This window comes from Phoenix dactylifera, chromosome 17, assembly GCF_051530095.1.
Source record: "Phoenix dactylifera cultivar Ajwa chromosome 17, Ajwa_hap1_PhDact_Kaust_v1.1, whole genome shotgun sequence".
Lineage (NCBI taxonomy): Eukaryota > Viridiplantae > Streptophyta > Magnoliopsida > Arecales > Arecaceae > Phoenix > Phoenix dactylifera.
Window position 1 is genome coordinate 12,994,050 of NC_143206.1, and position 142,562 is coordinate 13,136,611.

Consider the following 142,562-nt stretch of genomic DNA (forward strand, 5'->3'; position numbering starts at 1 on the left):
TAATGATCATTCTATTTTTTTATATTATTTATCTCTAATATAATAAAAGGTGGTTGGTATGTCTGAGAACTGACCAAATCGATGTGACAGACTGACCAATGAGAGCTTATCACGAAGCCTCGGACTAGCCAGTTAAAATCTGCCATGTGGCCGACTCAGAGGCTTTAGAGGCGTGTGGAGAGTTGTTCAAATTTTAAATTCTTTCGGAATAGATGGTCATGATCGTGAATACAAACTGAGTAAGATGCACAGATAAAACGTCCGTGCGTAATCTTTGGGATACGATCGATTACTAAAAATAGCCGATGTGTATGTCCCAATTCTTCTATGACGAACACCGACCCTTACTTATATAAACCATTCGTGGAGGTCCACCACGTCAGTACTCTTGAACCTCTTTTACACTTTTATGCTGTCGCTCTTCCGATATCTTCATTGTTTTTTAAGAGTTTGTTTGACTTAAGTATTAGAAGTTACTTTTCAACGAGAACACTTTTCTATCTTTATTTTTTTTTAGGTCGGATATGATATCAAAGCGAAGGTCCGAGCCTCTTTCCGGCATCATTTTGGGAGTGGTCGGCTTCGAAGCCATCACCACCCTCCATGGTGGGAGCAGCCACCTTATAATTATTGTATTGTAACGGTTATAACGGCGTTATTTAAAGCCAATATGCATGAATGGAAGTTAGGATAAGTACTCGAGAGAGAAGTTCAATGGAACGCGATACCGAAGACACAAAGTTCTGACGTCACCATGCTTTATCCACGTCCGAGCTGGCCCTTCCTGTGTGGGGACCACATGCGGTGGAGCCGTGCAATATATACATATATAAAACTAGTTTAGGGCATCGTTGCGGTGGCGGGGGCGGTACTTCTGTGCTCGGTCATCTTTACCCTCCATCCGAAGGCCATATTACAAGTTTAATCAAAGTTGTAGCTTCACCTTCATCCTTCAATAGCTCCCATCTTCTGGAGGCCCAGCTCTCGGCTTCTGTTTCTTCTATCGCCAACTCGGACAGAAAGGTGGGAGTGGGAGAGAGATTTTAACCCCAACTCGCCCACTTCCTTCTCAATGGTAATGGCTCTCAGGCGCCTCTGCCGCTACGCCCGCCCTCGGCCTCCTCTTCCGCTCGCCGCGATCCAATCCCCGCGGCCGTCCCCGGAATCGGCCCCTCCGCCGCTCTCGGGGCTGTCTTCTCTCCTCCCCCTCTCGCCGCTTCTCCGCGCCGATCGGACGTTGGCTTCCTCCTCTTTGTACTCTCTCGTTAGTGAGCAATTCCACTCTCCTCTTTTTCTTCCTTTGATTTCCCCCAAGATGGTTTCGTTTTTTGATGGGCGATCTCTGTTTTGGGTTTCTTTTTTTGATTTTTTTTTTGGATGCGTAGTTTGAGGGCTCGTATACTGCAACAAGGAATCGGTGCTTGACGACTCAGGCTTGGGTCGATGCCCCCACGGGAGAAGTGGTGGAGGTGCCTCTGGCGCAGACCGGGGAAGGTATTGCCGAGTGCGAACTACTCAAATGGTTCGTCAAAGAGGTGAGATCGGTGTTTTTTCTTGCGTTTGCTTCAATTCGTTCAAATTTGCTTCCACTTGCTATAACTATAGAGGCCCATTTAATCTTAGAGGGATGCATAGTAGAAGGTAGCAGTGGACTCTTGCGTGAATTGGATTTCTATTGTTATGGTGTTTATGAAACTTTTATAAAGTTAAAATCTTGGAAAGAAAACAATATGGGGAGTCATTTAGGACGGAGATATGGTAATTCAGTAGGAGTTCTGATTCGTGATTTGGGTAAGCAGTTGCTGCGTTGATCAGACACCTAGTAAGAAAGCAACAGTTTGTTCGGTGCATGGCACTCCAATATGTATTCCCCATTCCACACATAATTTCCCACTTAGAGCACCTTAACTTGAAGTCAGCTTGAAATGCCTACCCATCTAAGTGGTCAGTCTTGAGGACTAACATATAATCAATTCAAAATTCAGATTTTAAATATAAAAGTTTGGAACTGTTGGTAAGTCCAAATGATTACCCAACTTGGAGTGTTGACCTGCAGGAATTCTGTGCTTTCTATGCATTCCCTAACAACAGTTTGACCAATTTGGGCGCTCCTTGAGTCACTCACTCACTGTACAGGACGCCTTGAACTAATTTTGGCCCAATAATTCTCTTTGTGCTTCTACATGAGCACTATGTTATAAAGCGTTGGACAAGCAATCGTTTTTCCCAGTCATGTCTATTGAAGTGTTCATCTGTATTTGTTTGAATGGAAATGTATTTAGAAAAGCTTTTTCTGAATCAAGAAGATGTTAGTACTCTTCAACCATGAGATATTATAAAAGATCAGAAGGGACATGGAATTGGGTCTTGTAAAGAAGAACTATGATAGATGAGAAGAGCATGCAAGCCTCTTTGGATAAGCATCATGTGTTAGGTAATTTTGCTCTCATACAATTTTCTGGTGTCAATACTTGTTGTGAATATTTACATTTATACAAAAACATGTGACAGCACAAATCTCTTTGATATAATCTCATAATTTTAATGAATTCTTTCAAAAAGAAGTGCATTACAAAATTTAAGGGTAAAACATTGAGAATTTTCATGGTTGTCAACTTTCACCACATTTCAGCCAAAATTCCAACAAACTGCTATGTTGGAAATGGACATTTCATTTTGACTTTAGATAAAGGTCTTTATTTTGTAATGTACTAATATCTGATATTTACACACATAATGATGTAAATGTTTTTGAAGTAGCATGTGTAATGTTAAAGAAGTGGCTAGGGTCTTAAGGAGGTGATTTTTAGCCCTTGAGCCATAAGGTATAAGTTTCACAGGATCTCTTCAATACAAAACAAATATGTATAAAATAAGGAAAAATCATGTAAAAAAGCCAGCTAAAGGATATCAGAGTCATGTATGGATTTGTTCAATTTAGCAAATTCTGTAAGCATCTAGCATTTTGATATCATATTTTCTAGGCAAATTTTGAAGGATGCAGTGATATATCATAATTAAGGTTGACATTGGATAATTCACGTACATCTTGCAAAAATAAGTAGGACAATCCCTCCTCTTTCATTGTTAGTGAAACTACGTAGCCAGCTGGTGGATCTGCCTCCTGTAAAAAGACAAGTCACAAGGCACAAACCTCTAGGCTTTCTTCTACTGTGTTTGCATCACTTTGTAGAATGAAGACCAAGAGGCTCAAAGGCATCTGTGGAGAGCCTATACTTGAGATGTGACATGGCATGGACTCGAACTAACATATTCAAATACTGAACATACGGTTGCTGTTTCGCTATTAGACAATGCTTGGCTTGGCATGAAGCAGATATAAGGCTTGGAATAAGCCTTATACTTGCCAAACAGCTTTTGGGAAACAAGCATAACCCCGGAATAATTATGCTGGTCAAACTTGTTTATGGTAGTCTTATTTATACCATGGGAGAGCTGTCATAAGTTATTCTTTAGTCTATAAGTATATTTATACTTAATTTTTACTTTTTTATGGACCAAAAAACTTATAAAAAGTTGTTCTAAAAATTGTAGCCAAACAAAAATTTGAATAACTTGAGGCATAACTTTTGCTACCCCCTTTTTCTTATTCCAAACCAAACAAAGCCTTAATGTGTAGATATATCTTTTATTTCTTAATAAATTTTGGTTCTAATTTGTCTTAGGTGAACTGCATGCATCCAGATTCTTCAATTGCTGTAATTTGCTTTGGCCATACCTTGACTAGGAGGTGGATGGCATATTTTCAGTTTCAATGCTGTCATCTAATTAACTATATATCTAACCATCTAGATGTTGTTATTATAGCTGACAATTGATTAATATTTTTCTTGTCAGGGTGAGGAGGTAGAAGAATTTCAACCGCTTTGTGAAGTACAGAGCGACAAAGCAACCATTGAAATCACAAGCCGCTATAAAGGAAAAATCCTTCAGATTCTTTTTGTTCCTGGTGATATAGTCAAGGTAGAGTGGCATCAGATCTCGTGTTCGAGGGAGCTTTTGCTCCTACATTGGATTCCTTATTTTGAACAATTTAAATCCTTTTCATTTATTAGGCCTCATAGTTGACTCCTTTAGTTAAAGTCGAGACTTCTATCCATTTGGAATATGACTACTGACCTCTTGAATGATGAGATGTCATTGATTTGAAGATCAGTGGGCTGGTTCTTTTAGGCTTAGTAAAATAGCTTAAGATTTTAACACAAACTTTTCTCAAGCTTCTACAATGTCAAGTTACTAAAATTTATATGCTGTCACAGTGAACCCTTGGAACAAATTCATAACCAAGACACAATCAATGACTTACATAAGATTATGCATGTAAGATTATGCTCATAAGAGAGCAAGTCTTCTCAAATTTGCAGTTTGTCATTCAGTACAACTCTTTCATCAAAAAGGGGAGGTTTTCATGCTGTACTAGTATTTGTTTTCATCTAAGTTCATTCATACAGCATTGACTTGAAAATTGTCTTAGAGGATGTTTCCTGGTAAAATGCATTTATAACTGGTTATATGTAGACAAATGCTGGCATGTTTATGCATTGCTACTTTGTCCTGTTACAGAATCTGAAACAAATACAATTTTCCTTTCCCCTTATTTCTAATGATATATGATTGCTTCAAGTACAAAAAAACCCTGTCATCTATGTGAGTTATGGAATTCAATTTGCAGGTTGGTGAAACTTTGTTGAAGATAATTGCGGAAGATGCTCAGAGTCCTCTTACATCTGAGTGTCATGAGGATGCAACATCACTAAATTCTGACCTATGTGAATCAGATTCTCAAAGATCATCGAGAAAAGAGGAGGATTTTAAGGGAGTTCTGTCTACACCTTTTGTTAGGCATCTTGCAAAGCAGCATGGTCTAAACATAAATGATATTCAAGGAACAGGAATAGATGGAAGGGTTTTGAAAGAAGATGTCTTGAACTATGCTGCTAGCAAGGGTATTCAGGAAGAACGACCTTCCCTTTCACAAGTCAATATGGTTGAACCTGGGCTGTTGAAAGAAGGGAAGGCATTTCACATGCACATGCTAGATGAAAAATGCTATGAAGATACGACAATTCCTCTCAGGTAACTATAGCTGATTTTGTGAGGTAATGCTCAAAGTAATCTTAACATGGAGATGTATGTGATCTTGACTCTGTCTGATGAGCCACTATTCTACCAATTTTTTATGAATGCATATGCAATAGATGAAAAATACATATTGGCATCTAAATTGAACATTACTTTGTTAATCATAATATACAAAAACAAAAACACAAAATCCACACATTTTAAACATTTATTACTTAGCATGGTTATAAACTTAGTGGTTTTAAACAACGTGATGACATGTGATATATAGCTTGAAAAATATTTGTAACCCACTACAACTTGGTTTATGTGTTTTAAGATGTGTAAATCATAATCAACAGGGTGAATGCTTAATTTCTGTCCTCACATGCAAACTACAGTTCTTTTCATTAAAAACCTCTTGTTCCCTAATAATTTAATGGATAAAAAAGAACCTCCTAAGCATTCGGCATTTTGGTCATCTTAATCATGGTTAACTATGTGGATTCTTAACTTAGATGGTGTACCATTCTTTTTTTGCCCTCATAGGATTTTGGCACAGATCCTGGCATAGGGTTCTGGTGTAGCTCTCTCAATTCTTGCATATGTTGCACCTTGTAAATTAAATCCAGATAGAGAATCTGATGTTGAAGGTCTGAGAGAGCTCCATCAAGGCTATGGGAATGACGGCAAGGCGTCTGCTCAAGAGAGGAATTCCTGCTGGAGTCTAAGGATCATGCTTTACAGTGAGGTTGCAACATGAAAGAAATGGGTTGTCGAACAACAGATTCTCCAATATTTAAGATGGATTCATATAATCAAAAATAGTGAGAAGGGTTGTTCACAAAGTTGTAGCTAATGGCATACTTGATATGGTTAGGATTATAATAGATGGTGGATTCAGGATGTCTTGATATGCCTGTGAACAACCAATACATCCCCTATAGCTTTACTCCAATAAATGGTGTATATTCATTTTCATTGGTGATTTAAGGATTGGCCAAGTATGCTGTACTGGTCGGTATCGGACGTACCGTACCAGTACCGATGGGTACCGGTATCGGTACGCCAGTGTCGATATGTCTAGCATAGACGTACCATATACCGTACAGTACGGTATGCCTAGCATACCATATACCGTACGGTACGTCTATGCTAGTGCGGCACCGGTACGGGGTTCGGTACCGGTACGGTGAACCTTAATTGCCCTATTTGCTTTTTTTGGAATTTGTTTACTTTACCACCAATCAAATGATTAAAATGCCTTTTTTCCCCCTATTTCATGAGAATAAAATAGAAAGTTTTATTGGTCATTTCACAGCTGGTTAAACAAACTCCCATTAGGCCATTACATTCTGGGCATATTATCTATGGCACAATCAAGCATTGTGCAAAAACCTAGTTATTTATATCAACTTCATGAATCCTTTTGAGTCAATAATTCCTATTAGGTGATCTCTTGTATTGTTGCACCTGCAGCCACTCTCGATCCTGGCAACTAAACCATAAACTTGGATTACTAAAGATTGTGTCAAGAGATTATATTTATAGAGTTTGTCATGTTCCTTTTCAGTGTGCTGTTATGTTTGCATATCTTTCTTCTCAAGAGGACAAGCTATTTCAGCACTCTTGAATTATCTTTAAGTTGTGTTTTATATCTAATCAATATTTTAACTCTATAAATATTGGAATCCTCATCCATCAAAATCCATGAGGATAGCATTTTTATATTTCAGGGGATTTCAGAGGTCTATGGTTAAATCTATGACCATGTCTGCCAAAGTCCCACATTTTCATTATCTAGAAGAAATAAATTGTGATGCTCTTATAGAACTTAAAGCAGCCTTTCAGAATGAAAACACGGCTCCAAATGTGAAACACACCTTTCTTCCATTTTTCATAAAGTCTCTTTCAATGGCGTTGAGTAAATATCCCCTGTTAAATAGCTCCTTCAATGAGGCAACTACCGAGGTCATCCTGAAAGGTATGCAGCCATTCTCCTGTTGCAGTTAACACTCTGTTATATATTTGATTTTATGCCAGTCTGTGTCCATACTTATGCATATCTTTCTTGGACAAATAAGAGATACCATGCTGGTGCATGGAATTATGTGTGCTGCCATTGGTGTGTATAGTACATTTCAACATAGATATAAAGCAGGTATATATGTTGCAGCCTATTCATGCAGTATATTCTTTTCCTATCAAATACGTAGAAATATCATTGAGCTAATATGCTACAAACATTATCTTCATAGAAATATCCTTGAAAAATGAATAGCTGAAAGCATAACTGTACATTAAGATATTAAGCAAACTAGGTCTAAGTTCTTTGTATTATCTTTCTGACAAGTAATGACATACAATTCAGTTACACCTATGTTATCTGTAATACAACACTTATAAGATCCCACATTCTCAAAAGTTAAAAAAAAAAAAAGGACAGACACATATTAGATAGTAATTACATATATCTGTATGCTAAAAATATTGCTAGTCAACTGCATTTTACAATGAATTGTCACTTGACTATATACAACAACTTTCATTCATGAGTGGTGCTATAAATGTATTCTCTTAAGTGACATCATTTTCAGATTTGAGCTTATATCCTGTAATGTAGTCATATCGGGTTCCTTTTTCCCCCTTACATATGGGATTAGTTTCTGTTCGCTTTGACAATATATGCTTCCACAAGATTTTTGCTTTTGTTTGTTATTTCCAGACCCAATAGGGAGACATGGTTTCTTTATTCACAATAATCTCTTTAAAAAGGTATATATGTAGCCTCATAGACTGCACTCAACTACCGAAGCTGAGCCAGAAATGAACAAAAACATGCTTCATATGCTTTTTTTGAGGGCTTCTAGATCTCTTCTTGATGCAGATTTGTGGCAGGTTGTCCGTTACGAAGACTTTGGCATCACGTCATTTATTACTTTTGTCATTGTGTTATAGCTCTTTGTTATTTCAAATCAAGCCTATTGCTTCAACTTGTTATTTGTGTAGGCTGCCACAATATTGGTGTTGCTATGGCTACTGCCTATGGTTTAGTCGTACCAAACATAAAGAAGGTTCAATCACTTTCTATATTGGAGGTTAGCTGCAGCTTCTTCTAATTTTCCTTGCTATAAACAATTTTCCCTTCTGAAAACTTATTTTATTTTGTCCTATCTTTTAGAGTCTTCTGACATATTTAATGCAATAAACAGAATGGTGTTTCTATGCTACATGTGTTGTTCGACTTTATACTAGCTGGAGATAAGCTTGTTATTGAATAGAAAGATCGTCAGAAGCCGCTTCACCATGGCAATTGCGATTCAGCCTTTGATCTCTTTCGTATACTACTGCATTAGTTCAGCTAATTATTGTAATGATTATTTTCACATGACTGATTATTGATGTCAAAGAAATAGATAGTTTTGTAACTTATCATTTCCTGAGACTTTTCAAACTATTTCAACATAAGAATACCTTTTAATAAAAATACCAAATTTCACATATAACTCATGACTAGTTGTGTATTGTTCATAAATTACTGCCGAAGGCTTTTCAAATTTAATTCATTTTTACCCCAAATGCTGCTGTCCATATGTTCTTAGTTGTACCTGGAATATCTCTATTCTAGTTTCTAGTTTCCTGTTGTAAATTGTAAAAAGTGAATACATGAACATGGAGGCAAATGAGAAATAAAAGTATTGGTCTTTGTTAAGCAAGAGCATCAGGTTTATCTCCTCTCTAGAAAACCTTAAGCTAGCATATTATTCCTCAATTCATTTTAAATCAAAGCATAGTCCTCTACATCCCTGGCTGTTTCATAAATGGTCTCTCAGATGATGTATAAACAATTTACAAGTGGATCTTGTATTAGTTGATCAAGTGATACTCGAAGAGTTACAAAGGTGTGGTTACACATACTGTCGACAATAGCATGGAGTGCAACTGCATATATCTGTGCATGAGTGATATGACAATGATACACCACCACAATAAATATGTTACCACAAAGCATAGAATGACTAGTGTGTATGTTTAATTTACTTATTTTCTTATGGATCACGCACAGCTAAGTCTTTGATTGAGGTAGGAAGAGGAATAGCTGGAGGCTTCGTAAAAATGTTAAAAGAACTGTAGATTAGATGAGCAATAAGGTAATGAGAATGTCCTGACATGTCGAAGATGACCAGCAAAATTACAATCAATCTCTATATACTTTGTTAGTGCTGGATATCTAGCAATTGTTTTGCTGAAAATCTTCCATGAAAAAAAATGAAAGAAAAAAATGAATGACAAGGTGGTTGATGGTGGCATTTGATTAACAACATTGGACATTGTCAGGGTAATAAATGTGAAAACACTCAAAAACTCAAGCTGAGAGGGTGGGGTTTGAAAGAGCATAAATGAAAGATGGGCCCCCAAAACCAGTGGTGCTAGTTTCTGATCTGATAAACATTGAGAAGTAATGGTTTCATTATCTAAAATGAAGAACATTTCCCACCAAGGGTCAGTGCAATAATACTTTTCGCTAACATTGGAGAATTTTGTGAACTCATGCTATGCATAAGAAATTTTATCTGCAAAACTGAAGTAAGGGATGCACAAAAGTGTGGCATCATGGAATTGAAGTGAAAATAGCTATTTTCTTCCAATGTCTTGCAAGTTTGCATAAATCCTTGCATAAAGCAGAACACTGTTGCACAGTGTAAGTTGCAAGTTGCATTCAAGGTAATCTTGACTGCTGTTCAGCTTTGTGTTTATTGTAGAAAGCAGAATGCTTCCTTTCTGAGTTAACCATCTTGAAGTGATACAGGTATATTTCATGTCACTTTTGGTGGCCCGTCAAGGTAAGAGTAGTACTGCTTGTAAGCAAGTACATTCAGCTGGAAAACACTTCAGGAAACTAAAATTGTATTTATATTCTTCATGACAGCACATATTCTTGATTTTCCTTTATATAATGGCTGTAAATTAGACACACCTTTAATCTTTTTATCTTGTCAGCTAGCATGCAAAACTCAATGCTCAAGTATGCAAATTGTGTAATCAGATTACGAAGGAACTATCACGCTTACAGCAGATGGCATCAAATAACAAGCTGAGTTCTGAAGATATTACTGGGGGAACAATAACTATAAGCAACATTGGAGCAATTGGTGGCAAATTTGGTTCTCCACTGCTCAACTTACCTGAAGTTGCCATAATTGCAATTGGACGGATTCAAAAACTACCCCGCTTTGATGATGATGAAATTGTTTATCCTGCTTCTGTTGCTAATGTAAGTTGTTTGGAGTATTATGACTTTATGATATGCATTTATGTATGTTCGTCTGCTTGTGTATGGTACATCTTCATGTGCAGGTGCATGATCCATGCATGTGTGTGGACTTTATGATATCTGTGCGTGTGCATGTGCCTCTGCTTGTTTTTATGGTACATCTGCATGCGCAGGTGCATAAGCTGTGCGCACTCATGCATGAGCTCTGTGTTTGTGTGTGTGCATGCGTATGAACTATGTGCGTGCATGTGTTTGTGCATGCTGCAAGTGTGCTCATACAGATTATCCAAGGGAGATGTAAGAGACATGCGATTCATATTTGATATGTACTCAAGAAGCAAGATAACATAATATAATAGCAGTACTCAAGATGAGACCTCAACATCTTCAAACTCACATGTAAGAACATTTGTTATTAGCTTATAGACAGATTACAGAGACAACCGTTCCGTATTTGACTTGTATACAAGCAGCAAGGTTAGGGACACATTTAATAATAATGTTCAACGATAACTTTTATCCTTATCCATCAAATAAGGGCATCTGTAATAGGTAATCATTCTAGCAAAAGGTTCAGATTCCCCCAAAAGTAAGTTATTATAGGATAACAGTAATTAGTATAATCCAATGCAGTTATTTGTTAAGTTTGTGTTTGACATGGATATCACTACTTGTAAGCATGATATTTTGACTACTCACGTTGTATAGGATCATGTCATCTCCATCTTCCATCTAAAGTTTTTGATCCTTTCTAGCTCTCCAACCCAGGGAAAAAAACATCTTGTGAAAATATTGTCAGTTTTAGGCTATTAACTAACTAAAACATCTATGAGATCAGGTAGAAATTTGTGTTTCAGTATATTTTGCTTCTGTTTCTTTTGATAAACTTATAGGTTCGCTTGTTTTGAAGATACTACAATGAAAGCAACCTACATTTTGGATGCTAAAGTTTCATATGTGTAATGATTTGTGTGCTTTACAGGTTACAATTGGAGCCGATCATAGGGTTGTAGATGGAGCTACTGTTGCAAGATTTTGCAATGAGTGGAAACTTCTTGTGGAAAAGCCAGAGCTACTCTTGCTGCACATGAGATGATTTGGAGAAATAACAGAATGTGGAGCCCCATCTGCAATGATACATTTAAATTATGTTCTCTACACACACACAAAATAAAATTAAAAAAAAAAAACTAATGAAGGTTTTATGGGGACACAATCATAAATATCTTCAATTGATGTAACCTATAAGCTCGATTTGGATGTATAGGTAAACCCTTTATGACAGTGATATTTAACGTGGTCTTCAGTAATTTATGTAATAATTTGTGTGGCTCCATCCTTAGTTTCTGAAGGAATTTACCATCCCACTGGCTAAGATGATCTATATCTTTGTTAGAAGTTATCTGATAACAAAACAGTGTGTGCTGGAAAATAGTGAATTTTGGTCACATATGATGGATGCAGCAAACATGACATTATTTGTATATGGGGATGGGAAAAGTGAGTGAGGGCAAAGTTATAAGTGATGGTGTTATAACCACTATAACAGCTGTTATAACGATTTCAGTCACCTCCGTTGTATTATTCACTAATGTAGGTGAAAACTAAAGGTCATTCTAATATGTTACTTAGTGTTATATGACAATCTTTTATAATATGAATAATGCCGAGCCTCAAAGCTGGAACATAATACGGTTATGCTATTGAGAGATACCGTCTGTGATAATAAAAAGCTAACAATTATAATTTGTATATAAATCCACTTCGAACGAGTGTATAACAAAAGGATTCAAATCCTTAATCTACTAAATAAATAAATGAGTGCTTGTTCAGAGCATCAAAAATTTAAATTTAAATATCAAATCTTCTAACCACAAAATTTATAATTACAAATTTATACTTAATTAAAGAACTAAAATTCTACTACAAAATAGTCAAGCTTGTTGTGCAAACTTCAAGCCTAGACTATTCTTTATTTCTAGCGACTCTCTTCGTCTAGAAACAAAAAAAAAAGATAATAATATGAGCTACACAACTCAACTCAAGTAAGTAAAACTTACACTTTCTTATAGGATCAAGTATAAGTTTTTCTATGAACAATGCATCATTTAAAAAAATAATAAATGTTACAAAAAAAAAAGAATTTTATAGTATAGTATGATAAAGTAAGTCATATGGCAAATTATGCATAAACAAATCTTCCATATTTCATAAACATGATTCCAAGTTTATATTGCAAATAAATTTATAATCATTATTTTTGCTATGACAGGGTCATATTTCGTAATCAATAAAGTATCATATTTCATATGCCAACTTTATACCCACTGACAGGATCACATTTCGTATGGATTCTAACTCCAAGTATCAATCTTCTCTAATTCTAATAGATCATACGTAGCTATCTCAGAGCCTTTAAAATATTTATATCTTTTTTTTTTAAAAACACGCACATAAGTAGATGAAAAAATACTAAATAATATGATAAGATTCATATTTTTATAAATAAGCTATTTTCATTAAAAATATGCATCGAAACTTTTTTTTATAACAAAACATAATTTTCATAATATATATAGTGATCCTTGTTTTAAGAAAATATGATTTCATCAATGACAGACCATATGCACGAAAAATATGTGATAGTTTGTAAATCAATAAGAAGCGTAAGGTCAACTAATCTCTTCCTCTTTGAACTTTCCAAATTACTAGGTAAATCAACTAAACCTATTTAAAACATTAAAAGTAAAATTAATTTATATTCAATGATTCTAATAGTATTAAAGTAACAGAAAAGGAAACAGGTAGCCGAGCAAGGGCATTCAACGGCTTCGGGTGGGTCAGGTCTAAGTGATTCGATCAATTAATCATGAAGCATGGATTCGATCAAGGCCAAGATCAATCGACAGGGTTCATCAATAGTAAATTTCAATGATACTCGACAAAGATTGGGGTGATCGGCCTGAACCATTTTGCAGGGGTCAACTTGGGTTCGTAGGATAGGGAGATGGGATACTGAAATGGGATCCATGGATCTTCTTAGAGAGGAAGAGAGGGATAAGAGAGAAAGAAGAGAGAAATAAGAGAGAGAGAGAGAAATCATGCTTTGCCTCTCTTAGAAGAGGAAAGGAAGGCCGAGATTGCTGGGGATTTTGCTAGAGGGCATGGTCGGGGTCGGAGGTGGTGGACAGCTGGCACCAGTGATTGGACGGTGAGGAAATATGAGAAGAAAAGCTAGAAAAATACAAGAATTAGAAAAGAGGAGGAAAGGAGCAGACTCAATACTCTCCCAAAAAAAAGTACCTGAATGGTGTGTAGCATAGAAGGCTGTCCAGTCAGCAGCATTGTTCGTCTCCCAAAAGACGTGAGTGACTCAAAAGGAGGCCAGTCCTCCCGTAAGCCTGCAATTACGATTACTCTTTGAAGTTAAATTTGATTTGTTGTTTATGTTCTTTGCATATCCTATTTTGATTTCTTTTCATTATATGTACAAATTGACATCTAAAAGCCTAAAACTTAAATGGATTGATATGTAGGTATAAGTTTGTAAAATATTTACATAAATAAATATAAACTTATATTTTTCAATCCGGTTACAAATGGGGCATGGTTGAGTTGAGCGTGGTTTTTGACCCAAGAACAGGTCGACCCGGCCCACTGATACAACCCGGATCCGTTTTGCATCCACTGGAGAGGCGCATCACAGATAAGCAAGCCGCGTCCATCCAACGGTTCGCCATATCCGGTGAGAAGCTTCTAAGCCGTTGGATGATCGTTGGATTTAGTAGGGCAACGGTTCGGATCAACTACTCTCAGTCCTGCAAACGGAATGCCCAACTTAGAATCGAACCGTACCCTACCTATGGATACGCCTGATACGAAACCCTTAAAGGGGGTCGAGGGCGGGCCGTCAAAACCCTAGAACCGAAGCCGCCGCAGGGGACCAAGGAGCGGAGGAGGAGCTTTAGCCATGGTAACATCCTTCTCTTTCCCCAAAGCCCTAACCCTAACTCCTCTTCTTTCTCTCCGTCTTTTACTCTCTTCTAAGACCTCGCTTTTCGTCATCTTTGTTCATCGCAGGGTATTGATCTCATAGCCGGCGGCAGAAGCAAGAAGGCTAAGCGCACCGCGCCCAAGTCCGACGATGTCTACCTCAAGCTCCTTGTCAAGGTTAGTTCAGTTCAGATCGGTTCGGTTTGGAGTGGATCTGATCTCTATGCCCTCTTTTAGATGGCATTTGATCAAATTATTTTGCTGATTTATCCGTTTGTTTGTTTATGTTCTTTGATCAGCTGTATAGGTTTCTGGTGCGGAGGACGGGGAGCAGGTTCAATGCGGTGATCCTTAAGCGACTGTTTATGAGTAAGGTTAACAGGCCCCCCATTTCCCTCAAAAGGCTTGTCACCTTCATGCAAGGAAAGGTTTGGTCTCCCCTGTTTATCCCTCTTAAAAAAAATCATTTTCTTTGAATTTTAACAAAAGTTCTTGATTTTTAGAACGAAAGTTTTGATTTTTTGATGGGTGGATGCTTACTGGAAGTGTTATTATTTTGAATCAGGAGGATAAGATCGCAGTGATTGTTGGCACGGTGACTGATGATAAGAGGGTTTATGAGGTTCCAGCAATGAAGGTGACGGCTTTAAGGTTCACGGAGACGGCTAGGGCAAGGATCCTCAAGGCCGGGGGTGAATGTTTCACCTTTGATCAGCTTGCCCTCCGATCTCCACTTGGCCAGAACACGGTATATAATTAGATGATCCCTGCATTCTTTTTCTCTCAGTTATTGATGCGCTTTTGATTCAATTGAAGAAGTGAAAAGACATGATTGCTTTTTTTTGCTGTTCAGCTACATAAATTTTCATGATCCAACTGATATATTGTTTTGTAAGATAGGTTTAACTGTTCCATTCCCTTCCGTTTCAAGTAGAAAAGTACTGAGTCTGGAAGTCTCTTGCAACTGGAAGTAACTCCTTTTCCTTCTTTTCTTAATGAAGTTTCCAGGATGCTATTACTAAATTTTGCATATGCTACTGGAAGATGATGCTATAGAACTAACTATATGATAGTAATTGTCAAAGAAAACGGCAAATTGGTTTTTAGACAGATATAATAACTGATAAAAAGACAGCTGTGTTTCCATTGATTCTTGGTTCAGTTAGCCTGAACCTATATAGTGTTTCAGTTTGGTATAAGAAACAAGTTGGTGCTAGTCGAGGAAAGACTTTCAACTGTGGAAATATAGTGTGAAAATGGGTGCAGGAATTGGAAGTACCTTATTTTTTTGTCTGGGATAATTATACATATGAAGGGGATGCATTTTCTAGCCTTCACGCAACCCGCATCTTGTGGGATTGAAAGTCCTTTTTCTGTGTGATGCAATGATGACCTTCACCCAGAGCACCAGTAATGTGCAAAAGGTTGAAAATTCAAGCTAAAGGAAGTACATTTACATGTGAATATGTCAATGGCAAGATGGTGATGTGAAGTTCTAATACTGGATTATGGGTTATGGGGGCTTTTGCTTATTCTATACTTGGTCTTGCGTTGTGGTCCTGTCCAATCATTTTTCAGTGTCTTTCTGAGCCTACATGCACGTGCATTTATTACCATTTCTATGGAAAATTTAATATGTTAATTCAATAGCTTGTAGCGGTGATTGCTGTCTATATCTGATTTGGCTTTAATATTCTTTATTGAAGATGTTGCTTTTTAAATGCAGCCCATTTTGATGTCTTCCATCCATTGGAAGATCAAGGACTGGAGTTCATATCAATATTTCAGCTTAAGACAAATTCAATTGAAAGCTTATTCATTTTTTTTTCTCTTGATATTTATTTGGGTTCGATTCCCTGTGATGTTCATCTAAACCATGCTAATGCTGATATGTGTTGATGATTAATTATTAAATGTTATTCTGAGGGAATCATTTGTTTCTTTTCTGTTAGGTGATTTAGATTGCCCTTTAAGATAAGTTTTGATTTTCTTCTTACTGTTGGCAATTCTTTCTGAACAAATGTATAAGGCCCATAATGCTGAAGTTGAATTAGGCACAGGAGAGTTTGTTGTGTATTTTGTTGATCAATCTAGAATAGTTGGGTCTAGACTCTGTTTATATAGGCTTATTGGCATAACTGCATCGCACATTTTTAGACTACTTTTAACAAATTTATATTTGATGGTCTTTTTGATTCTCAGCAGCTGGGTTAACTTATATCCCCTGGTTATTAAAAGATTTTATAATTTACTAAGACCTTTGTAGATGCATGTTCCATTCTGTAAAATCAACAGTTTGCCCTTCAGATGGGCAGAACGAACATCTGAATTTGTGGATTCCACAATGAGCATTTTGTTTCTTATATATTAAAATCTTACTTTGTTGACATTATATCTTTCAGGTCAATAGATGGTAGATTTGTCAATCAATGACCTTTTATTGACATTCAGAGAATCTATATATGAAATGTTGCTAACATTTAATATTCTCGTTCTATTCCTTCACATCTTCTCAATGTTTTTCCCCCAGACTGTGCTTCTGAAGGTTATGGTAGTCAAATGCTATGATGCTTGAAGCATTGATGATACTGTTTTAGTCCCAGCTCATTATGAGACCTTCCATCTAATGGAAGACCAAGGAATGGACACAAAACATTGTCTGAGCTGAATCCTTCTAACATATTTTTTATTGTCTTTTCCTGTTAAATTGCATTTACTAGAGGTATGTATGCTATTAAAATTAACTCTTGCTAGTTTTGAAAATTTTATTGTTATATACTCATTTAAAAGAACTTAACACATTTTTACGGGAGAATGTTCTTTTGATTTACTATTTATTTGGACTGATTCTTAAAATTATGTTTTATGTATTTATTTATTTATTTGTTTTGGACGTGAGTGTTCCAGTGAAGTCCTTGGGTAATCATTATATATTTTGAAGCACCAAGATGTGGTCTGCTCTTAATTTGTTCATGGGAGTCAGAAGGAGCTTTTAACTTGTTTTTTTGGTTAAAAATACACATGTATCAACTACTCTGCTTCTTTTTCTTATGATAATATTTTGTCATATAAATTATTCAAAGGAGTTACTTTCCAGTGTGAGGGCTTGTGAATTAAAATTTTATGCTTTTTTAATTTTGTAAAAGATGTTAAAAACTTGTACGAGATAACAGGATCACTGTTGTCATTGAATTCTTTGCTGCTAGATCTAGGCCTACAGAAGTTATAAAACTTTGCCTTGTAGTAGTATACCTTGCTATTGTCAATGTGGAATTCACTGGATTCTTTTGCTACTTTGAGAAATCTGATTCTTAATTATTTGCTTTCCTTTAAGCTGGAACTTCCTGGTGAAGCTGATGTTCGGTTAATTTCATTCTATTTTCTGTAAGAAACACCTTACATTTAATTTCTTGTTAACATTCACCCACATCCCTTTTCCCAATATGGTGGGAGAGCTCTGCTTTTCAGCTTTTCATTTGATCCTTATATGTACTCTTGGTGTGGTCATGCTGCATCCAAATGTTGTTAGTATATTGTAAGACTTGATTGTCCTGTTAGCTGCATAGCTACAATATATGATGGTTGTAGATTTTGTGCTGTTGGTGCTTGCTGTATGATGGCATTTTATCAAGACTTGAATATTTGTGATAGTTGCATAACCATCATATGTATAAGAATGCATGCCTATGTATAGCACTGAGGAACTGTGTTTGAATCGCCTAAGTATATGTGAGCTTGTTTTCTTATGGTGTTTCATGATTTACAGGTTCTCCTCAGGGGTCCAAAGAATGCTAGGGAAGCTGTGAAGCACTTTGGTAAGGCTCCTGGAGTTCCACACAGCCATACAAAGCCTTATGTCCGATCCAAGGGGAGAAAATTTGAGAAGGCTAGAGGAAGAAGGAACAGCAGAGGATTTAGGGTTTAAGTCAGTTTATCTTGTTTTCATTCCAAAGGCAGAACAAATGGTGATGTTTTTAGCAGTGGCGATTGTTGACATGCAAATTTTTGGTGTGTTTCAGTTTTTGGTAGGATTTTATCGAGTCTGGCATGTAATTTCATTTTCTTTGTCTTTTGAATGCGGATCACCATCATATACATTAAGAAACTTCAATTTGGATTGTGATATGCTTTTCCACCTAATGCTAGAAAATGTTTTTTTCTCTCATTTTGCTTTGGTCCTCCACATTTTTTGTGGTAAAATGCATAGCCGAGTAAACTAGCATATATGATTTGGTGAATGATTTCCATTGTCGAAAGAGAGTCCATCAAATCATATTTCTTACCCTCAAAAAGATGCATTAGTTTACTGGTCTTCAGGTTATCTGGCCACTGAGATTGGTTGTGGTCCGAGCCATTTGATGCTTTGGTTGTCAATATATAGCGTCATTTTTAATTGCTCTAATTAAATCAAAATAGGTGAGTAAATGATAAGTGAGTTAAGACGTTTAGTGGAACATACAGCGACGGGATGGAACAGGGCTTTTAGCTGACACCGATGCTATTTTTACTTTAATGAAAAACTTGACGCTCATTGCTCGTGAAGGGTGTTGTATGATTTCGGCTGCTGTGAGCAGGTGCTTAGAACATTAAGAGCTGACTTGATGAAATGTCGAGCTAAGCATACATTCTTGTTGACTTCAATGGCAAAATAAAAATAGTTCAGGGGATTCAAGTGGAAAAGTTCAGGCAACGGTTCCAGGTTTTCTGATGATGGCCGTAGAGCAATGCTTTAGACACGATTCTCTTTTGGAAAAAAATCTGTGTCAAAATAGTGTATTATTCATTCCAAATCTCCTCGTGTTTTTGGTTGGCAACCTGCATCTGGAAGCAGGCAAAGTAGGTTTCTTGGCATCTCCCTTTGTGGTCTCTATCGTCTACATAGTTTTTTCCTAAATTTGCTCTCCCAAATACTTCGTTTGGATTGAAGAGTACGTTGGCCATCTTAAAGTATACTTCGTCCACCCTGCCTTCTCCTCCCAACTGGTTCCCGGACCACTGCGAATTATCATCAGAACCACTAATCAGGCGACCAAACAGACCCTTGGACAGCTCTCTCGAAATCTTACATGATTCGTATCAACAATGACCGACCAGTCTACATCCCGGCTCATCAGCATGCCATTAGCAATAGAATTTCTCATGTTTCGACAGATCTCGGTAAACTCCATGCACGTCGGATTGAGTACCAAATTGGAACATAAAAGTAAGCCACAATTACAGAACCAATTAGGCCAAATAACTTTCAGGTTCCACAAATTTGATTCAAGCAAAACACAGGACAACAAGCGTGGCCTTTGAACATCAGAACTTTTGAATGAACTCATATATATGATCAGAGATCTCATGTGGCTTTTCCTGGTTGAGGAAATGGCCCACTCCTTGCATCACAACAACATCATGAAGAAATGGAACATCTCTTTTGAAACCTCCCTTGTGTAAATAGTCTTGGATACCCGGGGTATGGTACGTTAGGTCCAGGTCCCCCACAACAAACTTCACAGGTACTTTTATTTGGACACCAGTCCAAGGTGCTGCGAGCTCCCAGTTCCTGCACATTAATGATGAAGTCATCGAATGATAGAATTTCAAAATAAATAAAAATAGAGGAATGGCGACTAGAACTTTTTGTAGCAAACAGTGCTACAGTTATAGTTGAAATAAATTTGAGTTTACTAATTGACCTTTATTACTGTTATTAGATTTCTCGATTCCATGGTCTTCTCTAATGGAATGTAAATCAAAAAGCTTGTTTGGAAAATGATTAATGATGGTTCTGAGAGTGCATTGTTAAAAGATGTTTTACCTTAAGTTTAGCTGCAAAGTTCAAACAGAATCCAATCCAATACAATTCAGATCAACAAAAAATGTCTGCAATGCCTTGAAATCCCAAGAACAAAATATAAAGGGTTGATCTAATAAAACACTATTAGGTTGAATAAAGATGCTGTGGTAAAACATGAATTCAGCCATTAGAAAACCTCCGACTTACACAAAATTATCCACTAGTTCAACAGTAACAATTAAACCAGATATTGTTCATGACAAGGTTATAAATGAAAATAATGAGAAGTTGCACAGGTAAGGTCGCATTACCAGGGAAAAATGTCAAGTGTCTATAATATAATCTATTTCTTTTAGAATTAAACACAGTGAAATAACATTCCTCTTTCCTAGCATGTCATACAATTATGCAATAATTTAGTCTTTATATGTATGTCATGCAGCTCAATCATAAGATATCCTGCCTTTTCAAGTAGACTAAGTTGTAGTGACATACAAGTTCAGACACCGATAGTAGTTTAATCCTCCAGTAAATCCTGACTTCTCAAATTTGCTAGTGTAATAGTTTACATCTTCTTCTGTCAACCATGAAGGCAAGGTGATTTCAGTATCAGGGGAACCTCCAAATCCTTTTTCCTTAGAAACAAGGAGTGCTTCTGGCTTGCGATATGCTAAGAACTTCTTAAGTAGCAATGCAGTACTAATACGAGCAAATTCAGCTTCTACTGCTCCAGGTTCCTGCCGTACGATCATGCAACATTTTTGTCAGACAGGCAGAAAATGATGCAACCGGTAAATCTGCAAAGCCTTACTGTTGTGAATAGGATATCAAACATCACCCAATTTTACTGTAGAAAAGAAATATGATGTGCAACAAAATTAAGTTTTGATGAACTTACCATAGTTCAAATATGTAACAATTTTAAAACTTAAGCTGCAGAATGTCTAGTACCAGTTTTGAGTAACAAAGGTAACCAAACGAACTGATAATGGGCGTAGATGCCTTTGGAAAAAGGAATCAAATGGCTTGTTTTTAAAAAAATAAGCGAAGGATTAATGGTTATATGCATAAATTCAACTTCGATTTAATATGTAACAGCTTCCAATTATTTCTTTGAAAAAAATGAAATGAATTCAAATGAAGAGATGCAAACTTTATATTCATATGAGGGCATGTTTCATTTAATTGATATTTTTCTAGTAAGTAGATACCAGAAATTAAAAATATATCCGGTAGATCCATGAATGAATTGTAAAGCCTGGATCAGGATTATTGGATGAGGAGAACCATATGTTCAATTCTTAAATCAGTCAGAGGATCCTAAAGTAAAACATGAACATACGTACTTCAGAACAATAATAACTAAAACAGAAATCCTTTTTGCCCCCAAGAAATGTTGTGATCATGTTTGTGACGTGAGACGCAGGCATACTAATTCTTTTTTAAGCAGAAGAATCACTGACACAAAAAATCAGTGTCCCAAAACTCCATAAAGATGTTAATAAGAATAAAAATTGCTGCTAGATTAACTCTACTGTGGTCCGTAAGCTGAAATCTTGATTCCTAACCTAATACTCTGCAGTCACAAGCTATTACTCCTCAGGTTGGATGAATCATTTTATTCTAAAAACTTTCTCCATGATCCAGATTACGCACACATGTAATTCCTTAAATCCCAAATTACCTGATCTGTCTATCATTTGTTGATGAATTCACCATAACATGATTGAAAACATGGTTCCATAAGAAGCTCATAATGAAACATCAACCATAAATAACTCAGGGCGTAATCATCAATTTGGGTCGACGGGGAGCCAACAATTAGTGACGAGTCACAATTCAATCAAAAATCGATGATATAGATATATATATACCTGGAAGCGGCAGATGTAGTGGTCGTCTCCAAATAAAGCTCTGAGCGAGTCAACAGGCCGACGAGCCGGATTCCGGGGGCTGAAGGCGACGCTCATGTTGACCAGCGCCCGCACCCTGTCCGGCCGCAGCATGCAGAGCCACCACGCCACCACCGCCCCCCAGTCATGCCCCACCACAAACACCTTCCAGATTTCCATACGGTCCATATCTCGAGGCTTAGTAATAATTAGTAGAAATAATTATAAAGATATATAGAGAGAGAAGTGGGTTGGGGGGGGGGGGGGGGTGGGAACCAGTTACCTGGTCTTGGGCGAGGGCGTCGAGGAGGGCGACGAGATCGCCAACGAGGTGGAAGATGGTGTAGTCAGTGGCGGAGGGCGGGGCGTCGGTGTCGCCGTAGCCGCGGAGGTCGGGGGCGACGGCACGGTAGCCGCGGGCGGCGAGGGCGACCATCTGGTGCCGCCACGAGTACCAGAGCTCCGGGAAGCCGTGGACGAAGAGCACCATCGGGCCCTCCCCCTTCTCCGCTATGTGCATGTTGATCCCGTTCACCGCCACCGTCCGATGAGTGATCCCTTCCATCACTTCCTCTCCCTTTCTCTAGCGCGGAGGGCGGCCTTTCGGGGGGGGGACGGAATGATATCTCTTAATTTAGTTGGAAATTTGCGACGACGCTTGACGGCTAAATTTTTACGTCGACTTCAGTATCCTTAGGATTCGGTGGATCACCTGGATTTAATACACCAAATCCATGCAATAAGATATCGCCATGTACTGCCAAAAGATAAAAAAGAATCCGTCTCGGTCGATTTGGTTGGATGAAACGGAGAGATGGATTCAGCAGCGAATCCACGTCCTACCGAATATATTCTGGAGGTGGCAAGCTTCGTGTCATCTTCGCTCTGGATCTCGGCCTTACTTTATTCGCCAATTTAATTATTATTTTGCGATTCGCGAACTCGAGATACGGTACGGAGGAGGGGGACAAGTAAACGCGGCACCGGCACCGGCACCGGCACCGGTCCCGGCACGGAGATGCGTTACGAGGTACGAAACCGGATTTGAGACGCCATGCAGAAGTTATCCACTGGGGATCGGGTTTCAGACACGACTCGCGGAGCCCAGCAGTCATGCATGGAGGGGGGTTTCAAAGTATACGTGGCAGGATTCACTCGTTGGGCTTGGCTCCGAGGATAAGGAGTCCATGGCCCCAACATGGAGCAGTTCCAGCTTGGCTCCATAGGGATATACATTCTAGTAAATTAGAGATTCATTAACTTGTGCATTGTGTAACTCCGGATGAAGAGAGCAACCAGTTGCTAAGCCACCATGTAAACATGTGTTTCAGCCATCACTTGTCCACATCTATTAAGACTCAAAAGCAACCAACATGATAAAAACCATCCTCACTATGATTATCTTAGATCGAAATTTTTAGACATGCATGGTCCATGAATCAAAAATTTGTAACCCAACAACGTCTCATTATTGTTATACCGGTCACACTTAGACTTGACCCTTTATTACTCCACCTCAAACCCAAAACAGGAACTTCTTGGAAGATCAGTCGCATGCTTGCACATTTTGAAAAAATGAATGCTATACGAGCTGTTCTGAAAATTTATATTCCCTGTTACATTGTGGTCCCATCCAGTACTTCTCAGAGTAGGCAAAATGCAAGAATTCCTATTAATTCCAAGAAAACTTAGGCAATTGGAAATCCAGCTGCATTCTTTCAGGCAATGGCATTCAAGGGCTCATTTGGTTCGTGGGAAAAGAAGGGGGGAAAGTGTGGTCAACAGAAAAATAATGAGATGCCTCTTATTTGGTTGGAGTTTTCAAAGGAGAGAGATGGAAAAGTTGTATTCCTATGGGAATATGATTCCCATATTTCATGGAAAAGTCTTTTTCATGAGAAACATGGAAAAATTACTTTTCCGATAGGTGTGAATCACTCCAATTTTATTTTTTCCCAAAAAGGCCCTTCAGCATTAAAGAGGCATTAAAGACCCATTTTTTAATTAAGAGTATAATAGGAATTACACATAATTTTTTCAGAAAAGTGGATGGTCAACCAAACATAAGCACTTTGTAAATCTTTCACTTTCCTATGTTTAACCAAATATGCCAAAAAAGTTATGTTTATTTCAGGTATTCTCTTCCTAGGAATCTGCTTCCCAGGAATCATATTCGTAGGAGATAAAATGCTTTCCGCGAACCAAACAAGCCCCAAGTATTTTTGTGGAAGCACATACTTTCTGGAAAGACTACTCTTGGGAAATCCAGATCACCGCTTTGATAGCACCATTACTCCAACACTAAATGCCAAGGCCTCAAACTATAACCTTTTTTTTGCAGTGTTATCAAATTCAAAAATTTCTAAGAATTACTCTTTTAAAATTATCTATTTATTGTGCCATCATCAGCCGTCATAACGACATATAATGGCTTGCATTAGCAAAAACCAAGGCACAAAATTATCTATTACTATTACACTTTGTTGACTATTTTGGACTTTGCTCCAAATAGTGGCTTTGAGAGGGACCTATTTGCAAAATGACATTTCATTATATAAAAGGTACATGTTACCTCTTTTCCCGTGGGATGAAGGGTTTTGTTTTGTTTTAGGGTGAAAGGGATTTCAGCCGCCGCACCCATCTTCTTCATCCTCCCGTGCGCTCTCGGTCTCCTGGCAACATCCGACTTGGGTTCCCCTTTGTCTTCACTCGCTGGAGGCTTTCTTCCTTCTTCCCTTCTTCAACCGTGGCTTCTTCCTGTGACTTCCCTGTTTCCGTGAGCCTCTTTCTTCTTTGCTGTTTACAGTAAATGCAACAAGGGAAGGTATGTTTTTGATACTCATTTGATCTACCATTGGAGCCGTAGAAAGGTTGATTTGCATACTACACTTTTGATCTATCATTGTGGCTGCAGAAGGGTGATCCGATCAGGTTGTTTCTTGCTTTATATTTGGTTTTATCTTGCCTCCTATTGTGATCATTTGTCAGTCCATATTTTGGGCTCTTATGTATCTATGTTTGTACCCTATTGGGAAGATTGACATAGTGGATTGCTCCTCCTCCCCGTGGATGTAGGCACTTGCTGCCGAACCACGTAAATTTGGTGTCTTTGTGCTTATCTTTTCATGCCTGTGATGTGTTTGATGGAATGCCTGAATGAGTCCAATTGTTAATTGGTAAGCCGGATACAGTGAGTTTTGTGCCCATTAATCCCAACAATTGGTATCAGAGCTATAGCTACTGTTGGGCAACAAAATTCATCTAGGGCTAACGATTCGGCCTCTGTTTCACATTCCACTACCATAAGGCATGAAGTGGCTGTATTTGATGGCACAGGGGACTTCTCACTATGGAAGGTAAGAATGAAATACCTGTTGGTTAAGGAGGATGTAGCAAAAGCCCTCAAGGGTATGGATGCAATCCCAGGAGATAATGAGGCTGTCAAAGAAGAGATTAATGAGAGAGCACTAGAAACTTTGTTTTCGGGTTTGAGTGATAAAGTCCTGCGAAATGTTGTGGATCTTGATACAGCTAAGGGAGTATGGGAAAAATTGGAGAGTCTATATATGGCAAAATCCCTTACTAATAGATTGTATTTGAGGAGAAAGTTGCACACATTTCGTATGGCAGAAGGGACTTCACTCAAAGATCACTTGGATGAGTATAATAAGCTCCTACTTGATTTATCAAATATTGGTGTTGAAGTAGATGAAGAAGACAAGGCTTTGATCCTCATCTACTCATTGCCTGAGTCCTTTGAGCATATTACTACTACTATGCTCTATGGAAAAGAGACAATAAGTCTTGAAGAGGTAGAAGCTACTTTGTTATCCAATGAGCTTAGATTGAAAGTACAGCTACAACATCAAGTTCAGACTCCAGCTCAAGGACTTATAGTTAGAGGTAGAGATGAGCAGAAGAAAGGTGGACAAGGTAGAAGCAAATCCAAAACCAGATCAAAGTCTAGGTCTAGAAGACCAAGTGTTTGTCACTATTGTAAGAAACCAGGCCACTGGAAATCAGAATGTAGACTACTACAGTCTAAGAAAGAGAGGGAACAAAAGGATAAAGGAACCGTCTCAGACTCGGCAACGGTTGCAGTTTCATCAGCAGGTCACAACAGTAATGATAATGATGCAGTATTTACAGCTGCTTGCAGTGTCAGTCATCCTGATACTTGGATTGTGGACTCTGGAGCATCTTTCCACATGACACCTCATAAGGAATGGTTCTCTTCTTTTAGATCATGTGAGGGGGGCACCGTTCTTCTTGGAGACGATGGTATTTGTAAAGTGGAAGGTGTTGGTACAGTTCAAATTAAATCTAATGCAAACACTGTCGTGACTTTGGACGATGTCAGATATGTTCCTCAACTAAAGAGAAACCTTCTCTCAGTACATGCCTTCGATAGTGCAGGTTTCGAGGGCAGATGGGGTAGAGGATCAATAACTATCAATAAAGGAGTATTGACTTTATTGAAAGGAAAATTGTGTGGGACCCTTTACTATTTGGATGGTAGTACAATAGTTGGACAGGCTTCAGCAGTACAGTCTTCTACTGAGCAGTTGACACACCTGTGGCATCAGAGATTGGGCCACATCTCAGACAAGGGTTTACAGGAGCTGAGCAGACGTGGTTTGCTAAGTGGTCAGAAGGTTGGTGCACTTGGATTCTGTGAGCATTGTGTGTTCGGAAAACAACACAGGGTCAGCTTTTCTACAGGCGTGCACAGGACAGCTGGTATATTAGATTATATTCATTCTGACCTATGGGGACCAGCCCCAATTACATCCAAGGGTGGATCTAGGTATTTACTCACTTTTATTGATGACTACTCCCGCAAAGTCTGGATATACACTATCAGAAATAAGAGTGATGTGTTTGACACATTCAAGAAGTGGAAGGCTATGGTCGAGAGGCATACTGATAGGAAGTTGAAAACCTTCCGAACTGACAATGGATTAGAATTTTGTTCTACTGAGTTTAATGACTTTTGCAAATTAGAGGGCATTATCAGACACAGAACCACAGTGGGTACACCTCAACAGAATGGTGTGGCAGAACGCATGAATCGCACACTAATTGAGAGAGTCAGATCTATGCTATCTAGTTCTGGATTAACTAGAGATTTTTGGGCAGAGGCCGCTCACACAGCCTGCTACATTATAAACCGATCTCCAGCATCAGCATTGGGCATGAAAACTCCGGAAGAAATGTGGACAGGAAGACCTGCAGACTATTCAGTACTCAGAGTCTTTGGGTGTCCAGCTTATGCACATGTAAGAGATGGAAAGTTGGACCCTAGGGCTAAGAAGTGCGTATTTCTTGGATACGCATCTGGGGTAAAAGGCTATAGATTATGGTGCACAGAGCCTGGATCCCAAGGTTTTTTAGTCAGTAGGGATGTGACATTTCATGAGATAGCTACTCCTTTAAGGCAGCTACAGCCAAGTTCTTCTGAGAGAGATCAGGGTCAGGATCAGATAGATAGGACTGTTATGAATATTGATCAGACTATCAGATCACAGCAGCAGCAGGCAAATGAAGATACTTTAATTCTGAATGAGCAGCAACAGCAGACAGATGCAGAGATACAGACTCAGGAGGAGGTTACCATGGAAGGTCAGGATCAGATTAATAGCATTGCCACTCGTAGACCCAGGCGTCAGATCAGAACACCACAAAGGTATGGTTTTGAGGATTCAGCTTGTGCTGGGTTAGTTTATTATGCTCTGAGCATTGCAGACACTATTGGTGATGAGCCGACCACATATTAGGAGGCTATTAGTAGTCCGCAGGCTGAACAATGGACCATGGCTATGGTTGAAGAATTACAATCTTTAGAGAAGAATCAGACTTGGAAATTAGTCAGATTACCAGAGGGCAAGAAGGCAATAGGCTGCAAATGGATCTTCAAGAATAAAGAGGGAGCCAGTCATCAGGATTTTAGATATAAGGCCAGATTAGTAGCTAAGGGCTATTGTCAACGGGAGGGAATTGACTATAAGGAAATATTTTCTCCTGTAGTTAAACACTCTTCTATTCGTGTGTTGCTTGCCTTAGTTGTTTCTCAGAATTTAGAGCTGGAACAGCTAGATGTTAAAACAGCTTTTCTTCACGGTGATTTAGAGGAACAGATTTATATGCAACAACCTCCTGGTTTTGAGGTTCCAGACAAGGAAGATCATATATGTTTGCTCAAGAGATCATTATATGGTCTCAAGCAGTCTCCAAGACAGTGGTATCGCAAATTTGATAAGTTTATGGTCGACCATGGATACAACAGATCTCCATATGACAGTTGCGTATATCACCAGCGGTTTTCAGATGGATCCTTTTGTTACTTATTACTGTATGTGGATGATATGATGATAGCAGCCAAGGATATATCAATCATCCAAAATCTGAAAGCTGAGCTCAGTACTGCATTTGAGATGAAGGATCTTGGACCGGCAAAGAAAATACTTGGGATGGAGATCAGTCGTGACAGGCAGTTGGGTAGACTTTTTCTTACTCAGCATGGATATATTAAGAAAGTCTTGGATAGATTTGGTATGTCCACAGTCAAGCCAGTCACTACTCCTTTTGCCAGTCATTTCAAATTATCTGCCACACTCTGTCCCCAGACTGAGGATGAGGAGAGATATATGTCCAGAGTGCCATATGCAAGTGCAGTAGGTAGCATCATGTATGCAATGGTCTGCACTCGACCTGATATTTCACAGGCAGTAAGCGTAGTAAGCAGATACATGGATAAGCCTGGAAAGGCTCACTGGTCAGCTGTGAAATGGATACTTAGATATCTAAAAGGCACTTCCAATTTGGGATTGGTATTCTCCGCACAGAGTAATTGCACTATTACAGGATTTTCTGATTCAGATTATGCTAGTGATTTGGACAGGAGGAGGTCGTTAACCGAATATGTATTTACTCTCTCTGGTTGTGCAGTCAGTTGGAAGGCTACTTTGCAGCCTACAGTTGCTTTGTCTACTACAGAAGCAGAGTATATGGCGTTGACAGAGGCAGCAAAGGAAGCTATTTGGTTAAGAGGACTAGTACAGGATTTGGGTCTCGAGCAGGACCATTTGGATATTAATTGTGACAGTCAAAGTGCTTTGCATCTTGCCAGAGATCAGATGTATCACGAACGCACTAAGCATATAGATGTCAGGTATCACTTCATCAGAGATTTGGTGGAGAATGGTGATGTCCGGATTCAGAAAATCTACACTGCTCATAATCCGGCTGATATGTTCACTAAACCAATCACAGCAGTTAAGTTCAGGACTTTCCTGAACTTGATTGGTGTGAGCACTTGTTAATGCCCTTCCGGGCTTGTGGTGAGGAGGAGGTTATTTTATCAATCCATATTTGATGATAGGTACATAATTTGTCGCAAGGAGGAGGATTGTTGACTATTTTGGACTTTGCTCCAAATAGTGGCTTTGAGAGGGACCTATTTGCAAAATGACATTTCATTATATAAAAGGTACATGTTACCTCTTTTCCCGTGGGATGAAGGGTTTTATTTTGTTTTAGGGTGAAAGGGATTTCAGCCGCCGCACCCATCTTCTTCGTCCTCCCGTGCGCTCTCGGTCTCCTGGCAACATCCGACTTGGGTTCCCCTTTGTCTTCACTCGCTGGAGGCTTTCTTCCTTCTTCCCTTCTTCAACCGTGGCTTCTTCCTGTGACTTCCCTGTTTCCGTGAGCCTCTTTCTTCTTTGCTGTTTACAGTAAATGCAACAAGGGAAGGTATGTTTTTGATACTCATTTGATCTACCATTGGAGCCGTAGAAAGGTTGATTTGCATACTACACTTTTGATCTATCATTGTGGCTGCAGAAGGGTGATCCGATCAGGTTGTTTCTTGCTTTATATTTGGTTTTATCTTGCCTCCTATTGTGATCATTTGTCAGTCCATATTTTGGGCTCTTATGTATCTATGTTTGTACACTATTGGGAAGATTGACATAGTGGATTGCTCCTCCTCCCCGTGGATGTAGGCACTTGCTGCCGAACCACGTAAATTTGGTGTCTTTGTGCTTATCTTTTCATGCCTGTGATGTGTTTGATGGAATGCCTGAATGAGTCCAATTGTTAATTGGTAAGCCGGATACAGTGAGTTTTGTGCCCATTAATCCCAACACACTTTTTAAGGAAATATAGTCAGTATATTTGAAGAAGATTAAAATGTTGACATGAAAATACTGCATTTCTGAAACAGTATGACATGAAGAATGGTGCACATGGACTTCCTTGACAACGATCATGACGTGTATATAATGGATTTGAAATCAAATCCATTTCTCTGACTCATCAGGCCACCAGTTGGATTTGAACTGAATGAAGATTTCAGAGACGAATGGCCGCCGGAGTGATTCGAGGCCAGGATGAGGAAGGAAAGGCAGGGGCTAGCTCTTTGTGAGGAAATGGACTTCCCAGCTCGAAAAACTGTCACACAAGTCGACCAATGCATTTCTTAGCCACTGTGGTTGGAATTCCTCATTGGAGAGCTTGAGCAGAGGGAGTGCATCTGATTGGGTGGCCATTGATGGCATATCAATTCTATAACTTCAAAATGCTTGATGAGGAATTGGGTGTATGTGTTGAGCTTGCGAGGGGTGTGGAGGATAATTTCGAGCACACGAATGCGGAGAGGACCCTCAGACTGGTGTTGGGTGAGGAGAAAGGAAAGGCTATCGATGAAGGAGGAAGCAATTAAATATGCCGAGCTGACAAGGGCTGCTGTGAAGGAGGAGGGAGATGAGAAAGGATCTTCGCTCCAGGTGCTCTATGCTCTGTTTTGTTGTCGGAAGAATGGCAGAAGCATCATCAGGTTCTAAAAACTAGGTTATATCAACAACTTTAACAACCTGTTCCTTGTTTTAGTTAATAATAAAAAAGTATAAATGTTCTTATCATTGTCGTTGTTTTCCATGTTCTAAACCTCATAGAAGATGGGCAATGGATTTTAGTGGATTGGATATTACTATGCCATGGAATGATTAAGAATGATGGGATGATTTTTTCAGTAGATGTGATCTTTTTCCTCTTAATTAACGCGTCAACCCTAAAGTTCTAAACTTCTTGGCTTAAATTTAGCTCCATTGTTGCCACCTTGCATCATGGGAAGTCACGGGAAATTTTGACTGAAGTTGGCTTGAGTTTGCCCTCACGGACTGATATGTATCCATTTTCAAACAGGATCTTCTTGGATGGTCGCCATTAGAAGATGATTATCCATCAAGGAATGCGCGCCGTGTACGTAGAAATTCATAATATAATTTGGACACCATCTCTTCCAATAAAATTTTATGTATTTTTTCCGGAACTTATGTGCATTTTTTAGAACAAAAACAATGTAGATATTCTAGATAGGCTAGTACATGTCTCATTAGACATTTGTTGCTCCAATTATGCATGATGCATATTGTTGCTGCTCAAAACTGAACCTGGCGGGTGGGTGAGATGACGAGCAAAGCTACTCTGCTTGGTTGGGCTGGAGGAACGTTGTACTATACTAGAGCTGATCTATAACTAAAGAAACGATCAAAGGGTTGCTGGAACGTGTTCGGCTAGAGACCATCCGATGCTTAAATTAGGTAGAATTTCGAGAGGCAATAGGAGAGATGCAAGAGAGATTAAAGGATAAGAATGTTGTGCTTAAATTTTCTCATACTTGGGGTTTCTGTATTTGGTATTTATAGAGGAGAAGAAGCTGATCTGTGCAGTTAGGATCATGCGATCCGTGGACGAGTAGTTAAGCTCTTTCATTACTCGCTGATAGAGACGATTAAGATATATTTTTTTAGGTCCGTTGAGATCGAGCGCTTTTCTTATTCACCGATCTGGTTAGTTACGATATTTCTTCGGGCTCACTTGGTTGCCGAGGGTCAGCTTGCAGTAGAATGTGTTTATTTCTTTTTTTTCTTTTCTCTTTTTATATCATTATTGGAGTAGTTTTTTACTCTCTTGGCATATTCTAGATATAACTTGGCTTAATATACATCTTTTAATGATAATCACAACTCAAAAGTTGGAAGATCAATCTAATCAACTATGGTCATATTTGGGATCCAAAGGAAATTCTTGCAATTTTGAATGGAGAAGATTCAACAGACTTAATTAAGAGCATAGAGTTCATTATGAGATAGATTCATCTCCGGCACATCTTAATGGGACAAGATCTAATACTCATTGAACAGTTTGATGGTCCATGCAAAATAAATATTTGGGTCACATCATGAGGTGCACAGTCTATATTGGACCTTCATAATCGAAGCATAGTAATGTCACAATTTTTAAGATTTATTTAGATGATTAGGTCTATATTCATAAATACCCAAAATGGCTTCGGCCAGCCAACTCCAAAAGCTACTTATGAATATTTATAAACATGGGCCTAGCTCAACTTGTAATCTTATGATTTTACTGGCCCAACACACAAATTTCATAAAATTTTCAGTCCAATCCTCTAAACAAGCTGTATCCAATTATATGACTGCCTTTTATATATTGAAGCGTTCACCAAAATAGACGTGGATCATATATTTCTATCATTCACGTTTTCGGTTTTCATGAAGTGATACGGTATTACAGGTCATGGATTTCTGTTCTGCAATATAGGGTTAGAGAGAAGGTAGTTGCGGCTGTAGAAAGTCTACCTCTACTCTCTTTCTTTCCCACCTTCCTTCTCTTGTTTCTCCCTCTGTCTGATCTTGTAATTCTGATCTATTTCTCGTAAGTTCAGGTCATTAGAAGAAGAAGAATTTCACTAGCTGTCTCTAGGAGCCACATCTAACTTCACCATCTCAGCCTTTCAGGCATCACATCACAATCAAGTTACAGTAGATTTAAATCAAAAAACACCCTTCAGGAAGCATTCTTCAGTCTTTATCATAGGGAACAGGATCAAGAAAGAAAAGAATAAGAAGAGTACCACTCCAGCCATGCTTCTTAAACCTCTATATCCGAGCAGCAAGTTAGCGTATGCTATCCTTAGGTTCTTTTTACTCTTTCTATGCACAATTTTGGTGGCAGCACCAGATAAAGATGATTGGAATATCATAAGACGAGTGAATAAGCCCATGCAATGATGTTTATCCAGAGACGGCTTATGAAAACATCAGCCCGCAAAATAAAGCATAATCTGCGATCACAGCATCACGAACCAATCTTTTAATCCGATCTAATGAGATCTAAATTAGTCCATTCATTTGGTTAAGGGATCGATGAGTTTATCTAATTGGTAGCTTCCTCACAACCGTGGGAAAGATGTGGGGAGGAAGTCCAGATAATTCATAGCAATCTCTAAAACAGAATAACCCTTGCAAACCATCAAAAGCTCACCAATGTTATCATGGTATTGCACATATTGGAACTAAGAACATACATACGGAGGCTGCAGCAACTACTATCCGGATAATTTGGACACCATTTGGCAGTAGCCCTGTTTCACCAAAAAAAGTTCGTGCGGTTCTGCTTCATTTTAAAATGAACTTTTTCCAGCTTCAGCTGAGCATGAATGATTCCGTTCATGGAAGCAGCCATCACTTCCCTATCTATATTCTGAAATTCCTTTCTCCTAATCCCTGCTCTGAGTTCAAGAATTCATTTAACCCGGGTAACCATCTTATGAAAAACGATTTGAATAAATGGAGCCAAATCCTGGCATCGACCAAGTTGCAAGCACTTTCAAACAAATACGAAACAAGAAAGAGAATATATAAAGGTACAGTAGCATGTCTCACACGAATCTTAAAACTGATGAGCAGCAAAACAAATGCGGACCGATCTGATTGTATAGTAACAATAACTCATACATCACGATTCACAAACTATACTGCAGGGAAGCAGAGCATGAGCTGAACTGAACTATCCGCTCATTGTAACAGGGCAGATCACAGTTCCTTATTTTCAGAAAATTAAATCATACAAAGCAAATATTTAAAGGTTTTCAACAGATCACCAGAAAAATAACATTGAACAAGTCCTAACGTTCGGCTTGTTGTACAAAGGAAAAACAGCAGCGAAATTTAAATATACACAAATAGAGAAATTAGACTTGAGAGGCAGAGGGGCAGAGAAAGAAGGCGGCGAAATCAAAGGGCAATGGAAGTGGGCAGAAAGTCGTCATCGAAATTCCACAGCATCTCCATACTCGAAGGCACGGCCGCTTGCTGAATGCACGGGATCGAACCCGCCTCCGACACCACCACCGCCGCCGCCTCTGGCGCCACGGGCTGCGCCACCGCCCCGTTCTCCATGTACGGGATCTCGAAGAAGTTCATGTACGCCTCGTACGCCATCAGCTCCTCCGACAGTCTCCTCACCTCGCCGGCGCCGAGGCCATCGCCACCGTTCGCAACAGCAGGAGACGGATCCGGCGTTTCCAACTTCGGAGCAGCGAACGGACGGCCGCGAGGGACGGAGGGTGGGAAAGAAGGGATGGGACCGCGCGGGTAGTAGTGCGGGTGATGGGACTGGGATGGGGGTTTAGGGAGCTCGGGAGGGGGTTCTTCGTTGGGGAAGTTGACCTTGGCCTTCTTGCCGCGGATGCGGCGGGCCTCGCGGTCGTATGCGCGGGCGGCCTCCTCGGCGGTGCTGAAGGTGCCGAGCCAGACGCGGACGCCCTTCATGGGGTCCCGGATCTCGGCCGCCCACTTCCCCCACGGCCGCTGTCGGATACCTCTATAAAGATTCTTCCTTTCCCTCTTCCTCTTCCCTGCAGCGCAACAGAAGGACCACAACTCTTTATTTTCAAAAAAGAAACAAAGAGAACCAAGTAAAAGATCGAGTAGGAGCAGTAGTAGTACCTTTCTCGGGGGGAGGGGGTTGGGAGACGGGCTCGGGAGTCTTGGGGAAGAAAAAGGAGGAAGCATCGGGCCAGAGGTCGGAGGCGGAGAGGCGGAGGTTGGAGCTGCTGCTTTTCCGGGGAGGGATGAAGTCAGAGATGATGGCACCTCCACACATGGCTGCTGCTAACTTTTGCGAGAGCTTTCCCTTCAGTTTAAGAAATGGAACACAGGAAAGAAGAGAGGAGGGGTTTTGCGTTGTTTTGTGGGTTTAAGCAGAAGGGAGGAATGGTGGTGACGGGGGATTTGAGTCGGCAACCGGGGTTTTATATAGAGTTCGCGATTCTTCTTTTGTTGTCTTTTTGACGGGCGTCTCGGTGTAAAGCTTTCAGCGTTTCATGCGATGGTTCGGGTTGTCGCGCGCTGGTCTACGGCTCGGGAGATGCGCGCGGGCCAGAGGAGCCGCAATTTGGGTTTATCCAGAAGGGGTCCCTGCACAAATGACCCCTACTTTTTTGTCATAATTACGATGTTCAGTGTGCGCGAAGCTGAGAGCATAGATTAAACCCAGCCTGAAGAATAGAAACGGTCCACCCTGTGGTGCTCAGTGGGTGTCTAGATTGATGCTTGATCCTCTTATTACCTCCATCTAGATTGTAGAGACCTTGTGATGCCACCGCAGCGGAGTAGATTGCATTATTTAATTCTACATAAGTCATTGTAGTGCAGGCCATTAGATTCATGCAAAATATGATTTTTTTTTAAATATTTGAATCATGTGCATTGATGGTGATCTATTTGACATATGCGTTTATGCAAATCTAAGGACATGATTGCGGGGGACAAGTTTGATGGATATTGGACCTGACCCATTTCCAGTTAATTTAAGCCTCCACAGGTGGTTTGGAAGAGTTATAATCCGGTTATCACGGTATTCATTTGTAAATAAAGAACTAGATATAAGACTTAGGTTACAGGGGCAGATAGCATTTTCTTGTAGGGACTCAACTACGGTTATCAAATGGATTTGGAACAAGGATCGGTGAAAGGCGGACATCGCCACCAAGGTTACCTAGTGGACCAGTGGTACTGGGCGGGAATTCTATCTCTTTGATACCAAGTTCGAGTCGCTGCAGGCGCAGATTAAATGGTGGCTTCGGCCATAGCATGGTCATGGGGCATAGGACCGCTAGTAGTCGGGATGGTGCCAGGTGTGACGTACTCACATATGAAACTCGAGTCAGAGCTCAGAGGGATAGCTGAGCCGGACCCATGGGTGGAGAGGGTATGAGTAAAACCAGTCGGGTTGCCCAATACACGGCCATTTCTACCCGCATCGAACACTCTTCTGGCAGGGCGGGGGCCCAGTGAGAGCTGCTACGGGGAGGTGGGCTTGTCCCTTCCTCCTCCTACCCCTTTTTCCTAAGCAAAAAAAAAAGGGGGGGGGACATCCGCTCCTCAGTGATATTTGTAGAATGGTGAGAGGTTGCAGATCTTTTTAGGGCGTGCATGTATTCTGAGAGGCAAACAGGACTGCAGATTGGATCGTCTTTTTTGCTGCTCAACATTTAGAAGAGCTTTTTTGGACATGTTATATAGCTGCCCCTTCAATCTTGGGTCATATTTTCTTTTTAGACTTTTCTAGCTATGCTCACACTAGAACTATATAAGCAGCCGTTGTACCGGAAAAAAAAAAAAAACACTAGATGGAAGCCATAACACGGCATAATCCCATGTAGCTCTCTAATACAGCATTGCGAGTGTTTGGAAATGGGCGGGTGGGTTAGTAAATATGAGACATGCCGTGGGCAATTGAGCTAGGCAATTTTAATTAGGAGGCACCAGCATGCCCAGGCTGTAAGCACGACCTTTGAGTCGCCTGTTTCCTTGCGCCTTCCTTTGTCGACGGACGCTGGCCCATTTACTCGCTGCTCTCAAGAAAAGCCACGTAGAGGTTCTATTTACCTTATCGTGCTCTAGGGTTCACTACATGCGGGGCACGTCACCCACCTAATCCGAGCCGGTCAGCTCGAGAAAGCAGCACATATTTTTATAAAATAATTGGAGTTTTGAGCCCCAGGGTGGGCACATGGTATTTTTGGCCGCGGATTTAACCTGAGAAAAGGACGGAATGGATGACTTCCGAGAATTGCTTCGGTGGCCACCAGAATCAAAATATATAACTTTTTTTTCCATCTTTAGTAGAAAGACCGGCACTTAAAGTATTAATGTTGACCCACTGACCCAACGCTGCAAATGGATTGTGCATTTTCGGATCCAATTTTATCTTAGATCGGACCCTCATAAGCTTGAGCTTTGATATTTGCATGCATAGTCAACGAGACTTTGAGCTTTCTTATTGCTATTGCCTCCGGTGTTTATATTTTTCACCTTTCGTATGAATTCACAGCTGAATCGTGCAATAATTACTTCATAACTTGTACTAACAAATGAGTAAAGAAATTTAATTTTTTAAAATTTGTACAGCATTCAATCTAAGAATCAATGTTGTGGAAAAAAATTGATCATTCTTTCCTGAAAAATATAATTTGAACCCTCCACCATTTTGGTTTGAGAGAAATTTGGACGTGTCTAAAATATGATATTTCTATCATGTTTAAGAAAATATCTATATATTTAGGCTACATTTAATCCATAGATTCATCGCTCACCGAAACCCAAAGTTAAACCTAGTATGACCGAGACATGCTACGTGCCTCAAATTGGAACCTATGCATAAATCATAATTTCAAATTATGGATAGGTGTAAGGTAAATGCGGTATGGATTGGACCTGTTTTAACCTGATCCACTGGGACCAGTAAACCGAATCTAAAATGCATGATTTATGATCATGTATATCTTCACCATAAGCATGCTATCAACAATTAGAGGAATAAATTTGCTTCAAAAACTTTAAAATGACGCGTGTTATGATCGATTCTCCAACAACCTACTCTTTATTTGCTTTCTTCGAGTGCAAGTTGCTTCCACTTCCGGTGAGAAAATTATATTACATGAGGAACACTGAGTGAGACGTCAGCACATCAAGTACACATGCAGTGGGGATTTCTCGTACAAGTAGTTGAATGGACTTGTTCTTATACGTACTATCTTGAGTGCATCCCAAAACGTTTTGTTCTTTTTAGTTTTTTGAAGTAAAAGTGCATTCCTAAACGTTGACCATACTTTGGGTAGGTTTGAAGAAAAGAGAGGCTAGGCAAGATGGACTTCGTTTCTCTTTATCACAGTCATAGTTGCTTTTTTCTTTTAGATTATATTTTTGTTACACATTGGTCCATAAGAAGATACATTTGCAATTAGATAGTATTCCTTTAATTTAAATTGGGTCAAGCTTCATTTAAATCTTGTCACCAGGTTAACATTGACTCGCTAAATTGAGAGTCATGCTGACCAATTTTATCACTACTCCTGTCAAAATCCTTGTTATGACAAGGAAGGATTCAATCGCATGACCCACCGAGGGTCAGTTTGGAAAAAAGGGATAACCCTTATTTATCCCGGATAAATATATAATGATTATAGTAGGGTTAGCTATACCTGATAAGCCAATCAAATGTCTCTAATACTATACCCGATAAGCCAGTCAAACTAGATTTAATGTCTCTAATACTATACCAAGAGAGAGTTGTCGCGGACCACCCTCATGCGGCTTTATTATAAAAAATTTCTGTTGATTTCAACAAAAATGGAAATCCTTCACTACTCTGTTTTCTTGGTAGAACAAATGACAACAAACTTTTGAATTTCTCAAGTGGTATTACATAAAAAAAGCATTGAAAATCAACTTATCTCTTAATCGAGAAGGAGCTGGTTCGAACAATTCCAATGAGCAACATGTGGTAACACCTAATTAACAACGCTACGCCCCTCTCGAAATATATGGATAATTTGAAGCAAATCCAACTATAAGGACATCTGTAAGATGTCAAGAAGTAAAGGGTGAATATCTGCATTGGCCTCTGGCCATCTATTAATTCAATTGATTACCATGTGAGAGTCTCCTTCCAGCCACACTTGTCTTCCTTTGAAGATAGGTCACCACAAATCCTTCTCTTATGTGGTAATACATCATATTTTGTTAAAATATTTGTAGAAAAAAAGAAAAATAAGAGAGAGAAAAAAGTTATTTTATTTGTCTATTCCATCACATTTCGAATATCTCAGAAGTTATATATACTTGTGTAAAATAATATAAGTTGATATATGATCATGCTAACAAAAAAAAATATTATGGGTGATGCAGGTCATTGCGTGATTTCTAAAATCATCCTAATATCCCTCCTCAAACTTAAGACAGTACTGTAGATGTCAACTTGAGTTTGGAAATTAGATCACGAATATACCCGGAAACTGATTTACTAAATCAAGAGCTGAAGTAGCAGTTTAGAAGCTAACATGATAGATTAGAAGCTGACATAGCAGCTCAGAAGCTGACATGATAGTAGATTAAGAACTGACATGACAAAACACGAGCTATTATAGTAACTCAGAAACTAATGTAGCAGATTAGAAGTTGACACAATAACTCTGAAGCCGATATGGCAGACCAATATGTCAAGCTGATGTGACAATTTAGAATTTGATTTGACAGAATAAAAGCTGACATAGCAGCTTAAAAACTAATGCAGCGAATCAAAAAACTAACATAGCAAACTGATGGGTACACTAATATGTCTACTGCCATGATTGACTAATATAGTAAACTGGTGCCTGTCGATGTATCTGACTGACATGACAAACTAACATATCTGCCGAGATGGCTGAATCGGCTTGTCTAATGATATGGCAGTGAGAAACAATTAGAAGATAGCAGTTGCAGTGAGGACAGAGATCAAAGAGAAGGCAACTAAAGGTTGACAATCCTCATAGATAGAGACACTATAGAAGAGGAGCAAGAGACTTCGAACTATATGGTACAAGAGCCGAAGGCAGCAAATAAAATTGAAAATGGAGAAAGGGGCTGAACGATGGCGAGGAGAAACAACCGAAGATCTGAAGTTGAGGAGAAAAGCGATAGAGAGAAGCTGTGGATCCATAGAAAACAAAAGATCTTTGGGTATTAATCTATCAAAAATAGAGGATATGCAGGACTACTAAGGAATATAAAATTTTCGAATATTGATTCACTAGAAAATAAAAGATCCGTGGATCCAACAAAAAATAGAGGATCTTTAGGTATTTGATTTACCTGGGAATAGAGATCGATAAATCGTCAATGGGGTCTTCAAAGCTTCTAGACATAGCAAGGACGACCACAACAATGACGGAAAAAATGGTGGTGGCAGATTAAGTGATCGGCGGGTATGATACAATATTAAAATATTTACAGAAGAAGAGAAACACAAGAGAAAGGAGAGAGAAAAAGTGGTTTTATTTTTCTGTTCCATCACATTCGGTACATTTCAGGAGTTATATATACTCGTATACAAACTCTATATAATAAAAATAATATAAGCCGATATATGATCATGCTATCCAAAAAAAATACTATGGGTGATACAGGTTGTTATGTGATCCCTAAAATCACTCTAATAAGATCATGCTAACAAAAAAAATAAGGAGTGCAAGAGACTATCTAAATATAGTGGCAAAAAGGAATGCAAGAGACTAAACTAGATCTCGATGGGCGTGGTGAAAAAATATCAGATACAATCTGCTATTGCAATTCCAGTGGATTATCATCGAGACAATGGACACGAGTAAGATCCAAGAAGTTACAAAAAATTTTGAGATAAGGCATGTTATTTATGCCTTTCACTATATATGTATGCATTTGTATGCAGCATGCAACTCTTGAGGTAGAAGGTAATATTTGAGTTCCCTATAAGCAATTAAAATGTCTCCAAGACTCTAGGAAATGGTCTAATATGATCTCTAGGCAAATTGCACGGAAAAATCCTCAGATATTTGCCCCGATTTTCCTCTTAGGTTGCTGAACTTGGTACTTGCTGCCATTGGCTGTATGTTTCCTAAGACATCAATAAACAATTATGTTTTAGAGCTGAGAATGTTGGACAACAAAGAATAACAAGATGAGCATTGTAAAACATTAGAAAGTTTGAGATAGATCATAGACAAACTAATATATGGTGACAAATAAGATCAATAGAGGAAGTATAAGGGTTATATCAAATGGAAAACAAGATGACGAACTAACAAAAATCGCACGGGCATGTAACAAAAATCTTAGAAAGGTTTGATAGCTAAGAAACTGATAATTTTTATCCAACGATCAGGAGAGATCTTATATAACTGAACTTTGTGACAAATAATTTAAGCCTATGAAACAATGGATGTAGCATTTGGTATAAATGATTGATGATAGATCATTGTCGAGGCATTATTTTAATTCCGCACATGTCTTAGATGTCGATGTCGATCATTCTAATCCTCGGCATCTCCATGTTCTTGTTTCCCTTTGTATAAATCATGAATAATATTATATTATATTTAAAAAAAAAACTTTTGTTTCTAGTTAGGCTTTGTATGTGTCAATAGCTTGGACTAAATGTGAGCTATGGGCCTTTTCAGAATACGCCCAGGCCCTTTGACTCCCAAAGCTAACTTAAGCCTCTGATCATGTAACCATTTGTCATCAATTTAAGTTCCTGCTTAACATCTATAAAGTATTTATTTTCATTCAAATTAGAATAATTCAAGAGATTTAATAAGGTTCTCGGCTAATGCAGTTGATAAAGTCATCGAATATTGGTACCGGCGAGCTCCTTCGCCCAATTTTTGGCCAGGTTTCCTCCTATCCTAATTTTGCACCAGGTATAGCTAGGTGCTATTATACATGTAGATGACCGAGCAACATATGATAAAAGGTTTGAGGACTCGTTGATTTATGAGTTTAGGGCATCATTGGGCTAATGAATGAAAAATTATAACAATATATACATATAATATGGGAAATAAAAACTTGGGCTTGGATTGAGACAAGCAAGGTTGAGACTTGCTGCCGTTTGCACATTTGTATATGGATATTTTTCAACTGAGAACCAACTAAATCTACGATTCTCTTTTACAAAATTCATGACACCAAATGTGCAACTCCCAATCTACAAAACTGAGAACTAACTCTTGTGCAAGTTGGTCGTGCTACCATGCGTGAAGTTGTAACAAGTTAACTCTGATTCCTAGGTCATCATATTTGTGGTTGGTAATGTAGTGCAAGCTCGCCCCTCTCTTCCAAGCTCCTGCTAAAAGATAGAAAAGGCATGGCTAAACCCTCTCTGTTGAAAAATAACCATGCATAAAAAGGGAAATATATATGGTTATAAAAATGGAGTTAGCCGTAGCAAAGTTTTCCATCTAGATATATCTAGATAATAAATGGCTTTTGGAAGAACCCTAAGATGTGATTACATATGTCTAAAAATAAACATTGCAATAGCTCTTTAAATCATTGATTGCGATGATGTAATTTGCTATTCACACGACAATCACCATTTATGCTAGCGTGGGGCAACACAAGGCACACGGTTTTGTTAAAGGTCAAAAGAAAATTGATAGATGATGGTTATGTACAAAATTTAATAAGCCATATTATTGAACCATACAAAACGATAAGTGATGAAACAGAAGATAGATAAAATATGTAAACTATAATATTAGTATGTCTCTACATACCATATAAATGCACGAGTAGCCCATACAAAAAGTTTGGTTAAGATATTGCCAAATTCCACTAAGTATGCAAATGAAAGTTAAAAGAAATGCCACATGCAAACGCATCATATTCAATTTCTCTTTCTAGGTCATCTGTTAAAAAAATAAATATAAAGCAAAACAAATGCTGAATAAAAGAAGAATGTAGTCAAGGTATCATATTCCATTTTTTTCAAAAAAATAAAAAAAATATAATATGCTCAATGTACGAAAAATGTGTTAAAATAAAAAGGAAAAAAGTGAGATGTTTGGAACCTGTCATTTACGACCAAAGAGAAAGCTGCTGGAAAGGGATACCGGCGTTCTATAGCATGTGGCACTCAAAGTGTTGTTCTTGTACTGTTTTGTGAAGCTAATGGGGCGGCGAATTAGGTGACTGCTTATGTAGCCAGTCAAACTAATAGTATCTGGTGATAAAAAGTTGTCCTTGACACTTCGAAGTATTTTGTTTTTTTGATTTTATTCGGTATATTCGTACTAGTCGGGTATGATCCATCCGTCTTAGGAAAAAAAAAATAATTTTTGTACTGTTCTGACCTCGAGACCTCCTCCACACTCGGCGCACACATTCATGTCCGCAAAGCAATGGTGGATTTGCAGGCTATGATCACGTTCTAACCATCAATATTTAGAATTCTAGGATCCTTTTCATGGAAAACAAAAAAAAAAGAAAGATTACTGTCATCTTTTTAAGGGTGAAGTAAGGTGACCGGAGTCAGTGCACTGGGTCCACCTAACTATGCTCGGTGCGTTTAATATTTCGAGGTTGAGAACAATCATATTATGACCACATTCAGTGCAAAGCACGCTGCGCGGCCAGCGTTTCTTCCTGGAAGAAACCACTCCTGCGCTTTTTTCGCTGTCTGAAGAAGACTCATCTGCTCTTCAGCCAACAGTTCAATTCTTGGAAGTATGCAATAAGTAATGAAGATTCTTATCAAAAGGGTTGGTATGAGCTCCGTTCATGAATCACTCCGATTCATTGCATTTTCTATTAACTACGACAATTACAAGATCAAAACATTAATCAAAAATTTTGATCTTGACGGCATAAGAAGAGAATAGGGAAGAAATTATACTCTACATAGTGTGCATCTTGTGGCCGTGTATGCCGATAATTATAGAAGTAGCAGCTTGTCAGCCTGCACGGCCAAAGCAGCTTGGAGCCCATGGTCAAGTGGGTAGGTTGATTGATGGCGAAGGGAATCTCGTGTCAAAGGAGAAGTATATAGGTTGGTCTTGTGGTGATGATATTCTGAGATCACTGCGGGATAGCAGCTTGGTATGACTAAAGCCTACGTGGGTTGTGTTCTCAAAAAGTCAAGAAGGTGGAAGAAAGACATGATTAAGATTCTAGGCCCAAAAATAATCTGCGGGCGATCCTTGGATTATATAGTAGTGAGATTGGTTTGATTGTTCTAAAACATAGTTGTTAGGGTACGATCATGGGTTTTATTCTACGAGAAGTGGTTTTGAGAAAAAATTCGCTGGACCCTCCATTAAAAAGGAACGCGGTAGAAGAAAGCAAAAGAGAAGAGCACCGAAATGTAATACGATGCATTGATACATCACACTGTACGTCCTCCATTAATTATTATTTCCCCCGGCAAGGCGTGTGAGCCACTGGTTTTCTAAGCTTTATCCAAGAAAGAGACCCAAACAAAGGACGGCATGACAACGTGAAATCTCGACCATCTGTGGGTATTCATCCCACAGCCACGTGCTTCGCAACTCCATGTTCAAGATCCGCTTGTTCGGTATCTCGTTTAATGCACAATAAGTGAGATGAGTGACAAAGGAAAGTTATCCTTCTTCATTGCCTTTGCTATGCTTGCTGATTTATAGCTCTTTTGAAATTTTGTAATTTAGTGATAGGCGAACATGATATTTGTTGTTGTTGGGAGTTGGCCCAACCAAAAAAAGATAGGGAGCTGACAGAGCTATTGGAGGGTTCGGATGATTGGCTATTTAGATTATGATTTTGGTCGAAAATTACGATGTGTCTTTAAGATGACGAGGTGGTAGTTGCTGTGCTCGAGTGGCGATGGGTCGGTCGCTCCAAGAGGATGCTTGGAGGGGGAGATACTGTGCGGAATTTCGCTCTAACATCGGATCCAATTTAAAATAGCAAAGATAAAGAAGTTCTCTTGCTAAAGAGTATTCGGTGGTAGACCCTTCAATATATAAGTTAGATAGAGTAATTGAGAACAATAAAAGTAGTGTGAGAGGGGCATAAGAGAGCTCGAGAACACTTACCTGGAGGGTAAACGATGGTCGGCGCCCATTACCATGGATTACAGATGTGCAAATCGGTCGATTTTGGCAGCCCATTGTATGTCTCAAAGGTCACATATGGACAAACGTCCGCGCTTCAGGCTCTGCGGGAGAATCTCCCTCGTACGGTTATGGAAACCGCTCTCAATCGTGGCTGGAGTGTCACCAGCTAGAGGGAGAATTTAAAATTTGAAGGACTCTTCGTGCTCTCTGGATTGGCTGCATGATGGGCTTTTACTAGTTGATCAAAAGCTTTGCTGCAAGCTCTGGTTGGTCTGTCTACCACATCGGTCGTAGTATATTTCGAGACGTATTAATATTAAAGCACGAACTACTGTAAACCATAGATTTAAATCTCCTCCAAATGATTTTTCTTATTCATATGGGAATTAAAAGAATATCAAAAATTTTAAATTAAATATTTCAAAAATATAATAAAAACAAAATCCGGTCTCATATTAGGCTTTAAAATCTAGTAAGCTCTATTGTTTATGCTTCCCTGTACTGTCCATTTTTCCTCCGCACAATCTTTTATTCAGGCAGCGTGGATGACGCATGCCAATCTCTAGTTTTATATACAAATTAAAGACAAAATCTTTCTCAATCTCGATCAACAATATACACTCGATCTTCCAAACAATCAACGATGCTTAGTCGTGTCACCTAATGAATAATGCTACGATCCGAATGCTCGCGTCAAATGTTGTGTACAACCTTTGGATCTACAATGCATGCTTGGTCATCGAAGAGTATAGTTTTTCTTCTTTTTTTCCTCCTCTCTTTTTAATGGTAGATCCTACAATATGGTGCCTTTCATAATTTTAGTCATAGATCATTTTATATTTCTAGTAGTTGACAACTTATGGTTAATGTGTTTGTCCAATATTCACATCTTCATTATCGGAACCACACAAAGCGTTATCACATGTAGATCTTAATATTTATATTGATCGCCTAGTCACCACAGAAAAATTATGCATTCCTAACGCTTTATAATGTATATACCGATGCGAAAAAGCGTCAGTAGATTTCTCATCATTTCCAACCACAAACACGTTTTCTGCTCATTGGGTTGTCCAAGGTTTGGATGTTCTGCGCTTTGGTCTAAACTTGAACACAGTTTAGTTGTAGATCTTCGTGTTAGACCTTTGACTAACACATGTAAAGCTGATCTTATCAACCATCCCATGTTATGACCACTTCTAGACAAGTTGCTGTTAATCATTTAAGATGCTACCCACGCTTTTTTTTTCTTTCTCCAAAACGAATCCAATGAGCCTGCACAAGGTCAATGGATGAGCCATATATGCCTTTCATAAGGATCAACATATACATGTGTCATTTGCATAATATTAATGGGAAACTTACTATATGGGTTCAGGCAAATTGAAGCAAGCCAAGAATTGAGCTACTCATATGAAGGCCCGATCTGGAAAAGCTATTGGCAATAGAGCTTTTGAAAGTAGAGCTTTCGGAAATAAAGTTTTTATAAAAAGTTGTTTGCCATTTGGTAATTATATTTCTAAAGTGTTGTGCCACTTTAATATATATTTGGTAAAAAAAACTAAAAAAGTACTTTTGGTATGACAAAATGGCCACAAAGGACATTGCATAGGATTATACATCAGAGCATAATAAAATATAATATATATTAATACATAAATATATAATATAGTATAATATTATTGTAATGTAATATAATAATATTATAATATTTAACATAGCATATCAATGTATTATGATATAATGTAATATAATATTATATTTATAGTATAATACATTAATAAAGATATAAAATATTGTAATTATTTTTTTTTGGTAAGTCGGCTTCTCACTATGCTCGGCCATGAGACGGCCCAGAACGGTCAAAAATATTATAATTATTAGTGTAAATTAATTTTTCATAATATAACAATTTTCTAGCTATGTGATAAAATTGATTAAACAATTATTAAAGGAACATTTTGTGTAATTGTTATATTTTATTACGAATATTTTGGTAAAAAAATAACTTTCCAAAATTTTTACCAAATACCCCTATTTTATCTAAAAGTGTTTTTGGAGAGCCAGAAGTATTTTTTGGCCCTCCAAAAACTTTTCCAAATAGGGCTGAAAGAGTTTTTCCGCATGAACTTGTTAACTGACATTCAAGCTAGGCTCTCTTTTGTTGGTTAAGAATGTGCTTTGGATCTTAGAATTACTTATCCACATAATGATATGTGTGTTGGTTGAAAGAAGTGAATATAAAGACATCAATCTCATCTAACACTCGTTTGTTTGTCTAGGGGTTTTCTTATATATAGCTACTACTGATGATAAGTTAAAACAGTGGAAGGGAAGAACTCTTCCAAAGAGAAAAACTTAAGCCACTGAGGTGGTAGCACGGTGGGAACGGAGCTTTGATTCTACCGAAGTGGCCCAGGTTCGAAATATGCGGGCATCGATTAAATGTGGAGACTAGCTAGATGCCCTCCGTCTGGCTCACCCGGTGGAGTCGCTATCTGGTCTGCCGGTACTGAAGTGGCGCTGGGGTGACGTACTCACACATAGATATTGATCCTAGTGGGGAGAGCCCATGGGTCGGAAAAGGTACGCGAAAACTTGCGGCCTACATTGAACATTTCCTGGTGGAAGGGGGGTCCAGTGGCGGCTGCTACGCGGGTGAGGTTCGCCTCTCCTCTTATTTTTTTACCAAAAAAAAAAAGAGAGAGAAACCAAAAACATATATAAAACTAGATCTAGCTAGAAAACTGGGATACCGGAAACCACCTTTCAAATGAACTCAAGCATGCTATATCTTTGATATTATGCACTCCAAGTCAAATAATATTAGATCCTTCTCCTGTTCTCCATTTCCCTTTCTATCTCTTCTCTCTCCTCCGGCCAAATGAAGAAGTTATCCTCGAATATCCTATGCCTGAATCCAAACAGGCTTTTTCAAAATGCACTAATCCTGTATCTTAGGAACAGCAGGATTTGTATTTCTACTTGATTGCTTATATTCCAACGAAACTGATCAAGTTCATATGGACGGTTTCTTTTCGTGAGATGTTTGCTAAGTTTAATCAGACCTTTTTCTTTTTTTTCGCTAAAGGGTTTTGATTGGACACGTACGGACTTGCTATCCAGGTGTTTGGAGCCAGCTGACCAAAGTTTTCCAAACAAGCCAAACATTCGTCTTTGCGACGTAACGATCGAATTTCTACAGAGGTCGGCAAAATGTTGACGGCTCGGTTGAAAAAAAGGACCAGCACCTCAAAATGAGCACGAGTGGTTGACAAGATTAGAAAAGAATGATTCGATGAAAAACCATAGCGAATAGCTTGTGCTGTAGAAGACTTTATTTATAGAGAAGATTTTACAAAAGATTAATGTACAAATTGAATGCCATTAAATAGCAATTGTTGTACAATCCATATAAATACACCATAATGCATGATATTCTGTCATGATGTATTTTCATGTTTTGGAATGATATTCTGTCATGATGTATTTTCATATTTTGCTCCTTCATGATTATTCTATTGTTGTACAGTCCATATAAAGACACCACAATTTCAGCTATATAATATTCTGTCATGATTTGTATTTCCATGTTTTGCTTCTTCGTGATTATCACCATTATGATCTCCACAATTATCTCCAACACCCCCCCGCAAGTCGAGCATGGGAGCTCGCACGTGAAGCTTGGAACAGAATAGTGTAAACAATAATCGAGAGGAACTTTTGGTGAAGATATCCGCAATCTGGAGATTAGAGGGAATATGCGTAACCCGCAAAACACCACTGCATACTAATTCGCGAACAAAATGGTAATCAAAGTCAATATGCTTAGACCTCTTTTGTGTAACGGGATTACGTGTCATGAATATAGCACTTTTATTGTCGCACAATAAAGTAGGCGGCTTAGAGAGCGGTATGTACAATTCACGAAGGAGGTGCAGGAGCCATTTAACTTCAGCGGCAGTAAGTGCTAGAGCACGGTACTCTGATTCCGTACTCGATAGAGAGACAGTAGGTTGCTTTTTAGCACTCCAGAAAATCAAATTTTCACCAAGAAAAATAGCATTGCCAGAAGTGGATCGTCTTGTGTCCGGGCAGCCAACCCAATCGGCATCGGAATAGGCAAGGATATCAAATTGGTTGCTTCGACATATATAAAGACCAAAGTGCATCGTACCTTTAACATATCGGAGGATTCTTTTCACAGCTTGAAAATGATGCTTAGTGGGAGCATGCATAAATTGGCTAACAGAATTAACGGCATGGGCAATGTCGGGCCTTGTGATTGTGAGATACTGCAAAGCTCCAACTAAAGAACGATACTTTGTAGGAGAATCAAAGGCAGGACCATTTGCACTTAAATGCTGTGAGACGATCATCGGGGTAGCAACTGGTTTACAATCAAGCAAATTAGCCCGGATAAGGACATCCCAAGCATATTTCGTTTGGTTGAGAAATAAGCCAGAGTTATCACGATGTACTTCAAGACCCAAAAAATAATTAAGGGGCTCGAGATCCTTCATAGAAAATTCTGATCTCAATTTGTCGATGAAGTGATCAAGAAGGTCCACATAGCTGCCTATGAGAACAATATCATCAACATAGAGAAGCAAAAGAATTGTTCCCTTAGCCGTGAAGTGAACAAAAAGGCTGGAGTCGGCCTTGCCGCATACAAAGTCGAGCTTGAGCAAAAATTTGCTAAAGCGATGGAACCATGCACGCGGTGCTTGCTTTAAACCATAAATTGCCTTGTTTAGTCAACAAACATGATTCGGATGAGAAGGATTAATATAGCCCGGTGGTTGTTCCACATAAACCTTCTCCTTTAAAAAACCATTTAAGAATGCATTGTTGACATCTAGGTGACGAAGAGGCCAGCTGCGAGAAACTGCAATAGATAGAACAATACGAACTGTAGAGGCCTTAACAACTGGACTGAAGGTGTCATGAAAATCAAGACCATAAAGTTGTGTGTAGCCCTTTGCCACAAGACGGGCTTTAAACCGAGCAATAGAACCATCAGGGTGAAATTTGATGCGGAAAACCCACTTGGCTCCAACCACATTTTTATCAGGTGGTCGGGGTACGAGTTCCCATGTTTTATTGATAGTAAGAGCTCGGATTTCGTCCTTCATGGTAGCAATCCATTTTGGTGATTTTGTTGCACTTATAAAACCCTTCGGTACCTTCATTGCTAATAGTGAGAACAAAAATGGAGAATGCGGAACTTCACAAATATAAGTGTAAGTCTTGGGCTTGGAAATACCAGCCTTTCCGCGGGTGACCATGGGATGATCATTCTGTACGGGTGTAGAATTAGTGATCGGGGCAGCCAAAGAAACGGACGTAGTGGCAGAAGATGCGTCATGAGCTGCTGCAGGTGTGGGAGCAGTCTCGGGAAGCATAGGCACAACAGAGTGTCGGATGGGGTTCAGTTCGAAGGCGCAAGGCACACAAGGTTTGAGCGCAGTTGATTGCGATAATGGAGGAGAATATGCGGAAGAGTGAGTAATAGGCAAAGAAGATGCTATAGGGGAAGGGTCAAAAAAAGAAATATAATCTGATGGTGGAAAAAGTTTTCATCAAACCAAGCATGACGAGTTACAAATACTCTATATGAGATAGGATCAAGACAGCGGAAACCTTTGTGAGAGGTACTGTAACCGAGAAATATGCAAGGTAGACTATGTGGTGCAAATTTATGTTGAGCATAATCTCGTAAATAAGGAAAGCATAAACATCCAAATGGATGAAAAAGAGCTTACGTAGGTGACTTACCATACAAAACTTCAAATGGAGAGACCCCATGTAGGAACGATATAGGCAAGCGGTTAATTGTGAAAGTGGCTGTGCCGAAGGCTTCAACCCAAAGTTTTAGGGGGGCACGAGCATGGAAAAGCATGATGAGGCCAGTTTTGGTAAGATGGTGGTGCTTTCTTTCTGCACGGCCATTCTGGGAAGGGGTATAGGGACATGAAATTTGATGATGTATACCGGATTTATTTAAGTGTGATTTAAATTGGATACTTGTAAATCCACCACCTCCATCACTTTGGAAAGCTTTTATTTTAGCCGACAATTAATTTTCAACGAATACTTGGAATTGTATGAAATTGTCATAAAAGTCAGATTTATTTTTTAAGGGATAGAGCCAAGTGAAACGAGAATGATCGTCAAAAAAAATGACAAAATAACGATAGCCAGAAATGGAAGTTATGGGAGCAGCACCCATAAATCGCAATGAATGAGGCTTAATATAGAGGGGGATCGATTCTCGCGGATAGGAAAGGAAAGTTTATGGCTTTTTGCTTTTTGACAGCTTATACATAAAGTAGGAGTAGGCAAAATAGAAGTAAGAGATAAATGACCTGTCTTACTTAGCATGGTAATTATTTTTGGAGAAACATGCCCTAAACGTGCGTGCCAAATATCAAATGAGGCACACAAATTATGTTTGTGGAGAATGGAGAAAAAGGCATGGTGTCCACGCTACAACATGTAAAGACCATCAACACGTTTACCGCTTGCCACAACCTTTTCGGTTTGTAGGTTATGTATGAGAAAATTAGTGTCAGTAAAGAAAACTGAGAAAGGAAAATCAGAGGTGAGTTTACTGACAAACAACAGATTTTTGGTTAAGTTGGGAACAACCAGCACATCAAGTAAGTTGAGAGAGGGAGTGGGAGAACAAGAACCCATGTGAGTAATGGGTACGGAGATTCCATTGCCAACAATAACCTTGTCCTTATCATTATATGGTTGTGCCTTGTCAAGTAGAGACACATCCGAAGTCATATGTGCCGATGCTCCCGTATTAGTATACCAATCTACAGTATCATCATCAATAGAGCAGTGTGCAAGAGACTCGGTAAGATTGGCATTGGCATTAGTTTTGGTGTAGCGATCATGGTAATGGGAGGCATAATGCCCTTCCTCATGACATATTTGACAGCGAGGAGGGCACTTATACTGCTGTTTGCCACGATTACCTCCTTTTGACTGCCCACCTTTGTGGTTATTTTTTTAGCGTAATTTTTAGTTTTACCACTGCGATTGGAATTGCCAAAAAAACTAGAGGCAACATAAGCCGAAACACTACCTGCAGATTGATCAATTGACTTGAAAAGGAGATCAAAGCTTTTTACTTTAGGAACAATATCCTTAAAACTTGGCAAAGGAGTTAAGGAGAGTTGAGTGGTGGAAAAAGTGGAGAAGTCATGGCCTAAACCACGTAAATACCAATGAACTTTATCAGCATCATCCACCGGACGTCCCATCGCAGAAAGTTGATCACAATGAGCCTTGAAGATTCGAGAATATTCTCCAACACTGCGAGAGCCACGCTTCATTAACTGAAGTTCATCTTTGAGTTGCAGCTCTCAGACCTTCGATTTGTGACTGAAGGCGGATTCAAGGGCATACCAAATGTCTCGAGAAGAGGTGAGACCGATCACTTCAGAGAGAGCTTCTTCCGTGAGAGAAGAAAGAAACAGACTTATGACCAGTTGGTCGGTTTGCTTCCATTCATCCTGCTGCGGTGTCGAGGTTGTGGAATCAGCAGCAAATCTAGGCAGCTCTATGGTGCCGTCAATGTAACCATAGAGCCCTTGACATTGCAGGAGAGGAACTACTTGACTGCGCCAAAGGAGGAAGTTCGAGGATGAAAGCTTGATAGTAATCATGTGTACCATGGTGTTGAAAGAAAGGGTGGTGGGAGAAGCAGAGGAGGAGGTATCGACGGCCATTGGATCGGTTTGGAGGTTAATTCGAAAACAGCTCTGATACCAAGACAAGATTAGAAAAGAATGATTTGGTAAAAAACCACAGCGAATAGCTTGTGCTGTAGGAGACTTTATTTATAGGGAAGGATTTACAAAAAGTCAATGTACAATTTGATTGCCATGAAATAGCAATTGCTGTACAATCCATATAAATTCACCATAATGCATGATATTCTGTCATGATGTATTTCCATGTTTTGGCATGATATTCTGTCATGATGTATTTCCATATTTTGCTCCTTCATGATTATTCTATTGTTGTACAGTCCATATAAAAACACCACAATTTCAGCTGTATAATATTCTGTCATGATTTGTATTTCCATGTTTTGCTCCTTCGTGATTATCTATATGATGATCTCCACAATTATCTCCAACAGTGTTGACAAATTAGAGTGGATCCATCTTCAAAATCACCTGCTAGGGTTACAGATTTTTATAAACTTGTGGTGTGAAAAGCTTCATCTACGCCTAGTCTTAATTGGATATGGAAGATTTTTGTTCATCTTAGAGTTGCTTTGTATCCGTGAAAAATATCTTGATACCGATTTTCATTTCGTGGCTTCCATATTCAGAATTACGTGCTAGAGTTACAGATTTTTATAAACTTGTGGTGCAAAAAGCTTCATCTACACGTAGTCTTAATTGGATACGGAAGATTTTTGTTCATTTTAGAGTTGCTTTGTTATTGTGGAAAATTGCTTGATGCCGACTTCCATGTCCGTGGCTTTTTGTATCAGCATAGTCTACATATTTCGAATCATTATGACTTTCGCCCAAGTATGGAAAAATCGATTTCCCATATTATTCTGAATTATAAATTAGCTGCTCAGACCTAGAGACATGCTTTTATTATTGATGCTCATATTATTCCATCACTAGCTCTGGAGGAGTTTATTTAAAAGGTTAAAGAGAAATCTGTGACCGGTGCTCAAAGATATGGAGCGGTGATAATGTTCTATATTACGTATCGGATTTGAGCATATGTTTCAAAATATTTTTTGTAATCTTAATTTGGTTTTGATGCTAGTATCCACCTTTACTCAGGAATACACTCGTATAGCTGCTATTAAAGATTCTTTGATAACAGGAAAAAAAAAACTAAGGATTTTTTTCTGCAGATTCTACATCTCTTTTATTTTTCTTAGGAGATAGCATTTTTCTATTTTCTCAAAATTAACTTTGATAGTAATATTTTGAATAAAAATAAGTTTGATATCGCTGCGTACGATGGCATAGCTTTTGTTATTAAAAAATATAAATGGTGGGCAAATTGGTAATAGAAAGCATTTGTTTGAGACGATAGTACTAATGGTTGAATTATATACTATTTGAAAAGGATTGAAGATTACAACTTCCTACGTTATCAACAGCAAGACTAGCTCCCATCAAATATTATGCAATTGCTAGAGAGGGGCTGTTCTTTTACTGTCTTATGAAGTTATACACATCTACAAAAACTTAAATAGTGTTCCTGATTAGATGATAATATATACAGCTAACCATACAAAAATAATTTAATTTTATAAACTGCCACGTTCAAACTTTTTTCAGATTTTTTTTTTTTGCAGTTTTTATTCTCCGATCTACATGAATTTAATAAATCTGATTTTATCAAAAAAAAAGAGAGAGCAGGTGTACGCTTAACGAGAAAAAGGATGCCTAGCAGGTGCACCGACGTACATGTCAATTTCAGTGCACAGACACGTGCGAAAATCGCCATGTGAAATCTGAGCCGTCTATCGAAAATATTTACATCGGTGCTATTATTTCTATTTTCTGAGTTCAAGCTTAATAAAGTAAAACAAAGGAGCGTAAATCGCCATGTGAAATCTGAGACGTTCATCGCGATCACTGGGTGCAGCGGACGTCATCCCACAGCCCGAGATCGTACGCCCCACCGCCCTCCACCGCCTCGTCCTCCTGCCCCAAGAAAGTCTCCAGGTTCGACATCCGCTCCCTCAACGCCTCATCCAACGGCGAAGAACTAGCGACTGAACACGAGGAGGAAGACGACGTAGCGGACATCTCCACCGTCGCCGCCGCCGTCGCTCGGCGATGCTTCTTCGCCTCCGGGGGCTTCGGAGCCTCGACGGAGTCCGGGAAGTTGAGCTTGGCCTTACTTCCCCGGATCTCGAGCGCGGCGACGTCGTACGCCCGCGCCGCCTCCTCCGGGGTGCTGTAGGTCCCGAGCCACACCCTCATCCCCTTCCTCGGGTCGCGGATCTCCGCCGCCCACTTCCCCCACGGCCGCCGCCGAATCCCTCTATAAACGTTCTTCCGCCCCTTCCCCCCGCTCGTCTCCTCAACTCCCGACGACGACCTCTTCGTCTTCTCGATCGACCCTCCTGCACGAAAAAAAATCGCGTCTCTAAGCAGCAAACAAAACAAAAAGAAAGAGAAGGTTTTTTTTTAAAAAAAAAAAAATCATCAGAGAAACCCTAGAGTTCATCGTTGGGGCTTCTTACCTTGGGGGACGAGGGGTTTGGAGTCCATGGAGTCGAAGATGGCGTCGAACTCCGCCGCGCAGAGCTCCGGCAGTGGCGGGAGATTCTGGCCGCCCGTGGATTCCACGAAGTCGGAGATGATCGCTCCTCCACACATCCCCTCCGGCCGCCTCTCCCACCCGCTATCCTCCGATAAAAAAAAAAATTAGGAACAACTCACACAAAAAGGCAACACCAAAAGCTCAATGCGTCGGACCCTCGCTCGCTCGCTCTCGCTCTTCGGACCCTCCCCCTGCCCTCCCTATTTATATCGCGTCAATCCTCGTTTTATTTTTATTTTTTTGAATTATAACAATTCCGGGAAAGCGACACAGTCACACAGCCGGGTACGGGCGTGTGGCGCCCACGTGCCGCGTGCTGACTCGTCGTGCAGCTGGGCTGGAATCGCGAGGACTCGCGAGTTCGGAGCGGCCTCTGGAATCGGTGCAATTAGTGGATGGATTTATTTAGCTTAATGGGGGATTAGGGACATGCTCGTGTGTGCCCCCGTGATCTCCGCTGGCCTGGGAGCAAGAATGATGGACGGTGGCCGGTGGGTTTTCTTAGCCATCGGGGGATGAGGGCTAGCCACTGATGGACCGCAGGCTATGGTCTGCATAGAAACATGGAGATCTTATCAGTTGTTCAAGTGCCGCTCTCGTCAGTAAAAAAAAATATATATTAATCGTCACTGTTAATATGACTGGTAAAGAGAATCGGCAGGACAATAGATTAGGTTATGGTACAAGTTAGACAGGGTGCAGAAGTCGGTGTTGAATAGTTGAAAGTTTTTTTGACCAAAAAAATAGTTGAAAGTTGGACACTTGGTCGCGTGCTCTTATGATGCCATGGAGTACTTACACTGTACGCATATCCATCACGCGGATGACAAGCTGGTGTCTGGCTAACATCAGATTCTAGTGTGATGATACCGCTGCTCCTCCAGGCTACTTTCTGCAGTTAATATACATACATACATTCACATCTCATGTTAGAATTTGCTATTATTTTTATTTTTATTTTATCTTTTCGAGAACAGAGGGAGACCATCTAAAAGGTCCCGCCTGTTATGTAAGTACAAAGGGTGTGCCCTCTGCACCGGCGAGATGACATGAAAACACTGGTAACGCTTTTCAGGACTCTGGCCCAGGGTCTTTTGTTCAGGCATGCCCTCTGAGCTAGTGCTCGAGTTATCATCATAGAACCATGTTTGGCACTCGATAAATCTTAGAAGGCTGAGGTTCCATCAAGGAGAGAGCTTATTTGCGGAAAAACTCAAACAACATTTTATTTTTCATAGTTATGATCATGCCAATCGGGCATCGAAATCACGGGATATGCTCATCGAAATCACGGGACAGTGACACTTCGAAAATGAAATGCAGGATACACGCACATAGCCGATGTTGCAATCGCAGGTCCGTAGCTGCTGGCCCATTTGCAAGGTGGAGATGGCGACACAGATTCTTTTAAGTTGTCCAGAAACAGACTACCGATCTTGTCGGGTCATAACATTGAACAACTCGTCTGAGGATCTAACATCCTACCTGTAGCAAGTGGACCTGCACAAGAGCCTATGCTAATTGGAGGAGATGGATTTCTGGATGACGATATGGCTTGCTGGAGCTGCATTAAACTATAAATATCGATCCGTACCGTCCCTGGGGGAGCTGCATCTCCTAGCGATCGCTTTTCACTTAGGCCCCATGATGCTTATCACCCTACAGATACAGCATCCAAATTCGTGTATTAATCACTGCTTACCATGTACGAGCAAACAAGTCCAAGCTCTAAATACAGTTTTGGCAGCCAAACTTTGAGGGTTGAGGCCCTCATAAGACAATCACACAATTTACCTCATTTCCATCTCTAGAGATATCATAATTCTTTTTTAGGTTTTTTGCATAGATACCCTTCTAAATATCAGATTTTGCATGAATACCCTTTGAAAATTGGTATTTGCATGTATACCCTCGTAAAACTTTGCTATTGTACAAATATCACTAATATAACGGTTGTTCTAGCGGTATTAAAAAAATCATATTTTTATTAATTAAAAATAAAATAAAAATATGAAATGACGTTATTATCCTTGCTTCCCTCTTCCCCCCACGCCCACCTCCCCCCCCCCCCCCCCAACGCTCGTCTTCCCCACCCTCCGCGCCTGGCTTCCCCCACCACCAACACCCCCCCCCCCCCCCAACGCCCGTCTTCCCAACCCCCGCGCCCGGCTTCCCCCACCACCAACCCCCCTACGCCCGTCTTCCGCACTCGTCGCGCCCGTCTTCCACATCACCCCCTCTCTGGTTCGAAATCTATCCTCTTCAAAGACACGATCCATCTTTCAAATCTTCAAAAACTTTCTAATCTGTTGATCATAAAAAAGGTATTTCAATATCATCTTACTTTTTCTTCTCTTTCATTGATTTATACTATTTTTTCTATTAATCTGAATAAAAAAAAATCTTTACAAGTGTTAGAAGAACAATAATGATTGTTGTAGCTAATTTTATTTCATTCCTATTTTTCGCTATGAACCATATTAAAACTCTATTTTTTGGTTTCTAACCCCATACCATATACTTTATTTGAGGATAAGAAAGACGAAATATCACCCATTTTTGATTGATTGATGAAACATAGTATGGTTATATATTTTTCTTTCTTTTTTATTATTTTGTTAGGATAGGTTTGGTTGATAAACACTCTCTCTTACAATTTATATCGTGCATATTTATTTATTCAATGTACAGGGTCTTAAATGGAGCAGCAACTATTCAAATTGAAGGTAAAATTTGGAGGATATTTTAAGAAGGTTAAGAATTCTGCAAGACTTAAGTACTACTTTGGAAGACAAAAGAGCTGGTTAGTTGATGTTGACTGTTATTGCTACAAAGACCTATATGATAATATAGCGCATACCTTCAATTTGAAGCTTGAAGAGACTATAAAGATTTGGTCTGTGATTAGATATTTAATACCTAAGTCTTACATGATATTAGACACAGATCAAAAATTGATGAGTTTGTTTGAAGAGTACAAGGATTTAAAAGAGTGCTTCATATTTGTCACAAAAGAGGCCAATATTATACAACTTTCTCAATCAACACTAGGCAGCCAAGATCAAATTGAAACATGTAGAAGCACTGCAACTGCAATAGAAGAGATTCGAGAGGATGAAGTAAGAGAAAACTAAAGGTACAATGAAAATGAACATCTAGCTACAGTAGGCATTAATACTTTAGCTACTACTATTGAAAATAATGACTTTGTTGAAGTAAATGATGAAACTTTATTTCAAGAAGAGCTAGAAACAGATACTGAAATTTATGGTTCTAAAAGTAGCTATCACAGTATTTATAATAGCGATTCTGATGATGATGATGAAAATGTCATAGAAAATGTCATAGAGTACGAGGGAGAGACATATGAGATGGACATTGAGAATTCTAACATGGCCGTAGGGACAAAATATACAAGTCGAGAATAATTTAAGGTGGCACTGAGTCAGCATGCTATATTGAATAAATTTGCCGTAAGAGTTCTTAAAAGTGAGCCTGGTAGAATGACAGTGAGTTGCAAAGATGAAGCTTATAATTGGAGACTTCATGCTTCACTATTATGGGATGGTCATACATTTCAGGTATTATGATTGAAATATGTTAGCTTTTAATTACAGTGCTTATGAAAAATATTGCATGTAATAATATATTTTTATATTTATATGTGCAGGTTTAAAAATTGAAGGAACCTCATACGTGCTCATCTATAAACAAATATGGTAATAAAATGGCCACACAATTTTGGATATGTGATAGGATTATTGGTTGGCTACGAAAAGAGGGTGACCAGTCGCCTATTGAGTTAAGAAGGAGATTGTTGCAATTCCATCATCTTGAGCTTCTATACCACAGAGTTTGGAGAGGAAAGGAGCTTGCCATGTCCATGATTCATGGTAATTGGGCAGATTCTTTTGAGAGAATGGAGGATTTCAAGGAGGAGCTTTTGAGAAGAAACCCAGGTAGTGTAGTAAACCTAAAGTTAAATGTGGTTGGTGACAAGCATTACTTCCACTCGCTTCTTTATTCGTCTGCGAGCTTGCAGTATGGGCTTTTTAGCTGGTTGTAGGCCTTTCATAGGCCTAGATGGTTGCCACTTAAAGCGAAAGTTCAGGGGTGTGATGATGGCTGCTACATCACTTGATGGAAATAATGGTTTGTTTCCAGTTGCTTTTGGTATTGCAGAATCTGAAAATAGTGATAGCTGGATTTGGTTTTTGGAGGCACTTAAAGAATCAATTCAAACTCCAGAAGGTTTAGTACTTGTATCAGATCGACAAAAGGGACTCGAAGAAGAAGTGCAATATATATACCCTCAAGCAGAACATAGAAAATGCATGAGACACTTGTACAAAAACTTTCAAACAAAATTTTCAGGAGACTGTCTTAAAATTAAGGTATAGGGAGCTGCAAGGGCATACACAAAAGTCCAACATGACGATATCATCAATCAAATTAAGGAGGCTAGCTTGGAGGCATTCAAGTATCTTAATACTGAAAATATTGGCTTATGGAGTAGATCTTAGTTTGGCATCACAGCTAAGTGCTCCTATATAACAAACAACCTTTCAGAGTCATTCAATGCTTGGATATCTGAAGCTAGACATAGGCCAGTTCTTGATTTATTAGATGTCGTAAGACAAAAAATTATGATGAAAATGGAAGCAAGAAGGAGAATGGCTGCCCGCTGGAAAGGAAATTTAGTTCCTGTGGTAATAAAGTATGTAAGAGACATCAGTCTTAAGCTAGGTGATTATAATGTTTATAGAACTAGTGATTACAGAGCAGAAGTAATTGAGACTAATGGAAGACATGAAGTAATTCTAAATGAACAAAGGTGCTCTTGTCGTCTGTGGGAGGTATCGGGCATTCCTTGTGTGCATGCTGTAGCTTTTATTTGTAGTATGAGAGGTGCAAATTTAGAAAATTTTGTCTCGGAGTACTTCACTATTGCCAAGTATAAGACTGTCTATGCATTAGAAATTGGACCATTGCCTGACAAGGCTCAATGGATAAAAGTTGATCTTGGATACAAGGTATTGCCTCGTAAGCTCAGTCTAAGACCTCCAGGAAGGCCTAAAAAGAAGAGAATTAGGGGTATATATGAGAATACATCGAAGAAGATGCACAAATGTAAACGTTGCGGTGAGCTTGGGCATCATGCAAATACCTGCAAAAATCTAGTAGTGGAGGAATCTCAAGCTTCAATGTCCTCTTCTTCTGCACCGAAGAAGCTTAGGAGGTAACATATAGCACTACTTTAACTTAATGATGTTTGTGTTTTATCACTTGGTTATTATTGAAATATTGCAGGCCTAAGGGAAATGGTTCAAGAGGAAGAGTGTCATTTTCAGAAGGCACACATGCAGTGTTCGTAGCACCAAGAGGCAAAAAAATAAAGGACGACCCCGCAAGCAAGCTAAGAGAATGGAAACTTTAGTTAGAGAAGATAATGCCTACCTACAATCTTGATTGGTACATGTTGGATATACCTATACTAACTTTTGCACCTTATTTACTTTCAAGTTATTTGGATCGCTTTTAGCATTATTACTAAATATAATTTATTAGTTGATATAGAGTTAATTCTCATACTTATTCTTTTTCATTTTTTTGCTAATTGCAGATTTGATCGCATGTTTTCCTGGAGCAGTGAAGATTATGTTGGATATAGATTTTTTTTTCTCTAGTACAAGTAGGTTGGTAGAATTAATGCTATTATTTCTACTCCTACTTATTCATCTTGGTTGGTGTTTAATGGCTGGAATTATTAAACCGAAATGCAAATCTTTATACAAGAATACATCTCTTGTTTACTACAACTATGGTGACACTGTTTTGTTTTTGTTTTTGTTTTTTTTTCCTCACTCTCTCTCTCTCTTCCTCTCTAGGAGTTATCGTAGCTAGGAGCACTTAAGATTGCACTGGTGGGACTTTTACCCTTAGGATGTGTACCATTAAAAAGAACCCTAGCTAGCAGGAGAATTGCAGAACTCCCTTAATCAGGCACCATTATTGTTCAATTCCAAGTTAATGACAAAGATTAAAAGCTGGCTTAATCAAGAACTACAAAGCACAAATATCATAATTATGAGGTGCTGGGTGACCCATGACTTGAAAGACTTGCAATTGCCCTTCAGTCAGAACAGATGACCCATGACTTACCAAGCCAAATGTCATACCACACTATTTTTTATCTATATGACTGATTGGACGAGCACGAAAGGAGGAAAAGCAAGGATAATAATATCATTTCATATTTTTATTTTATTAATATCCGTTATATTAGGGATATTTGTACAATAACAAAGTTTTACGAGAGTATACATGCAAATACCAATTTTTAAAAGGTATTCATGCAAAATCTGATATTTAGAAGGGTATCTATGCAAAAAAATCCTTCTTTTTTTAATTAATTAGAACTTTGAAGATGTTTCAACAAATAGAACCTTAAATAAGCAACACAACAAGGACTCAAACAAGAACCAAATCTCACATGCGCTTAAATGTAGATATAAACGGGCTCCAGTCCATCGATTGCCAGAACCAGCAGGACCAAGCGATGCTAAAACAATAATTTGTGAAGGAACCTCCTTTTTCGTACCAATCCTGATCCTGAGATGTTCCAACCACTTGATATTCATTTCAAGTACACAAAAACAGCCTGTGCAATACCAACCATCTATGATGACAATGTTCCAACCTTCACACAAACAGCTTTTGGAATACAAATGGATAATTTTTATCCATGTTTTGCTCAAGAGAACAAAACTCTGGCCATTGCAATAGAGAACAATTGTCGCGCACAAATCAACCATAAACAGGGTGACAGGGAGTAAAATGATTAACTTAAATTAAACATTAACATGAACAGTCAATTTTACCCTATTTGCAAAAAGCAGCCTTTACAACCATAGCAGAGGCTTGTTTTACGAAGCTCCTAACTCTTTACCTATTTACATTCCCCTATTCCACAGACTAGCTCAAGTAGCTGCGGATGATTTATTTTCACAAGTTTGAATGAATAAACTGAAACACCCATGCTACAAAACTACGTTATACCACCTTGGATAACAAAATTTAGTATTTACTCTCCTTTGTCACAACTAAGGAACCCCTTCCCAGTTTAAAGGTCAGCTTCCATCTATCAGCATTCGAGAAAATTGTGGTGATCCAACGGACTTGACCAGCTACAACCAGTAGACCAGCCTAGAACACCAAGGATCACATCCACACTAGAGCACGCATTGACCTGCGAGCGCTCCATGGATCAAAAACAACACCTATAACTGGAAGAAGACTTAATTAGTTTGAAAATTACCAGGTTGTCATAGGTTCCTTCATAGTGAAACAACATGACACCCATTCCTTTTCTTCTGTCAATCTCTGCCTGCTTGGTCAAAAAATCGAAGGTAAGATCAATGATGCATCATATGTTGTAAGAATAAATGTTAAGAAGTCCGCATGTCACCCACCACACAAGAGCATATTGTAATTCCACCAGCCGTCAATGCTGACGTAACTTCAGCCATCATACCTGTAATCAACAAAAATTGAATGCAGTAATTGGAAATTAAATGCAGCCTATACCTATGGTACTCAACACAAATGGGCTGCTCAAATGGAATCTAATTAAGATCGGAAAACCACAAGAATGTCAGAAGTACATTTAAGACAAAAGTAACTACTTACAGAAAATAAATCACACTCACAGATGGCTCAAAAAGGAAGCCTTATTGAGATCAGGAGCTAGGCGTGGGAATGTGGAAGAGCAATGAGGTTCAATTAGGAAACAATGATAATCATTATTCGCAATACGAAACGAAAAAGAAAAATGAGCAAGTGAGATGCCTGGAAGAGAGATTCAATGTCAGGACTCAAGTGTCAATGACAATCAGATGGTTCAAATTGCCACCATGGCAGATCATGACGTCAAAAACTGACAAAAGTAACATGTGCTGGAATGGTGCAGGTGACTTTCTTAACAACCTCGCAGAACTGTTGCACTAGATAATACACAACTTAACACAGCATCATATAACTACTTCTGTGATAGTGTATGGGAAGGGGCGCATACCTTTTCGATCAATACATACGACACAAAACCACTGAATTGCATGACCTTCCACATTGTGCCAAGAGGCAATTGTGCTGGCTTTCCAGCTTTCTAAACCAGGTAAAACTTCCTTGTATGCATGTACATTAGCATGTACGAACTCAGCAAGTCCATCTCCACGAACCACTGAACTGCCATTAACCATAAGATTCATTTCCTGCATACATTCATTGTGCTTCCCATTGATCTTAGATATGCCAACAATATTTTGAACGTGCAAGAGATCTTCAAGTTTTCGCTTTGTCGAAGATGATTCTTCCATGTTCATTAGTATTTTCTCCCATTTGGATTTTCTTTCCTTAGTGGGAGAGCTGGAAAATGTTTGTTCATAATCACTCTCATCCTCGAGATCAGCGACAAAATTATTTACCGTATCTGCAGTTATTTCGGATGCAGAGCGTGCAGCTTGCTCTCTCAAAAACTGGATGAATAGAAAATTTTGTTAATAAGATAATTAGAAAAGAAAATAAATCCGATCAATACTCTTTGCTTTCTCAAAAGTCAAAACTGTACAGCATAAAAAGAAAAGTGGTACCTTCATAATTTTGTGTCTGGCACTGCGAGTTTTTGCATGCTGCAACCATTGCCGATGCCTCTGGTAAGCAGATTTGCCTGATAGTGCCTGAGAAAAAGAGATTACACTGAATCAATGAAAATATAGCCAAACAGTAACCCTTAAAGTATTTCTGCCACAGTAACACATAAGAGAGTATGGTAAAAAGTAGTAAACACAGCACAAGAAAGGCAGCTGTCAAGGTTTTTAAAAGCTGTGATATAGTGACTCAGACAGATTAACCAAAAAATTGGTTAGTCTAAGCAAAGATGGAAGGTGGAGAAATTCTGAAAGGAGCTGAGATTTTTTGATATCTTGACAAATGTATCAGGAATTAGATATTGAAATTTTGGCTTATAAGGTAAAATTGAGTAGCAGCCATTTTCAGATTTTGAGATACTTGATAACGAAGTACATTCTAATGGAGTAAAAGGGTGGTTGAAAAAATTGTGGCTAATATATTGATATCAAGATTTTTAGTTTCCGTATTGGACCCTGCACCCATGGCTTACCAGTACGGGTAGGGTCAATATGGTACATCACCATCATGACACATGGTGCACTGCTGGAGGCTAGACAGCAATTGTACCATGTTTTGGTAAAATACTGTGTCAAGCCTTTGTACCACATCGATATCTTATTGGGTCGGCATAATACGCCAAGTACTAGGAGGTACAGAAAACCATTATTGGTATCATTTGGGCTGATAATAAACCTTGAATTTTAAATATACCTTATCAATAAGTGCATGATATGGATAAAAACCAAGATTTCAAAGATGAAGCCCTTGGAGCTGTGTAACCATGATGGTAAATATAAAGACAACAGATTCAGTCAATAAAAATGAAGATATTAATTTCAATGGTGCAACATTGAGAGTGGGATAAAAAAACGAGGAATATGTGACAAAGTTACACAGCTGTTTCTATCCATGCACAGAAAGATGAAGGTGCTAAATGATGTTCCAAAGGATACAAATTTCAGAAATCAGGTAGTCTTGAGAAATTAAATTCTTAGCAGCATGTTTTATTAAGCAATTTAGATCTTTGACACTAGGCAAAACAACCTTGGGCAACAAATCTTACTTCTGTACATTTTATTCCTGTCCCTCATCTATTAATATCTTCAGGAAAACACCACTAATCAGGAGACTTCACAAGTGTGCTATTTTTTGGTTGACTCAGTTTACATGTGACAATGTACATAAGTATCGAGTAAAGATAAATAGGATAACTAGTCAAAATAATGCAGAATATAAAGAATGCAACCGTAAAGCGAGCGAAAATGAAACAAGGTTCCAATATGCCATAGAGCAATTTTTTAACTTACAACAGTTTCTTTGGGAGGTATATAGGGTGTTCTATGTCATCACATACTGATTAGACCTGTTATTGAGGTTGTATAGTATAATTTTGTACATTCACAAAAGTATACATGTTTAACATAGCATTCACATATTTTTTCTCCCATTCTTAGTATGACTTCTTACATTAATTATACATCCCTGTTATATTCTTGTTTCCTGGTATGCATGCCTCACTCAATAGGTATAAATCCTTAACATAAAGTTAATGCTCTAATTAAGTTCATTGATAAGAACATTTGCTTCAAAAAGTTCAAGAAATCAGTACCCGGAATAGCAGTTTAAGATCCCCAAAGACCTAACATGCATGAGCTACCACACATTGCCAATCACCACAGTTTATGTATACCTGAAAACAATCCTAGCAGACCCTTGATCCAAAGCTGATCATTCTATATACACCAAGAGCTACTCCTAGGAGTTTTATCGGTTAACCGAGGAAATTCTATTTGACGAATTCCAGACTATCATCACCTTGTAAGATTTCAGGTTTCAACATCAGACGAGCCAGAGAGATGTGTGGAGGGGCAATTCTGCACACCCCCTCGACCCTACTCCTCCATGATATTTTGGAATTAGTTGAATACTGATTCAGATAAAATTTTGATAACATCGGATTGCATTTGGGTCTGTTGCCAAGCGGAAACTGAGTTCCCAATTCAGGCCTTCCTGCAATGCATGGCAGACTTTGGGATTTGGATGCATCATTATGTAATCTGCTGAGCACTTAATTGTAAATCACAAAGCATGTCTCATTCCCAAAGTCTTGCCATGTATGGCAGGTAGACCTGAACTGCAAACTGAGTTTCTACTTTCCAGTGGACTAAACCACACTCTAAGATTTGAATATGAATTACTATTTTATCGTAAACTCAATAAGATTTGCGCCTAAAAGCCCTCCTACGATTTTAGACTTAATCATATATGGAAAGTTATAATAAAGAAATGCGAGTGAAATGCTATTCTGAGGGGCCCTAACACTCCAGTTTCCTTACAAGCATCCCCTTTCCATCCAATCATTTTTTACAGTTGTCACTACTCATGTAATTCATAATCTCTACCCATGACCATGCAGCCATGCACACAGAAGTCCTAAAGAGACCAATCCCCAGTAAAATCACCGCTGATTTTTAAATCTGATGTATATAACTCCAATGTTTTACAGTGCGGCTATTGTACTCAGGCGATCAAGGACCGCATAGTGCATAAGCAGTAAGTACTTCAAATGGTTAAAATAAATAAAATATATTAAATATGATATTAATAGCAATATTTTCTATAGACAACATTAATATTAATAATAAAAACATCGAGCAATTTCCAAATAGTACTTAGTATTTTATTCTTAATAGTAAAAACTATAGCATAATTAACATATTGATATCATTGTATACACATATTTGGTCCTCTTGATACTCATATCCAACCAAAACATTAGCATGAACCTGCCTTGATTGCATGAGCCCGCAAAAAAGTAGGCACATATACAGTTGCATCATGATAAGTAGGCTGCAACTGAGCCGCATAATGCTAATCCTCCAATGTATATGTCTGTAAAGTGCTAAGTCAACCATCCTTTCGACCTATACATGACTAGACTGCATATAGTAGCTGCATAGATGGTATGTGACGTGGTCAAGAGACTGCATATGCATATGGGCCACATATGCAGCTTCATGCACTGCATTTTAAAACACTGGATACCTTGTTCAAGAATTTAATCGAGTGGGCATCAAACAAGCAGAATAAAAGAGATGAAAAGGAGGAAGCAGCGACTTTGCCAGGTTTCTTGTTTTTCTTTCTTCTATTATTTTTATAATGAAGCTTGTGACATGCCTCCAAGCTATATAACATCCTTCCCTCCAAGCTTTCTATTTGTTTGCCTCATTTAGGGGATTGGGTGAGAATTCAAAGTGGATTTATGTATCAGGTTTTGATGCAGGGCTACCAATTCTTTCTTTTCTGGATGCGTTATATAAACTCGACAAGTTATATGTGGTCTATAAGCTCATGGTGCGATGGATCGCGGAGTCTTAATAAGAAAAAAAAAGTCTTATGAATAATATACTAGTTATTAGTCATGGCATTTATTTGTTATTAATACTCATCTTCTTCAATTAAAATTGTACCATATTGGCACATATCCTTTTATATTCCAAAAATATATTCATGGTTCACGAGTTGCTATGGTTGCTGCCACTAGGTTTAAACAAATTGAAAAACATGTCCATCCAACAGTTTTTAACGATTTTGCTTGATTGGTCATTACCAAAATCATTGAAAGCTACTGTATTTGTTGCATGGTTATTTTTTCTTTTCACCCTTCTCTAAATTCTCCAAGGTCAAAATTCCAGTTGTACGGAGTTTTTATCTTTGACATCTCTCTTAATAAAGGTTTGAAATACCAGTTAATACAGTATGTCTCAACCCATTGGTGATACAAGGCATTGGTGTGGACAGATATTGCCTAGAACATACTAAAGTTGCTTAAATCAATCCTAGAAGCAATTTGGAGTAGAATTGAGATTTGCTTGCCCCTAACTGAGTAGTATTGCCTAATACTGCTTGGGATGATTACAATAGCCTCTCTTGCAATCATTCTTGACCGTTTGAAGGTGAAAACAAAGGTCAAGGACAAGGGAAGACTGCCCAAAGAGATTGGCTTGTGGGATCGAAGCTTACTTTCTATTTTTGGGATAGTAAATCATTCTAAATGGGAAACCTTCCCCTCTCCTTTTTTTTGGCTTATTTCTTTAAAAATCCAAACCGAATTCTGTGTCTGACTCAAAGGAAAAAAAACATATGAAAATTTTGTTAGATTAAGATTAAATGTTGTTTGATCATCGGATTCATGCATTTTAGAGTATGAATTTAGGATCAAAATCAAGGAATTTTTGAGGACTTGGGTTGAACCCCTAAAACTTGCTTGTGTAAATTCAAAAATAACCCAAAGGAGACCATACCAAGGGTCTATCAACTGCATCCATGCATACCCATTGATATCCTTTGTCAGCACAATCACGATATGGCACGTACCCTTACCTCCAATTGGTACACTCACGTATCTCAATATTTAACATTGATTAATCTAGCTGGTTCAGGGTTAAGATTAGCAACCAATCTAACCCATAAAAAGAAACCAATCGACGAAAGCATTTATGCCTCCCTGATAGATATTAGCCATTTATAAGGCTGCAAATGGACCGCGTTGACCCGTGACCCGACCCGCCCCGCCCCGCCCTGGTTAGGCCCAACCAGGATCCGAATTAGAGGACCCGCGGAGCCAGGCCGAGTCCTAAAATTGGACCCGTTCTATTTTTGGGTCGGGTCTGGGTTTACTGAATTCAGACCTGACCCGACCCAAATGACCCATATATAAAGTATTAAAATATTTCTATAAATAATAAATAAATTTGCTTTCAAGAATCTGCTATTCAGCGCTAGCTATGCTCCTATCCTACCTTGGAGATAATGTCGTTCCACAGGGCGAGATGGGTTTGACGGTGCTTGCAACTATAAATTTTCTCCTCCAGATGTATCAGGAACAGCCGCCCCATCCCCCCTCTCTGTATCTCTCTTTCTCTCTGTTTCTCTGTCTCCTTCCCCCTTTTTTTTTGCCTTCTCATAGGTAATTATTGCTGATTTCTCTCTCTTTCAGAAAACGAGAAAGAAAGATATCTGCAACAATTAGGAAAGGGAAGAGACGAGAACGAAAAAATATAGAAACAAGACAAATTTGAAATGGAAGAGGGGACTTGAGGAGGATCAGGGTAATGATAGACCTGAACTGCGAAGGAATGGGACAAGACATGGCAAAGAAAAGAACAAGATGAGGAAAAGGAACGCAGCCAGTTGTTGCGTATATATTATAATATGCCTTTTTTATGATTTTATTTTATTTTATTTAATTAATTTTGACACATACATATATATATATATATATATATATTGCCGGTAGATGGTACATGGACCAGAAGCAGCGAGGAGTAGGTAATATTTCACGGAGCAGCTGAGATGACGAGTCGAGGTAGAAGACGTTGGGGGTGGTGTTGTAGAAGGCCATTTAGAAGGGGGAGGTGGCTATGGGGAGCACGCAGTTGGCATCGTATTCGATTATGATCTGGCAGCCATGGGATGAGCACTTATGGTTATGGATAAAGAGAGACCATAGCCAGGCTGAGCTTTCGGACCCGAACAAGCGGACCCAAACTAGATCCAATTTTTTTTGGGTTGGGACCGAGTTATATATGGACCCGACCCGATCCGAATAATTTGTGAAGAAGCTCCGGTCGAGGGGTTGGATCCCTAAGTCCCCGGTTTGGACAGTTTTCTGTAACAGTGTCATGGCCAAGTACGGAAGGGCATATCTTTGCCGTGATCCCCACGTTCAACTGTTAATCCGTACCTATCCACCCGATGTGATAGAGCGATACTCTGTTCGATTCCCCTTTGATCCGTTTGGTTACCCGAAGCCCATGTAGAGGCACCTACGGCTGGATCCGTCATCTTGGCAAGAATTCCTTCAAAATTGGGAACCCACCGATTGAAAGAAAAAACGGACAGCTCGACCGATTTCCCATACCTTCTTCGTGTCTCATGTGTGTGGAACCAGGTCTTTTTCGAATGACCTGTTGGGTCTGCTGTGGACCCGATCCGATCCGACCTAATTTTCTATTGGGTCGGGTCTGGATCCAAAATTACGATCCGAACAAAAAACGGGATCGGGTCGGGGTCACTCCAGACCCGGTCTGACCTAACCCATTTGCACCCCTAGCCATTTAGCCCCTTTATTTTTTGCATTTTACCAACATTTTCATGTGCTAAATTGCCAGTTTTTGGCACGTAATTAATACTCAAAAAGATACTTCTGATAATCCACAACAACATGTGGAGCCTTGTTTCATGACACATTTTAAGATGAACTACAAGGGAAAATTGAGGTCAACCTCGTGGATTGACTTCCACTTTATGCTTCAATTCTTGTTAATGGAATATTAATGTCCAGTCCTTGATTTCATTGGCCATGTTACATTTAATCCCTAATCCAAGCACAAGTATGTACAGAAGCACGTATAATTCTATGCACATCAAGCCTAACTATGTGGAAAAAGAGCCCTAACTAGGAATGGGGACTAAATGCAAAATGCTATGTATACAAAGGACTAAATGCATAATGGCAGTCGAACTAAGGACCAGATGTTAAGTTCCCAATTCACAAACCTTGTTCTCCTCTGCACAAGTTAGTCATACCTCTATTCACTCGATGGCTCAATCCTGTCTCCCTTTAATCTTTAAAAAAGAATATCAAATATCTCTATATAGTAGATTGAAAGATTGATTTATCCACGTCATCATGTGGATGTCTAAATATAAATCAGCTCAGGCGATCACTATTTTGATTTATCCAAGGCATCTAGGGCATATTTAGAATACTCCAAAAATCAAGCACAAAAAACAATAGCTCATGATTTGATGTAGCTGTATTAGAATGTTGAATGCAGACAAAGATATTGGAATCAAACTACTCAGGAACAAAAAAATAACATTTGTTAAGAGAGAAAAAATGCAAAAATACTAACATTGTATGTGATTATCTCAACAACTTCAGCATTAGCAAGTACATGCATGGGCGAAACAAGATTACCGTTGACCTGCAAAGGAAAAGGATTAGAAAAAAATCTGATTGTATTAGCTCATATTCTAGCACCAATCTACAAATGTACCTTTGCAGCCACCATTTTGTTGCCAATTTCAGTGTGAATCATATAAGCATAATCAATAACAGTAGCTCCTTTTGGTAGGTTTTTTATCTGCAAGAAATAAGATAATAATATTAAAAAAATGATAAGCATTTTGATATTATTATTCCTTATGTGCACTTACCTCTCCTTTTGGTGTAAATACAAAAATACGGCTCCCTAATAAGTCTCGCATGATAGTATCCACAAACTCCCTAGAACTCATGTTACCGACAAACTCTTCTTGCCATTCTCTTATTGCGTTGAGCCAGCCAATCTATAAAAACACTACCAATAATTGGAATGTGTTCCAGTCCGTATTTTCAAAAGATTATCAGACTCCCATAAATAAGGTTACCAACTACAAAAGATTGACGTCTGATTAGAAGAGCATGAATACCCTGAGAGCAATATCTGTACTGTTCAAGCACAATGACTTTCCCTTTGAATTCCTGCTGCTGGGCATTCCATGTCCCACCTTACCAGAAACTACACCTCTCCCACTGTAGTGAGCAGCAATACCTCTTTCAGCTATTAAGTCCATATCTTCTGTTCTTATCTGCCAAATTTCAAGTCATTGAAACAAAGAATGACTATTATTCTTTGAGAATAAATGAAGAAATATCAACAGCAGAATACTACTGTGATGGCATAACTAAATAAATCAAACTTCCAAGACAGATAATACTGTGTATCATGGAGATCACCTGAACTTCCAAATGGAACATGCTCTCATACAGAAATGGTATCACAGTGGTATGAACACTTTGATAGCCATTAGGTTTTGGAGTTGCAATGTAATCCTTCATCTGTTAGGTAAGAACATTAATTTATTAAACACTGGCACCTGCATAAGAAAATTGATAGAAGATGTACATATAGATAACTCTCACAGCTTGAGGTATTGGAGTCCAGATTCCATGAACAAGACCAAGAACGTGGTAACAGATCTAAACAAGGCACAAAAATAAATGAGGTCTTCTTGTAAAGCATTGGATCAAAGAACATTAAGATTGGCAGAAGAATGCCACCTGCTGTGCACTACAAAAAGGCCCAACTCCAATACAAGTTTTTGGCTTTATAACGATACGAAGCTGAATATAAACAATAAGCATATTAATAATTCAAAAGGAAGCTTTAATTAAAGAAAACCAATAACTAAGATTTTATAATCTGTGTCAATATGGCTGTCAAGACAAACCTGTGCAATTTGGTTGACCTCATTTATCGAACTCTTAGATTTCAATGCAGCTTTATATATACTGCAATGTAAAAAAAAAAACAACGGAAAAGCATTCATCACCTCACCATCATTGAAGTAATGAGCAATGGTGCACATGTAGTCATTTCCTTATTCTGTAGAAGACAGATGAAGACTGTAAATAATAAAAGCTGATCAGAAAAATAAAAGAAAAAACAAACAGATCAAGTTCATTTTTTTGAAACTCATGTAAAAGATGACACTCTTCACTATATATCAAGGTTGGAGAAACCAGTACCGGACCCCGTACCGGTTCTCCAGCGGGACGGCTGGGTACGGGCCCGCGTCGTGCTGTGCAGGGCCCGTGCTGGGTACGAATTTTCAATTTTTTTAATTTCGCGATTCGTAGGTAAAGTCAACAAATCGATTGCCGACTTTACTTACGAATCTTCAAATTTTTTAAGCGGTCGACTTCTATTTCAAACGAAATAGGGTTCGGCCGCTTAAGCGGCTTTCATCTTCGGCGCCGGCCCCCTCACGGCCTCCGCCAGGCTCCGCCGGCGTCCTCTCCCTCTCCCTCCCTCCCCCACTCTGTCTCTCTTTCCTTCTCCTCCTCCATCTCCAGAATGGCATCTCGTTTTCTGAGTCGGAACTGTACTAGTGAACCACCGGTATGGTTCGAAACGGGCGAAACCGGCCGGTTCGGGTCGGTTCCACCAACATTGCTCTCTCTCTCTCTCTCTCTCTCTCTCTCTCTCTCTCTCTATATATATATATATATATATATATATATATACACATATATATATATATATATTCTAATTGAAGTTTCACATTTTGTTCACTATTATTTATATTATTGGAATTAAAGTTCCCTATATTGTCTGCATAGATTAGACTGCTGCAACATCAAAGCCAAAACTCATGTTATCTGAATAGCACCACTGTTTCACATCATAGTTGCATTTTTTTGGCGAACATCGGCCCAACCAGTATCAGTGAAGGCCCTAAGCAATAACTACTGGCATATTTTCTAAGATGTAAAGGTTAGTGGTACAAATCAATCAAAAAGTTACTGGTCCAATAAGCATCATCACCTCCAGTTCCCATCATAATGGCATTTTTCGGTGAATATCAGCCTAACAAGCGTTAGTGAAGGCCCTGAGCAGTAAACACCGGCATTTTTTCTAAGAAAATAGAAAATTTAGTGATACACATCAATCAGAAAGTTGTCCTCATAAGCATCATCAAAGGCCTAGAGTTCCAAAAGAGGTTGATAAGACCTGAGAGATGGCTATCCAGAGGCACCAAGAAATGGGAGCTAGCCGCATGGTTAAAGGACCGGGCAGTACTGAAACTAGCTCACAATGAGTATCATCTGTGGTAACAGAAAAAAAAGGTCCTGTAAAAGATGTCATAGGTTACATGAGGCTGAGTTTTGATGTCAAATCCTGCTTAATCAGCTCAGACATGTACTTCTATGGTAACAAAACCTCTACGAAAGAAGGCATTGAGAAACTATGTGCAACACAATTGGTAAGCAAAGAGACTGTCCATCATGACAAAGAGGGAACAGAAAAAAAGAGGAACCTAAATAAACTAGAGGACTGATATTATACATTTTAACAGATTTCAATAGGAAACAAAGTGACTGGAAGCTAAGATGCACCAAAAGAAGAAAAAACATGAAATTTACAAACAAAAACAAAAACAAGCAAAAATTGAAACTCAAGTGACGGGTGAAAATAAGCTGAAACAGAAAGTGATAAAACACAAAACAGATTAATAAAATAAAATGAGCAATCTTCCAATAATTGAGAAATAGTAAATTAGATCCTTTGAGTGGTTACGACAGAATAAAGTGTGCCGAGATAAAGTTATACAGGATTTAAGATTTGAGTTCGGTGGGCAGAACTATAAGTTGGCTAACCAACAGTTTATTACCATAATCCATATGGTTGAAGTAGGGATACAACAACACCTGAAATTGTTAAAAAATTCAAGACAAGCTCTTTGATAGCAGCTATGCCTAGAACTTCACGAACAAGGTGGAAAGATGATTAGAAAATTACTCACGAGTTGATGGGATATACTATCTGATTCTCGCTGAGGTAAATCTGATCAAAGTCTTAGAACTCCATTCCAGAACCATTGAGAGCCATCAATCAATTTCAAAATCCAGCTTCAACAAATGATGAAGTCATATTATGGTTACTGTCGGGCAAATTCGTCTAGAGACCATACTGCTATTTAGGTCCTGATTTAGTGGCCTTTTGGAGAGTAACAGAGAGTAGGAATTTTAGAAAAAAAATTCTTCAAAGATTTTATAATGGTATGGGAATATTATCCTGGAGATTTATACCATGAAACCTAGAAAAAATATCGGAAAAGTTACCGGTAATGCAATTTCTGACAGCTGCATACATGCAGAATGCAACACTACATAATGCTAGCACTAACAACAAAGAATCATGCAATTGAAAAAGCTCTTGTCCCCCCCAACCCATCTCCCTTGGAAACCAAACTACCTCCAAAAACTAGACACCAACAGAGTTTGTCATAACTTTCTCAAAATCAAGTTTAAAAATGATTCCCTTCATTCTGTCTCCCAACTTAAAACACATTGGCAAGCTAAATCCAACACACTTAAAATACCCTTGCCTCAAACGATTTTAACCTTAATTATTATCAACGGAATTTTCAAATAAAATAACATGGCAAGTAAAAAATGGCATGAACTGAGGCACTGTCAAATCATACCAAGTTCTGAATCTTGTTAGAAACAGGTCAGACTTTGTTGTGGAGAACTAGATAAACATGAAAGCTGGAATTGGAAAAATTATGTATCACAGCATTGAGCAAATAAAATACATTATGAAAAACTGCAGATCCACCTAATGTCAAATTTATCTTATGTAAGAGAGATAATGCACATGCTTCAGTTCATGTATTCCTTTGTACAATGTAAACTTGCAAACAGTAAGTGTTCATGCATGAATAAATGTGCCAACTACCAAAAGCATACCAAAAGTAGAATACAATTGAAGTTCATGTCTGGGCTAGAATATTATAGACAAGTTGCTCATTTGAAAACCAAAAGTAGAATATGTTAAGCTCATGTCTTGACCTGTATAGTTCCTTACATACAGACCGAACTTCAGTTTCCACTGTCACAAGATCTAAAAACTGATCCTCCTTAATTCTTTGCCTCAGAATCCTCTTTGCCTGGACAGAAAAAGGAGTATAGAAACAAAAATTATATTCCAAACATGTATAAATGTGATTGCAAACATCAGGCATCGGCAAACTTATTTTGTTATAAAAGATAAAAAAGAAGTACCTCTTCTAGTTCTTTCTCATGATCCTTATAAAGTGTTTCAACTCTTTTCTCGAGCTCAGCAAAATCACTGGGGTTCGCATACATGAAAGACAGATATTCCAGTTCTGACTGCAAAGGATGATCGCATTCATCGGTTGGAAGAATCCAGATTGAGGATTAACAATGATATTACAAACAGAGAAAGAATGTCTTTAACTGGGTCATAAAATTTCTTCACACTGTCTTGACTCAATTGGTGAAAGCAACAGTAGCCTGGTTTCATTGCCTACAGTCTAAGCAGTAGCATAACAATTCATTGCATGCCAAAGTTGATGTGAGCCAAGTCATACATGTGGTGTATGACATGCTATAAAGCAGATGGTGCACCATCAAAAGACAGAAAAAACACCCAATTGAAAGACAGCAGACGCACCTAACTTCCACCTAGATGTGCCCATAGAAAAGGGGAAAAAAATCTTGGCTATATTGAAAATTTTTTGAATTGATCTTCAAGCAGCAAAACAAAAAACATACTAGCTTTAAAAAATATATTTCCTAACAACTAAGAATAAAAGAAAGATAAATGATAAGTCACTAAACATAATAGAAGACACTATAAAGAGTGATAGGGAAAAGAAGCTAAAATTAAATCAAAATAATTCTCTGTTAGAACAGAGTGAAGGCAAGAAACGACTTCTTCCCTAGCAGTGTTGTTTTGCTATTGACTAGAATTTAGAGACTGGCTTTTGCTCTGCTAAGTTTTTCTACGATGAAAGTAAGACAAATAGCTTCAGGTGCCTGTTGGGTTATATAGCTTCTTGCCTAATACACAGTTCACAGTTTCATATAATAACTACTGATGTTTCAACTATATAAAACCAGGTGATCCAAGGGCTTCTTTTCAAATGAACTGTACTGGCAAAGGCCTTCAGATCTATCCCAACAGTCAGGTTAATCACAGCTTACCATCAGCTTAAAAAGGGGGAAAAGATAAAATTCAAAAGTTACAAAGAAATCAACTCTATCTTTCCTGACGCATTCTAGGAGCTAGTAATGAGTATCTTCATGCAACCAAAAATGCTGCATTCCATCACATACCTTTTTATTACTAAAATGAGCATATGGTCCTAGCAGAGATTCAGATGTCAAGTCTGAACATTTCGGTTACAATTTGGGAGATAAGAAACAACCCACAGTAACAAATACAGGGCTTTTTCCTTCTAGTCAGAAGTGTTGTTCTGTGAAAGATTTAGTTGTAATTTTAAGATTCATATTTTTACAAGAGACTAAATTTGATTAGTTTACAGAATCATTGTGGTTGTTGCACCAGACCAATCAAGTTCACAAATTTTTTTCTATTTAAATAATTAAATCAAGAAAAAACTTGAGCTTGAGAGTCTGTCATTGCATCATTGATCAAATTCTTGGAAAGGATATCAAATAATTGGACAATACTTTAATGTATTTAGTCAAAAGGCAATATTCCTGCTGGGCAAAAAAATTTCAGATAGGACAGATGCCATTCATATAGTGGGGCCAAAGGCTGGTGATGTTGGAACGAGTTTGTTGTATCTCATACTGTGTGTGACAGGGCACGGCCTATATTAAGAGTACATATCATGCCATTGCCCCTCTTAGTAAAGTTTTAGAATTTTTGTAACCCTCCAACCCTATCCTTCCTCATTATGCCAGCCAACCAGTTTAGCACCTACCAATATGAAACCTAAACCTCAAAATATTACATCAAACAATTTTCATACAGACAAAATAATTTTCCCCTCAAGTAATAAATTTATTTGTTGATCACATAACACTCCAAAAGCACCAATCTACTTTTCCCAGATTTCAAATCTTTAATATGAACCATCCACCTCTCCATTCTTAAATACAATATAACCAGATTACCAAGAAGGGTAACCTTGAGTATCAAGTGGCTGGATATTCTTACTTGATCAAACCTAAAATTCAGCTTCATTTTGTAAATGACATTTCACATACTCAAATTTGTTTGCACTTTATATTTTTCAAAGCATTCTTCCAGAATTCCATATTAGTATTTAATCCTACTAATAACTCTGAGATTGTATATTCTGCAACATGTGTAAAGTAACATAAGCTCCAAACTAGTCCTTATTGTATGACCATTGTGATCGGAAATTTACTAGTCTCACCACAACCATTTCCAATGCCTTTCAGAACAAAATCATTTCCTATGTTAATAAGTGTTTCATCTATATTGGATAGAATTGTGAAAGGATGTTCCACTGTCTGAATTTTAAGAAACCTAAATATAAAAGATATTATATATATGGAAATGCATATAAATTCGGCATTTAGAATAAAAGAGAGAAATTTGTAGGTACAATGATGTGTAAGCTCTACAAGAAAGATTTCATCAAGGCTAACCTTTATTTGGTACATTCCTAGAAGCTTTGCTAAGGGGGCGAACACCTGCAGTGTCTCCAATGCAATGCTGGACTGCATAGGAAATGATGCTTAAAACAAAATTAACCAAACAACTCAAAGTACCTGAACAAGAAATGGAAAACCAATACCTGCTTGTGCTGTGGCATGTGTGAAAGAGTACGCATATTATGTAATCGATCAGCCAATTTGACAATAATAACACGAACCTGAAACAGGCATTCTTTGATTAATTCTAGCAAAGCCAGTGAAATGTTACACATGATTCAGACAGTGCACAAGAAAAGTACCTCTTCTGTCATGGCAAGAAACATTTGCCTTAGATCATCAGCTTTTACATCTTTTGCTGAACTGTTTGTGTTTTTGCACTGAAGTTTTCCCAGCTTGGATACCTAAGGAAGCGAATAACAAAGAACCTAATATAATTTGGAATACACCAAGGGATTAACAAATGTGATCTCCAATATGATGACTAGAGCTGTATGCTACCTTAGTTTCTCCCTCGACAATGCGGCGCACAGTAGCACCAAACTCCTTTTCTATTCTCTCAAATGTAACTATATTTGTATCTTCAACAGTGTCATGTAATAAGCCAGCAGCAACTGATTCCCAGTCCAGCTCCTAATCAACAAAAGCCACATTAATCCACAAAACAATATCAGCAAAAATCATAGTGCTATATGAATTATAAGATGTCGTCCAGATGATAAGTATATTAAGCACAGAACAAGTTCTTGGGATAACAACTTACAAGTTCTCCAAGAATCCGGGCAACTTCAACTGGATGGATAATAAAGGGTTCTCCACTTCGCCGTTTTTGACCATTGTGAGCGATAAAAGCCAGCTGCACTGACATAACCACTTTTTCATATGGTAATTACATGTAGTAACACTGAAAGATTCAGGGAAAAAAAACTCACAATAGTAGGAATGCAATTTATGGTGACTATCTGAATATACACACCTTCAAAGCGTCATTTACTAACTTCAACTCCTCAGGTGCAAGATATGAAATAATTGGTTTCAGATCCTGGTGCATGCATTAAAGAACACAAGATGTCATAAACTACCAAGCTAACACATTAAAAGAAGAACAATGTTGGTGAGTCATTGATAGCCCAAATCATCCAGTATCAAGCTTAGATTTTTTTTTTAAAAAAAAAAAAAAGGGATGACAAACCATGCATGAAAAGATCATAAAACAACGAATAAAAACAAGATCTTGAAAAGTAGATATTAAATTCCCCCGTTTCAACATCTTGAAGCAAGATAAAGGCATTAGAACAAAATTTCTACACATGTAGTTGGGAAAACCACCATATCACCATTATATTGAAGGACAGCAAAAACACCTAGTAAAGCTTAATCTCTTGAGTGCTAGTCTCTGCCACAAACAGACAAATAGGAAGCAACCACAGCAGCCCTTCCCCAATGGGCACTTGAATCTACTATATAATAATCACATTTGAGTGCCTACAGAAAATAGAGTTTCACTTTGATATAGAGATAGATGTGACTTATAATAAAATAATAAATCAATTGTTGAAGATGACAAGGAGGAAGGCAAAGGCAAAAAGTGGGAGAAACTCATGATGTTACTTCTATTTCACTCTTTAGCATGGCTGCAGGGTGAAGAATTTCTTTAAAGACTTTTAATTGATAATTTTAGAATAAGCAAGTTAACATGACTGATATATTGGTGCATATTTCAAGTTGGAGAGACTGTAGTTACAAAATAAGGGAATAAACTGATTAGGCTCACTAATCATGTCCTAGTTGTTGCTAAACAAAGAAGAGCAGAAAACTTACAAATATATTGCACTTCCAGATTCAACCATTGCTGCACATTGACTTGAAGAGAGGGCTAAGTAAGTTGGTTATTCCTTGTTGCTATAAATTTGCTAGAATATATGGATAAAAGTACAAGATACGGTACAAAAGATACGGTACCGTATCTTGAGAAAAATTGAGAAAAATAGCAACAAGGTATAGAAGTGTACCGTATCGTACCATACCGAACTGATAAGGTACCGATACAGTACCCGATACCGAGATTGCGGACGTTGCTAGAAAGAATCATTTGCAGAACCAATTTTTGCCTAGTCTTGCATATTTCTATCCACTTTATTCTAAAGTCATTTGTACTGTTTAGCACCACCTCGATGTTAATAGTTTTTCCTAATTGTGCCCCACTTTTACTTTCCACCACTTTATATTTACAAGAATTTACAACTTACAATATATGATGGGTGTCAATAAGACATTTTTTATTACAAATTTTAAATGTGCCCTAGAGCTCTTTCCATTGCCCAAAAGAACCAATATTATAAGATACTTCGCATGCACCGGTGAACTTTCACTTTGTACAACGTGCACAATGCATCAAACTTACCACAAAGTACAAAGGCAAGTGCAACTCCAACCATTTGCTAAGCTGTCATTTTATTCTGTCCTTAATATACATGATTTAACTTATAAGGTCGCCTAAAGCACAAATACATATTTTCGCTCAGCATAACTGTTGGTTCCTCGGTGCTAAAATTTTTGTCTACCCCACGTATGGCCACCAAAAGTTTTCAGTTCGATAAAGAATTAAACTTCATTTCTTTGTCAATATGATCAGACAACAGCAAAGTAAAGATCCTAGTACAGAAAAAAAAATGACTAATCAATATAAGAGAAAAAGGAACAGAATAGGATAACCATATTATTCCATGATCCGAACACGAGGTCCAGAGTAACAGGGGGGAAAAGAAATAACAAAAAATTTATACATACCTCCCATAATGACTCAGGAGAAATGGCATTAGAAGGTTCTGAAGATGAGAAAGAATAACTCAGCTTCCATGTTTTGCCAGAGAAAAAGGTAATACATGACCTAGTAAACCTTCCAGAGAGCACAAGATCAACAGTTCCTCTATAACCCAAGCCGCTATCAGTATGGTTTTCACATCTCCAGTTGGCCTGGAAAAATCAATTAAAAAACAAAATTATAGTATAAATCTTACTGTTAGCATCCATTAACGAGTTAGAGATATAACTGACACATATTTGATGAGGTAACTTTATAAGATGATTGCTGATATGAGATACCATATCAGAACAAAAGAGCCTTGTGAAGTTGCACTTACCTAACAATTATCTATTCATATAAGTAACCTGATTTCAGTGAAAGACTTAACAAAATGTGGTACCAGTTTTTCATGAATACCATGCATATGTGATATTCTGCACTTTCAAAGTGGGGCGTGTAGATTTTTGTTGGGTACTTGTCTGCAAGGTGGCAGATTATCCCTGATATCTGACTAAAATATGAAGGAGAATGTTTAGTTGATATGATATTCAAAATCTCTGCACATCCAAGCATTTTTAAAAAATATTGTTTTGCGGATTTCCTATGGCCAAAAGAATTTATAATTCCTTTCCCTCCAACCATAGCAAATAGAGGCACTGACAGAAATTTGGACCAAGGTTATCTGGGATTTACAGTGAAACACATCAAGTAAAAGCATGACCTATTGGCTTTAATAATTGACATGTTCTCTTTATACCAATCTTACGCTAACAAATTTTCCAAGTTACTTAGCAAAGGCATACTTTAAAGAAAAGATGATCGGTGACCTTTTCTTCACTCTTGCACCATCTTGTATAGTACAGTCATCAGACAGACCTGAATTCCAAAATACAATAGATTTTTCCTTGTTTTTCCTTGTCTAGGCTTCCCAAAAGACAACAGTTAAGACTTCATATTTTAGGACAATTCAATAAACTCAAATTCCTTCCAAGCAAACTAAGGTTAAATTGCACTGTCATATCTGGCTTTCAGAACCACCACTAAATGCCTAATTCAATCTAAACTTGAGTCCAGTCTGTCCAGTATGGCTTCAATATAATCTAATAATCCGGCATGTCTCCAGGGCTGATTGTTAAATAAAATGTCTTCAATCCTGTTCTACTCAATCCATACATAAACCCTTACAAAGCTAAAGCAAATAAATTAATTACCAGTTCCCGAAACCCTAGAAACCAACTACTTTCCAAAGCAAAAAAAAAAAAAAAGAAACCGATAGAGCTTATTCAATAACCAACAGAAGACGAATTAAAAGTTGCAAGAGAACCAAGAACTTACCAGGGGGTTCACATAGCGTGACGATCTCCTCCTCCTGCCGCCCTGCCCCTCCTGGAGGTACAACGAGCACTGGGGAAAAGGTGTGCTGGCGAGCGACCCGGTCAGAGACCTCGGCGCCTTCCAAGCACAGGACAACACACTGCATTCATACCGCCCACTCCCACTTCCTTCTCCTTTAGAAAGCTTACAGAGATTCAGGGACTCCAGAGAAACTGTGCCATTCCATCGTATTTCCAATTCGATTAAACCCAAAACCCTACTCACCAAAATCCAAAACCAAAAAAAAATGCACAAAGAAAAGAATTCTAACAACCCTACCAGACATAGACGGCGCAGAAGCCATCGGTCGCCTCGAAATCCGAATCAAGAAATCTCATCGACTCCAAAGAAGTTTAAGGTCTCCAATCATTCGGAAAAAAAACCAAGAAACGGAGAATCTCTGTCGATGGAGAAGAAGAAGCCACCACTCCGTCGGTTCAAATTAAAACCTCTTCGATTACTTTGGAGATATCCGAATCTTAGAAACGATCGAAAAGAAATCCAAAGAAAAATAATTAGGGTTTGAAACGGAGGATCGGAGTCGGAGAGGGATGGAGGTGGGGAGAAGAGGAGGCGAGTGGGGGGAAGAAGAGATAACGAGGAACGCGAGGCCACACACGGCCGCAGCTCAGAAGATTTTATTCTGATAATTTCTTCTCTATATATTTCTCTGACGTCCTCCCTGCCCTTCTGAAGTACCAGGCACGAATCGTGAAGTACCCTCATCTATGCCCCGCGAGTCGCTTGAAAGAGACCCGTTTGATCTTGATCCAACGGTTTATATCATTTTTCGGGGGGGGGGGGGTGTTGATGGGTTACGGTACACGGTGATTTGATCAACGCTGACGAACATGGTAGGACAAAATGCGTGCGTACGTGGTTGCAGGGGATCGGGATGGGTACGTACCGGCCAGACTTTTGTGGGACCGAGGCCGAAGCGAGCTACATGTGTCCGTGATGACGTGCCTGTCTTTGTTCGGACACGTGGCAGGAGGACGACACGTGTATGGAATACTTTTCTTGTGGCGACGACAGTGGGCGGTGGGCGGTGGGCGTTGTGGCTTGTGACTCGTCAAGGTTGGACGGTCATGGTACCTCATGTGGGGCACATAGGAAAATATGCTAGTGTGACAACTATTTTTTCCCCACAACCGTTTTTTTTTTTTGTCATTTTTATCTTGCCTTGGAAGGGTGATAGATGTAATCATTATCTTATAAATCTAAAGCAAAAATAGCGTCAAAGCAACCTATCAATCACCCACCTATTCATCATTCAGTATATCAGTTCAATAAAATTGAACAAAAAGAATCATCACATTTGATATAGATCATTTTTAGTATAGCTGGATAGAATTGCCACATTCAGAGACCATAACTTATTCATAAAATATCTAATTGAGGTACTTTTTTAGAAAAAATCAGATAATTTTTCGAGCTCTATGACATGGTACTACTTTTTAAGAATACGATGAACTAAGTGATCAAGCCAAATCCACCATTTAAGGTTGGGATAGGCAAATTAAAAATTTTCATTTTGAAAAAGGCTTTAATAGAGCATATCTTCCGATTTAGAAAAAAATTAGATGGAGAGACTAAAGATAAAAGTCGAAGTATAAATCAAGATCTACTCCCGTCGATTTTAGCCTTTTTATGATTATTTTCTCCAGTCAAATCTATTTCGTTAAAATCATTTTCTCTTTGAACTAGAAGACAAATGAGACATGAATCATGCAAGGACAAATCTTACCGATATAAATAGAAACTATGTAACTTCATTCTATTAAGTAATAAAAAAATCTAAACTCTACTTTCATTAATTCTTTTTTTTTCTTTTTTGATAAGCTATTTTTTTCTTTTTTCATAATTTAGTTATAAAGGTTGAGAAAATAACAAGATAATTTACCGATACTGCAATACACGGTGAAATAAATAATATTAGTTGGATCTCACAATCGAACCTCCATATAAAATCAGTGATATGAGCAGTGATACAAGGGTGATGTCTAGATAATTTGAATAGTGATACAATAAGCGGTCTCTAGCATTTCTTTCTATTTTTTTTCTCGTAGTTTCCTTCTCACTTTTTTTTCTCAAAAAATTATATAATGCAATATCCTTCAGCACCGCTAGGTTTAGTAAACAAGAAACGCAGAAATTCGGAGACTTCCAGCTCGCTACATGAACCTATGGAGCCTAATATAACACGAAGGTTGACATTCAAGAATAGAATATTGCTTCTACTTAGCACTTTAGAGCAAGGTTAGCTTGTGAACATAAAAGAACCTCATACGGTTTAGCATAAAATGACACATGGCAGTTACTGACATATGAGATTATATTTTTGGGGTCCATATTGGAAGTGATCATAGTCTAGTGTTCTCTTTCTCAATGACCAAAAGATAAATTAAATTGCTAAAGATATGCGCTGAAACTAAAACTCCTTAAAACTCAGAAATCAGTAATCACAGGATCCACTTCACAGATCTGCCTATCAAAAGCACAAGGCATGGTGTACCAAAAAAAAAAGCACAAGGCATGGGAAGAAGAAACTGATCCAATCCAAAAATCAGACGGCAATCACTAAAGCAACTTGTTATAATCATCCAACAAGATTCACCTGGATATGGAAATCCATTACAACCTAAGAGAACAATTAATGTTGGATGTTAAAACTAAGCTCAGGAGCCAAGGTGTGCTCTAGGAGAACTGAATACAGGCAAATCTTACTAAAGTCTCATTCAGAAAAAAGTAATCCATCCATGCAAAAAAGCCAATGCATCATAATCTCAAATACAGTAAATAACTTAGAAACTGCAGTTTCTTCCTTCAGAATTTAAGATTCCATGCATTCTGCTTCACTTGATTCCACCAATCACAAAATTCAAACAGCTACCTGGTTTTAGACCTCTGGTCTAAATTGCTTTGGCTGTTAACCTGCATTTTTCACCAAAGTCTGCACCAAAGACAGGGACATGAAAAACCATCCATTCATGACCCGGGAGTCTTACTCAACACATCAATTTTTTTCACAGATTAAAAATACATTTTTGAATGATTTAAGACAAAAACCGTCAAAATCCCAAAAACTGAAATATTGTGATCTTACCACACAGATAAATAGTTGCACTGCAGTATCTTCCTAAATCTGGGATGCAGCTACAAACTGAGGGCACCCTTTAGCTCTTTGGATCCTCATCTCAGGAGAATATATCACATCCTGAATCTTACTTGTCTCACTTCCATTGTTGCAATTTTCTCATTCTCCCTTTGAATGGACAAAATTAAAATTATCAATTTTAATTTTGGACTGTCTAATAATAAGTAAGAACTTCCTATGAACCCAAAGACGGACAAGGTGTGTAACTAATGTGAAAAAAGATATCCCACCTCTCGAGTATCCAAACCAGAACCTTACGCGGTACTGGCAGACTGACATATATGCTCAAATCCAAAAAGACAATTTTTTTATACAGCTAACCACAGTGTAAAAAAAAATTGAAGCATAAATGCATAGTGAAGAAAAAGTTGACTAGGAGGTCAAATAAAATCAATGGAGAACCCACCTTCAGGTATGAAATCCCAAAAAGAAAAGAAAAAGAAAAAGGCACATAACATAAGTTGGCATTCATGCTCCAGGGAAGAAGACTAAAGATCAACTTTTTCTACACCTAAAAACAGAAACCATAACTAATAACACTAGAACATAACGAAGAAAACACTAGTGAAATTAGTAGACCATCAGTAAGTGCTCTACTGCTCAAATGTTCTCTGCAAAGAAGTCATTTCAAAAATTTCTTCACTACTTTTACCAAATGTTCAAACACCCATATTATGGTTGTCATAATGGAAACAAAGGCAAGATATTTGAAAAGATGGAAAATATAAATTAGCAGTAGAAAGAGACCCCAAAATGGCACCTAGAAACATTAATTAATTTTCTTGAAAAGGGAAACAGAGAACTTCAAAGATACCACTGAAAACATGTTTCCATACCAGAATGTGGTATTTTTATGCCGATGTATTCCACATTCCATACACATTTTAATATTTCAGGCATATAGAACAAAAGGGCTCTGGATATGGGCCCAACTATAAATTGCATCTTGGTATCCTCTTCTTCTTTCTTAATCGTTCTAGACTCTCTTACCATTTCTAATTCTCTCACACAGTTTCACATGCTTTTAGACAAAAAAAATAGAAAAAAAAACTCTGTTACCACCTTGCTTTTTCTCAGTTCCATGTCCAAGACTCCATCAAAATGTCTACTCTTCTCCCTCTCTTGATTGCACGTCCAAGGTTTTGCAACCCAACTCCTAATCTCCACCTCTTAATTAGTTAATCCCATGTCCAAGTGTCTTATGCAACTCTCTTAGTTCTTTCTCTCTCTTAATCCCATATCAAGGCCTCAATCATATGCCCGAGCTAGGTCTGTAGCTCAAATCTTGATATTTGTATCTTGTAGCCCATCTTACCCCAAACTTGTGCCATTAACTACACATGAAATTTGACCAATAAGATGGGTTTTAACACTGCAAAAATAAACATGTGGCCCATTAACTATATTACATAACTCTATATTTTCAGTTATTAGCTCCTAAGTGATGGGCCTAACATAACCCATGCCTAAGCTTTTTCACATCTTTTGTTGTTTCGACGTACTTTGGGATTCTTAATATTGTTTTCAATCCATGTTGGATTGACAATGTGGGTCGTTTAGGCCTATAAAAAAAGTCTGATATCTATCGCAAACGAGATTTATATATCAAATATCACCACTCAAATCTAAAGAATGCCAGAAAATTCATATTCAGGTAAAAACGGGAGAAGATGAGAGGGGGCGGGGTTGGGTGGCCTCTTCGGCTAGAGGCCCATAATATGCACTGCCATGACAAAAGGAAAAATCTGCCCAAGAAGTACAAACAACATTGAACTGGGTGATACCATAACCAGGGAACAAAGAAAACCACTCCAACATTTCCAAGGCATGTCAGAATGAATATCAAGGCAGTATTAGCCAACGTGCACAACAATAGTGATTTGAAGCCGCATGCATGACTTCTAAACAATGAAAGTTAAAAAGTTTGATACTGCAGCATACACATACAAGTAAAAGCATTATTAACTTCAAGATAAATTTAGTGCATGAACCCATATTTTAAGACACCAAGAGTTGTAATTATCCACCCCCCAAAATAATAATAACAACCAATAGAAAAAGGAAACACCCATCTTGATATTTATGCCTAAAAAAAAGGCAGGGCAAGAATGCCAAAAGGATCTCTAATCAGCCAATTTACTCAAGCGGTGAATGGTACTCCTTGCAAGTCGATTACCAGGATCAATCTTCAGAACCATCTGCAAATCTTCAGCCCCAAGTCTGTACTTTTCACTGCTCTCATACAAAAGCGCACGTTGCAGTAGCACCGAGACATTCGTGCTATCATGTTCCAATACCTGCAAAGACCAATGACCATTTGCATTTCATTAAACCAAAGCCAGAAAAGGGAAGAAGAGGCTCATACTTCTTAGCATCCTGATACCTTTGAACAGTCGGCAATGGCCTTCTTATACTCGCCAACTTCCTTATAACAAGAAGCCCTGCAGGACAAGACCTCAGTGGCGGCATCATTTTCCCCGGATTTTTCTATAAGCACAGCTGCCCAAGAAAGCCACTTGATAGCATCGGCGAACTGCCCCTGCTTGTAATTTTCCAATCCTTTAGTTTTGGCTGCTGAAGGTGTGACCCCGGCAGGAGGTGGCGGGAGCCCTTCAAGCTCGGTTGTCGTCCCGCCATCATCATGCCCCCCAAACTCTGCACCCAAGTCCCAATCATTCGCCTCCGAGAACGGCTGCCTTCCCGGTACCTCCGAAGCAGCTCCAGCAGCTGAGGCAGATGAGGCTGATGAGGAGAAGAACATATCCATCGGATCCGCCCCACCCTTGGCCGGAGCAGGCTGTTGTGATAGCGGGGGAGCCGAAAAGTTCTCAGCCGGCACTCCAAAATCATCCATTTTTGTCGAACTGGCATTCTGGAATGTCCCAAAAGAGTAGTCGTCACCACTGCTGCTGCTCAGATTGGAGGATTTGGCCGACGACATCGGTTGGTTTGAAGAATTTTTCGATCCGAAGTCCATCAACGATCCAAAGGGATCCCTTTTAGCATTCATCGGCGGTTCCCCAGCTGATGAATTCATCGGCTGCCCGCCGCCCAAGGGATTCCCGATCTTACTGCCGGACTGATTCAAAGATGAGAAAATTCCAAGATTATCCGCCGAACCCCAGTTGGAGGGCCTCGTCGGGGTATTATGAGAGGTGGTGGATGCTCGGGCGGTGGTAACGGTGGATTTGGGGAGCGAATTGGATAAATTTGCCGTGGAGAAGGCGTTACTGGGGGCGGCAGCCTTGAGGGGCACGTTGCCAGCGGCGGAGCGGCCCTGGCCGAGGGCGGATCCAACGAGATCGCTAAAGAGATTGGGGTTGTTTTCCGGGATGCCGAGGCGGGAGGTGGTGGGGGCGGCGGAGGTCCAGCTCTTGCCGGAGATGTCGCCGACCATGGAGGACGGTGGGTCGGCGATGCCGGATCTGGGGACGGCGGAGGCGGGCTGGTGGGTCCACGAGGGCCGGGCCGGCTGGTGGGTGAAGGGGGCGGTCGGCCGGGGCGCGGCGGCGGATGGGGCGGGGGACGGGTTGGGCGTCTGGTCGCGGAGGGGGCGGGAGGTGGAGCTCCGGCCGGCGGCGACGCCGAAGTCGAAGCTGTAGGAATCGAAGGAGGCGCCGAAGGCGGCGGAGGAGGAAGGGCCGCGCTGGGAGCTGTTTCCGGTGAAGGAGTTCATGGCGGCGATGGGATCCGGAAACCGCCGGTATGCGGTCGGGGACGGAGGACGCAGCGAGCGGGCGAGAGAGGAAGGAAAGGAAGAGGGAAAGAAGGGGCGGTGGGGGCCTAATAATCGAGACCAGGGAAGCGAATTATTTGGTAAGGGGTTTGATTAATTAAGTAATTAATTAATTGATTGATAATTTGTGTGCCATTTAGGATTTTAAGAGCTTAATTTGGATGGATGAAGTGTGGTTATCTCCAATATTGGGTTTGTTAATTTTAAGTTTAGGAGTGGGCGCGGCAAGGAAAGTTGGACTCGTATTTCGGAATGGGTGGATGGGGGGTTTGGGACACTGTTTCTTTTGCAAGACTTCAACCTCTCACCGACAACCAGTGTAAGGCTGTTATCCCTTGACTTGTACCGTTTGATTTTTGGTAATACTTGGATATAGATTTTTCCTTGGATTTAGATTTTATTTTAGCTGAAAAATAAGTAATATTTTTGACATCCACCTTTTCTTTTTATAGGTGGGATGGTGGTATACAAGAGGCTATACGGCGCTTCTATTAATGTATGACATCAATTTTTTTTATTTTATAAAAATCGTGGCTCAAGCGCGGCACATATGCGAATACAGCTAACAAAACTAATAAATAAAAGACTACATAAAATATAAACACTAACCTATGGCTTACCCAAATAAAACCACTAGAGTGGTGAGCTGTATGGGAGGCAATCTAGTCTGCAGTATTGTTTGCCTTCTGCATATATGTGTGCCTGATAGAAGATATATACTCTCCAGCAATTTGTGGGTGTCGTGGAGCAGCGGCCTTCTAGCCGCATTATAACTCAACTCCGAACCCACTCAGTCATCGTGGCTGAGTTTTCCTCGAGAGGAATGCGATCCATGCCCAATACCGGTCACGCATAGAAAATATCCTTCCTCTAAGCCCATTGCAAGCAACAGACGTGCCCAACATGCTACTCTTGAAGCATGGATGCCGACGTCAAATTGGTTTTCTTGTAGCCGATTTGCCACTTCCCAGGCTGTGAATGTTAAGCGAATCAGAGGCCGGAAGCGGTGCAGAAGTTTGGTTGTTTTGGAATCCATGACTTGGGCTTTTGCTTATATAGTGCGATGAAATAGCATTTTACCATAACGAGATGGTCTACTTCAGTTTTCTTGGTAGTTTGTTCTCCATGTATTCGGGGTATTTATGTGGGCTAATTACGTATACTTCATTGTGTTTTTCAGGTAGGTCTGGGGTAATTATTTAAGCCAAGAAGCATAGCTTTTCCCTGCTCGTTCGACAAAACAGAGCACGGTGCTACTGACAACTTCCAGTAGAGCTTCGTCATATTTTCTTGGAAAAAGTTTGTCAGATCAGACCTGAGATATGGCGACTTCAACAGGTTTAATGTCATTAGAGTTGTCCATTAGCCCATCATGGAAGTATCAAGGAGATTATCTTAATATCTGTTTTGTTCTAATACGCCGGATCTCCTATGTTCAAGGCCTTATTTCGCAAGAAAGATTGTAATTTTTTGGTCTTAATCATTTATAACTTTGTCTTTTCACCCACAAACACTATCAGGTCAAGCTCTCCTCTTTGTTAACTATCACTTTGTTAATCACCTCACTATCACAATGATATGTTATACATAATACATGATGGATACTAAATAAAAGCGTGAAAAAATATATTAATGCAATGGCTCCACACATCCACCAAATGGAGTCTGACTCGAGGAGGCTCTATGGCTTACGTAAGAGAAATTAATATAGTATGTATACTTGAATACATACGTTATAGTATGTATTCAAATAACTATTTCATCATTATGAAATAACTGCGGCATACTATTGGTACTCTCGAAAAAATAATAATGATATTCATCGAACATAGATAGAAGCAAGATTCGTGTCATCGTCATACACTGTAATAACTCAAATCCTCATGTTGCATCACTAATTTACTTAAAAAATAAAAGTAAAAAGACACAAAAACACAGCGATTCCAGTTTTATCTTAGCATTGAACGCTATCAAAATGGCAAATTAATCTGTCTAATGGAAAACCCGCCTGAGTGCTGTCTCTTGTTGTCAACCTTTGCTCCATACTGGGTCACGTCAAATAGCTTCTGCCCACAACTGTATCCAGCCATGCACAGAACCAAAGAAGCCCAAAAGCCTAGCTTCGAGGCCATTTTCAAGGCCACGTTATATCCTTCTCATTTTTACTCAGACAGAACACAGTCTATTTCCTTTTGCCAAGGAAAAGGAGTTAAAAAGAGGGTCCCGGAACGTGATAGGTGTGCATAGATACCTGTCTCTCTTAACCAGCTCACCTCCAAGTATAGTGAATGGCTTGGAATCACAGGATTGAAGTGGTCATTATTTCTATTTCCACGGGCTCTTCTCTTCGCCATTGCTGTGAATGGAAAAGTTATTTTTGGTTCTCTTTCTCCTCTACCCTCCATTTGCTGCCAAAATCTAGCCGTTGACGTACCCAATGAGATTTTGAACCCAATATACTGTTCCTCAATGTATATTCCAGTGGCCTAACTTTGTGTTGGGTGTCCAGCCCTATAAGGAGTTCTGTGTTCATAATGGCTGTCGTGGTGGCGATGAGTTGGGTGCACCAGTTACCTACTCCTGTCCCATGATGGGAACCATGCACCCATCCGGACCGCCTCAAGTGGACATGAGCACCCCAAATCCATTCCGCAACTATAGTTAAACTTTCGAACCTAAGCTATCTCATCTTGCCTAGAGTTAGATGGGTTAGATTGGACAAGTCAAAGTAGATAAAATTATAAATATCATTTCTTTCAGCATACAAATTAATAAACAAATAAAAAGGCTATATATATATATATATATATATATATATATATATATATATATATATATATATATATATATATATATATATATATTAAAGCTCGGTACCTCACACAACATTAGATAAACTAATTAGATTCCAAAATATAAAATTTGACAAACCAAAAGTTCAAAAATAATACAAGCAGTAAGTAAAAATATTGTTCATTAATAAATCAGAGGTATCTTAAACTAGGATAAGCAAGCAATTAAAAATGGTATTTTAGTAAATCCCATAAGGCATGCCTCGGGTAGGCATGATATTTCCTGCATCCATCCTGAACCCGCTATTGGTTTTATTTTAAATACCCTTCCCTACCCTTAACTCTAAATGGGTTCGGTAAAACCCACCCAATTAGAGTCAGGTATCTAATAATGATGTGTAATCATCATTGCTAAATAGGTGTATTGAAGCCAAACTTATGAAGAGGTCTAGTCTATATTGGGCCTATAAAGTGCCATAGGTTCACCCCTCTGGGAGTTTTCCCACTTAAGTGAGATGGATTCCAAGTGTAGACTGTAGAGCAAGGAAGAAGAGAGAGAAGAAAAGAGAGGGAGAGATAGGGTTTTTTTTTGGAGGTTGTTCTTTTATTATTTGAATATCTCAAAACCTAGAACAAAGTGTTGGAATTCTAAGCGGGTCGGGTCTGGTCGCGTCACGAATTCTGAACCCCTATTTCTATTGAGACTTATTTGACTGCAAGTTTGGAAATTCCAGCAAACGCCGAGTTTCAAGTCCCTTATATAGTATATTTATCAAATCCAGTGATCATGGGACCATATATGGCAATAGTGATCCCTGTTTTTTCATTGCAAAAAGGCTGCTTCATAAATAAAATGAAGCCTCTCTCTCCTCTTACTTCAAAATAAATAAAATAAGCATAAAATGAAAATATACTATTGCCATATATGGTATAGTATAGTAAGAGGAGAGAGAGGAGAGAGAGGAAGCCTCTCTCTCCTCTTACTTCAAAATAAATAAAATAAGCATAAAATGAAAATAAAAATCAAATGACCTATTTGAAGAAATAACATGCATCACAAAATCCATTTAAACAAACTCAACTAGTTTACCTCCAAACAACATGTTGTGTATGTGAATATGCACGTAGAATGGTGCAACTTGTCTTGCAGAAGTTTCAATTATTACATGCAAGTCAGCGTAGCTAAGCCTTATATAGTTGCCATCCACCTTGGCCCATATGTCAAGCTCAGTACATGGGTCACACATACAGTATACTGAACAAGTGGTGAGAGGGGCTGCTGACATTCTCAAAAATTTAAATAGCAAGTTCTTAACCACCAAGCTATATCTTATATTATTATTTAAAAGAGTTTGGGCGAATATTAAAGATATCCCTAGAGATTTTTATGACGGCTGACATACAAAATGTATGGGTCTTCTTCTTATTTTTTTTATCTTGTTCCATATATCAGCGGTAATATAAATTCTTTAAATCTTCCATACTCTCTTCTCTGATTATTTTTTTTTTCTAATCTTCAATAAAAGTCAGGTGACTTTCTCCACCTCCTTTTATTCAAAAAAACCAAAAAACAATCTAAGTAATTAAATGACTATATTTTAACCATCATGCTGCCTAGATTACTTTTCAAATTCACCAAGCTACGTGGATAAGCTCCAATTCAGAAATCACTAATACATGGTCTTTGTGTCTTTTAAGCTTTTGCAGTGCTACATGGTGGACCATATCGCCCACCACTACCGATCCATAATCATGGATATATATATATATATAGACACACACATACACTATACATTAAAAGAGGATCTGGTGCTCTCTCAGGATGCCAAAGTGTCAGCTTCTCAAAGCATGCAAGGCTTCACAAATCTGCCTATTGCATGTTGAACATGGATCAAATTAATGCTTGCAACCTTCTGGGTGAACTCAAAACTATTTTTACAATTTTTTTTATCATCAATGAAAGAAAAAATGACTTAAGCTCTATATTTGTAATTCTTTCATCTTCTTCTGATTTTCTTTAGAAAGATTCGATTTGAGCAAATTAAGGAAAAACTCTTTTCTTTTCGAACGGATCATCAGAGATGATCAAGAGATAAGGTCTCTGGGTAGGACCACTTGGGAAAAGTTGTGGTTGGCCATGCCTTCCTATAGAGGCTTCTTCATTGGATTCTTGCTCTCTATCAACTTTCCGAGGTTCCTACCTACCTCTCTTTTTTTTGTAATAATGAGCTTAGATCATTCTCTCTCCGAGATCTATACATATCTCCTCGTATATTTGTGAGTAATAAAACCAATGATTACCAATGCAGGATCTACTAATTGGAATCTCATGATTAAAGCTACTACTCCAAAGAATCAATGAGTGGCGTTTTGGCATGTGGAACCTCTCATGCCGAATAATTAGTTTGTTTGCAAGAAACTGCATGTAGCTTTGGATACGGACTAATAACTGGCCTGGGTGGGAAAATATTCTTGAGGTGGCCAGGTGAATAATGTAATCCCAGTCCTGGGAAAAAAGCTAGGTAACCAGCCTCGTCTCCTCTTCATTATAAACTGCATCTCCATGGTTCTGAGTCCTAAGTAGTGTTATACTAAACATTTAGTTTGAAATATATATTGATGGTAATTTCTTTGATAAATTTTTGTTAAAAAAAAAGAGATAGAAAGAGCATCATCGATCCAATAAATATCTTGGTAAATTAGATTCATTTGATCTGTGGGATCCTTGTCCCAAAACTTCTTGTCCAGCAAATCTACATCCATGTTATCAACAAAGGACATTTCGACAAATAGCAAAACAAGCACCCTTCTTATCTGAACTTAATAATCTTGTACTTTTATCTTAATTATATTATGACTTATACCCTGCCAAGAAGTGGGAATATGATGAGATTTAAGCAGAAAAATTTGAATGCTGATTACTATCTTCATGCGATATATATATTTTAATAGGACTTTCTTTCTTTTTTTTCCTTCTAAATACTCTATTCATCAAGTCTCATGACTTTCTCACCGCGAGACTAGATGTCATTCTAAATAATGGAAAAAATCTTAACCATCCTGTTGCTTTGTTTTCTAGTTGGATTAGAAAATAATAAGCCCCAACTCAGTACAATAGTAGCAGCAGGGACTCGCATGCACACAAGAAAATAATAATAATAATAATAATAGCAGTATCAAATCTGCTGGAAAGCTCTTAAGAGAGAGGTGGTGTCAACCAACTAAAGAAGTAATTGGCAGCTAATCTAATAGCAACAAAATTAGTTTAAAAAGGTGATAGAACTTTTTTTTTCTTCTAAAATATTGGTCCAGTGGAATCTATGCCTCATCAAATCCTTAAAATTTCTTTCTTTTTCCATCCTCTCTCAAGTCTCTAGAATACCAATAATCATATTGCATGAATAATTCCCATGGACTATATGGAAACTATATATCATGTAAACGTTTTTGCATTCCCTGGCTAGCACACTGCTACATGTATCTGCGGGCCTTTTCTCTCCCACCTCAGCCCTTGTGAGCCACATATTTTCTTGGGATACAGACCAATTCAGCAAAATTAAGAAGCTAGCCCCCAATGCATACCGTCCATTAAAAAGTAGAAGAAGACACTTGGGCCGAGATAACCATATATACATACATACATACATATATATATATATATGATAGACTTGACACCCAATATCAAAACAAACCATAGACTGGAAGGTGCTCCACGATAATATTATCTATACATCATACCACATGGAAGGTGCTCCATGAATTATACTACGTCAAAGTACTGCTTCTAATACATCATACTACATGCATGGAAGGTGCTCCATGAATTATACTACATCACACTGCTTCTAATACATCATACTACATGGAAGGTGCTCCACAATAATATTATCTATACTTCTCCAATATGATAGGACATGCATGGAAGCCAAAGAAAAAGCCAAGCTATAGAGCATACAAGCAAATCCTAGAAGAAGGACCGGCGATGGTATTCCACAGTCATAACCCCACCAAACTGTCGGGCGACTTGGTTGGCATCAAGGACAGGCTCCTTCTTTGGAGGAGGGTCTTGGACTGGCTTGGGGTAGTAATAAACATAAGCTGGTGGTGCCCTCTTCTTCCGGCCCTGGCACTCATCTAGTAGATCAAAGGCCTCTCTCGCTACCTTAGCAAGGCGAGCCCTCTGAGGATCCATTCACAAGAATAGCTCAGGTGAGTACAAGAGCCAAGAGCTTCTTAGTTTTGGGTTGCGAGGGCCTTGTGGCTGGCCACGCCTTCTTATAGGTACAGGAGTCTTCTCTGTTGACCCCAGTTAACGTTCTGAGATTCCTCTCCCACTTTCTACAGGATACTTGGTTAAATATTAGCTTTCGGTTGCTCGAACTTATCTCCCATACTCTTGGGGAAGAGACCAGTGGAGTAGATAGGATGCCATCTCGGCAGCATCTAATGCACCCCTAAAGTAATGAATCCTATAATGGCATGGGAATATTTACCTTCAGCTGAGGTCTACAAAACCAAGAGGAAGTGAAGAGAATCGTTAAACTGGATGAGCACAATGCACTCCTAACTAATGAATCCTATGCGAATATTTTCCTTCTTTGTTACTAAGGAAGCAGCCATGAGGTCTACAAAGCCAATAGGAAGTGAAGAGAATCATCATTACACTCTGGATGAGCACAATGGATATAATAGACGTATAATTTGGTCGGGTGCGAATTGAGATCCTACCAATATGAGAGCAACGGATGTAATGAAGTCGACATGTTTTGCTTGGCTGTGATCAGGAAATCAAATGTCAATTGAACAGACCTAGCTCAGATCAAGGTCCAATTGGATCAAGATTCACTCAAGACTACTGATACTGGTCTGTTTTCGTCTAACATGAATCCAGAAAGACATTGCAAGGCCTAGTTAAGAGGTTGGTCCCGGCCAATGTTGGCCCATCATGAAAATGACTCGAACTTGGCCCAATGTCGGAGTCAGGGTCTTGGTGTTATATGCGTACGAATTTGTTTCCCCTTTTTCCATGTTTTTTTCTTGATTTTTAGGAGTAGGATCCTGGCATCTCAGGAGTTCATATCTATTTTATCCTCTTTTTCTCATTTTTTTTCGTGTGTTGATATTAAGCTGAATGTCTGACAAATCTAGAGCAAAGACTTGGTGTTAAAAAAAAAAATAAGTCAATCTAAGTATCCAAGATGAGAATCATATCAAGACCATTCGGAATCAGATTTGCTTTACAATCCCGAACATGATCACGTCTTTTAGATTAGGATACGATTTGTCAGAAATATAAAAGAAAAGAAGATCGATAAAGGTGGAAAAGAAGCATCAAACAATTGAGGTTGAGATGATCCGGATTCCGGCATTATCTCTTTGCATAAGAAGCCAACCTGAGAAAGCTTTCTTAGCTTCAAGACAACATGCCAGGTTTTTCGAATCTCAACAAAACGTTCCGATTTCTCTCAAGACACGGTGGTAGTTTGCACCATGTAAATTATTAGTTATCCAAAGAGGATGATAGTATAAATAGATAAGAGGTGGCAATCCGATCAGTTCGAACCAGATACTGTCGGGTCGGATACAAAATATAAGTTCTAACATGACCATTTTATTAAATAGGTAATCTAACTCAATCTATAATGAGTTCGACGGAATTAAACACATGTTATTTTTACACACGCTTGTGTGCATGTGTGTGTAAGAGAGGGAGGGGAAGATTTTCATACAACTAAACCATCACTGTTTGAGAAGTGTAACTTTATCGCTAGGGACATCAAATGAACAAGTGGGTTGGTCGGTTGTGATTGCATTTGCCTGCTTGCGTTTCTTCGTCCTTACCATAGTGACGTCCTCTGCCCACAAACTGTTGAGAAGAGTGCGTCCCATCTTCCATCAATGACGTGGGTAAAAAAACTCGTGCTTATCCAACTAATTCCTTCCTGTGGGGGAGGAAAAGGCCACGTCTAGGCTAAGAGAATCCCAAACTTTTCCATCTCTTAGTGTTACTATTTAAAGGACGAGGAGTCAAAGGTGGGTTTGGTCTTGGCCAGGTTCTGGAATTTCCTGTGGGCTAAAGCACCAAGGTTCTCACCGCCACAGGACCCACAGCCCATGATGGGCAGCCTCATCCACAATAGCGGGACCACAGGCAGGATTATTCCTATTATAACATGATATACTCCCATAATGCCTTATGTCATGCGAGCCAGTGCTCCACTTTTGGCCCACAGAAGTTCTCCCCATAATTTCCAAGAGGAATATGCCTAAGATCACAAAGGAATCTCCCTACCCAAACTCTAATTTAAGGCCAAGATCAAACATGTAACACAATTCAGTTCAAATCATTTCAACAGGCTAGGGTGTTGGCTGGGCAAGATTTCGATTAGCTGTTCGCCGAATGCAACGTATTCGGATTACACCAGTGCTGCAACTTGATTTACGATTATATTTGTCTTCTAGTTAGAAAAATTTGGAACTAAGTCGAGCAAATAAGGGCTAAGAATCGGCAGAACGAGATTTGGAGTACTGGTTCGCTCGATCTAATCGTTTCGAGTAACACGAATATTGCAACTCTATTTAGCATGAAATTTGATTTATAAGGAGACATTTGACAATACTAATAAGATCTAGGCCAGTTCGAGCCAACCAAGTTCTGATAATTTGAGCCCTAGATCTTATCTTGCAGGAAGAAATGACTTGGTTGTGGACTAGTAATTTGTACAAACTCTAATTTGGCAAACCCACAACAGGGTAATATCATTAGCCATTTGCTGGTGGCAGCATATCAACTACTCCTAATAATCTAAAGTCATGGACAATGCCATGACATGTGCATAAAAATCTCAACACAGGCGTGGATGTCATATCAAGAGGGCCTTTTTGAAAGCATCCCATATGCTCGATGTCTGGGTTATCCAAGGGATAGCGAAACCCACACTAAATGCTAGCCTAGAGGACGCATTTCAGGGCAAAGTAAATGTTATTTATAGCGCACATCATGAGGACCATGGTCCAGATGTACTAGTGCTATTCCATGCCTATCATGACAGTACAAGTGGAGATATGAACCCTGTTCTGCTGAAGCTAGTAATTAGCACTTTGAATCATTGAAAAAAACTGGGTCCCATCTATTCCTTGGAAACGTTGGCCGAAAGGGACAACACGTTGATAGGACAGCTAGGATTATCCACTTGGTTTATTCATCTAGATAGATTCCCCTACGTGGCCTATCCGGAATAATTAACATATTCATCTTCAACATCACTGGATGTATGTGAGGATTAATTTGAGTGTTGGAATACGTAAACGACTTCGGCGAAGCGAGACAAATCATCGGTCTTTGTTTAAAATGTTATCTTCCCATGTGGGAGCAAGTGGAATGCGGATGTCCAAGGGATATCCCACCGGGTGGCAGGTATTGTCACCGAGACCACCGGGATCGAAACCTCCGTCTAATTCTCCTTGGTTTTGCCGTTTGGCTTCTTTTATGCCCAAACAGCAGGTAATTGGCATAGAAAAATAAATGTTATATTAAATTATTATATTTGTTAAAAAAAATAAATGATAAAAATAGTAAAATAAACAATATAATTTATTAATTATATTATTTTATTAATGTTGTATTAATTGTTAGTTTTTTATACTACTTGAACTGAACAGATTAGGAGGATTGGTGTTTATTCACAAATAATTTTAGAATATCGTTTATCAAAATTTTTGGAGGACTAGAAAGTATTTTTGAATAATATAATGGTGCTTGGTAAAAAATCATAATTGTTTTGGCCTTGTCAGAAAATTAAAAAATTTACTTTCTAAAGTGTTTTGTCACCGATGTTAGAAACTATTTGAATTTTAATAAATTTTTTCTGATGATTAAAAGGGCCACTAATAAATCTCATGATCACAAATCATATCATATCATACCATAATATATTATTATATTTATAAATATAATATAATAATAATAGTTATATTATAATAATATAATGATAGAATTATTATAATATATGATTAAAAATATAAAAAATATATTAAATTTGAAAGGTATTTTAGTTTTTCTGTCTTGAAGAGAATTTTTACTACTGCTGTCACCTCAACCGTGACCATTTAGAGAACTTTTGCTTGTAGATGTCGTTTCAGCTTTTTATTATGGACATATGGAAACTGTCGCTTCAGCTTTTTTTACTGTAGACATCAGGAGAATTTTACTATAGATATCACTTCAGTTCTTTTACTGTGGACATCTCTTACCTAGAAATCTTTAGGTTTTTACTAAAGTTTTCTAAAATTATTTTTGAATATCTTAAGAGGTTTTCTCTGGGTCTTCCTCTGCTGATTGATTTGACCATTTTTTTAATAATATTAATAATACTAATAATAGTATTAATACAGTATAAAAGGTGTAGGGCCCATGCTGCTGCAGTATACAAGTTAAATTAGATAAAACAAAATCTGATAAAGAGATATTCATACGAGGAAAGTCATAGCAAAATTAAAATATTTTATGCAATTATCTTATTAGGGTGTAATTGTTCATAATAATGGTATGGCAACAATATTTATTTTCTATTTCAAGTAATATCATTTGTTGTTGAATTTTGTAGCAGATAAAATTTATATATAATTTCTATTTTTTTAAGAAGAAAAGGTTTATATGTAGTATTAAGTGTGCAACTAATGCTCTTTTAATAATTTTTTAGGATCTATTTAAATATTGTTAAAGAATTGAATTAAAAATTTTGTAGGAGTCGAAGATTGCGTCATCTATTTAAACATAACTCTGCATCATTCAAATATTACCCAGTCCAAAGCCTGTGAAAAAAAAAAACTTTGATAGAACTTTTTTTTTATTATTTTTATAGTCTAAAGATTAGGACCTAAGCTGAGCTTGGATATGCTTTAAGAAAATTCAAGATGGATAAGCTTTCTACAAAAAATTTTAGCTGAATACTATAAAAATATGCAAATAGGCCCTCATAGTAGATATAAACCTATTTTTTTAAGTATCAACTATAGATTTAGGTTGTTAACTAGAGAGCAAAATATCAATTTTATCCTTAATGATCCAGAAAAGATTATGACTTGAACATATTTTATGAAAGAAACAAAGCAGTTTTACTAAAAAAATATATCAGGTGGTACATCACTAGTATAGTGTTTGAATCTTGTTGAGGAGACATCAAACCGAAATACCACAAGAACGGGTGGCGGGTCTTTATATTTTCTTTGGTACCTTGGAGAGCACACAAATCGTTTGTATGCTAAATGGCAGCTAACCATTTTAAAGTAAAAAAATTTTGAAATGTGTGGAAGGAACCATTTAATTTAGGCTCTGCCTCCAGTAAATAAATTCTCACATATCAAATGCCAACCATTTCATTGGGTAGTTAATACCAAGATAAAACAACACCATGCCAGAGAAATTCTGAGAGAACTAGATATCACAAGGCTTCAGTTTGGACAAGCATGGTTTTTGAATTCTGAGACATCACTGTTAACTGATGCAGCAACAGCATCATTTCTTAACATTGTTTTTATACTTAGAAATAAAATATTATTTACAATCGAAGATTAAAAAAAAAACAAATAAGTCGGCATCATATCATATCATATTTGTCAGTATCTTTAAATATATTATGTATATAATACATGGATATAACTAATCCAAGCGAGCCGACATTGTATTTTGTTCCGGGATAAGTTGGTTGAGAAAAGAAGGCTGAAATGGTCCCGCAGAAGAACCCGGTGGGTTATGGAGGGAGGTAGGAGGGGTGGCGGGGCTTTTGTTGTTAGGCCCGGACTACATGATGATTGCTGTTGGACTGCCACCTATTTGATATCTCGATGCCAGGAGAGAGAGGTTTTTCTGAAGGATAATTCTGCGACAGTTATTAGATGGGTTCATCGGATTTTCGAAGGACCGGTGATTATCATCCGCTACTGAAATATAGCCGAACTATAGTTTGGGGTAGGATGGTGCTCCAGATGAAGTACATATTTAGAGAGGTTAATGGAGCTACAGTTTGAATTTTTTTTTTTTTTATTGTTAACCACTTGAAGAACCATATCTGCATTTTGGTTGTATCCGTATAGCTTATATATGATATATCTATTTTTAGAAAAAAAAAAACAAACCCGGTGGGTGCCAAAACCAGGCTTTGGCCCTCAAAACCCAAGGCGCCGCGCCTGAGGGCACTCCCCCTCCCCCTCTCTTTAAGTATCCCTGCATCATTTATTCCAACCCCGTGACCCCCCCCCCCCCCCTTCCTCTCCCTCCTTCCTCTGTTCTCAGTTCAAGACTGTGACCTTCAGCCATGGCTAGCCTCAAGCTCGGGCGCATCCCCAGCATGCGTGAGAGGGTCGAGGACACCCTCTCCGCCCATCGCAACGACCTCGTCTTCCTCCTCTCCAGGTCGCACTCGTCCCTTCTCTCGATCGTTCACTTCGTCGATCGAATTCTACCCCTAACCCTACCCCTGACCCTGACCCTAGCCGTTGGAAACACCATCACCGATGCTTGCTGACTATAACGCTTCGATTGTCACAGGTATATGGGCAAGGGGAAGGGAATCCTTCAGCCCCACCACCTCCTCGACGCCCTCGCCACCATCGATGACCACGGCCGCCACCACCTCTCCGAGGGCCCCTTCTTCGAGGTCCTCAAGTCGGCCCAGGTTTCAACCCGCCTCTCATTTCATCTACACATCCAGAAAAAGGTATCTTTATGGTATTTTCGGTGTTTGATTGTTTGGTTGGGGATCAGGAAGCCATAGTTCTGCCCCCGTTTGTGGCCATCGCCGTGCGGCCGAGGCCTGGCGTGTGGGAGTACGTGAGGGTTAATGTGTACGAGCTCAGCGTCGAGCAGCTCACCATCTCTGAGTACCTTCGATTCAAGGAAGAGCTCGTCGACGAGCAGTAATAATCCATAGAACCCTTGAACAACTTTATTTGTATTTCTATACTCTCCCATCTCATCTGCACTTGTCGTGCAGGAGCTATAATGATCCCTTTGTGCTGGAGCTCGACCTCGAGCCTTTTAATGCCTCATTCCCGCGGCCGAACCGGTCGTCTTCCATCGGGAATGGGGTTCAGTTTCTCAACCGGCACCTCTCGTCCATTATGTTTCGGAACAAGGAGTCCTTGGAACCCCTGCTTGATTTCCTCCGGGCCCACAGGTTCAAGGGTCATGTAAGTGTAGTTTGAGCGAAACTGAACATTTTTCTTCGTAGTACATGCGATTGGATTGAGTCGAATATACGTGGTTCCGCAGGTGATGATGCTGAATGATAGGATACGGAGCGTGTCCAGGCTTCAGTCTGTGCTGGCAAAGGCCGAGGAGCATCTGTCTAAGCTCCCACCTGCAACGCCGTTCTCTGAATTTGCTCATGTGTAAGAAAATGGCTTCCTTCACACGCACAATGTTGATCCAGAAGAGATATCAACATTTATAGTCAATTATTAGCTTGATTTAATAAATCTGTTTGTAGGTGCAAATCTTACCTTGTTGCATAGAGTTAGGGTAGACTTAACCTTGAAATGTGTGTGCAGCAGACCCTGGTTTAGCACCATGCAAAATCATTTGACAGTTTTCATTTTGCAGTCAGAGGTCAGTGAATTACAGTAGCCATGGGTGCGTATCCATCCACTATAGAACCAGTATATCGGTGATTTATCTCCTCCATCGAGGAGAGAACCTTACTTTTATTCCGTAAAGAATCCTACCTATCATGTCCGGTGTTGCAAAACTGGACCTGCGTAATTGCCAATATTTTAGCTGAATTTCATATTTCTTCTTAATCTGGGTATATTAATTGCCTTGAGTCGATCCTAAATCATGATTTTATTATTGACAATCTGTATCTAAGGTTTTCCTGTCTGGAACAGCTCATGCAGCACGGGTGTTGCAGAAAGGGACCTTCGAAGTCGAAACTTTTAGAAGATAAAGTCAGTTCAACCTTTTGACAGCCTTGTTAATAATTAATTTGCAGGTTTCAAGAGATGGGCTTGGAGAAAGGTTGGGGTGATACGGCTGAACGAGTGCTGGAGATGATTCATCTTCTGCTGGATATTCTTCAAGCTCCTGATCCCTCCACTTTGGAGACATTTCTCGGGAGGATTCCCATGGTGTTCAATGTTGTAATTGTTTCCCCTCATGGGTATTTTGGCCAAGCTAATGTATTAGGTTTGCCAGACACTGGAGGGCAGGTACTGCTTTATTTAATAAAATCCAGTTCTGCTTTTCCTTTCTAATTTATACATTGATCATGGTGATGCTTTTCTTTTTGGCTGTCTCTGGAATTTTTTGGGTTTGATTGAAAATTTTTTTCTTAGCTTATACACATGTTTCACAGATCGTCTATATATTGGATCAAGTTCGTGCGCTAGAGAATGAGATGATTCTGAGAATAAAAAAGCAGGGGCTGAGTGTTGATCCCAAAATTCTTATTGTAAGTGTAATTCAACATTCTTTTTCATGTTTCTTGTTCATAATGTAGAATTTCCATTGACCTAGCCATTAAATTTACTTGCTTTTTTTTATATTTATATGAAATTGCATGTCAACCTCCTTCACTAACTCTACTCTATTCTTCGTGCCTTCGCCTGATTACACTCGTCTCACAAGCTTGCATTTCTAACCTTTTCTTTGTCTATGTTTATATAATAAAAATTGGGCTCATATGCTGGATTCTGGCAACTGAAGGTGACTAGGTTGATACCTGATGCAAAAGGGACAACATGCAATCAACGACTTGAGAGAATCACGGGAACACAACATACTTACATTCTGCGGGTGCCTTTTAGAACTGAAAAGGGAATTCTTCGGAAATGGATCTCACGATTTGATGTATGGCCTTACTTGGAAACCTTTTCAGAGGTATCTTTCACATGCTAAGTTTTAATTCCATCAAATTCCATTCCATGATTTAGTTTGGTGCAGAACACCTTATTTGATAGTTTATGGTTTGTTTGTTTGCAATGTTAAAATATCTGTGATTTCATTTGCACAAGCAGGTTACCTGAGTGGCCTTTTAGGAAATTTCTTAAAGTGGGGTTGCTGGCACCCAACTCACACTATGTTTGCAAAAGTATTTATTTATAATTATATAAATTCATGTGCGTGGTTCAAAAATTTCTAATAATACTTGATGAGTGAAAAAATATTTGAAGAACTGGCCTCAGAAAATTCTGTAATTGGGAAAATGAGAATACAGGTTCCTTATGTATTTCTTTTTTTTAAAAAAAAATATTTCAGTTTTTATGTTGCAATCTATTTATATATTATTCACAATCTGCCCGAGATAAGTCATAAGTGGATTAACCAAGTGGAAGCCTGCCTCTTCATATTACACACACACACACACACACACACACACACACACACTAACTAGAGATACGTGAACTCTGTGCAAGAAATTTAAAATGCATATTGTCTCGAGTAATGCATGTCTGTGATATTAATTAGAAGGCAATGATAAAATGATAAGCAGAAAGAGGCGACATCTGAGGGTTCCAGAGGATACCATCTTTCCCAATCTTCTTCTCATCCTTTATGGGATATGACCATTTATTTAGAAAGTTAACTTAGAGTCCTGTAGCTGTTCAATCACAGATTTTTCATAACTCATTATGTATCTTGGAGGTTAAAGCTTAAGCAAGCACTTAGATAAAGATGTGATTCATAGAAGAAATATATGTTGCGTTTGTGTTGATAAGATCTGGGAGTAGTTTGATTGCTTCATGGGCTTTGATCAATTTCTTATTTTTATGGTTAAAGTTGCTCGGCCTATATATTTTGCAATTGACCAGCCCATGATTAAGTTGGGATTTATGAATTAATAATCTTGGTGTACTCCAAGTTTTCTCTTTGTAGGGAAATTCCAGGATGTCCTTTTTCCTGTTTGTTACCTCATACTTCTTTCGTACCTTTGGCTGATACCCTGCCTTATGTTGGAGTTGAATTGCCTTAAATGATATTTAAGCAAAATGATCCATCTCATCTCTCATCTGGAGAATGCTAAATGATCTATTGAAAGAAAACTTCGAGAAGACTATTCACTAACAGGATGTCCTGTCAGAGTGCATCAACAAAATGGACTCTTGATGGAGATGTTACATATAATATTTAGTCGATGCTTTAATGCAAGAACTCCCTTGAGCCAACGTACTTTACCTCATCCTTTGTTTGACTATTCAGGCAACCCATGTTGAAGAGGTAATGCCTTTTAAATTTTTTGTCAATCCACTTTCAATAGCGATCTTACAAGACACATTAATGGCGCTCACTGTAATTTTAACATCCATTGGAGTTCAAATGCCCAAGCAGCTCAGTCATGAAAATGAATGTTGATAGATCTGTAGATCTTGTGAGTTACATGACTGTCAACGTGCTGCTGCAGCTCTTTATCAAAATCAGCGGTGGCTTGTCAAGGAAAATAAAAAAAAATACAAGAAAGAAAAGTGAAGAATGGAATACAAAGTGCATGATAGTGTAGGATATCTGGCTATCTGAGTGATTTTTTGAACGATTTTTTAGCCTGTGATAAAATAAAACAATCATTAGCAAGTAGGTTGAATACAGGCTTGCATGAGCTGCCTTAAAATGATTTATGCGGACAAGGATCTTGTGATTAAACTGCCATTCCTACACAATATCTACTAGTATTATGGTTCCCAATTTAATTAAAGTATTTCCTCTTTATTGGATATGCAATTGCATATGTATCTGGGATGCTGCATCCTTGTTATATAGTTATATACTTTCTCCATGGTATATTTGGATCATGTTCAACTGTTAATAAATTTCTTTGTTATCATTTTGCCTCTGCTCATTTATTCGGGCACTTGTTAATATCTTATTTTACCAATAGGATGCAGCTAGTGAAATTGCGGCAGAGTTACATGGTACTCCAGATCTAATTATTGGGAACTACAGTGATGGAAATCTTGTTGCATCTTTGTTATCTCACAAATTAGGAATTACCCAGGTATGCTCGGGACTGACATCATTGCTACATGTTTCCCATGGGTTGTATTGTTATACATTATGATTGATAAACTATGTGCAGTGCAACATTGCTCATGCGCTAGAGAAAACAAAATATCCAGATTCAGATATATATTGGAAAAAGTATGAGGACAAGTACCATTTTTCATGCCAGTTCACCGCTGATCTAATTGCTATGAACAATGCAGATTTTATAATCACGAGCACCTATCAGGAGATTGCTGGAAGGTATTTGTCCTGTCTTGTTGGGTGTTCAACTCATTCTTGAGTTAATGTGCATTTTTTAAGAAGGTTTGAACCTATCAAACATTGATGTAATTGTGAAGCAATTATCCATGTTCTTTGGTCTTTGATTTCTTGCAGTAATAAAGTGATTGCCTTGTATATGCTCTGGTTACGTTTCAGCCTTCAGGGCTTATCTAATTCTACTGAGTAATTAGATCCAATTGTGGCATATTCTTAGCCAGGACTCTTCTCTTCTTATATTAAAAGTTTGTCTTGTGGTATTTCTTCAATGGGAGGTGCATATGATATCGTACACTATACTATCTCTCTCTCTCTCTCTCTCCCCCCCCTCCCCACCTCTCTCTTGGGTATCTTGGTTGCTATTGCTGTATCTAGTGAACTTAACCATTTCTAGATCTCATCTAGTCCAGAAGTGTCATGGACGGGGAAATTTCCCTCACTGATTCATGGTTTTCTGTTGGTTCCTTTAACTACAGATTGAGCGATCCCACAATTAAGTGAGCCATTTCATCCAATTCAGTAGCTATCAGAGTCACTTGCTCAGCAATAAAATGTTATCATGGATTCCTTCTCATCGTTTATGTCTTTTTTAGTTAGCCTTTGACAAACATATCTTTATTGAGTTGCTGCTAAAAAACTCCAATAGAGAACCCTATCAATTAAGCAAGAAATTCTCAAAGGTAAACGGGCAAAAAATAAGGGAGCAAAAAAAAAGAGAATGTATACTTTATTATTAAATGAAAGTGGTGTATTCTATATTACATAGTTTCTCTCTTCATGAATATCTGTGAAAAAAATATGTTAAGAAATTAGACATATAATCAATGTGTGCCTCCATTTATTTCTGCACCTCTGTCTCTCATATATAAGGTTTCTCCTAGACAGCTAAACCTGATGGATTCTATTTAAAAAAAATACACATATTTTCTCATCTCCATGTTCTATGGATGAGGTCTAATATTTATTCCAAACATCATCATCAAGAATGCTTGCCATCAAAAAATGAAGAAAAGTTGAGAGGAAAAAAGGAAAAGACATGAGGGTCTTGTTTATGTTTCATGATTTTTTGCCCCTGGAGGGATGCAAGAAGTATCATACATGTTTTTTGACCTAATATTGGTAGATACCATATGCTACCATTGCACATCATTTAGTATCTTACCGTACATCTGGTGCTTGTTGAGAATTTGAAAATTTTTTCTCTGTCATCATCAATATTGCTGAAAATTAGTTACCTGTTGTAAGATTTGCCTTCTGTTGAAGTGCTATATGGCTGTTAGTATTTGATTTGAATTCTTTATATGGTATAGTATGGGTGTTTCAGCGATTTAATCATGTATACTAGAAGTTTTATATAATATATTGTCATTACTCAATCATCTCTTGAAATTCCAAGGTGCTAAACTACACACCCTTTAAGTGAATAGCCTGTACTCTGTACTGCACCAATACTATGGTTGTGTGGCTGTGTTTTTACATTGTAGGACCTTCACTACTATGGATCTAGGGGGTGCAGGATCGATATAGGTGCCTTTCACCTATGAATGAGTGTAGCTCTAGATCCCTCATATGAAAAGATGGAATCTCTTGTTTAAAATGGGATTATGATCTATGTTAGGAAACAGTAATAATTAAAAAGGAAAACTATAAACTCAAGTTTCCATGCTAAAACTCTGCTGTAATTGCTTGATGCTAAATGATTGTTTCAGTGCTTCTCGGGTGCTAGCTGAGAACTATAATATTTTCTATTTCAGCAAGAATACAGTGGGACAGTATGAGAGCCATACTGCTTTCACTCTTCCTGGTTTGTATCGCGTTGTCCATGGGATTGACGTTTTTGATCCCAAGTTCAATATAGTCTCCCCTGGAGCAGATATGTGTATTTACTTTCCATACTCAGAAAAGGAAAGGAGGCTTACTTCTCTTCATGGTTCAATTGAAAAGCTGCTGTATGATCCAGAGCAAAATGACGAGCACATGTAAGTATTTAATTATAACTCGGTTCATGTGCTACCTGGCTAATGTTGATTATGGAAAGCTTATTGCTTATTCAGTTTAACTTGTGCATGCATTTCATTAATATCAATTTATTTCATGAGTTGTTCATTCCCAGAGTTTTGTGCTTCATCTTCATCCTGGAATTCTTGGACTTATGCCTTACTTTCTAAGAAATGATTATGCATTTCAGTATCAGGTTCGGAGTTCCTATGTATAAAAATGAGCATAATACAAAAGTTGCAAAACAGTTTTTTTTTTGTCTACTCAAGATTATCTTCTGAATAATTTATATTTGCAATAACCAAAAACAGTTAAAGCCATGATACTGTATGAGATACTTGCGAGATTTTTATTGGGTATCTAATAGAGTAATTAGGTTTGCTTTGAAATGACCACTTCTGTTAATATCAAATGTATAATCTGTTTGGCTATTCTTCGTTGCTCTTTTTGTGCATCGCTCTTCTGTAGCAAAATGACCGCCTGAAGTGTCATGACATTGAATCAATTGGTTGCGCACAATTAAAAAGTCTTAGCATTCCTTTTTCTATTTAAAAAAGGATCCTTCCTTTCAAATCTACAAATATAGGTAAGGCAACCAATTACTACTGATAGATCTTAGTTAGTGATGATGTCCTCAAAAAAAAAATGATGAAAAAGTTTAGTGAGCACACCATCATTCTAGATCATTATTCTTGAACTCTAACTACAATGGGTAGGTTGTGATTGTAATACCTTTGAAGATCTCGTACGGCGGCATGTAAATCTATGAGGAAATGAATGCACATTAAGATAGTTGTCTGTTTTAATTATCTCTAATCGGTAAGCCTTATCCCAACTATGGCTGCATGTAAGTCTATAAGGAAATGAATGAATGTACATTAGGTTAATTCTTTGAGTTTTTAGAATCCTATAATTTTCTTTAACTGGTAAGTTTTAATCCAACTATTTGTCTGGCTCTGTAGTTTCTGATCTATCTTTAAAATCAAATGAAGATTCCTATTCCTAAAATTCTTTGAACCTTTTTGTCAACTTGTCCACCTTTCTCATATAGGGTACAAGCAAGCACATGGTATGTTAATTAACACATGTGAAGATTTAAGAAATCTGCATTAGGTATTCATGTTCTTGGAGTATACAATGCATCATGTTTTGTCCCTGATATTTGTAGTGGAGATGAACCTCCTTTCTTTTTGCACGCCTTTATGCACGTGAACTTAGGCTACTGACTATGAGAGGTATGCCGGAGAATTTGATAACAAAATGTGACTGCTTCATGCTTTTATGCTTTGTGCTTGTTCTGGGGGTTTTCTGTCAGCTTATCACAGTGATATTGATAATTGTAGGGACGATCGAGAATTTTTATTTTTGAATATGAAGCTGCAATGATTACTGAACTAAGTATCTTCAGGATATTTAAGATTTAGGGACTAGTGAACTTCCATGGAAGCCTGAGATTGCAACTCTTATCTAACACAAACTAATAGTTGATTGGTTGAATTTGGCTTGTCAAATGGATCTTCCTATTCATATCCAATAAAAATGTGAACTGGAGTTGTAGAGATTTACTTGACCATTATGTGGTTTTGGATATTTGCTAATATTGGCTATTGAGGATCCTGCACATTGCTTACTGAATGAAGGATACTGTCCCTTCTTCTCTACCATTCCGTAATAACTTTAAGCTTTATCCTACTCATGATCGGCTTGATCCTTTTGCATAATTTACTTTAAATAAAGGATGCATCCTTGTCCTCCTGATCCTGAAACAAAAATCAGATCCGACTGCTAGTCTGTTTTGCTGTATTCGTATCAAGCTTCATCCATGTGTTTTATTACATCTTTATTTGCATTAACATTTCTCTAGTCATCAATCATCATATGAAGTCTTTATCATTTGCGCCTTGAGATCCAAATTTCCATGCTACCAGTGCCAAATTTTTCTGTCGAGTCTCACTGAATGTGGCAGTCACCTATCACTCAAGTAAATGCCCAGTTCATCCACCCGGATTTTACTATATGTTAACTGTATATGCATCATCAATCAACTTGATCTGGGCTAACCAAAAACCTTAATTTCTTTATCTGAAATTTATATTGTCAGACCTCTGATCAGGCATTTGAAAGTTGAGTGTGCACATAATGCATGATGTTTACATGCTATGTTCCCTGGCCTGTCTCATGAATGAAAAAAACTAACGACCCTGTATGTGTAAGTACTGTGTTGATTAGATCTTGAAGAACCATAATGAATGAACTAAAGAATGATGAATTACACCTATTTCTATGGTTATCATTGGTTACTGCCTCATACAAGCATGCAAGTGATATATATGAAATAAAATTGCAAGCTTTGATGAGAAAAAATACACCAGCATGAATAGTAATGGAGAATATTTCCACTTGAGATTGTTTGCCAATGAGCAGCCCTTTTCTTAGGATGTGAAATTGTCTACAAAATCTTGTTCTCGCTCTTGCACAGATCATCTTTTCTTGCTATTTAACTTAAGTTTAGGTCAATTAATGCTGCAGTGTTTACTATTTATTTATTTTGGTTGCTTTTGAATACTAGAATTGGCATGCGCCAGTGTTGATGAAGTGAACCACAAGGTTGTGACATGCACATGCTGATATTGGATTAAGATAAAATAGCTTCCGAGAAAGTGCATCACCCTCTATTATAGATCTCTAGTTGGATTTAAGATGTTAGAGAGAGAGAGTTAAACATAGATCTGATTGAGAAGCAGAATCTGGATCTGTTGTTTGGGTTCAAGTCTCTAATGTAGATCCAATTTTCCATTCCACCAGGGTTGGTCTGGCTTAAGAGGGTCGAACTTAGACCTGTTCTTAATTTAACGCACTCCTATAAGGCTTGCCAACTCATGACCATTGAGGAGTCGCACCTCACTCTTTATCTTTCCAAATTTCTGTCCTGTCTCCTGCTCCTTTACCTGAGTTTAATCGTGCTGTTCCTGTTTCTTGTCCATAATTGCCCTTCCACTTATATAACCCATTTGTTCTCAATACTAAAGTATCATTTGCAGTTCCACATGCCAATTATTAGTTAATATAAGAGGTCTATTGCAAAAAATTTGGATCAAGCTCAAAATCAATCCAACTTGAATCAGTTGGCTAAATTTTTTTTTCTTCTCTGCATTTATTCCTATTTAGCGACCAGTTTCATCTTGCTCTTGCAGAATCTAGACCCAACCCAATCCATTTGCATGCCCTGCTTCAGCATTTGGGGTTTTGTTGGAATAAATCAAGTTAATGTTGAGCAATTTTGTTTTTATTTGAGGGTCAAAACTGTGTGTGTCGTATCGAAGTCGTATGGTAAATTTATATTGAACAATTTTAATGTCTTGCAAGGTATGTTGAAATTTTCTAAATAGCTGAATAACTCAACCATTATGTTTTGTTTTGCCTCGTACAGCCATGACAGATTTAGCTGCAAATTTATTCTAAGAAAATATAATGCATATGACCACAGTAATAATAACTCAACTTTAAAGAGCTTGTGGACCATTCTTACATCTGGAAATTTCCATCGGCTTCTGACAACTATGTATGTGATTGTTTCATACCAAATGTTACTATGGTAGTGACTTTGAACCATGTAGTGTCGGTTGTCTTAACTATTCTTATTGCTGTCATTGTTTATAAATGATACTGTGTCAGTAATCCGCCAGATGTAGCTGATGTCTGCAAAAGCTTTTCTTTGTAAACAATATTTTTTGGAAATGTACGAATCTTTTGTCTGCTTGTATAGTAGTAATTCCAGTGCTTATAGCTGATAAGTTTTCTTCTATTTGTCTCCTGATACAGTGGTTGGTTGGATGACCGGTCTAAGCCCATCATCTTCTCCATGGCAAGGCTTGACCGGGTGAAAAACATAACAGGACTGGTCGAATGCTTTGCTAAGGACACTAGACTAAGAGAATTGGTAAACCTTGTTGTAGTTGCTGGTTACAATGATGTGAAGAAATCGAGTGACAGAGAAGAAATTCAAGAGATTGAGAAGATGCACCAACTTATAGAGGCCTATAACTTGTTCGGCCAGCTCCGCTGGATTTCTGCCCAAACAAACAGGGCACGCAATGGTGAGCTATATCGCTACATAGCCGACACTGGAGGTGCTTTTGTGCAGGTATAGTCTAAACATTGTTCAAGTCTTTTCTGATACTCGTATATGTTTTGTCATAACATGTTACTCCATTCCACTGCAGCCTGCTTTTTATGAAGCCTTCGGGCTCACTGTTGTGGAGGCCATGACTTGTGGTCTTCCAACATTTGCCACTTGTCATGGAGGGCCTGCAGAAATTATCGAGCATGGGGTATCAGGTTTCCATATAGACCCATATCATCCTGATCAAGCTGGTGCAATCATGGCTGACTTCTTCGAACAGTGCAAAAAAGACACTGGCTATTGGAAGCAGATATCTGATGGAGGGCTCCGTCGAATCCACGAAAGGTATTTCATCTGCATGTGATACCTTTCATGAACTAGTCTATCATGTAATAAAGCAACAATTTCATTTTAAAACTGTAGGTATACGTGGAAAATCTATTCCGAAAGGCTAATGACACTGGCTGGGGTTTATGGCTTCTGGAAGTATGTTTCGAAGCTTGAAAGGCGTGAGACGCGTCGTTATCTTGAGATGTTCTACATATTGAAGTACAGGGGCTTGGTAAGTCCAATTTACCTGCAGTGTTTTCCTGAAATGCTTAGTTCGATAAAAAGAATGCACAGCATAAGCAAGTCAATTTTCAAAAATCTTTCCTCAGTAATGTACTCTGAAATATTCTCTTTCGTCTGGAGTCACTTCTCTCTTCTTTTTTACTATGCAAGTTCTGATCTCCCTTAATGTCTCTTATTATTAGGTGAAATCTGTTCCCCTAGCGGTGGATGATGAACATTGAAGTCATACCCTGGATGTTACAAATAGAACTTTTATGGTATTGTGGATGCAAGTTTGGTTGTACATAGATGGTTCTGAAGGCGGCCAATCACCCATGGATTTTAATAGTCGTTACTTCGATGTATGACAATCCCGGCATATTATCACCTCACAAAAAAAAGAGACAATCCTGGCATATAAGCCAGCAGTTTGCTCAACCTTTTGCTCCTTTTAACAATGCTTCCAATAATATCTGATAAGTGTGTCCTCGGGCACATGCCTTCAATTCCAACCTTCCAATAAGATTGATGCATGCTATAATATCGTGAATATGAGGAAGCAATTTTTTTTTTTGGTAAATCGGCAGCTCAAACACAACGAGTGTGAGTACAGCCCAAAGAGCCAGCAAGATATAATGCAAGGGAGATAAAACAAAACAAACACGTGGGTCTCTCATATAAAGTTTTTGGAGTGATGCGCCGTATATGATGCCACCGAATTCGTTGCATTGTTGGGCTTTCTAGGTTACTTGGAAGGTGTAGCATTCGTTAAGTAGTCGACGAATGTCGTGAAGTAGCTGCATCTCTCTGACAGCACTCTTAGGATCCTAAATCTTCTCAGCCACTATTGCGGAATCCCAATGTGTTTAACAAGGGCCAATCCATTGCACCCCAAGACTTTCTACAAATCTTAAGGGTATATTTGTCCGGCCAAACACCAAAGGCCAAAACCACACTTAAATTAGGCTTCTAGCTTGTTTGAATTGATTATTTTCCAACTCTAACTGGGGGAAAAACAACAATAACTGTGGTGCCGGACCTTGTTGCATTCCTGCAAGTCACGAGGGAACTGGTGCTTTACAACGTGAACACACCAACCCTCTCGTGTCATATAGCATTTCAGTCCTTTGGTTATATTCGTATATGGTTGGGATGCGTCGCAAAATATTTATCCTTCGTTACTTTTCGCGCGGAATAAAACACATTTAACCGGTCATTGGGGACTGGATATCCCGTCGATGCCCCCAAATCAGCCTTTACAGATAGACCTGTTCATGGGTCGGCCGGGCTGGACTCGGGCCGCGCTTTGCGCATAGGTTAATACGATTGTTATAAGACTGGACTTGGCCTGGCCCAATCTTAGCTCAGCTCTTACTAGGTGTTCAGGCCGGCTGGCCAGGTCTCGGGTTCATGATCATTTAAATTTTTCTTCAAAATATTAAAGAATGCTTTAAAATATTTTTAAAAATACTAATATAAATAATTAAATATTTTTAATAATTTACAATATATCTATTATTCTATTAAGTTCACATATCAACAACAATTATCAATTAAGATTGCAAATGCAGAAAACATAAATAAATAACATAAGAAAAATAAAAATCAGGCCAGGATGTAATCGCAAAGCTCGAGCTCGGTCCGATTATTCAACAAGCCTACTTTCCGGCTTGGCCTGGCCTGACGGGCCTAAGCCTTTGGCTTGAGTGAGCCATCTAGTTCATCTGTTCATGAGCAGGTCTACCTCCAAGTGGCCTTATATGCATTCCTATCCCTACTTCTGTTTTCAACTAACAGATCATCCATGCAATAAATGATGTAACTTTCTTTTTCCTTTTTTAAAAAAAATTGTTCCTGAAATGCAACATAGAAAAATCTAATAAAATATAATAATAGATAACTTCAACAACCAAATTTCTATTACACATTAAATAATTACCTTTATAATGGCCGAGCAAAAACTACTGCAATAATACTGGCGTACATAGCATATACGAAGTTCTGCACAAGTTGAGTATTCATGGAAAAAACTTATTAATATTGACATTACTAATAATGGCCCTGCGTGATGCAAAGGATACGATTTTTTATCCTTTTTCCAATTATTTTTGAAATGCTCTACAATAATATTGCAAATTATAATAAATAAAAGGTTTTAATAGCCAACTTTCTATTGCATGTTAACTAGTTAACTTTTATGATAGCTGAGTAAAAAATCCTATCAAATATTTAAACTAATATAGTGATATAAATTTTCATAAATATAATACTTATATATATTAACTAGATAACATTCTAAAGTATAAATTATATTTATATCAATTAAATAAAAATTATTCAAAGTTAATATCGATAATAGTAAGATACTTCATTATCTATCGCTTATACTTATTTATCATTAGAGAAATAAATAATATAATACTCACTTATAACATATATCTATTAACGGGCGATCACCAAAGGCCTACTTTTTCTTTTATATTAGTTAGAAGAGCCCTACTTATTATCTAAAATAAAGAACTGTATTAGTGGCATTATTGATACGGGCATCCAAATAGCGTGTGAAGAGCTTAGCTTAGTAAATTTTCACTTCACATTATTAAACATTAGTAAAACTCATTTATATTTTTTTTTCTTTCATTCTTAGTACATTTCTTCGTATAGGCATGGCTATGATAATTTATTTACTAATCTATAGATCTCTAAATCCATAGAATATTTTTAGCAACTCACTAAAAATTGTTATCACTATGTGGATATCGGTTGTTTCAATTCAAATGCTTTTTTTTGAGCAGGGTGCATATCCCAAAAATCGGCTATTTAAGCTAACTTATATCCAATATCAGAAGGCTTATAAACTAAAAGATATAACACAATAATTCATATACTATGAATTTGTTAAAATAATGGCCTCATACGACTTTGCTCATAGCTAGTCATATGCTAGCTCATCAGTTTATAACTTCACACATGTAGGCTTTGCAACGCGAAAAAATTAGTAATAACTTGCATAATTGCTGCAACATCCATCAATTACTGTTAGCTCGGTTAGTTGGTGCCTCTTCTCCGAGGGCCTGCCCTTAGGGGTGTAGAATTCGTATCTTGTACGTTGCCTAAAAAAAATAAAATATAAATAAAAGAAATTGCTGCAACATTGGCTGGATTCTGCGAAAGGTGAACTAAAGGCCCACAAAACCATCATCAAGGGGTCGCCCTCCAAGTTGACCCAGGCTCTTCGGCTTTCTTCCGGTGCACCACTGAGGGCTACCAGGACACGCGCAATGCCCACATCCTTTGCCAATAGGTTGGGGCTGGGTCTACTTAGTTTAGACTCTACATTAGCTAAGGCCCGGCACTCATAACAAGAGCCCTATAGTTCGTATGAATAATATTTCATGCACGACATATTATTGGAGAAAAATATACTGCTCATTGGGTGGCTTCTTTTGTAGCTCACCACTCGAAGGTACATTTTTGGGTGGACGAGGCAGAGTTGCTGAGTGCTCTCCGAGACATGCTGCTTTTTGATTTTCTTGGTTGTATCCGTACATATTTTGTATATTACTTTCGTTTTCAGCCAATTTTTCTTTTTTTTGAAAGGTGACATACATACATACATACATGGAGACTAAGCTCATATGTAACATCCCTATCTTCTTTGTCTTGATTAGGAGAGGTCCCTGCAGTCGGGCCTTCCCTTTGGAGCACTGAATGATGGAAAGGGAGAAAACAACTTTGTTTATTTATTTATTTATTTTTTTGTCAAAGCGGCATTTCATTTCCAATAAATCAAGATTGAGTACATTCTGCCAAGTCAAGAGAAAGTAAGCAATGCAACAAATGGGGAACGCCTGCTAAACTAGTCCAGATGACGTCCCCAGAATGACGAGCCACATATAAGGCGACTCAGTCAGCAGCTCTGTTCACCTCGCAATATACATGACCTATTTGGATAGTTAACATCTCCTGAACTAGTCTGCGAGTATTCTGAATCAAAGGGTGGTCGTCACCATATCTATTCACTCCCCGTATCCAGTCAATCACCGTGGCAGAATCTCCTTCAATGCACAATGTGTCGACCCCCAACACACATCTCGCATACCGGATGTCCTCCTAGACAGCTCGTAGCTCTGCCCCAACAACCATCAATCCTGTTATGCTCCGACCTCCAGCTACAATCAATCTATCATGCTGGTTCCTAATAACAAACCTACTCCTCCAAAAGCTATATTCATAACCATACCACTATCAAAATTCATCTTAAGATAACCAAGGGGTGGAGGTACCCAAGAGAGAGAAGCATACCTAGGCGCTGGAACAGCAGAAGAGGTACCCTAGATGTCCCTAGCCAATATAGATGAAGTCGATGGAGTCACTGAAAAGACCTCCGTTGCCTATGTCATGGCTCTATCCATCACAAACCTCGGGGCCTATCATTCCCGATATCCTAGGTGGCCTATCATCTTTTTGCCTAACTTGCCTACCGGACCAGAAGGTCTTCGCCTCCATTCCAAGGTCAGCCAAATGGAATGAGCACTCTCGGTCAAATTCTGGCAGCGAGCTCGATGCCTCGTATCTCCCACTGTTTCAATGCACATCAAAACACCTCGAGAGTCACCTCCTCTTGCGTTCTCGAGTCTCTTTTTCCACCAACCGCGCTCAGCCTCCATTCTCCTTCTTCTCTCTTTTTTTTTATCCAAAACCAATTGCATCTCTTCCACTCGGTTTTGACTCCATTTGTCTCCATCACATCCCAAATCTCTAGGATTTGATGAATAAACCTAGTAAGTCCTGCCTAAGCCCATGGCCAGAGCGTGTTAAAAAACGAGCAAGTAAAACACCAGAGGGAGGATCATCATGAAATCTTCTCCTTGTACACATCTTCCATACCTCTTCCTACAATTCAATTGGATCAGAGAAAGTGAGAAACCGCGTTTTTAGTGCTTGCCACTGGTCACTGACGAAGCTTAGAGACTCTGCAAGCTGGCAGGCTCTTTGTGTGCACCTACGCGGCTATGTCGATGTCGAAAGAAGCATACAAGTCCAAAAAGTTTCAGCAGCGTACTGCCTTGGAATATATCGTTGTGGTTTTGGTTTGAGATTTGAGGTTGATTTCGAGTTCTTAAATTAGGATTGAGTCAAGATCCTAGTAAATTTGTCGGTGATCCGGCATATAACATCAATTTTCTACTTTAAATGCACTGCTAATTCTCAGGATTTAAACTATTAAATACTTGGATCGAGCTTAAAATGATTGTTATAATAGATATTCATTTGGTGGTGCAGCTAAAGGTTTGATGGATGGACAGAGATCAGTATAGACCACAGAATTAGACCCAACTTGGTGGAACTCAACAAACCCTGATTTGATCTAATAAAAAATAACTCAAAATTTCATATCTAGCATTTCCAAGTTGACGCAAAGAAAGATTGACAAAATGGTAGGTTGGATTTTGTTTGAATCTTGGAATCAAAGCAGACTCAAGTTAAATGGCGACTATTTGGAACTAGACCCAACAAAGCCCACCGGCAAACCTACACAAAATGCCTACAGAGTTCTTGAATTTGGATAAGTGGAACCTTAGGATATTAATCTACCAAATTGAAGCACAAAAATAAACAACAAACCAAGATGGCAGGCTCATTTCTGGTTATTATTTTTAATGTTTTTTATTATTTTTCACGGAAAAGAAAGGTTATTAGGAATTACCTTTTATCGAGTAGTTGAGGAAACCCCACCCATGATATGAATAAAATTAAAGACTTCTTCCAATTGGAGGTGGGATTGCTGGGCTATGGTTTAAGCTTGCTCCTCCCCTAATGCACTCATCAAAGCGCCGAAATTAAGCATGCTCCTAAAATATCATCCATCTGCTGCCTTTTACCAGATATTGTCATAGCTGATGAGTGCCCCTCCAATCCTCTCCTCTAAATCATAGCTAATTATAAATTCGTCATAATATATAAGCTGACTCTTATACCCAGGTTTGGTCTAATCCCAGATCTGGTGCCAAACTTCCAGATAGTTGAAAGTTTATGCCCCTGTGACTCTGTGAGCTCTCCATTGACTACAAAAGAAACATGGATGGTTGGCGCACACCAACTTTCCCACAGATCAAAATAATAATAATGTTAACTTGCCAAACCCCTTTTCTTACTTTTGTTCTCCAAATTAAGACACCATTGCACATCAAGCGTTACCCCAAGTAAAAGTAAGAATCCATTTTTTTATGACAACCACTCCCTCACATCCAGCCTAACGAGCACTTGAAATATTTATGCCCTTTATGGCCTACTTCCAAAGCCCTGTAAGATTCCCCCCAGTCCCTTCCCCTTTGGCCACTTGTTAATAATTGTGGCGCCAGCTTTGGGGCCACAGCATGGTCTTATTTCCACGAGCTTTTTGACCTCTCGAGTCGTAGTACATCTTGACCCGAACATTCAGTAGGACCCAAAAAAAAAAAAAAAAAAAAAAAGGTACTTGACAGAAAGACCATGAAGCCCTCAAAAACTCCTTATATATAGGACTCCTAATCTTCACCACCTTTTTATTCCAAACAAAAGCCTTTAGCGGCTTAGCCTTTAGCCACATCTAAGTCCATGGCTTCCAATACCATTGGTTTTCTCCTCCTCTTCTCCTTCCTCTTCTTCACTCCGTCCCTCTCCGGCACCTCGCCATCGGCCCCTGTCACCCCGACTACCGCATGCAACTCCACGCCTGACCCCAACTTCTGCAAGTCCGTCCTCCCGTCGCGAGGCACCCAAAACCTTTACACTTTTGGCCGCTTCTCCCTCGCCAAGTCTCTCTGGAATGCCCAGAAGTTCTTGAATTTGATCAACCGCTATCTCGCTCGCCACTCCAGTCTATCCCTGACCGCTGTCCGAGCTCTCGAAGACTGTCAACTTTTATCTGAACTCAACATCGACTTCTTGACCTCAGCCGGGGTTACACTGAACTCCACCAATAAACTGCACGACCCCCAGGCTGACAAGTTTCAAACCCTCCTCTCGGCCCTTCTCACCAACCAGCAGACCTGCCTCGATGGCATCCAGGACGCCGCCTCGGCGTGGTCGATCAAAAATGGCCTCTCCGTCCCCCTCTCCAGTGGCACCAAGCTCTACAGTGTCTCTTTAGCTCTCTTCACCAAGGCATGGGTCCCAAAAACCAAGAAGACCAACTTGCACCATACCTTCATTCCTTCAAGGGTCTCCAAGTCCCGGCTCCTCATGGGTAGGAGCTTATTGTTCCATGAAGCCGAGATCGGCCAAGACGGGAGCTTGCCCTTGAAGATGTCGAGGCCGAACCGAGAGCTCTTCGAGAGGAGGATCGGCCGGAGGCTTCTCCAGGAGACGGACACCCCGGTCCCGGTTAACGACATCGTGGTGGTGAGCCAGGATGGGAGTGGGAACTTTACCACCATCATGGACGCCGTGGATTCGGCTCCTGATAAGTTGGATGGGAGCAGTGGATACTACTTGATATTCGTGGATGCTGGAGTCTATGAAGAGTACGTGGTGATTTCGAAGAAGAAGAAGTATTTGATGATGATCGGAGATGGGATTAACCGGACGGTGCTCACCGGCAACCATAGCGTTGTTGATGGGTGGACGACCTTCAACTCGTCAACCTTTGGTAAGTGGTTCTTATTACAATGGTTACCATGCATACGTCCAAACTAAGCCCCTATCACTTGATATCAAAGTTGTGCGTCTAACTCCACGAATAAAACTACTAACTTTTGACCTAGCTTTATATATATGATTATTAAAATAAATTAAGGTCGCTTGTCTGAGCTCTAAACCAACTATTTGATACGTCCACCTCGCAACTTCACGAGCTAACATGTGTATTAGGGCAAACCAAGGAGGAAGTAGTGGAAAATTAACAACTACGCACATTGAATAGTTTAACGCAGGAAGTGTTAGTCAAAGTATACTTTTAACACTAATCACAAGTCAGAGCACTCCAAAGGTTAAGCCAATAATGTTTTTCCAAAAAAACAACAAAAAAAAAACTTTTAGTACGTATAATTAACCTTGATGTCCACAGTAGTTAATTGTAATACAAAACCTGACGTATTTGATTAATTGTTGTGCTGCAGCTGCTGTTGGCCAAGGATTTGTGGCAATAAACATGACCTTCCGAAACACCGCCGGCCCTCGCAAACACCAAGCGGTCGCCGTCCGGAACGACGCCGACCTCTCCGCCTTCTACAGCTGCAGCTTCGAAGGCTACCAAGACACCCTCTACACGCATTCCATGAGGCAATTCTACAGAGAATGCGACATCTATGGCACAGTAGACTACATATTTGGCAATGCAGCAGTGGTATTCCAGAATTGCAACATATACTCGAGGCTACCCATGCAAGGCCAGAGCAACACCATTACTGCCCAAGGCCGGACCGACCAGAACCAGAACACCGGGACCGTCATCCAGGGCTGCAACATTGTCGCGGCACCTGATCTGGCCTCCAACAGCCGGTCCACAATCACGTACCTTGGCAGGCCATGGAAGAATTATTCCAGGACGGTGATCATGGAGTCCTTCGTGGATAGCTTAATCGATCCCCGGGGGTGGATGCCATGGAATGGGGACTTTGCTTTGAGTACTCTCTACTACGCCGAGTTTAACAATACTGGGCCTGGCTCGGACACCAGGAATCGTGTTGCATGGCCGGGATTCCATGTTATTAATGGAACCGATGCGGGCAATTTCACGGTGAACAACTTTATTCTTCGGGATAACTGGTTGCCTCAGACTGGAGTGCCTTATTCCAGTGGATTTCTTTGATGGGCACGTACGGCAAGGTGGTTAATTTCTCTGTTTTTATTCATAATATTGCAGTTGCAACTAGAGCTTAAATTTTCATCAGTAATAAACTGTATCAATAGTCGAGCGTTACCAAAAGTTTGCTCGATTTCGTCAATTCATTTGTATCACACCGGTCGAATAGAAAAGAACTTGTATTTTTGTTATATTTGAGGGTCAGACGATGGCTTTCTTCTTTACATCCTCCTTCGAGGGCACAACCACTTGAGGAGCATCTAGCTGTTTTCCCTAATTAAATTATTTTATTCATCGAACAAGCATACTATTAATTATTACGTTATAACAAGATCCAGTGATTTCCGACAAATCACCACTACTTTTTTTATTTTTTCTGAGGAAAAAATCACCACTATTTGAACCTGGATTGCGTGGTTGGATTTATCATGTGGACCCGAGACTTGCTTTGGGCTCATCCGAAATTTTGGCTAAGGTCAACAAATATAACGCCTGATTATTTGACCAGCGGACAATTGCATGGTTGGGAATAACATTTAAAGCTTAATTATTTTGTTTTAGAAAAAGGGAACTGATTGCATGGTGACTGGCACGGTACAAACGATATTATTTGACTGAGGAAAATTCTTGATCATAGTTAGCATAAAATTGTAGCCCCATGTTTGAAAAAACAAAAAGTTCACGGAATACAAGATTTTGTGATGAGAAACCACTATGTTCTTTCCTAGAGGATATCTGTTCCTTATGATGGGGCTAGAGATGCAGCTTGGACTGAGTTCACTTGGACCCAACAAAACCTGAAGTGTGGATTGAGTTGGGCCAGCATATATCCTTTGAGAGTCACTCGGTCTTCTTGCACGAAGGTCTAATTCTAGTCCTTCGCAGAGTTCTCAAAGACACTCCTAATTTTAGTTGGTCGTAGGGTGTGAGCTGTTGTTGTACCCAAAAAAAAAAAGAAAAAAAGAAAAAAAAAAGACACTCCTAATTTTTGCCCCACCTAAACCAACACTTCAGAATAATTTAGTCACATAATACCATTCCTTGTTTAAGGGAATACGTAAGACCATTCAAAACCACAGCATATCTCTTTCTTCGCTCGATACCGGAGAGCCTGTTTTTGCTTTCAGAAACCCGAGAATCAGTACGAAGTAGACCGAATAGCAAGTATGATGAAACTCAAGCTTTTGTAGTAAATTGTTTTGTATTTTAGAGATTGGGCAAAAATTGTTTTCAAAGACCCCACAAACTCTTTTGTATTTTAAATTAGAGTAAATAAAAAATCATAGGATTTATATTTATTATACTTATATCCAATAATTTATAAAACCTATATTAATTTTTACCCAGTTAAACTAATGGTGCTAGTGAAACCATTCACATCAGATGAAAAGAAAAAAATTATTCTTAAGTATAAAGAAGGATACATATAGTTTCTAATATCCTTAGGTGATTGTTATGTCACTAAAGATTATTTTAGTTATTTTTGAAGTTTTTTTTTTCTGATGTGGCATTTGGGCCTTATTTAAGGTTAACGTTTTACTAATATTTCTGTCAAGTTATAGGTTAAAATGTTAAATAAAATAAACCTCGAAGAGGTAGACTTAAATTTTTTCTACGGTTGCAAATGGGTCAGGTCGGATCAGGTTAGGAGTAACCCCGACTTGACCTAATTTTTTGTCTGGGTTCCAATGTTTGGCCCAGGTCTAACTCAATTGAAGATCAGATCGGGTTGGGTTGGATCCATGACCAAAATTTTTAATCTATGTGTTATTTTGATTAGGTTGGATTCATGTATAATTCGATCTAAATACAAAAATTTTGGAACCAAGTGGGATTTAGGTCGGATCCAAGTCATGTATAATGTCAAAAGATGGGTAACAAAACATAAAAACTAATACCTACAAGACTTCATCATTCTTTTTGAGAAACAGGCACTCCTCTTTCATGACATTTGCTTTAATAAATGATGGCTACTCAAAGCTAACCCAGAATGTGGAATAGGTCCAAATTTGAAACCCAACCTGGTCCCATGGATCTTTAAATCAGGTCTAGATTAGGTCTAAACGGGTTGGGTCCTGAGTCCACCTGGTCCATTCGCAATCTTAGATTTTTCAAATTGTTGAATGCATGTAAGGGGAGGAGGGTTTCTAATTTACTCTTTAAATTATTTCTGCAATCTTAAGAATTTTTTATAGTAAAGATTTATTTTTAAAAAAAAAATAAAAACAAGAGACGACAGAAGTTTTGTGCAAATGCTATGCTCAAAGTGAAACTCTATCTCGTATTTCACAAGTTTGGAGAAAAACAAAAGCACGGTAATAACTACAATACCAAACATGCCCTTAAAATTAACATTAACAGCTATAGTAGTAGATCAATCGAATAGTAACCATCGAGATCAAGAGATCAGAGGAGGATCCTATTGATCGAGAGGGTGATGCTGCAGAGCCTGTCAATGTCGCCGTTCCTCTTGGTCAGCCCGCGCTTGTCCCCCGGAACCTCCCTGCACTCCTCCTGGCACGCTTTGACGTCGGCCATGGCCACCGACACCCACTGCTCGACATCCCGGTAGACCTTGGACTCGAGCGCAGCGGCTGCATTGGTGAGCTGGTCCACGGCATCCACGTACTCGTCCTCACAGTAGGCGAGACACTGCTGCAACCCGGGCTCGGTGCTCTTCTTGTCGGCCTCGTCGAGGAAGTCGGCAACGAAGTCGGCGGTTTTGGTCAGGTTCTCGGCGGTAAGCTTGAGGGCAATTTCAAGGAGGCCGCGGACGTCGGAGGTGTTGCTCTTGGGGTCGGACGAGAGGACTGCAACGCAGAGATCGTGGTGGGACTTGGCGTCGTTGCAGGTCTCGCGGATGAGTTCGGGGCCTGGGACGGTGGCGGTGGCAGAAACGATGGTGAGGGAGAGGCAGAGGGGGAGGAGGAAAAGGCGGACGGTGGATGCAGCCATCTTCCGATGTCTCTCGGGGATGAAATGGATGGATTGCGTTGCGGTGAGGAAAGGTTGGGTTTTTTTTATATATAATGGTTTGGTTTTGAGCTCGTTCGCCATTTGTTACAAGTGTTCGACGTATGTCGCTTGGAGGAGGTGGTGGTTTGGAAGAGCCTAGGAATGGGGTGTTTCCGGTTTGGCATGGCCGCAGTTGAGGGGTGGAGAGTTCGAGTTGGACTTGGCCCGCAATGGATCTTCCTGTGGTTGAGGTTGCTTCCCACTATGAGTTTCCCGAGATACCTCATTAAGGCTTCAAATCTGGCAGGGGACTGGCGCCGTAAACGGGTCCATAGAACATAGACTGTTTCATTATTCACGAACAGGTGTGGTTTCAAGATTGGATTTCTTCAATTAAGTCAGAGGACCCGAACCATTGGAAAGTTGCAGGATAGAGTTACAAAAAAGAGAAAACGGTACATTCTATTGGAGACATTTCACGTTGAAGCTGCAGCTTATTTACGTGAAGAACGTAATTAGGCATTCAATAACACGAGATTTTAGATTTATAAAGCTAAAAGAAAAGAATCTTTAGCTATGACTTTTATATCTCAAGTTTGGCTTTCTTAGTTTGAGATGTAATAGCAACATATGACAGCCTATATATGCAAGGTCTTTGATCCATGATAGAGAGAGCTGTTTTTCATAGAAGTAACAGCATTGATTTGTTTGAATGGTATTACATATGACCCTTAGCAAAGGGTTGTAACTAGAAATAGGATAGCAGTTCATATTCAGGTTGGTTTAAGATATAGGTTTTCAAGAAAAACTACTTTTTTCATAGAAGTTTACACAACTCAATATGTAACCTATTCAAGAAAAGAGATTAGGTCAGGTTGGATCTATAATGATCATGACTTGTTAGCTTGAATTTTTTTTTTTTTTGGGTAGATACTTGTTAGCTTGATTTGAATTGGATAAACGGGTTATAAACGGCTTAGTTTGACTTGACCTAATTATTAATTGGAGTTAACTAGTCAAATGTATTAGAACTTTGAACCTGAGTTCAACCCTTTCGGGTAAATGGGATCAATTGGTTAGTTTTCTTTATGACTCGAATCTATTTATGTGAAACCCAAACATGCTTGAGTTGTGTTGAATTGATAAGCTGGGTCATGAATTTCTGCCCTAATTGTAATCATCACTTGTAATATTGCAAAAGATGAAACTAAATATATTTTAGATTATAAAATCATGAAATTGTAATTAGCCCAACTGTTAAAGGCAAGTAGCTTCCCCATTATTTTTTTAAATTATTTCCCCATAATTTTTTTAAATTAGGCCATTTTCTTGGAAGTGAAAAAAGAACAGATGGCATGGCATCATACAAGTAAAACCCACACGCTTCCCTTATTAGTTGCCCGCATCACAAAAAGAAATTCGTTGACTTTCCTATTTCTTTAACAAAATACGGTGTAGAGGCCCCTATTTATTATATGTTATTTAAATGTTAAAGCGTTTGACCTTTTTAAAAACAACAACAAAAAAAGGTATTGGACACCGCACAAAGGCGTAGGATGCAAGCTCGTTTTTGAATTTTGATAGCCGTCAGCTCTCGTAAGTCGTAAGCCAACGTTAAACAAAAAAAGTCTACAGAGAAATCCGAGGAACGGAAAGAAGTTGAGACAAACGTACAATTGCTCGCCGGCAGAGTGGAGAACACGACTCACACAACCGCGCTGGAATCTGAGGCTCCGGACTCGATAGAAGCCCGGCAAAGAGGGCAGGTGGAGTGGCTCTGGAACCACATGTCGACGCACTCCGTGTGGAAGCCATGGTTGCACCTCGGCAGCAGCCGGCCCTCCTCTCCCTCCTTGAACTCCATCAAACACACAGCACACTCCGTCTTCTCCTCGCTGCCGATGGAGTACACGAAGATGGGCAACGACGATAGGACTCGGGAATCCAGCCTGCCATTTCTTGGATAAAGGTTGGGAGAGTTAGGAGCAGAGGAAGAGGTGGTGGCAGCGTTGGTGTCGACTCGCTGGTTCTTCTTACAGAAGAAACGCCAGATGCCGAAGTAGAAGAGAACGATGAGAAGTACGTTGAGTGCCAAGAGAAGAACGTACAGTGCTCCGTTCTGGCCTGCCTTCTTCTCCGGGGGAGAGCCACCGAGGCTCCGGCTAGACAGTGTTCGACATGGCCTTGCCATCTTCCTTCTTCCCGGTTGTGTTTGTGCTTCGGCCGGGTTTGGAATCGGAGGTGAGGTCTGGTGGAAAGATCTGAGGGCGTCTCTTCTTTATCTTGCAGCCTTGCTTACCAGCTGGGTTAAATGACCTTAAGCTTCATTGACCCTGCAAGCTACGAATTTAGAAGTCCAAGCACCAAGTAGTTTAAATTATTTAAAACATATAACGAATAGGCTTGGCTGCGCCATTGGTCTCGTCATCGACCTCTTTTTTTTGATGGAAAACAAGTCATTGGCCCCTCGAACCAAGTTGGCCACTTAGCCGGATGCTAGCACATCCGTAAGTGCAAAGAATAATAACACATCTAAAGGGCCAACAGGCTACAAAGCCTCGCAAAGAGCAGAATAACAAGGTTTGAGAACAAGTTTAGGCTGACGATGTGGGGCTCGCAAATAAAAAAAAAAAATTATTAAAATATTTTTTTTAAAAAAATTGATGCCTAGATATATAATGCCTACAAAAATAATTTTGCATACTTAATTAATCATAAAAACTAACACATTCTAAAAAGGCTAATATTTCATTGAGCACCCACTTTTTTGAAAAAGTTGCGTAAAATACCAGTTATGCTCTTAATAAAAAAAATTACTCCATTTTATCAAAAAGTTTAAGAGCATGTTTAAAAAAAATAGTCTAATTTTTAGCCTATGGGAATTAAACTTTCTCATGTGCCACGTGAATTTTTCTTTCTTATGAAATATAAAAAAAAATATTTTTTAAAAAATACTTTTTTATTTTTTTAACTCCAACCAAGATATTTTTTATTTTTGTGTTGGCCATATTTTTCCTTTTTCTGCAAACCAAATGAGCCCGTAAGTGCTTCAACTTTGAATTGTTTTGTTTTTATTTTAATGGTAATTAAGGAGCGTTATGACCTTGTCTCTGGTGAAGAACATACAAATACGTTCTGAATTCTATCCTTGGTTAAACAGCTCTTTTAGATTGTTGGGTTTTATATATTTCAAATACAACGGTGCAGCTATGTCACGCCATATTGTATTGCAAATTGGTGATTATATAATCTTGTTCCAAACGATTTGAGAAAAAGTTGAATAGTATATTGTTGTTTGTCCACCAAATTGTTAATTTCAGTTCAATCAAAAAAAAAAACGAACTATATTTTTAGTGTTTGAATAATCATGCAAGTGGAACAAAACTTGGATAAAATAGCTGTGAACCCATGTCTTGGCCGTGCATGCAATAGGTTCATGAAGGTATTCTTTTTTAAGCAAAACCTGGAACTAAAGACTATCCAAATTTCATTGGGCTAATCAAAGATTCAAATGAGAGCCTAAGCCTGGAGCCACAAGGGGGACCTGTGAATCCCTCCCAAGAAGAAACAGTTAATAAAAGGATACAAAATGGCAGCCCAGATGGGGTCCAGGTAGATCCTCGCCAGTTGAAACGCCAAAAGAACAAAGACAATTCAATAACCAAACTTGTGAGCAGACAAATCAAAACTTAAAAAGAATGAGCTGGGAAAGGGAGGCCCAGGCACTGTCTTCTAGCAATTCCCCCCATCCGAAGGAATAACACACCTGCAACACTTGCATACCAATTCTATCATTTAAGGGCCATTTGGTTGGAAATAATCTAATATGAAAAAAAAAATTTATATTAAATTATCATATTTGGTATGAAAAATAGATAAAAGAGATGGTAATATACATGATGGATCCTACGTCTATATTTTGGAGAGAGAAGGTAAGATAAATACTACCAAGAGAATGGTATTTGTACGTGAGATTATCGAATGAAGATAACTTTAACAATACCATTTCTTGATGAAAAAGTCTAATATATTAACATATTTATTAGTAAATATTATTTTTAATAAATAATTAGAAATATTTATCAATTATCAATGATCTAATATACTATTTATTAATAATTAATATATTATTTTATATACTAAAATATACTAAATTGTATTTATAATAAGAAAATATAATTTCTAATATACGTATATTAATTTAAAAATAATTATTAACTCATAAATATATTTTATTATTTGAAATAGCTAATATCGACAATATATATGTAAATGGGCAATAAATGGCTAACAAATGGACTGAGAAAAAGAAATAATTACTACTTGAATTGCTTATTCAAGGGTAGTCTTGGGAATTAGGCAATATTCCTGTATAAGATTACTTTCGATCAAATATAGTAATTTTTTCTGATGTCATTTTCTAAAATAATTTTTCATCAACTAAACGTGATAAAATTTATTTTTTCCCACAATCATTTTTTTAAATAAATAATTTCTATGAATTGTCATATTACGTTGTAATCTGACATATCCTGACCAAATGAAACCTAAGAGAGAATGGATAGCTATTTCTTTGAAGCCTTATTGTCCAGCACAAGGCCACCATGACACAATCTCATCTAGCACGCATATGTGAAGGAACTTGCTTGAGCTACCACTCTAATCGTAAAAATACATGTAAACATGTATTTAGTTTCAAATCAGCTATGCATTAAATAGATCTTAGATATCTATAATGAATTAATAAACTTAAATAGCATCTTCTAGCCCGCTTTTTTTGGTTAGATCCTAAGTTGGTACAAATGAAATAAGAGCATATCTTGCTCATGACTTATGTGGACTAGAAGATACTACAGACAAGCCTACTTAGACCGATTACGGGTTGATCATGAATTGAATTTGAATTCTTAGCTTGATGAATATATATAGGCGTGGATGTGTTTTTGGGTTGGACCACAATGGACGGACAAAAGCAAAATGAAGGAATAAGTTTGGCTATAGTCGTATACGTTATGTATCATACTTCCATTCCAGCAAAAAACTAAAAATAAAAAAAAAGAAAAGAAAAGGTTTTTGGAGGTTCCCAGGAACGGCCGACAAAGGCTACTGTTGGTGGAAAAATGGACCACCCCACAAATACAATTATAGCACCCAAATCCGTCAGCAAGCTCGAGCTCATCCAAGTGATCGGGCTCTTCCGCTCTCGAGCTCATCCAAGTGATCGGGCTCTTCCGCTCGGGCTCTTCCGTTTTCGAGCTCATCCAAGTGCTCGGGCTCTAAGTGCTCGAGCTCATAGGCCGAGCCGAGCACAGCAGGCCGAGCACAGCAGGCCGAGCACAGAAGGCCGAGCACAGAAGGCTGCCGAGCTCCGAAGGCTGCCGAGCACAGAAAGCTGCCGAGCACAGAAGGCCGAGCACAGCAGACCGAGCACAGCAGGCCGAGCACAGAAGGCCGAGCACAGAAGGCTAAGACCAGCAGGACGAGACCAGAAGGCTGAGCTGACCTCAGAAGGCCGACCTCGTCATCTATATGCTGCGGCCATGCCCTGCAGCAGCCTTACCGCACCATGTTTTACTTGCCGGCCATGCCACGACATATTAATCAGGAACCATACTCTGCTACGACTGTCAACGCCTCATCATTCCCAAGAATGTACTGCACTGTGCGCCTCAAGCAAGCTCTGGCTGCACGCCATCTCCTCCCATGATGGGAACGGGCCATCCACGGCAACTCATTACTTCCACGCCCACGTCCAATCGTGACGGTAACCCATTAATTCGCCCAGTCACATCACAGGTAGCCCTGCCACTCTCCCTATAAAAGGAGAGCTTCTCCCTCTAAAAAAGGGGCCGGAGGCTTCTTCCTCCCAAGGGAGGCTTCGGACTTGGAAATACAGTCCCTCTCTCTTCTCCAAAATTAAGCCCCCCTCTGACTTAGGCATCGGAGGGCCGGCGCCGGAAAGCCCGGCCACCGGCTTTTTGCAGGTTCCCCCCACGGAGGACGCCGCCCGCCGACGGATCGCCGCCCGCCAGTGTTCGCCGGAGCTCCTCCTCCTCCTCGGTTCGCGGCCGCCCCCGGGTCCAAATTCCAGCAACAGTTGGCGCTAGAGGAAGGGCCCGAGTTGTGGCCATGAAACTAAGGAGCAGAGGAGTCTCTGATACCTCCCGGCATCATGCTCTAATCAATGGAAAGGTCTGTGCCTTATAATGAGGAGGTGTAAACCTTTCCTCCAGAGGGCCCTTTTGTGGGATAAAACCGTGAGGGGTGGGAAGGGTGGTTCCACCCGGGGCGCCGCCGGAACAGCGCGGACCCCCGGAAGCGGTCGACGATCCCTGATCCCCAAAGCGGACAATACCTCTGGAAGGGACGCGGATGCTTTCCCTGCTCGGCTGGTGTGCGGGCTGGTGCCCGGGTCCAAATTCCAGAGGGCCCTTTTGTGGGATAAAACCGTGAGGGGTGGGAAGGGTGGTTCCACCCGAGGCGCCGCCGGAACAGCGCGGACCCCCGGGAGCGGTCGACGATTCCCGATCCCCAAAGCGGACAATACCTCTGGAAGGGACGCGGATGCTTTTCCTGCTCGGCTGGTGTGCGGGCTGGTGTCGGGGTGCGAACCCCGCAACAGTTCTAGTGTTGGGGGAAAAATAGTCGATCTCCATCGACTAATCGAGCTCGGCTCGATCTCCATCGACTAATCGAGCTCGGCTCGATCTCCATCGACTAACAAGGCCAAAGAAGGCCGCTGAGTCAACCTGGAGCACTTAACTCCAACTGCATGAGAGGTACACCCTACTTGGCACGTACATCTCTATACATATTTGGCTATATTACAGGATGATCGACGACTGGACTACTTCCTTCGTCCGAGCCAAAAAGCAGCTCGAACTCGGAAGTCGGGGGTAGTGTTGGTAGAAAAATGGACCACCCCACAAATACAATTATAGCACCCAAATCCGTCAGCAAGCTCGAGCTCATCCAAGTGATCGGGCTCTTCCGCTCTCGAGCTCATCCAAGTGATCGGGCTCTTCCGCTTTCGAGCTCATCCAAGTGCTCGGGCTCTAAGTGCTCGAGCTCATAGGCCGAGCCGAGCACAGCAGGCCAAGCACAGAAGGCTGCCGAGCTCCGAAGGCTGCCGAGCACAGAAAGCTGCGAGCACAGAAAGCTGCCGAGCACAGAAGGCCGAGCACAGAAGGCCGAGCACAGAAGGCTAAGACCAGCAGGACGAGACTAGAAGGCTGAGCTGACCTCAGAAGGCCGACCTCGTCATCTATATGCTGCGGCCATGCCCTGCAGCAGCCTTACCGCACCATGTTTTACTTGCCGACCACGCCACGACATATTAATCAGGAATCATACTCTGCTACGACTGTCAACGCCTCATCATTCCCAAGAATGTACTGCACTGTGCGCCTCAAGCAAGCTCTGGCTGCACGCCATCTCCTCCCATGATGGAAACGGGCCATCCACGGCAACTCATTACTTCCACGCCCACGTCCAATCGTGACGGTAACCCATTAATTCGTCCAGTCACATCACAGGTAACCCTGCCACTCTCCCTATAAAAGGGGAGCTTCTCCCTCTAAAAAAGGGGCCGGGGGCCTCTTCCTCCCAAGGGGACTTTTTCGGACTTCACATACAGTCCCTCTCTCTTCTCCAAAATTAAGCCCCCCTCTGACTTAAGCATCGGAGGGCCGGCGCCGGGGAGCCCGGCCACTGGTTTTCTTGCAGGACTTACGCCCCCCAGGAGGACGCCACCCGCCGGCACGCCATCGACCACCGCTCCTACGGCGGACTTGCACCCCTCCAGGAGGACGCCACCAGCCGGCGCACGGTCATCCACTGTCCCTGCGGCGGAGCCCCTCCTTCCCCTGGCTTCGTGTCGCCGCCCGCCAGTGTTCGCCGGAGCTCCTCCTCCTCCTCGGTTCGCGGCCGCCCCCGGGTCCAATTTCCAGCAACAGTTGGCGCTAGAGGAAGGGCCCGAGTCGCGGCCATGAAACTAAGGAGCAGAGGAGTCTTTAACGCCTCTCAGCATCATGCTCCAAGTCCCAAACGCTCAGTCCAGAATTCACCACCAAGATCTCCGGTAGATCAAGTTCCACAAGTCCAACTCGAGCACTTCGATGCGCTAGTGCAGCAAGTCCAAGCGCTAGCCATTGCAGCCCAAAGCCTGCAACAAGTGGAGGCCCCTCCTGTGCCGCCTCCACGGGATCATGTAAAGCAGAGGAAGAAACTTTCTTCCGAGCCATCTCGAATCAGGCATGGCTCCCGCTGCAACGACATATGTGGGGGCAACCAGTGAGAAGTAGTAGTCCAAGTCTCACGTCAACGAGTTGGGGGGAAAGAGAAATAAAAGCTGAGATCTGGAGAAGGAGAGTTATGGAGCTTTAAAATGGGATTGTAAGCCTCTGTGACAAAGGGTACAGCCCCATTAAATCTCATTGTCCTTCCAAGTCTTCTGTCTTCCGGCAGCAAGCAAGAAACCAGCATGTACTCCCTCCTCACGGGCGAGTCCTTAGGACGGCGCCCGCGATGTTGCTCCCTTTCAGAGCGACGCCATCACAGAAGCCCCCGCCAAGCTCATGCAAGCCGAGCTCAGAAGGCTGCTGAGCTCATAAGCGCGAGCTCAGAAGCCCGAGCGCAGAACACCTCCCAGAAAATCGAGCCAAAGAAGGCCGGTGCTGAGCCAAGTCCTGAGGGACTTCGGAGCTCGGAAGCCATCAAAATATCTCCAAAAGGTACAGAACGCCACTTTGGCTTCAAATAATTTCAATATTTTATCTATTTCCAGGTCGGAGAATCCAAAAAACGACCAACGTCGCCCCGAATAGGGCGCACGATCGCCGACGGACGAAGTCCGTCTCCTGTATGCGTCTCCAATGATGCTCTGGCTAAGCTTGGGATGCCAACTTCGACGACATTCGACGACACTTCGACGCTATTCGACGACATTCGACGCCATTCGACGACATTCGACGCCATTCGACGCCATTCGACGACATTCGACGCCATTCGACGCCATTCGACGACATTCGACGCCATTCGACGCCATTCGACGCCATTCGACGACACTTCGACGCCATTCGACGACACTTCGACGCCATTCGACGACATTTCGACGCCATTCGACGACATTCAACGCCATTCGACGCCTTTCAACGCCATTCGACGCCTCCTACGACAACACGCCCCGATCTGAGTGGGGGCACCCTGCTGAGTTGACCACAAGCCAAAGAAGGCCGCTGAGTCGACCTAAAGCACTATAACTGCATGAAAGGTACATCCTGCTTAGCACGCACATCTCCATATATATTTGGCTATATTACAGGATGATCGACGACTGGACTACTTCCTTCGTCCGAGCCAAAAGGCAGCTCGAACTCGGAAGTCGGGGGGTAGTGTTGGTGGAAAAATGGACCACCCCACAAATGCAATTATAGCACCCAAATCCGTCCGCTCTCGAGCTCATCCAAGTGATCGGGCTCTTCCGCTCTCGAGCTCATCCAAGTGATCGAGCTCTTCCGCTCTCGAGCTCATCAAGTGATCGGGCTCTTCTAAGTAATCGAGCTCATAGGCCGAGCCGAGTACAGCAGGCCGAGCACAGAAGGCTGCCGAGCACAGAAGGCTGCCGACCATAGAAGGCCGAGCACAGAAGGCCGAGCACAGAAGGCCGAGACCAGAAGGCCGAGACCAGAGAGCCGGGACCAGAAGGCCGAGACCAGAGAGCGCCGACCAGAAAGGCAACCCCGCCGAGCCCATGCCTTGGCCAAATATCCAATCTCCGCCTAACCCTCCAAAGGATCTGACAACTAAATATATGACTCCACTTCAATCTGCCACCATCCCCAAGTCATTAAGGCACAAGATCTCCGCAGGCATTCGGCACACCCTATCATTAATGCATGAGACCCCCTCAGGCCTCCGATGCACTCAGTCATTAAATGAACACGGCTCAAGATGATCTCCGGATCACTGAACCATCAAAGCGTACGGCTCTTTCTGACCACCGGTTCACTCAGCAATCAATGCACTTGTCATCTACGGACCCCAGGCCCACCACGGCCGGCGGTTCAACCACCCCAACGGGTCCGATCAATCGTGACAGCTCCCTGACAGTGACGGTAACCCATTAATTCGCCCAGTCACATCACAGGTAATCCTGCCACTCTCCCTATAAAAGGGGAGCTTCTCCCTCTGAGATGAGGGGGGCCTCTTCCTTCCAAGGAGATTTTTTCGGACTTCACATACAGTCCCTCTCTCTTCTCCAAAATTAAGCCCCCCTCTGACTTAAGCATCGGAGGGCCGGCGCCGGGGAGCCCGGCCATCGGTTTTCTTGCAGGACTTACGCCCCCCAGGAGGACGCCACCTGCCGGCACGCCATCGACCACCGCTCCTACGGCGGACTTGCACCCCTCCAGGAGGACGCCACCAGCCGGCGCACGGTCATCCACTGTCTCTGCGGCGGAGCCCCTCCTTCCCCTGGCTTCGTGTCGCCGCCCGCCAGTGTTCGCCGGAGCTCCTCCTCCTCCTCGGTTCGCGGCCGCCCCCGGGTCCAATTTCCAGCAACAGTTACAATTCTGTCCATCTATTTTCCCCCCTTGCAGATATTTTTTCCGAACGCAAGCAGCTTAGCCACGTGGATATCTTCCATAACCAGCACACAGCCAAAGCAAGCAACCATGTTAAGAAATTTGTCAAAATTCCAGACCGAGAAAACACCACGAGCATCCCATTCTTTAACGCATCCCCTATACGCTGCGGAATAACCGCTCTTAGTACGAATCCCCTGCTAGTATGCCTCCCTTTCGTACCGATCGTCACTTACTAGTTGCTAATTTGAATTCAAGGGGGAATTAAACTTGGGGGGGGGGGGGGGGTCCAAACAACGCGTGCCTCCGTCTTCTCAAAGAACTCCTCAACGATGTTGTTTTGACCCCAATCAATGCTAAAAAGTACAAGAAACCTATCAGCAAGGGAGAAGAAACCGGCCAAAGCTCCACGAACCAAGACCTTTGCTCACGAGGATATAGATTTAGATCAGAGCACTGGTCAGGCTGAGTCAATTTACAACTACTCGCCCAGTTTCTTTAGCCTAACACTGTTTCAGCCATCTGCCTTCTGATTGCCGTAAGATGTGGTCTCCGGTCTTCGCCCGGTCGAAGACCGGGTTCTATTTTTTGCACGAAAAAAGGATTCATAAATCCATCACCGGATCATCCGCCGGTCACTTTCTAGTCTCTGAGGCCGTATTTTTTGCACAAAAGAAGGATTCACGATCCACCCCCAGATCATCCATTGATTACTTTAATATCTGTGCAGATAGATGAATGATTAATTTAGAGCGCTCTGAGACCTATGTTGTGGGTGATCCAACCGTGAGTCCATGCGAAACATGGTCTTAGTTGTAGTCTTCATAGCATCTAAGTTTCATTATTTTTTGTAAGTTGTTCTTGGTTTAGCAATGTTGGGTCTAAACTACGGATGTAAGATATTTTTTTGCAATAATAAAAATAATCATAACATCATTTTCGTGTCTCTCAAATTCTGCTGTGTATTGCAGACGGCCTGCAAGATTCTGGCAAATGGTGGGCCTAAACCGTGACTTTAAATTTACTAATATATAGGCTCGAAATACCTACATGTTGTACTAGGTATTACTGGCACGTAGATAATGGTCATAGTTCTATTTGTTCCAGTTTGCCATTACGTTTACCGTTGGAGTTTAGCACTCATTTAGTTATTTTTTAATTCAAATCATCTTATTAGTTCAAAATATTATTTTATAAATAATTATCTGTGTATATATATATATATATATATGTTGTTTTTATTATCACTTTCCATATTTTATCGTCACATTTTTAATTTTTTTATTGTAAAGTTAATAATAATAATCAAAATAGTTATTATTTTAGTCTTGAACGTTATCTATATTATATCTATAACTTTTTTCCATACAAATTAAGAAGCTCTTTTCACTACCCTAACCTTGTATACTATATTACTATCATAACTACTATAACCATTTCCATCCTCTTCATTATAAAAAAAAATAATGATCGTTTTTTGAAGGGAATTAATGAAAAAAATTAATGAATGTTAAACACATTATATAGTGCCATGATGGTCCATTGAAACAAAGATAACGCACAACATAGTTATGACAAATTATAATGGCTAAGGACGGTTTGGGAAGGCGACCATTATAACAAAATAACAAGGTTACCAAAAACCTTAATAGAAATGCTTAGGACGACTTCACTCAATTTTTTCTCTTTATTTTTTTTTAGCATCATTTTAATCTTACATTAATGTAATGACTCGATTTACATAAATATATTTTATTTAATAATTTCGAGTCAAAAGGGAAGCTCTCTTCAAAAATTAATAGTAAATTTCTTAGATTATATAAATAATAATTATTTTTAATCATTTGACAGCGTAGAGGCATGGATGATAGCTCACTCAACCATGGTAAATAGTAAGTGTTCTAGAGGCTTCCGAATTTAGTCCCATATCGATCAAGTAGCGGAAAGGTTTTTGCCTTATAATGTGGGGCTCAAAGCCTTTCATCAGGAGGCGCCCTCTGAGGAGGGACAAACCCGTGAGGGGTGGCTCCCTTGGCGAGATTTAATGCCCCAAGAATTTACAATTCCTAAAGCGGATAATACTTTCTGGATACAGAGCTCTGCCACTAAGCTACGGGCGCGTACTCAGTGTGTACCTCTTATCTTAGGAGGCGCTTTTTGTAGGGCAAAACCGCTAGTTTAGTGCCTGGACAATATCTTCTGAAGGATGCAACTCATTTTTCCTGGCTTGGTGTGGGATTGTGCTGTTAACCGGGTCAGCCCGGCAACGGTAAGTATTACCGTTTACAGCAAGTATCCGAAATGTACCCAAAAAAACGCCAAATATCGGAAAGAATTTCAGAATGACGCGTAAGAGAAGCAATTGGACGGACCGAACATAAACGCGTCGGACGTGCATTTCCGAACCATGCGCATTTTCTAAAGCATTTCCGAACATTGAATGCCTTAACGCGTTGAGGGGACGCATTTCCAAACATAAATGGACTCGGCCACGGCGAATGAGAAGGGTCAGATTGCTAGAAGAGCGTTGCGTATCAAGCCACGCATGCACGTAGAAAGATAAATCGTACTGTAGACTAAATTGTCTCTTACACAATTCACCATTCTAAAAATTTCATCCGGGCAAACCACGTATTATTACTTGTGTTTTATGTAATTTTTAATTTTCTAATTTTATTAGCTATATTCATACCAATCGGCGGCATTTTCTGATCTTATTATATAATATATATATATAAAATAAAACAAGCAATTAGACTGACCGAACATAAACGTGTCGGACGCGCATTTGCAAACCGTGCGACGACTTCCATTTTGAAGATCGTAAATCGTAATCACGAAATAACAAGCAAGCCCATTACAACCACACACCAGTCCACCAAGCAAACCCTTTCCCTCTTCCCTGTTTTTCGCTACTCCATCCTCTCCGTGTTAGAAGTCAAAAAAGACAAACCAATAAAGGAATCTTTACACTTATACGGTTATACTCTCGGATCCGACTCGCTACGCGCGCACCGACGACTGCGATTCCGCCACGTCTCCGATTCCATCTCAAACCGCCGCTGCCGGCGGTGGCGGTGGCGGTGTCGGTGTCGACGGAGAATGAGACGGCGGAGAAGATTGCTCCGCCCCTTCCCCTCGCTCCAAATCCGGCTCCGCCCCGGAACTCCCGCCGCGATAGGGCCTCAAATCCTTACTCAGGAGCCTCCTCAGCAGCAGAATCCGGCTCCCCGGTGACTTCATCCCCGGTCCCCCCGGCGAGCCCAACCCTAACCCTAAACCCAGCTCCTCCTCCGACCCCCTAAAACCCTCGCCCCTCCTCGCCGGCACCTCGATCCTCAGCTCCGTACCTCCCAAATCAGCTGAGGAAGACCCGATCCCCTCCTCCCCGCCGCACCTGTTGCACAAATCGGAGGCCAAAGTGGAGCGCTCCGCCGGCGGCGGCGGGGGCGGCTCCGACGCTGATACCTGCACGGAGATGGTGCTATTCACCGGCGGAGGCGCCGCCTCCACGGCGGTGCGGCAGAGGGGGCAGGTGGCGTGGGACCGGAACCACATGTCGATGCACTCGATATGAAATCGGTGACCGCACCGCGGGAGGGAGCGCACCTTCTCACCCTCCTCGAACTCCGCCAGGCACACCGCGCACTCCACCACCTCATCCCCCTCGCCGCCGCCGCGGACAGAGAACACAAAGACGGGAAGAGATTTGAGAACATCAGCAGCTAACCCACGATCGGCGGGGGACCGGAAGATCTGGTCCTCGCCGGCGAAGACGAGCCGTCGCCTCCGTCGACGGCGCGCTGAGGAGGAGCGGCGGAGGACGCGCCACCGGAGGTAGAGGTGGAGGAAGACGATAAGGAGGACGGCGGTGAAGAGGACGACGATGGCGGTGAGCATAATCTTGCCGCTTAGAGCGTAGCCCTTCAGCGGTGGAGCCCCGCCGCCCGGGTTCGGATCACCGTTACTGTTGTTATCCATCAGGCTTACCTCTTCTTTCTTCCCTACCCACTTTTTCTTCGTGCGGCGAGGTGAACCTAACCGGCCCTTTATAATGGTAGCAGCACGAGGCGGCGGGAACGGGTTTGCCTTATTTTCTTCTCGACTAAAATGCCCTTCTTGGTACCGTATAGGATCAAGATAAGAGGGGGTAGGATTGGGATTTGGAGTTGGGGGGTGGCGTTAGTGAAGGGTTGGAATCCGAACGCGGGTCTTGATTCTGGGACAGTGAGCCGCTGTTTCCAAGGAAGCTTCGCGCGGTGTCTGAAACGGGGGGCGGAAGTCTTCGGCGAAACTTCAGGCGAGGCAGTCGTCGCTGTCGCTGCCGACCCGACCCCACCCGGTTGCTTTTTCGTGTCCTCGCCGCTGGTGCTGACTGTGAGGGTGTGCGACTTAGACCCTGTCGGTCAAGATGACTTTCTCCTCTGAATTTAATTCAGAATTTTATTTAACAAAATTAATCAAAAAATATTATTTATTTTTTTTTAATTTTATATAAATATTTAAAATCTAGAACTAAACATACGTCGGCGTGGATCCTCGCATGCAACGACGCTTCTGTTTAAACCCATGAGACGCTTATGCTTAAATGGGTTCGGTGGGTAGAGGGTCCAAATACCCAACATGCCAGTGGACAAAACATGTCGGGCCCACATTAGCCTTCGGTGGATGCAGAAAGGGTCGTGATTTGCTCACTGCTCAGCTATAATAGATTGAAAACAAAATTTATAAAGGTTCATACTTCTTTATTTGAGCGAAGGGATTGAAAGAGAAAAAAAAAATTGTGCCTGCCAACCAGCTCTGCGCTTTACAGATAGCTTACGTTATATCGGCAATTTCAAAAAAGTATCCTAATAAGATATTTTTTTAGTAGTGATCTCAATGAGACAATCCACAAGTCCCCTGAAACGTTTTTATATTCATCATCAGCTACGGAGGAGTGGTTTCTTTCATTATTCATGCATATCATAGGATATACATGACAGCTATCTAGTTAGTGGTGGAAGCGAGGCTTAATCTACTTCTGCTTCCTAATGCTTTCAAATGCAATGGGACGTGGTAGTGGCGATATGAGAAAGAACTGAGCGGGTTCTGCGAAGGACCGGATCTTGTTAGGGTGGCTGGCCCCCTTTACACCTAGGCAAAACAAATTCAGGAGAAGGCTCCATGTGCTTTATGGATGGGACTAGCATGGCTAGCGTCCGTAATCAGGGCACTTGGTAATTAGCTTCTTGTCTAATTAAATATAGGTAGCCAGCTTCGTGATTCACTCCGTACAAAAGTTAGATGTGGGGTTGCACGAATATGGTACTCAAGCTAGATCTTAGCACCGGTAACCAAAAGCTCTACATTGTTACTTATGTGCTCGACAGTATAAACGAGTTACTAACTCGTTCATGGCTGGATCTATGAAATAACAAGCTTCTGGGGTGAAGAGTGCACTGATACGGAGGAGATCATCAGTCATATATGCTCTTCTGAAGTGTCCTCGGATTGTGCAAGCCTGGCAGAGGGCACCTGTTACCTTGCTACGAAGTGTGGAGCCGGCGGAGGACTTATTAGATCACCTGAGAGTGTTGGTGAGGAGACCGGGGACCATAGAGCAAGATATCACTTGTGCTTACATGGCGTATCACATTCGGCTGGATAGAATTGCTTATACCTTTGAGGGTAGGAGGGTATCTCCGAGGGTCGTGGTGGACAAAGTCACTCGTTATACGACTGAATCATTGCCCCTACTCGGGCATCTTCACTAGGGTGGGTTAGAAGCATCTAGGGTTCCCACTCCACTATTACAACGCTCCATCTTACTTTTTTTTTCTTGGGAGCCCCCACCTTCTGGCCATCTCAAGCTTTCAAACATAACTCTATTGCTGCTACCTTTCTAGGTGGGATTTTGGCTGCAAGATTGAGAAGTTGCAGGAATATGTTAGATGGGTAAATTTCTTTATGTGACTTGTTGCTGGAAATTGGACCCGGGGGCCGCCGCGAAACCAGGGGAGGAGGAGCTCCGCTGCCGGGAGGGCGGACGGCGGTGCGCCGGCAGACTGCGTCCTCCGTGGGGATGAGAGAGCGGAGAGGAGTGCGTCATGTCCTGTCCTCCGTGGGAGGAGCTCCGCCGCAGGGACGGTGGTCGGCGGTGCGCCGGCTGGTGGCGTCCTCCTGGAGGGTGTGAGTCCTGCAAAAAAGCCGGTGGCCGGGCTTTCCGGCGCCGGCCCTCCGATGCTTAAGTCAGAGGGGGCTAGTATGTGGAGAGAGTAAGGAAGAGATATGTGGAGAAGATGAAGAGAATATTAAGCTCAATTGCGTCTGTGCTGTTTCTTTTTCATCCTCTGGTCCGAGTCCGGGGCCCCCTCACTTCTTTCCCCCAGGTTCCCTTTTATAGAGGGATATTGTGTTACCTGGGAGGTGACAGGGGAATTTGTCCTCTTTTGTAATAATTGGGCACGATTTGGCCCATTAATGGCGTAGTGGAGAATAAGGCCGAATCAGACCGGAACCAGGGAGTTGTCACGGTCGATCGGACCTGTTGGAGTGGTTGAACCGCCGGCCGTGGTGGGCCTGGGGTCCGTGGATGGTAAGTGCATTTATTACCGAGTGAACCGGCGGTCAGGGAGAGCCATACGCT

General features: G+C 39.7%; 12 protein-coding genes, 1 non-coding gene and 1 pseudogene across 19 annotated transcripts; 6 read left to right on the forward strand and 8 right to left on the reverse strand.

Annotated features, from left to right (window-relative positions):
* The first annotated feature begins 860 nt into the window (after window positions 1–860).
* On the forward strand, window positions 861–11,693 carry BCE2 (2-oxoacid dehydrogenases acyltransferase family protein). Of its 2 annotated transcripts, XR_015974524.2 has the most exons (9): window positions 861–1,264; window positions 1,386–1,535; window positions 3,859–3,984; window positions 4,694–5,097; window positions 6,819–7,066; window positions 8,092–8,180; window positions 9,893–9,926; window positions 10,130–10,357; window positions 11,340–11,693. XR_015974524.2 is itself a non-coding variant. In XM_008791625.6 (8 exons), the coding sequence occupies exons 1-8, from the start codon at window positions 1,073–1,075 to the stop codon at window positions 11,451–11,453; spliced, it is 1,551 nt and encodes a 516-aa protein (XP_008789847.2). In that variant the 5' UTR covers window positions 866–1,072; the 3' UTR covers window positions 11,454–11,693. The 2 variants fall into 2 exon arrangements, 1 of the variants encoding a protein (XP_008789847.2); XM_008791625.6 differs by lacking the exon at window positions 9,893–9,926 and having other exon boundaries at window positions 866–1,264.
* Window positions 11,694–14,174: 2,481 nt separating this feature from the next.
* LOC148699647 (large ribosomal subunit protein eL18y-like) lies at window positions 14,175–18,515 on the forward strand. Of its 2 annotated transcripts, XM_088713922.2 has the most exons (5): window positions 14,175–14,330; window positions 14,438–14,527; window positions 14,650–14,778; window positions 14,916–15,098; window positions 18,117–18,515. In XM_088713922.2, exons 1-5 carry the CDS (start codon window positions 14,328–14,330, stop codon window positions 18,273–18,275), a joined length of 564 nt encoding a protein of 187 aa, XP_088570048.1. In that variant the 5' UTR covers window positions 14,175–14,327; the 3' UTR covers window positions 18,276–18,515. The 2 variants fall into 2 exon arrangements, with proteins under 2 accessions (XP_088570048.1, XP_088570049.1); XM_088713923.2 differs by lacking the exon at window positions 14,175–14,330 and having other exon boundaries at window positions 14,505–14,527.
* LOC113462737 (small nucleolar RNA snoR53Y) lies at window positions 16,202–16,282 on the forward strand. Its single transcript, XR_003385772.1, has one exon. It is a non-coding gene; the product is annotated as a small nucleolar RNA snoR53Y (small nucleolar RNA).
* Window positions 18,516–19,504: 989 nt separating the features above from the next.
* On the reverse strand, window positions 19,505–22,663 carry LOC103707223 (epoxide hydrolase 1-like). 2 transcript variants are annotated; one of them, XM_089928062.1, is made up of 4 exons: window positions 22,308–22,663; window positions 22,007–22,222; window positions 20,628–20,869; window positions 19,505–19,898 (listed from the first exon to the last, which is right to left on the reverse strand). In XM_089928062.1, exons 1-4 carry the CDS (start codon window positions 22,587–22,589, stop codon window positions 19,652–19,654), a joined length of 987 nt encoding a protein of 328 aa, XP_089784188.1. In that variant the 5' UTR covers window positions 22,590–22,663; the 3' UTR covers window positions 19,505–19,651. The 2 variants fall into 2 exon arrangements, with proteins under 2 accessions (XP_089784188.1, XP_008789846.2); XM_008791624.6 differs by having other exon boundaries at window positions 22,007–22,189; window positions 22,308–22,662.
* Window positions 22,664–33,884: 11,221 nt separating this feature from the next.
* Window positions 33,885–35,125, reverse strand: LOC103707269 (ethylene-responsive transcription factor ERF071-like). Its single transcript, XM_008791691.6, has 2 exons — window positions 34,840–35,125; window positions 33,885–34,748 (listed from the first exon to the last, which is right to left on the reverse strand). The coding sequence occupies exons 1-2, from the start codon at window positions 34,994–34,996 to the stop codon at window positions 34,126–34,128; spliced, it is 780 nt and encodes a 259-aa protein (XP_008789913.2). The 5' UTR covers window positions 34,997–35,125; the 3' UTR covers window positions 33,885–34,125.
* A 19,167-nt stretch (window positions 35,126–54,292) lies between these two features.
* Window positions 54,293–55,339, reverse strand: LOC103707265 (ethylene-responsive transcription factor ERF071-like). The gene is made up of 2 exons (XM_008791685.6): window positions 55,039–55,339; window positions 54,293–54,918 (listed from the first exon to the last, which is right to left on the reverse strand). Exons 1-2 carry the CDS (start codon window positions 55,172–55,174, stop codon window positions 54,422–54,424), a joined length of 633 nt encoding a protein of 210 aa, XP_008789907.1. The 5' UTR covers window positions 55,175–55,339; the 3' UTR covers window positions 54,293–54,421.
* A 3,506-nt stretch (window positions 55,340–58,845) lies between these two features.
* Window positions 58,846–60,493, forward strand: LOC148699648 (uncharacterized). The gene is made up of 4 exons (XM_088713184.2): window positions 58,846–59,077; window positions 59,175–59,369; window positions 59,655–60,260; window positions 60,429–60,493. The coding sequence occupies exons 1-4, from the start codon at window positions 58,846–58,848 to the stop codon at window positions 60,491–60,493; spliced, it is 1,098 nt and encodes a 365-aa protein (XP_088569310.2).
* Window positions 60,494–61,946: 1,453 nt separating this feature from the next.
* LOC103707264 (putative GTP diphosphokinase RSH1, chloroplastic) lies at window positions 61,947–82,754 on the reverse strand. Of its 2 annotated transcripts, XM_008791684.6 has the most exons (24): window positions 82,277–82,754; window positions 81,959–82,170; window positions 80,608–80,793; window positions 78,794–78,859; window positions 78,581–78,673; window positions 78,319–78,450; window positions 78,120–78,221; window positions 77,961–78,038; window positions 77,812–77,883; window positions 75,427–75,534; window positions 75,214–75,311; window positions 72,087–72,147; window positions 71,917–71,979; window positions 71,779–71,835; window positions 71,593–71,694; window positions 71,286–71,444; window positions 71,031–71,162; window positions 70,871–70,957; window positions 70,727–70,798; window positions 63,767–63,853; window positions 63,193–63,652; window positions 62,591–62,652; window positions 62,437–62,505; window positions 61,947–62,367 (listed from the first exon to the last, which is right to left on the reverse strand). In XM_008791684.6, exons 1-24 carry the CDS (start codon window positions 82,299–82,301, stop codon window positions 62,263–62,265), a joined length of 2,688 nt encoding a protein of 895 aa, XP_008789906.1. In that variant the 5' UTR covers window positions 82,302–82,754; the 3' UTR covers window positions 61,947–62,262. The 2 variants fall into 2 exon arrangements, with proteins under 2 accessions (XP_008789906.1, XP_088569533.1); XM_088713407.2 differs by lacking the exons at window positions 81,959–82,170; window positions 82,277–82,754 and adding an exon at window positions 81,041–81,388.
* A 1,817-nt stretch (window positions 82,755–84,571) lies between these two features.
* Window positions 84,572–88,946, reverse strand: LOC103707263 (uncharacterized). 2 transcript variants are annotated; one of them, XR_015974360.2, is made up of 4 exons: window positions 87,538–88,946; window positions 87,331–87,451; window positions 85,104–85,262; window positions 84,572–84,950 (listed from the first exon to the last, which is right to left on the reverse strand). XR_015974360.2 is itself a non-coding variant. In XM_008791683.6 (2 exons), the coding sequence occupies exons 1-2, from the start codon at window positions 88,828–88,830 to the stop codon at window positions 87,278–87,280; spliced, it is 1,467 nt and encodes a 488-aa protein (XP_008789905.2). In that variant the 5' UTR covers window positions 88,831–88,945; the 3' UTR covers window positions 87,099–87,277. The 2 variants fall into 2 exon arrangements, 1 of the variants encoding a protein (XP_008789905.2); XM_008791683.6 differs by lacking the exons at window positions 84,572–84,950; window positions 85,104–85,262 and having other exon boundaries at window positions 87,099–87,451; window positions 87,538–88,945.
* Window positions 88,947–101,354: 12,408 nt separating this feature from the next.
* Window positions 101,355–114,120, forward strand: LOC103707262 (sucrose synthase 4). The gene is made up of 15 exons (XM_008791682.5): window positions 101,355–102,096; window positions 102,232–102,358; window positions 102,448–102,599; window positions 102,677–102,872; window positions 102,955–103,073; window positions 103,673–103,889; window positions 104,036–104,131; window positions 104,386–104,559; window positions 106,553–106,669; window positions 106,751–106,917; window positions 108,690–108,914; window positions 112,756–113,077; window positions 113,157–113,401; window positions 113,480–113,618; window positions 113,812–114,120. The coding sequence occupies exons 1-15, from the start codon at window positions 101,999–102,001 to the stop codon at window positions 113,848–113,850; spliced, it is 2,433 nt and encodes an 810-aa protein (XP_008789904.3). The 5' UTR covers window positions 101,355–101,998; the 3' UTR covers window positions 113,851–114,120.
* A 6,038-nt stretch (window positions 114,121–120,158) lies between these two features.
* On the forward strand, window positions 120,159–122,585 carry LOC103707312 (putative pectinesterase/pectinesterase inhibitor 41). The gene is made up of 2 exons (XM_039133187.2): window positions 120,159–121,241; window positions 121,711–122,585. The coding sequence occupies exons 1-2, from the start codon at window positions 120,209–120,211 to the stop codon at window positions 122,400–122,402; spliced, it is 1,725 nt and encodes a 574-aa protein (XP_038989115.1). The 5' UTR covers window positions 120,159–120,208; the 3' UTR covers window positions 122,403–122,585.
* A 1,994-nt stretch (window positions 122,586–124,579) lies between these two features.
* Window positions 124,580–127,060, reverse strand: LOC103707261 (putative invertase inhibitor). The gene has a single exon (XM_008791681.6). The coding sequence runs from the start codon at window positions 125,451–125,453 to the stop codon at window positions 124,803–124,805; it is 651 nt and encodes a 216-aa protein (XP_008789903.2). The 5' UTR covers window positions 125,454–127,060; the 3' UTR covers window positions 124,580–124,802.
* On the reverse strand, window positions 127,057–127,542 carry LOC103707311 (RING-H2 finger protein ATL64-like). The gene has a single exon (XM_008791748.1). It carries the CDS (start codon window positions 127,540–127,542, stop codon window positions 127,057–127,059), a length of 486 nt encoding a protein of 161 aa, XP_008789970.1.
* An 11,179-nt stretch (window positions 127,543–138,721) lies between these two features.
* On the reverse strand, window positions 138,722–139,963 carry LOC103696000 (RING-H2 finger protein ATL64 pseudogene; annotated as a pseudogene). The gene has a single exon (XR_015974405.2). The product of XR_015974405.2 is annotated as an RING-H2 finger protein ATL64 pseudogene (transcript).
* Between the last annotated feature and the right edge of the window lie 2,599 nt (window positions 139,964–142,562).

Coding starts and splice junctions, on each gene's coding strand:
- BCE2 (XM_008791625.6), top strand. CDS start 1,073: ATGGTAATGGCTCTCAGGCGCCTCTGCCGCTACGCCCGCCCTCGGCCT. Junction 1,536..3,858: donor TCAAATGGTTCGTCAAAGAG/GTGAGATCGGTG, acceptor TTTTCTTGTCAG/GGTGAGGAGGTAGAAGAATT. Junction 5,098..6,818: donor GATACGACAATTCCTCTCAG/GTAACTATAGCT, acceptor TTTATATTTCAG/GGGATTTCAGAGGTCTATGG.
- LOC148699647 (XM_088713922.2), top strand. Junction 14,528..14,649: donor ACCTCAAGCTCCTTGTCAAG/GTTAGTTCAGTT, acceptor TTCTTTGATCAG/CTGTATAGGTTTCTGGTGCG. Junction 15,099..18,116: donor CTCCACTTGGCCAGAACACG/GTATATAATTAG, acceptor CATGATTTACAG/GTTCTCCTCAGGGGTCCAAA.
- LOC103707223 (XM_089928062.1), bottom strand. CDS start 22,589: ATGGAAGGGATCACTCATCGGACGGTGGCGGTGAACGGGATCAACATG. Junction 20,870..22,006: donor ACTACATCTGCCGCTTCCAG/GTATATATATAT, acceptor ATCGTACGGCAG/GAACCTGGAGCAGTAGAAGC. Junction 19,899..20,627: donor TACTATCGGTGTCTGAACTT/GTATGTCACTAC, acceptor ATTAATGTGCAG/GAACTGGGAGCTCGCAGCAC.
- LOC103707269 (XM_008791691.6), bottom strand. CDS start 34,996: ATGTGTGGAGGTGCCATCATCTCTGACTTCATCCCTCCCCGGAAAAGC. Junction 34,749..34,839: donor ACCCCCTCCCCCCGAGAAAG/GTACTACTACTG, acceptor GTTGCGCTGCAG/GGAAGAGGAAGAGGGAAAGG.
- LOC103707265 (XM_008791685.6), bottom strand. CDS start 55,174: ATGTGTGGAGGAGCGATCATCTCCGACTTCGTGGAATCCACGGGCGGC. Junction 54,919..55,038: donor CAAACCCCTCGTCCCCCAAG/GTAAGAAGCCCC, acceptor TTTTTCGTGCAG/GAGGGTCGATCGAGAAGACG.
- LOC148699648 (XM_088713184.2), top strand. CDS start 58,846: ATGGCCACACAATTTTGGATATGTGATAGGATTATTGGTTGGCTACGA. Junction 59,370..59,654: donor ATCAATTCAAACTCCAGAAG/GTTTAGTACTTG, acceptor TTGGCATCACAG/CTAAGTGCTCCTATATAACA. Junction 60,261..60,428: donor GCACAAATGTAAACGTTGCG/GTGAGCTTGGGC, acceptor GAAATATTGCAG/GCCTAAGGGAAATGGTTCAA.
- LOC103707264 (XM_008791684.6), bottom strand. CDS start 82,301: ATGGCTTCTGCGCCGTCTATGTCTG. Junction 71,163..71,285: donor GTACAGATATTGCTCTCAGG/GTATTCATGCTC, acceptor GTGTTTTTATAG/ATTGGCTGGCTCAACGCAAT. Junction 63,653..63,766: donor CCAGACACAAAATTATGAAG/GTACCACTTTTC, acceptor CTATTCATCCAG/TTTTTGAGAGAGCAAGCTGC.
- LOC103707263 (XM_008791683.6), bottom strand. CDS start 88,830: ATGAACTCCTTCACCGGAAACAGCTCCCAGCGCGGCCCTTCCTCCTCC. Junction 87,452..87,537: donor CCATTGCCGACTGTTCAAAG/GTATCAGGATGC, acceptor TGGTCTTTGCAG/GTATTGGAACATGATAGCAC.
- LOC103707262 (XM_008791682.5), top strand. CDS start 101,999: ATGGCTAGCCTCAAGCTCGGGCGCATCCCCAGCATGCGTGAGAGGGTC. Junction 103,890..104,035: donor TGCCAGACACTGGAGGGCAG/GTACTGCTTTAT, acceptor CATGTTTCACAG/ATCGTCTATATATTGGATCA. Junction 106,670..106,750: donor ACAAATTAGGAATTACCCAG/GTATGCTCGGGA, acceptor AACTATGTGCAG/TGCAACATTGCTCATGCGCT.
- LOC103707312 (XM_039133187.2), top strand. CDS start 120,209: ATGGCTTCCAATACCATTGGTTTTCTCCTCCTCTTCTCCTTCCTCTTC. Junction 121,242..121,710: donor CTTCAACTCGTCAACCTTTG/GTAAGTGGTTCT, acceptor GTTGTGCTGCAG/CTGCTGTTGGCCAAGGATTT.
- LOC103707261 (XM_008791681.6), bottom strand. CDS start 125,453: ATGGCGAACGAGCTCAAAACCAAACCATTATATATAAAAAAAACCCAA.
- LOC103707311 (XM_008791748.1), bottom strand. CDS start 127,542: ATGGCAAGGCCATGTCGAACACTGTCTAGCCGGAGCCTCGGTGGCTCT.